Genomic DNA, 144,179 nt, shown 5'->3' on the forward strand with positions numbered 1-144,179 from the left:
CTCTCTGCCAGAGCTCGAAGACTGAGCTCGGTGGTTGCACCGCCTGGCAGAGCTTGAAGACTGAGCTCGGTGGTTGCATCACCTGGCAGAGCTCGAAACTGAGCTCAGGCTGATGCACCTCTCTGCCAGAGCTCAAAACTTGAGCTCTGGCGGTGCTACCTCTTGACAGAGGAGGTTGCACCGCCCAGTCTCGCTTGGAGACTGAGCCCTGGGCGGTTGCACCTCTTGGCTGGGGCGGTTGCACCGCCCAGTCTCGCTGGGAGACATAGCCTGGGCAGTTGCACCTCCTGGCCTAGGCGGTTGCACCGCCTGGTGCAATCAGGGTCCGAATGGTTCGCTCCATTCGGCCCAATTTGAATCTTTTCAGGGGCCCAATTGCCCCAAGATTAAGCTAATGGGATCACCTCCCATTTTCAAGCTTAATCATCATGCTAACTACGATTAACTCTAAGACAACTTCTGCAGCTATGCTCCGATGCGTCAATCGCTTCTTCCGGCGAGTTTCCGGCGAACTTCCGACGATCATCCGATAAACCCTCGGTGATCCTTCTGCGGACATCCGGCATACTCCTGGACTTTGCGACGATCCACTTGGCGAGTTCCGACGAGCTTCGCTTGGCAAGCTTTTGGACTTCTCGGATCTGTTCTCGCTGAACCTCCGACGACCGTCCGAACTTCCGTCGAACTCTCGAACTCCCAACGTGATCATGATCTTGACTCCGGCGCAACACCTGCTGCTTGTCTTACTCTCATCGTAGTTAATCCTGCACACTTAAAACAAAACTTCGATCGAGACAATTAATCCTAAGCAATTAACCAAGTTGCCCGATATGTCATTGGTCCCTCGACGCTTCGTCCGATTCTTCGGCGCATCGTCCTCTTCTGCAGCCTATTGCCCAATCGGCCAGTTGACTCCGCAACTCCGATATCCTTGGCACAATACCCGCTCTTCGTGGCCCGATGCCCGATTCCATGGCCCGAAGCCTTCTGTCGATACGTCGACCGATCCACCGGCCCGACGTCCAATCTTCTGACATGTTCCTTCGGCACAACATGATTTTCCTGCTTTAATTGTCTCATCCTGATCGAAGCATCCTGCGTCACTCAAAACGCAGATTAAATCATAAACATATATCAAGTAGTTTCATCATCAAAATACGAGATTCAACATATCTGTGACAAGATGTCATGGGTGGCAGGCGGTAGCGCCACCCAGCCAACGGTGCCACCGCCCGCAACCTGCCCCTTTATAAATCCAAGCTAGGGCCGGTTGTAGAACCGACCCCAACTCATTCTCCACTCCCCCAAACATCTCTAAACCTTCTTTGAACTTCAATCTCTCCCTCTAGCTACCCAACAAATTCCCTATTTCCTACTAGATTAAGGATCAATCTCCTATATCCTCTTGAAGATCACAACTAAGGTATTCTCTAAATGGCATTGATTTCTCTTTTATATTATCTACTCTTACTCAGTATCTATCTTCATAATGTCTTTATGGGTTCTAGAAGATCCTCTAGGGACAAAGGGAAGAGGAGATTAGAAGAAAATTATGACTCCCTACTTTTTGATTCTAATCAACATGCTCTAAAATTTTCTTCCATAGAGTTTAGACATGTTCATAAGGGGAAATATGTTGATTTAGATGAATTAATTGATTTAGAACCTATTCAATGGTTTTGCTAATCTAGACATTCTCTCAATTCTTCAAATTAGTGAACATATTTACCCTAGACTTGTTAGGCTATTTTACAACAATTTATATGTTGATGAAGAAGAAAGGGTATCTACCTATCTATTAAGACATCATATATCCATTACAGATAGATCAATTTGCGACATCATAGGAATCCCGATAAAAGAAAGAGGGTGTCATTTTAGAGGATAATGAGATAATGAAACAGTTGGGACCACATACGTTGATGCCTTAGGAACAATTTTTGGCAATCCTAACTTAATGATACTTCCAAAAAGCTGTGAACATTTACTACCTTTAAGCACTAAAATACTTCATCACATCTTGATAAGTGTCATTCTCCCAAAGCAATATCATCATGATGAAGTAAGCCAAATGGAACTATATACCATGTATTGGATCATGAAGGGATATAACAATTGTTTTGGTTACCTAATCTAACAAAACATGATTGAAATATCAAAAAAAGACATGATACTTCCATATGGTGGTTTAATCATAAGAATACTCCATGCCTATGATATTGTCATTCCACCTGACGAAGAAGTTATAAAACTAGATAGATTTAGTATCATAAATAAAAATCTACTTCGACAGATAAAATATACATTGAGAAATGGTATGTGGATTATACTACCTAGAAGAACCGATCCCCCCCAACTTGAACCAGAACCTAAAACACCAATTTTTAGGGGTAATCTATCTCCTCCAACTGGTCCCTTTGAGGAATCACCTCCAGTAGAGCAAGCACCTCCTTCATCTATCAAAGACATAGGGATTCGGATGGATCATTTTGAATAATGACAAGATCTACTTGAATAATGCCAAGATAAAATCTTAACTGAGTTGTAGTAGGTTCACCGATAGTTTAATACATTGTTTAGACATTTTAACTTTCCACTACCTGAATAAGCTGTGTATGTATTTGGGAAAAGTGGACACAATTCCTCTTTGTTATGTTGTAATACTATGTTGTTTACCTTAATGTTGTAAACTTAAAATGCTACTCACTTTGATGATCGCAATGCTATGCTTTTATGCTATTTACTTTGATAGTAAAATTCTGTGCTAACTACCTTGATGGTTAAATTCTAAGCTTACATTAATTAATATATCACTCTAAGAATTAAACTTGATATATCTTTTGAATGGATAAAGTCCTTGATATATTTAACTATTGGTATCAACGACTTGATGAGCATTTGTTAGGACTCTAGCTTAGAGAGTCCTAATTGAGAGAGACATTCATGTCAAACTGTTATGACTCTAGCTAGGAGAGTCCTAATTGAGAGGGGCATTCATGTTGTAGGTGTTTTCTTAGAGAAGAATTAGGAGTTGTAAGGAAATAGGAGTCTTGACTAGGAGTCCTATTAGGAGTTGGTTAGAAGTAAGAGTCTTAAGTAGAAGTCCTATTAGGAGTTAGGGTTTAAAAGCCCTATAAATAACCATGTATTCCTTCTCTTTTCTTAAGCAATAGATGAATATTTTCTACAGCATTTGAGCAGCAACTTGGAGGGAGGAACCCCTATAGAGTTCCAAGGAGGCCGATCCCCTAAAGAGATCAACCCCAAGTTTAGAATCTGCAAGGGTTCTAACACTTGGTATTAGAGCAGCGTTCTTGGCATGTCGCTGCCCTTCCACTGCCATCCATCAGCCCTCCACAACTGCCCAAAGCAATTCCCATAATTGCTTAAAAGATCGTCGCCGAATTCCGCCATTATCTCCACCACCGTGGATCATCCTTTAATCTCCCCGTGAATTGCAACAGGTTCTGGTTTCCTACCTTACTACTGCTGCAATTTAGTTATCCTTATTCGAAAATCCAAAAAAAAAACTGTTCCTATATTGCTGCATAAACCTTTCGTCATAAAGTTTTCATCTCTACGACGAAAGATACATTGCATAATTCCAGCCGCATAGTACCATTTGTTTGATCTTGTTATTATGCTTTTTCTATCCAAATTTCTATGAAATTTTTATGATATCTTTGACAATTCCTAACAGCAGATTTTCCTTTGGTTTTGTCAAAAAATTCTCAATATAAACCATTGATCTTTTATGTCAAATTTGCTATACTTAAAAATCTGCACTGTAAAATTTCAGCCGCATAGCACTGTTTGTTTGATCTTGATACTATATTGTTTCTATCCAAATCTCCACAAAATTTTTATGATAGCTTTGACTCTTCTTAACAGTAGATTTCCCTTTGGTTTTATCAAAAAATTCTCAATATAAACCACTAATCTTTTACGTCCAATCTGCTATACCTAAAAATCTGTGCTGCAGAAAATTTCAGCTGCATATTGTTCCCTTAACCCATCTATTTGTAATCTTTTTTGAATGAAATTTCTTATACACTTCATAGATCATCTTGGCTTCCATCTAAAATTGATCTATCAAGAAATTCATCTATAAAAACGATTTTATGTTGGTGCAAATTTTCATCGTAGCCCGCTGAAATTTTTCGACAAGAATTCTGCAATCGCAAATTGCACGAATTTCCTTGCTGTTATACTGCCGAAATTTTCTTGATTAAATTAGATATCCTTGCTGTCATATAAACTGTAATTTTGCTATCAATTCCCTCCTCAATTCTCTCAAGTTTTTGGTGGAAATTACATAGAGAAACCATTGTTTCTTCGACGACAATTCTACTCTTACAAGACAGCACATACTTGCTGCAACTTCCACTGATTTCTATCAAACCTTTGCTACCATCTACCATAGATCCAAAACATTCATCCATAGCCCTAAAACTCCACTAAACCACACCCTCAAACTGCACCCAAAACAGCCACAAAACAAGCCGAAATCGTAGCCTACATCCATCGATCCACCAATCCTTTCGACCATCGCTTCTCTCAACTATACATGCCTTTAACCTGACAACAAAAGAGAGATCTTAACATCATAGATTTGGAGGCATATACTATGGCATCTAAGGAGGCAATCAATGCTAAATTCGAAGCCTTAGAGGCGCGAATGGAGGATAAGATTCGGACGCTCTTTACCGAACTCAGATTGGGCCGACCAGCCAGAAAAAATCATATCACGGAGAGAGCTTTGCCCAATCGCACTAGGCTCGAAGAGATGAGTTCCAAGGGAGGGGAGGTTCTGGTTGGCTTGTCGCAGAAGATGTGTTGAATTTTGATTGTAGTGATTGGTTCAGATTATAGTTAACGATCCCATGGTTAAGGCAGGTCGAGTAAGTTTGTGTGGTTTGATTTAGCGATTGGTTCTCTTCATCATATTGATGTGTATCAGATCGGACGATAACGTCGTTCATGAAATAATAATCATCGTTCATCATCACCCATCAACGTGCTTGTCATCTTGGTATCGCCTTTCCTCACGAGCATTCAACACAATGACATAGTAACTAACAATGGGTGAGAGGATGAAATGTGCACAGGCCAACTACAAACTCCTTGCTTTAGATGTGACACTTTTTGCATGGAGGAAATTAATCACCCTACCAGCAGCGATATTTTCAGTACCACAAAACCGTGGATGCATCTATGGTGAAAATTGCAGCTATACATCTTGAAGGGGATGCTATATAGTGGTTTGACTGGTTTGAACATACTTATGGAGTCCTTTCATGGTAACAATTCAAAGAAGGAATGCTGATCCGCTTCAGACCAACCGATTACGAGAATATTGATGGACAACTAGCAAAGATCCAACAAACTTCCACCATTCAGGAGTACCATGTTGAATCTCGTATTTTGATGATGAAACTACTTGATATATATTTATGATTTAATATGCGTTTTGAGTGACGTAGGATGCTTCGATCAGGATGAGACAATTAAAGCAGGAAAATCATGTTGTGCCGAAGGAACATGTCAGAAGATTGGACGTCGGGCCGGTGGATCGGTCGACGTATCGACAGAAGGCTTCGGGCCGTGGAATTGGGCATCGGGCCAAGAAGAGCGGGTGCAACCTCTCCAGTCAGGAGGTGCAACCGCCTGATCCCGGAATTCCGGGATTTGATCGTTTTGAGCTCCAAATTTGAACTGGGTTGGGGCCTATAAATACCCCACCCATTCAGCACAGAAAGAGCAACTGATCCACACCGAATTCTTGATCTTTTCAGTGATTCTAAGAGCTCAAATTTGTGTAAAGTCCAAAAGTTCTCCTCTTTTCTATTCTTCAAGTCTTGAGTTGTAAAGAGAGGAGAGAAAGGATCTGTAAGGGTTGTCTCCTGAGCCCGTCAAATGGAGAGAAACTGTAAAAGGGCAGTTGGCCTTCGCCCATTGAAGGAAGGCACCTAGTTGACGTTGGTGACCTCGTCGTCGGAGAAAGCCAAAAGTGGAGTAGGTCAAGACTGACCGAACCACTCTAAATCTCTGGTTTGCTTTTATTTCGAGTACCTTATAATTACTGCAAACCTCCTACATAACTACTGCTCTCTGCGCCTTTACGAACAAGTTCTAAGTGCTGATCTTTCCGAATCTGGATTCGGACGTCAATAGGTGTTTTCGTACGATCTTTACATTACAGCTTACATTTACGTCTTGAATCTGTTTATAACTGCGAACTGTCTTCTGTGCTTTTACGAACGAGATTCCTTGCAGTTTACATTTACATTTTGATTCTATTTATAACTACAAACTGTCTTCTGCAATTTTACGAACGAGTTTCAACATTTAGACGTAAAACTGCATTTAGACGTAAATCGGCTTTCCTCGCACAATCATCAGATTTCAGTTTACGTTTACGCCTTGATTTCAACTGCATACTGCCTTCTGCGAGTATACAAACGAGTTTCAAAGTTCAAACGTAAATCTGCGTTTAGACGTAAATATGCGTTTAGACGTAAATCTGCGTTTAGACGTAAATATGCTTTCTGCAGATTACTTTTTGAGCTGTACAATAGCAGCACATTGTCTTTATACTTCTGCTTAAACTGCGCTTAGACGCAAACTGTGTTTAGACGCAATCTGCGCTTAGACGCAAACTGCGCAATCTGCGCTTGGACGCAAACTGCGCTTAGACGCAATCTGAGTTTAGACGCAATCTGCATTTAGACGCAAACTGTGTTTAGACGCTAACTGTGTTTACACGTAAACTGCACTTAATCATAAGTAATCTTAGAATCGGCTTTTGCATCAAAATAGTTTTTATCGACCGAACGCAGCTTTCGTTTTTAATCGCTGAAAGATTTCCGTTGCACTAATTCACCCCCCCCTCTTAGTGCACTCGATCCTAACAATTGGTATCAGAGCGGGGTATTTCTCATTTTAGATTTACACCTGAGAGAAATGGCTCTTCAAGAGGGCTTTTCGGTCTTTCGTCCACCGTTGTTTAACGGATTGGACTACACTTATTGGAAAACTCGAATGAGAGTTTTCTTGATTTCTACGAATTTAGACTTATGGAGTATCATTGAAAACGGTTTTCAACTTCCCTCCAAACCGATGAACGAATGGTCGGATTTGGAGAAGAAGAATTTTTCTTTAAACGCAAAGGCTATGAATGCCTTATTTTGCGCATTGGACAAAAATGAGTTCAATCGGATTTCTACGTGTGAAACGACTTTTGACATTTGGCGAATTCTTGAAATCACGCACGAGGGAACTAGTAGAGTCAAAAACTCGAAAGTTAACTTTTTATTGCATAATTTCGAGCTTTTTCATATGAAACCAAGCGAAACCATTGTTGACATATACACCCGTTTTACGGATGTCGTCAATGGTTTAAAATCACTTGGTAAAAGCTTTTCGGATTTTGAACTCGTTAACAAAGTTTTGCGTTCACTTTCTCAAACTTGGGATTCAAAAGTAACTGCTATTCAAGAATCGAAAAACCTAAACAACTTACCACTTGAAGAACTAATTGGTTCATTGATGACATATGAAATGGTGCACAATGCACATGATGAACATGTTGAACACAATCACCTTCCAAAGAACAGGAAGGATTTGGAACTCTGGACAAATGAATGCCACTTGAGCGATGACTCAAGTGATGAGGACAATGATGAACAATCCAACCTTCCAAAGAACAGGAAGGATTTGGGACATAGAACATTTGAAGACCACTCGAGCATAAGCTCAAGTGATGGTGAACTTAAACTACAAATGAAACGAAAATTAAAAAGCAAAAAGAATGGAACTACTTGCTTTAAACGCAAGAAGAACAAAAATTGGGATGAATCGAGCTCCTCTGAAGACGAGAAAGTCAACAAAAGTGAGGCGGCAAACTACACCTTACTAACCTACGACATTGAGGTAATTAAAATGCCTTTGGTTTATTTTAAAATTACTTGATGCTTTCATGATATATTTTCTTTTTTTAGTTTAGAATTAATTTTCTTAAAAATTACATGTTTAAAAATAAAAATACAAAAATTATGATCATACTGATAATTTCGAAAATGATGATATTGCATATTTTATGATAAACAAACAAAATGATTTTGATCATGGTTAAGAAGAAATAATGTGTATCATGTTTGATTAACATTGTTGAATGAAATCACGTTTGATTTAAAGTAATGCATAAAGATATAATATTAAATGGTTATTAACAATTTTATGCACGAGACTTTAAGTTATCTATGATCATGAGCTTGTTTGATCTTCTTGATTTAATTTCAAGATCTATAACAAAAATCATGTCTGAATATATGAAAGTGTTAATTTCATTTTCGGATTCACTTAACAATTGGTATCCTAACAATCGGATTTTCTCATACACTTATGAAAAATATTTTTCTAAAATGGATTTGATGAAATGATTCCTGCTTATAAATTCCATCTTGAAATATGAATGATAGTGTTTTTGCTTGCAAAGATTTGTTTCACATTCATATCTCCTATGATTCATGTGCAGAAAAAAAATTTATAAATCATAATACAATGAGATTTCTTATGCAAAAATAAAGTGCTTTTGTGATTATTTGCTAAAGAGAATAATTATTAAAATCATGATCTTGGTAATTATAACATGAAGCTCTTTATAAATCAAGATCGTTCATTATGCTCCCTACATTTATCAAAAAGGAGTTCTTCAAATGAAATGCAATTCAATGAAGTGTTATATTGATATCTTGAAACTTGGAATATTTTAAAATGTGATCTTGATAAGAATGTTTCAAGTTGCTCTTTGTACTATATCTTTTCGAATGAATCCTGAGCCTTGATATCATATATTTCATAATACAAGATTTATTTGCCTTATGTCTTGAACTTTCATGCTTATCTTAATTTGTTATATAAAGACTAAGGCATGCTTAGATGAAACAGAATCTCTTAAAAAATGCTTTTCCCATCTGATCGAGATTAATGATTTCATGATATTTTGTGAATCTCGAAATTAATTTTAATGACTTGATTATGAATTTCAAGTTAATGATTTGATTTGAATAAGTTTTATCTAAATCATAATCTTGATCTTGCAAAATTGAAGTCACAAATAATATCTTGTGGTATTCATGGATTGAAACATTGTATGCTTAAATTAATCATTCTCCTATGTTTCAAAAATTCCTTAAAAGCCTTATGTGATGATTTAAAACTAACTTGCTTTATGATGAATCACGAATCATGACTTGATCTATGATGTAAATGCCTTGAAATGATTGAAATATTTAACACTTTTATGCTCTTCCCACTACTTTCTTCTTGTTTTCAATGATAAAATAGGGAGAAGTTTTGATCATGCATGGTAGGATATAATTTGACAAAATTGATACCATCATGATATGAAACATTTATGATATGCAATTATGCATGCAATACTTGTGCTTTCTAATTATGATATGATGTATTGCATATGATGTAAATCATGATTTAAAATGCTATGAGTGCTAAGTTACACACTTTGAAAAAAAAATTGCTATATTGAAACATTAATGTAATTATGAATGATGATATGAAATTATGCATGTAATACTTCAACCTATGATAACGATGCATACAATGATATTCATGATGAAAAATTGTCTTGACATTCATGACTTGATTATTCATCCTTTGTCATGATTTTGAAATCGTGTAAAAGGAAAAAAGAACTACAAAACTGTATTCTCTCTTTCTTTTTTACAATGACAAAGGGGGAGATAGCTAGCTTGTACAAGTCAAAAAGATGCAAAAACTTGATTGCTAGCTTGCCTATCTTAAGTAGCAAATATTGCTAACTTGCTTATTTCAAGAAGAAAAATTGTCTTCTTGAACATCACTATCTTGAATATCTCAAGAAGCAAAACTTGCAATTTGCACATTGCAATAGGAAGCAAGAATCATGAGCTTACACAAGAAAGCTATCTTGCATTTGCTTTCGAAATTTTTGCTAGCTTATATATTGTGAAACTTGTATATCATAAAAATTGCTAGCTTGTTGGACTAAAGAGAAGCAAAAAGTTGCTATCTCAAAAGAAGCAAATGTGCTATCTTGAACATTACCAAAAGTGCTATCTTATATGCTATAAAACTTGCATATCTAAAACGTGATAGCATGAATGTTCTAAGCAGGAAGTAACACTTGCTAAATCTTCTAGCTCCAAGATTGCATGATGATAAAACTTGATACTATGTTTTTCATGCAATGAGTTGAATCAATATCACAAACGATTGATTGTGATACTTCTCCTTATTGTTGATGACAAAGGGGGAGAAGTATGTTGATGAAAGTACGTTGATGACATGACATGTGATGCATAAGTTTATGCATATGTTCATGTTGACGTGTTGCAAGTATTCATGATGAATATTGCAATGACTTGAATTCAGTTTGAATTCAAGGTTCTATGAATATGGCATATTGATAGGGGGAGTTTATTTAAACTCTGGGAGTTAAGTTTAACTCCGTCATCAAGTGGTTGTCATCATCAAAAAGGGGGAGATTGTTGAATCTCGTATTTTGATGATGAAACTACTTGATATATGTTTATGATTTAATATGCGTTTTGAGTGACGCAGGATGCTTCGATCAGGATGAGACAATTAAAGCAGGAATATCATGTTGTGCTGAAGGAACATGTCAGACGATTGGACGTTGGGCCGGTGGATCGGTCGACGTATCGACAGAAGGCTTCGGGCCGTGGAATCGGGCATCGGGCCAAGAAGAGCGGGTATTATGCCAAGGATATCGGAGTTGCGGAGTCAACTGGCCGATTGGGCAATAGGCTGCAGTAGAGGACGATGCGCCGAAGAATCGGACGAAGCGTCGAGGGACCAATGACATGTCGGACAACTTGGTTAATTGCTTAGGATTAATTGTCTCGATCGAAGTTTTGTTTTTGTTGTGCAGGATTAACTATGATAACGATGAAGACATAAAGCGAAACAAAGTGTCGGAGTCAAGCGCGAAAGATTTGTTGCGAGTTCGAGAGTTCGACGGAAGTCCGAAGGTTCCTCGGGAATGCTACCGGAACTAGCCGAGAATGAGTTGGGAGCTTGCCGAAGGGTTTTTCGGAAGCTCGCCGGAAGGTTCGTTGGAAGTTCGCGGAGCTCGCCGAGAAAGATCGGAGCTTGCCGACGAAGCTCGTTGAAACTTGCTAAGATCAAATCGTGAAGTCTAGGAGCTTGCCGGGAGTCCGTAGAATGGTTTCCGAGAGTTCATCGGAAGACCGCCGGAAGTTTGCCGGAAGCTCGCCAGAAGAAGTCTTGACTTGCGGACTTTGTAATAGCTTTAAAAATGTCTTTAAATTCATAGTTAGCACGTTAATTAGGGTTAGGATTAGGTGTTAATCCTATAACCCAAGTAGGGGCCAATTAGGCCCAAGTTCGGACTGGTTTGGACCAAGTTTGGAGCCAAATCAAGTGAGCTGGAATAGTGAAAGAGGTGGCACCGCCCAGGCTATGTCTTCCAGCGAGACTGGGCGGTGCAACCGCCCTAGCCAAGAGGTGCAACCGCCCAGGGCTTAGTCTTCGAGCGAGACTGGGCGGTGCAACCTCCTCTGTCAAGAGGTAGCACCGCCAGAGCTCAAGTTTCGAGCCCTGCCAGGCGGTGCAACCTCTACTGACAGAGGTAGCACCGCCCGAGCTCGGTCTTCGAGCTCTGGCAAGAGTGGTGCAACCGCCTCAGTCAGTAGGTGGCACCGCTTGGGGCTCAGTCTTCGAGCCAGACTCAAGCGGTGCAACCGCCCCTAACAGAGAGGTGCAACCGCCTGGGCTCAGTCTCCGAGCTCTGTCAGGCGGTGCAACCTCTCTAGTCAGGAGGTGTAACCGCCTAATCCCGGAATTCCGGGATTTGATCGTTTTGAGCTCCAAATTTGAACTGGGTTGGGGCCTATAAATACCCCACCCATTCAGCACAGAAAGAGCAACTGATCCACACCGAATTCTTGATCTTTTCAGTGATTCTAAGAGCTCAAATTTGTGTAAAGTCCAAAAGTTCTCCTCTTTTCTGTTCTTCAAGTCTTGAGTTGTAAAGAGAGGAGAGAAAGGATCTGTAAGGGTTGTCTCCTGAGCCCGTCAAAAGGAGTGAAACTGTAAAAGGGCAGTCGGCCTTCGCCCATTGAAGGAAGGCAGCTAGTTGACGTCGGTGACCTCGTCGGAGGAGGAAGCCAAAAGTGGAGTAGGTCAAGACTGACCGAACCACTCTAAATCTCTGGTTTGCTTTTATTTCGAGTACCTTATCATTACTTCAAACCTCCTACATAACTACTGCTCTCTGCGCCTTTACGAACAAGTTCTAAGTGCTGATCTTTCTGAATCTAGATTCAGACGTCAATAGGTGTTTTCGTACGATCTTTACATTGCAGCTTACATTTACGTCTTGAATCTGTTTATAATTGCGAACTGTCTTCTGTGCTTTTACGAACGAGATTCCTTGCAGTTTACATTTACATTTTGATTCTATTTATAACTGTAAACTGTCTTCTGCAATTTTACGAACGAGTTTCAACATTTAGATGTAAAACTGCATTTAGACGTAAATCGGCTTTCCTCGCACAATCATCAGATTTCAGTTTACGTTTACGTCTTGATTTCAACTGCATACTGCCTTCTGCGAGTATACAAACGAGTTTCAAAGTTCAGACGTAAATCTGCGTTTAGACGTAAATCTGCGTTTAGACATAAATCTGCGTTTAGACGTAAATCTGCTTTCTGCAGATTACTTTTTGAGCTGTACAATAGCAGCACATTATCTTTATACTTCTGCTTAAACTGCGCTTAGACGCAAACTATGTTTAGACGCAATCTGCGCTTAGACGCAAACTGCGCAATCTGCGCTTGGACGCAAACTGCGCTTAGACGCAATCTGAGTTTAGACGCAATCTGCATTTAGACGCAAACTGCGTTTAGATGCTAACTGTGTTTACACGTAAACTGCACTTAATCATAAGTAATCTTAGAATCGGCTTTTGCATCAAAATAGTTTTTATCGAACGAACGCAGCTTTCGTTTTTAATCGCTGAATGATTTTCGCTGCACTAATTCACCCCCCCCCTCTTAGTGCTCTCGATCCTAACATACCAAACCAGGTTTGAAAGGTTATCTAATTAAACTCATGATTGGTCTCAAAAATAGCTATTGACGACCTTTATTGAGGGCTTGAAGCTAGAGATCCGAGGAGAAGTTAAAGCGCGACAACCGTATACGCTTATGGCAGCCATCTCTTTCACACGACATCAAGAGGAGCAATTGAACCATGAAGCTCGGAGGACTAGGGTCGCTCCTCAACCAGTAATATTGAAGCCCTCAGCCCCCCCTACTATTGACCAAGTCCATACACCAAAGAGATTAACAAGAGAAGAGCTTCGGGAGCGATATGCGAATGGGTTATGTTGGCATTGTGATGAGCCGTGGAGCCGTGAGCATCACTGTAGTAAAGGAGGACTTCTTATGATTGAACCGATAGAAGAAGAGGTCATTGAACATTCAGAACAGAGCCTTGAACATGAAGAAAAAGATGCAGAAGAAGAGCCACAACCGACCGACGTTATGGTACATACACTAGCTGGCTACTCAAACCCGCAAACGATGAAAGTTGGAGGCCTTCTCAAACAACAACCGATCACTGTTCTCATCGATACGGGCAGCACTAATAACTTCCTAAACAGTAAGGTTGCTGTCCATATGAACTTACCTATTGAGAATTGCAGCAGGTTTGTCATTAAGGTCGCCAACGGATGGATTTTGAAGTGTGATCATAGGTGCCCGCAGGTAAAACTGTTGCTACAGGACTAAGAGATAATTGCAGATTTCTTCCTCCTCCCTCTTGATGATCATGAGGTCATACTCAGAATTAAATGGTTGATGACATTAGGTGATATTTCTTGGAATTTTATGCAACTATTTATAAAATTTTACAGTAAGGAGAAACAGGTGATACTGCATGGGAAACGTGAGGGCGACGTAACGATGATTTGCACACAACAAATGGAGAAGGTTTTGCATAAAACATGCAGGGGCTTTTTGGTACAACTTGAGCAGCAAATTAAAGGAGAGCCAATAGAATTTGAAGTTCCAAACCTATTTCCTTTGCTTGCTGAATTTTCAGATATATTTGACGAGTCGCATAACCTACCTCTTACTCGTCGGCATGATCATTGTATAATGATTTTTCTAGTCATATCTCCAGCAAATACTCAGCCATATCGGTATCCACATCTCCATAATGATGAAATAGAAAGGATTTTAAAAGAGATGCTTGAAATAGGAGTTATTCGGCCAAGTTACAACCTCTACTTTTCACCGGTGCTACTTGTATACAAGAAGGACGGAACATGGCGAATATGCGTTGATTACCGAGCTCTCAATGGCATAACCATCAAGAACAAATACCTTATTCCAATAGCAGATGAATTGCTAGATGAAAGGGAGCACAAATCTTCACAAAGTTGGACCTTCGATCTGGGTATTATCAAATACGAGTGTATGAAGAAGTCATACCGAAAACCGCCTTTCGAACACACAATGGCCACTACGAATTTTTACTTTCTTCAACAAAAGGTGAAATATCTTGGGCATATCATATCAGAGAAAGGTGTGATGGTGGACCCCTTCAAAATTGAAGCAATGCAAAACTGGCCTACCCCGAGGAACATAAAATTGCTACATGGCTTTTTGGGTTTAATAGGCTACTACCGTAAGTTCGTGAAAAACTATGGAAAGATCAGTGCACCACTTACTTCCTTACTGGAAAAAGATGTCTTCAAATGGTCGGACAGAGCCTCCATTGCCTTCGACAAACTTAAGGCAACCATAATGACGACGCCGGTGCTAGCACTACCATATTTCAACCGACCCTTTATCATTAAGGCCGATGCATCTGGAGATAGAATGGGAGACATTCTCATGCAAGATGGTCGACCACTCACATACATTAGCAAGACATTGTCTCCCCCTATCAAAACATGTTAACATACGATAAGGAGATGCTCGCCATTATGCATTTAGCAACGAGGTGGAGATCGTACTTGATCAGGCGATACTTTCAAATCAAGACCGATCATAAAAGCCTAAAATATCTCTTGGAGCAGAAGATATCTTCCCCCGAGCAGCAAAAATGGGTAACAAAACTTCTTGGATTTGATTATGAAATAACTTACAAAAGGTAGAAAGAGAATGTTGTTGCAGATGCGCTTTCATAGCTACTTGAGCAAGCTGAATTTTCGGTCGTTTTACTTCCATCTAGCGACTTCCTTAAGGATATTAAGATGGAATGGCAGGAAGATTCGGAGACCAGTAAGATACAAAAAAAATTAGAGGAAGCACCAAGCTCCGTGGCTCATTACAATCGGGACTCAAAAGAATTATGCTATAAGGGACGCATTGTGCTTGTGACAAATTCTACTTGCATCTTCAAGAGCAGATTTTGGACAAAGTTATTCCATATGCAGGGTACTAAATTGAAAAGGAGTACGACATATCACCCACAAACCAATAGCCAGACGGAAGTTTTAAATAGGTGCTTGGAGACAGCCTAAAGCCACCCACCAAATATGACTACCCAAAGAGAACTCTAGACCCAGCCAAGTGCCATTATTGATCGACGGATCGTGACTCGACGATGATGACCCACTAATAAAGTGCTAATACAGTAGGCAAACCTACCAATAAAAGATGCCACTTGGGAGAACTATGACGACTTGAAGATCAAATTCCCAGAATTCATGAATCATCAGCCTCGAGGACAAGGCTGATTTGAAGAGGGGGCGGGTCTGTTAGGTCTCTAGCTTGAAGAGTCCTAATTGAGAGGGACATTCATGTAAAACTGTTAGGACTCTAGTTATGAGAGTCCTAATTGAGAGGGACATTCTGTTAGGACTCTAGCTAGGAGAGTCCTAATTGAGAGGGGCATTCATGTAGGAGGTGTTTTCTTAGAGAAGAATTAGGAGTTGTAAGGGAATAGGAGTCTTGACTAGGAGTCCTATTAGGAGTTGGTTAGAAGTAAGAGACTTAAGTAGGAGTCCTATTAGGAGTTAGGGTTTAGAAGCCCTATAAATAGTCATGTATTTCACCTCTTTTCATAAGTAATACATGAATCTTTTCTATAGCCTTTGAACAGCAACTTGGAGGGAGGAACCCCTATAGAGTTCCAAGAAGGCCGATCCCCTAAAGAGATCAACCCCAAGTTTAGAATCTGCAAGGGTTCTAACAGCGTTTACGGAGTTAGGAATGTTAATGTGTCTGAATGCATAAATTTATTAAATTTTATTTTTAGACTTTCTTGATTCTTTGATCACTCACTTAAATTCTGTGTTGATAATTTTATGATGCAAATTTTACACAATGATAAGGTTGTGTGCTTCAATAACGTATTTACATTGATGTTGAAAATTTTGTGTTTTGATACTAAAAGTTTCTATGATGATGAGCATATTATCATACATTGATGCAATATCATGTTTACTTTGATGATGATGATTTTTATTGAATATTGAGAAGTTTTAATCATACATCGGATTCTTAATCTTTGAGTACTACAAAGCTCTAATGATATTACCTCATGCAAGTAGTGATGAAAAGCTATGACAAAAGATTTTATAAATCCATGAAGTATTTATACATATCTTTATGTTTGATTCATGGGTTTCATTGACAAATGTATCTCTTTGATTTATCTCTTGTGAATTTTAATTGAGAAATGGATTTAATGTGATGCTCTTCTCTTTATGAAGGCTTATTCGTGGAATTTATTTTATCCTTCATACGATGATTCTTTCACATGAATTCTTTCTTAATGAAGGAAGAATTTTTATGATTTTTTAATGAGATGAACACTTGCAAGAGTGAGAATTTGATTTCACATGAATATCTTGATCTTTGTCATGAATTCCTACTTTTTATCAAAATTGAAGCATGATTTTAGTTGTTTTTAAACTTCACAAATTTGGTTCTTAATGGACTTTCCCTCTACATGCAAAGTTTTGATGACAAAGTGGGAAAAATATTTTTTTATGGAATCTATCACTTTAAATGTTTATAACTCTAGATTCAGAACATTTGAATGATACCATGTCATGAATGCTTAAAATATGATTGGTATGAATTTTTTTTACAATTTGAAATGTGACATGAATTTTTACCATAGTTTTGTTGATGATAAAGGGGGAGAAATAATACCAAAATATAGTAAATTGATGACAAATGTATACAATATATTTCATCATATATACTTGAAATGTTTGCTTGATAAATTTTCTTCATTATGATAAGATATCTAGAGCTTAACTTGTAATTTTACAAATTGATATCTTGCCATAGAATGATGAATTGCTATCTTTGTTATCTTTCATATTTGAAATATCATATTTGAAAATGGATGTCATACCTTGACATCATTTTGAGAATGTTTTATCATGATAGGAATCATGATGTGTGTATTGATAAGTTTAAATGAACTTAACTTATCAATATGTCTCTTGAATTCAAATGCCTTGAATTCAAGAATGTCTTTTCTCAAGTATGACATATAGATAGGGGGAGTTAAGGTTAACTCCATCATCAATTGATTGTCATCGTCAAAAAGGAGAAAATTCTTGAATCTCGGATTTTGATGATGAAGTCAATTGTAATTTGTTTAATCTAATCTATATGTTGAGAAAAGTGTGTAGGATTAACTACGATGACAGTAAGACATAGAGCAAGTGTTGTGCCGGAGTCAAGATCGAGATCACGTTGGGAGTTCAAGAGTTCGTTGGAAGTCCGGATGTTCGTCAGAAGTTCTGCGGGAACTAACCAAGAAGTCCAGGAGCTTGCCATAGAAGCTTGTCGGAACTCGCCAAGAAGATCATCACAAAGTCCAGGAGCTTGCCGGGAGTCTGCTGGAGCATTGCCGAGAGTTCGTCTGATGTTCGCCAAAAGTACGCTGAAAGCTCACCGGAAGAGCAATTGATGCACTGGAATAAGAAGTGTAGTAAACATGTCTTAATTGTCGTAGTTAGAGTGTAAATTAAGTTAGGATTGGGAGGTAATCCCACTAACTTAATTAGGGGCCAACTGGGCCCTTGACAGGGTTGAATTAGGCTAAATGGAGCGGCCCATTCAGCCCCTAAATTCCTAGCCGGCGGTGGCACCGCTTGGGAGACTCGGTCTCCTAGGAATTTTGGGCGGTGGTACCACCCCTATCAAGTAGTGGCACCGTCGGTAGTTATTCTTGCCATCGGTGGTATCGCCCCTGTCAGATGGTGGTACTGCCAAAGCTCGATCTCCAAGCTCTGTCAAGCAGTTGAGTAGTAGTACCGCCCAGCGTTAGGTGTCAAGTGGTAGTACTACCCAATAATGGCGGTGGTACCGCTAATACCCCAGAAATTTAGGATGAGACACTTCTTGGCTCCATTTTTTATTGGGGTCTATAAATACCCTACCATTTTCTACATGAAAGGGCATGAAAAACTTGATATATTCTTGAGTCTTTGAAGTGTTAAAGAGTTATAAAAGTGCTAGAGTTCTCCTTCTCCCTTTCTAAATATTGAGATCTCTCAAGAGAGGTGTAAGACTTATAAGGGTTCTCTCCTAAACTCGTGAAAAGGAGAAAACGCTGTAAAAGAGGTGATTGGTCTTCACCTATTGAAGGAAGGCATTTATTAGTGGATGCCGGAGACCTCGTCGGAGGAGGAATCCAAAAGTGGATGTAGGTCACGTTGACCGAACCACTCTAATTCATGTTTGCATTTCGTTTTCAGCAATCTTCTTTAACTACAAATCATTTCATAGCAAAGTGTTTTTCTCCTCATCTTGCTTTTACTATACTTACGCTCTCTTACATTTTAAAGTTAATATCTTTCCGAATCGATTTCCTTTGAACGTATAAAAGATTTTCGAAAATCATAAAAGTTTTCCACTGTACTAATTCACCCCCCCTCTTAGTGTCGCTCTTGATCCTAACAACTAGTATCAGAGCAAGGTTCAGTCTTATTTGGTTTTAAACCCAAGAGAGATGACATTTGCGGGCAACCAAGAGGGCCATTGAATTACATGTCCTATCACGGACTTAGCTAGTTTTTCCTAAGTCGTGAGGCACCCTTGAATTTGTTCCCGCAGAACCTTCGATGACTGTTCGGACTTCCGTCGAACTCTCGAACCCCCAACGTAATCATGGTCTTGACTCCAGCACAACTCCTGCTGCATATCTTAATTCCATCGTAGTTAATCCTACACACTTATTTCAACATATGGATTAGATAACAAATGACAATTGACTTCATCATCAAAATCCGATATTCAACAATCTCCCCCTTTTTGATGATGACAATCAATTGATAACGGAGTTAACCTTAACTCCCTCTATCTATATGCCATACTTGAGATAAGTCATTTTTGAATTCAAAGCCTTTGAATTCAAGAGACATATTGATAAGTTAAGATCGTTTAACCTTATCAATACTCCCATCATGATTCCTATCATGATGTATTTCTCTGAAAATGATGTCAAAGCTTGACATCCATTTTCAGGTTTTATATTTCAAATGTGAAAGATAGCAATCATAGCAATTCATCATATGGTAAGATATCAATATGTAAAATTGTGATGTAAGTTCTTGATATCTTAACATAATACAAACGTTTCAAGTGTTTAGTAATCATAGTATTTCATCACATGACAAGATATCAATTTATAGAATTGCGATGTATGCTCTAGATAGCTTAACATAGTGCAAATATGGCATAGTGCAAATATGACAACCATAGCAATTCTATCACCAATTTATCATATATTTCGATGCAAGCTTTTGATATCTTAACATTATTTAAATTCAAATATAGCACTCATAGCATCAATTTATATAGTATTAAATTCAAATATGACACTCATAGCATCAATTCATGTATTTCTCATTCAAATATGGCACTCATAGTATCAATTCATATATTTTGCCCCCTTTGTCATCAATAAAAAGGAGAACGATATTAGCAAATTTTAACTAGGTTTATGTCAATTTTCAATAATGAGTGATAGGATACCAATTATACAAACATCTCAAGGAAAACATGACATGGAGATGACTATCATTACTTCTTCCTTTTTATTTATTATTATCTTTTTGCATGACAGAGGAAAGCCATTTGTGAGTTTACTCTAAAATTGATAAGATATTAAAGCACGCTTTATTTTTACAAGAATCAAGATATGTGCATGAATCAAATCCTTGTACGGAAAACTATTTCTCAAAAGATATAAGAAGGAATCGTCAAATCCATTTCTCGAAAAATATTTTTCACATGGTAAGTCTATGAGAGATGCATTTGCTAGTTGATTACATATGTCAAAAATCAATGATATGAATCCAAAACTCGATATGACATATGTTTATTAAGTCCGTAAGAGAATAATATATCGAGAAAATCCGATTGTTAGGATCAAGAAGATCCGATAATGAAATTTAACACTTTCATGCATTCGGACGAGGTTTTGCTATAGATTTTCAAATTCAAATATGAAGATAAAACATGCTTATTATTATGGAAATTTTTGTATCCAAAATACATAATTTTCAACATGTAATTAAGGCATGTAATTGTGTAAAATCATCATGGAAATTAAGTGATTTGATTATTAAATCAAAGTTCAAAAAATAATCTTAACAAGTTCATGCATTCGAAAATATTAACATTTCTAGTTCTCTTCTAATGAAATCAAATAGTTCTTAACTTAGAGGTTTTGTAAAAATATCAGCTAGTTGATGCTTAGTATCAATGAACTCTATGATTACATAATGATTAGTGACATGATCTCATATAAAGTGATGTCTAATATCAATATGTTTTATTCTTGAGTGTTGAATGAGATTTTTTGTTAAACATATTGTACTTGTGTTATCACATTTAATGGGAATGTTTTTAAGATGGACTTTATAATCTTCTAAGGTGTTTTTCATCTACACAACTTGTGCACAGTATGCACTAGCTGCAATATACTCAGCTTCGGTTGTTAATAGTGCAATCAAGTTTTGTTTCTTAGATGACCAGGAAACAAGGGAATGTCCCAAAAATTGACATGTTCCTGATGTGCTTTTTCTATCTAGTCTACACCCAGTAAAATCCGCATCAGCATAAGCAATTAACTAAAAATTCTCAGTTTTTGGATACCATAATCCTAGATTTGTGGTACCTTTAAAGTATCTAAGTATTCTTTTAACCGCTTTGAGATGAGATATCTTAGGGTTCGATTGAAACCTAGCACAAAGTCCTACACTGAACATGATATCCGGTCTTGTTGTAGTGAGATAAATTAAACTTTCTATCATACCCCTATAAGTTTTTTAATCGAAGCTTTCTCCACTTTCATCAACTTCTAACTTAGTGGAGGTGCTCATAGGAGTGTTAATAGCTTTTGAGCTATCCATATTAAATCTTTTCAGTAGATCTAAAGCATATTTAGTTTGACTAATAAAGATGTCATTGCTTAGTTGCTTAATTTGTGAGCCGAAGAAAAAGGTTAATCCTCCTAACAAACTCATTTCAAATTCGAGACTCATGGTTTTAGCAAAAGATTCACAAAGAGATTCATTCGTAGAACCGAAGATAATATCATCAACATAAATCTGAACAATAAGAAAATTATTTTCAAAATTCTTGATAAACAATGTAGTATCGACCTTGCCTTTTGAGAAATTATTTTCAATAAGAAAAGTACTAAGTCTCTCATACCAAGCCCTTGGGGCTTGTTTTAAACCATAGAGAGCTTTAGTTAATTTAAATACATGATTAGGGAGGCTATTATTTTCAAATCCGGGAGGTTGTTCAACATAAACTTCTTCAGAAATAAAGCCATTAAGAAAAGTGCTTTTAACATCCATTTGAAACAACTTAAAATTATTATTACTAGCATAGGTAAGGAGCATCCTTATGGCTTCTAATCTAGCCACAAGAGCGAAGGTTTCTTCATAATCGATACATTCTTCTTGGTTGAAACCTTTGGCCACTACTCTAGCCTTGTTTCTAACCACTATACCATATTTATCTAGCTTGTTTCTAAAGACCCATTTAGTACCAATAACTAAATGGGCATTTGGCTTAGGAACAAGCTTCCATACCTCATTTCTCTCAAATTGATTTAACTCATCTTGCATTGCGATAATCCATGAATAATCTTTCATGGCTTCGTCAATACATTTAGATTCAATTTGGGAGAGAAAAGCGGTGTTGGCACAATAATTTTTAAGAGAAAAACGTGTTTGAACCCTCTTAGATGTGTCTCCTAGGATTAGCTCCTTAGGATGAGCATCTACATACTTCCAATCTTTGGTTAAGGATGTTTTGGAAGTGGATGCATCCAAGTTGCTAGTTGGAGAAGGGGTTTCATTTAAATTCAAAGAATCAAAATTAACATCATCATCAAAATCATTTTTCTTGATTTTGGAAATCTCATTGAAAACAACATGAATGGATTCTTCTATAATTAAAGTTCTTTTATTGAAGATACGAAATGCTTTAGAAACCAAAGAATAACCAAGAAAAATTGCTTCATCAGATTTAGCATCAAATTTTCCTAAGACATCTTTTTCATTCAAGGTAAAACACTTACATCCAAAAACTTTAAAATATAAAACATTTGGTTTTTTATTGTTTCACAACTCATAGGGAGTTTTGGTAAGTAAGAGTCTTACTAGAACTCTATTCAAAACATAGCATGTAGTGTTTACGACTTTGACCCAAAAATATTTGGGTAGGATATGTTCATTCAACATGGTTCTTGCCATTTCTTGTAAATTTCTATTCTTTCTTTCTACTACTCCATTTTGTTGAGGATTTCTTGGAGTAGAGAAGTTGTGGTTGTATCCATTAGATTCACAAAATTCTTGAAAATCATGGTTTTGAAACTCACCACCGTGATCACTTCGAATTGATGAAATCATAAAACCCTTTTCATTTTGAACAAGTTTACAAAACTTGGTGAAATATCTAAAGCATTCATTTTTGTGTTTCAAGGAATAAGTCCGTGTGTATCTACTATAGTCATCTACAATGACGAAGGTGTATTTGCTACCTCCTAGGCTTGATGTAGAGATTGGTCCGAACAAGTCCATATGGATCAATTGTTAGGGCTTAGAGGTGCTTATTTGATTCTTAGATTTGAAACTACCCTTAATTTATTTTCCTAATTGACAAGCATCACACACATTATCTTTGATGAACTTGATATGAGGAATTCCTGTTAGGACTCTAGCTAGGAGAGTCCTAATTGAGAGGGGCATTAATGTAAAACCTACCTAAGCCGACCCCTATTAAAGAGGTGAAGTGGCCGGCTAGCGTTATGAGGTTATTTCTTAGAGAAGAATAAGGAGTTGTAAAGGAATAGGAGTCTTGAATATGCGTCCTATTAGGAGTTGGTTATAAGTAGGAGTCCTATTAGGAGTTGGTTAGAAGTATGAGTCTTAAATAAGAGTCATATTAGGAGTTAGGGTTTAGAAGCCCTATAAATAGTCATATATTCCTCCTCTTTTCATAAGCAATAGATGAATCTTTTCTGCAGCCTTTGAGCAGCAACTTGGAGGGAGGAACCCCTATAGAGTTCCAAGGAGGCCGATCCCCTAAAGAGATCAACCCCAAGTTTAGAACCTACAAGGGTTCTAACACCTGGTATCAGAGCAGCATTCTTGGTATCTCGCTGCCCTTCCACAGCCATCCATCAACCCTCCACAACCGCTCAAAGCAATTCCCACAATTGCTTAAAAGATCGTCATCAAATTCTGTCATCATCTCCACCACCACGGATCATCCTTTGATCTCCCCGTGAATTGCAACAGGTTCTGGTTTTCTACCTTACTGCTGCTGCAATTTAGTTATCCTTATTTGAAAATCCTTAAAAAAACTATTCCTATATTTCTGCATAAACTTTTTTTCATAAAGTTTTCATTTCTACGACGAAAGATACATTGCAGAATTCCAACCGTATATCAACGTCTGTTCGATCTTGCTACTATGTTTTTTCTATCCAAATCTCTACGAAATTTTTATAACATCTTTGAAACTTCCTAATAGCAGATTTTCCTTTGGTTTTGTCAAAAAGTTCTCAATATAAACCATTGATATTTTACATCTAATCTGCTATACTTGAAAATCTGCACTGTAAAATTTCCGCCGCATAGCACTATTTTTTGATCTTGATACTACATTGTTTCTATCCAAATCTCTACGAAATTTTTATGATAGCTTTGACACTTCCTAAAAGTGGATTTTCCTTTAGCTTTATCAAAAAATTCTCAATATAAACCACTGATCTTTTACGTCCAATCTGCTATACCTAAAAATCTATGCTGTAGAAAATTTCAACCGCATATTGTTGCCTTAACCCATCTATTTGCAATCTTTTTTGAATGAAATTTTTTATACACTTCATAGATCATCTTGAATTCCATCTAAAATTGATCTATAAAGAAATTCATCTCTAAAAATGATTTTATGTTGCTACAAATTTTCGTCGTATCCCGCTGAAATTTTTCAACGAGAATTCTGCAATCGCAACTTGCACCAATTTCATTGCTGTTATACTGTCAAAATTTTCTTGATTAAATTAGATATCCTTACTGTTATATAAACTGTGATTTTGCTATCAATTCTCTCCTCAATTCTCTTAAGTTTTTGGTGGAAATTACGTCGAGAAACTGTTGTTTCTTCAACAATAATTCTACTCTTACAAGACAGCACATACTTGCTGCAACTTCCACTGATTTCTATCAAACCTTTGCTACCATCTACCACAGATCCAAAACATTCATCCACAGCCCTAAAACTCCACCAAACCACATCCTCAAATTGCACCCAAAATAGCCACAAAACAATCCTAAACCGTAGCCTACATCCACCAATCCACCAACCCTTTCAACCATCACCTCTCTCAACCAATATATGCCTTTAACCCGATAACAAAAGAGAGATCTTAACATCACAGATTTAGCGAAACATACTATGGCATCTAAGGAGGTAATCAATACTATATTTGAAGCCTTCGAGATGCGAATGGAGGATAAGATTCGGATGCTCTTTACCGAACTCAGATTGGGCCGACCACTAAGCCTGAAGAAATCACACCAAGGAGAGAGCTTTGCCCAATCACACCAAGCCCGAAGATATGACTTCCAAGAGAGGGGAAGCTCTATGACCAACCCCAACTATCCATGCATGAGAGTGGACTTCCCTAGATGGGAAGAAGGAGACCCAATTGGTTGAATCTCGCATGCGGAGCGATATTTTCGGTACCATAAAATCGCGGATGCATCTATGGTGAAAATTGCAGCTATACATCTTGAAGGGGATGCTATACAGTGGTTTGAGTAGTTTGAACATACTTATGGAGTCTTTTCATGGTGACAATTCAAAGAAGGACTGCTGATCCGCTTCCGACCAACCGATTACGAGAATATTGACGAACAACTAGCAAAGATCCGACAAACCTCTACCATTCAAGAGTACCAAACCAGGTTTGAAAGGTTATCTAATCAAACTCATGATTGGTCTCAAAAATAGCTATTGAGGACCTTCATTGAGGGCTTGAAGCTGGAGATCTGAGGAGAAGTTAAAGCACGACAACCGTATACGCTTATGGCAGTCATCTCTTTCGCACGACATCAAGAGGAGCAATTGAACCATGAAGCTCGGAGGACTAGGGTTGCTCCTCAATCAGTAATATTGAAGCCCTTAGCCCCCCCTACTGTCGATCAAGTCCCTACACCAAAGAGGTTAACAAGAAAAGAGCTTCGGGAGCGATATGTGAAGGGGTTTTGTTGGCATTGTGACGAGCCGTGGAGCCGTGAGCATCGTTGTAGTAAAGGGGGACTTCTTATGATTGAACCGATAGAAGAAGAGGTCATTGAACATCCAAAAGAGAGCCTTGAACATGAAGAAGAAGATGCAGAAGAAGAGCCACAACCGACCGAAGTTACGGTACATACACTAGCTGGCTACTCAAACCCGCAAATGATGAAAGTTGGAGGCCTTCTCAAACAACAACCGATCACTGTTCTCATCGACACGGGCAGCACTAATATCTTCCTAAATAGAAAGGTTGCTGTCCATATGAACTTACCTATTGAGAATTGTAGCAGGTTTGTCATTAAGGTCGCCAACGGACGGATTTTGAAGTTGGATCATAGGTGCCCGCAGGTGAAACTGTTGTTGCGGGACCAAGAGATAATTGCATATTTCTTCCTCCTCCCTCTTGATGATCATGAGGCCATACTCAGAATTAAATGGTTGATGACATTAGGTGATATTTCTTGGAATTTTATGCAACTAATTATAAAATTTTACAGTAAGGAGAAATAGGTGATACTGCACGGGAAACGTGAGGGCGTCGTAACGATGATTTGCACACAACCAATGGAGAAGGTTTTGCAAAAAGCATGCAGCGGCTTTTTGGTACAACTTGAGCAGAAAACTAAGGGAGAGCCAACAAAATTTGAAGATCCAAATCTACTTCCTTTGCTTGCTGAATTTTTAGATATATTTGACGAACAACGTAACCTACCTCTTACCCATCGGCATGATCATTGTATAACGATTCTTCTAGGTAAATCTCTAGCAAATGCTCAGCCATATCAGTATCCACATCTCCAGAAGGATGAAATAGAAAGGATTGTAAAAAAGATGCTCAAAACAGGAGTTATTCGGCTATGTTGTAGCCCCTACTCTTTACCGGTGCTCCTCATTCGAAAGAAGGATGGAATATGACGATTATGTGTTGATTACCGAGCTCTCAATGGCATAACCATCAAGGATAAATACCCTATTCTAGTAGTAGATGAGTTGCTAAGGGAGCACAAATCTTCACAAAGCTGGACCTTCGATCCGGGTATCATCAAATACGAGTACACGAAGAAGACATACCGAAAACCACCTTTTGAACACACAACAACCACTATGAATTTTTGCTTTCTTCAAAAGAAGGTGGATATCTTGGGCATATCATATCAGAGAAAGGTGTTGCAGTAGACCCCTTCAAAATTGGAGCAATGCAAAACTGGCTGACCCCGAGGAACATAAAATTACTACATGGCTTTCTGGGTTTAACAAGCTACTACTGCATGTTCGTGAAAAACTATGGAGAGATCAGTGCACCACTTACTTCCTTACTGAAAAAATATATCTTCCAATGGTCGGACAGAGCCTCCGCTGCCTTCGACAAACTTAAGGAAGCCATGACGATGACGTCGGTGCTAACACTACCAGATTTCAACCGACCCTTCATTATTGAGGTCGTCACATCTGGAGTCGAAATTGGAGCCATTCTCATGCAAGATGGTCGATCACTCACATACACTAGCAAGGCATTATCTCCCTCCCATCAAAATAAGTGAACATATGATAAGGAGATGCTCACCATTGTGTGCACAATAACGAGGTGGAGACCCTACTTGATTGGCCGACGAAATTAAATTAAAACTGACCATAAAAGCCTCAAGTATTTTTTGGAGTGAAAAATATCATCTCCTGAGCAGCAAAAATGGGTAATAAAACTTCTTGGATTTGATTATGAAATAACTTACAAAAAGGGGAAAGAGATTGTTCTTGCAGATGCGCTTTGGCAGCTACCCGAGCAAGTTGAAGTTTCGACCGTTCCACTTCCGACCAGCGACTTTCTTAAGGATATTAAGATGGAATGGCAGGAAGATTCAGAGACTAGTAAGATTATAAAAAAATTGGAGGAAGCACGAAGCCCCATGGCTCATTACAATTGGGACTCAAAAGAATTACACTATAAGGGACGCATTGTGCTTATGATAAATTCTACTTGCATCTTCACGAGTAGATTTTGGACAAAGTTATTCCATATGCAGGGTACTAAATTGAAAAGGAGTATAGCATATCACCCACAAACCGATGGCCAGACGGAAGTTGTAAATAGGTGCTTGGTGTTAGCCCAAAGCCACCCACCAAATATGACTACCCAAGGAGAAATTCAGACTCAGCCAAGTGCCATTATTGATCAATCGATCGTGACTCGACGACGACGATCCACTACTGAATTGCTAATACAATGGGCAAACCTACTAATAGAAGATGTCACTTGGGAGAACTATGATGACTTGAAGATCAAATTTCCAAAATTAATGAATCGTCAGCCTCGAGGACAAGGCTGATTTGAAGAGGGCGGGTTTGTTAGGACTCTAGCTAGGAGAGTCCTAATTGAGTGGGACATTCATGTAAAACCTACCTAAGTCGACCCCTATTAAAGAGGTGAAGTGGCCGGCTAGGGTTAGGAGGTAATTTCTTATAGAAGAATAAGGAGTTGTAAAGGAATAGGAGTCTTGAGTAGGAGTCCTATTAGGAGTTAGTTATAAGTAGGAGTCTTGAGTAGGAGTCCTATTTGGAGTTGGTTAGAAGTATGAGTCTTAAGTAAGAGTCCTATTAGGAGTTAGGGTTTAGAAGCCCTATAAATAATCATGTATTCCTCCTCTTTTCATAAGCAATATATGAATCTTTTCTGCAGTCTTTGAGCAGCAATTTGGAGGGAGGAACCCCTATATAGTTCCAAGGAGGCCGATCCCCTTAAGAGATCAACCCCAAGTTTAGAATCTACAAGGGTTCTAACAATTCCTCGTACAAGTTCTTTGGATAATATTTGAGTGATTAGTTTGATGCTAGCATGACCTAATCTCCTATGCCAAAGCCAAGCATCCTCATTCAAAACCAAGAAACATATTTTATTGCAAAGATCATTGATGTTAATAGTGTATACGTTATTCTGTTTTAATGCAATCATAGATGTGTTTTTGTGTGGTTTTTCAATGATGCAAGCATTAGATTCGAATTTGACGATATACCCTTTATCACATAATTGACTAATGCTCAAGATGCTATGTTATAAACCATCAACTAACAAAACATCTTCAATAAAGAAGTTGAATTTGTTACCTATGGTTCCTTTGCCAATGATTTTACCCTTGTTGTTATCTCCGAAGGTGACATAGCCTTCGTCTATGGTAGTGAGATTAGAGAATTGAGATGGATCTCTGGTCATATGCCTTGAGCATCCACTATCAAGGTACCATCTCTTGCTTCTAGCTTGTGATGGTGTATGTCTCTACAAGAAAGGATAATTTTTAGGTACCCATTTACTTTTAGGTGCCTAAAAAACTAGTCTAAATTGTTTATCATGTTACATAGAATTTATCATGGTTCCTTTAGGAACCCAAATCAGTTTGTTTAGGCTAATTTTCTTCAATGGACAATGATACATTTTATATCCATGTTTGCAACAAAAGTTGCATTTGCTTTGGTGCTAAACTTGTAAGATAGGGTCTTTTATGAAGGTGGTTGGATTTTAGTGAGGACTTCTCACAAATCCAATTCCACTTCTTTTGGAAACGTGACCCTTATTTGTAAGGATCATGTTTAAAGACTTGCTACCAACCTTGAATTTCTTTAAGGTGTTCTTAAGTAGCAAGTTCTTCTTTTGGAGAGTTTCTAGATCATGGTATTTTTCGCATTGAGTTAAACTATCATGATATTCAGTTTCTACTAATTATTTTACATTCATCAAATTAGTCAAGGAAGGCATTTAAAAATTCATCAAATGTTAAATCTGCATCAATAAAATTTGTTACCTCCTCTTCGATGGCCATTAAGGCGTAATGAGCAACTTGCTCAGTGTTTGACTCCTCTTCTTCGGACGCGCTCGAGTCATCCCACGTTACTTTGAGCACCTTCTTCTTTGATGTTCTCTTCTTGGCTTGGGGGCAATCACTTTTGTACTGTCCCGACTTTTTACACTTGTAGCAAATAACTTGATCTTTTTTTGGTTCAAATTTATTTTTTGTGTCATTTTTAAACTTGTTTCTCTTAATGAATTTTTTTAATTTCCTTGTTAGAAGTGCCAAGTCATCGTCACAGTCCTCATCACTTGAGTTTTCTCTCAAGTGGTTATCTAAAGTTCTATGTGTTATATCCTTTCTGTTCTTTAGAAGGATGTCTTCTTGCTCTTCATGAGCCTTGCAAGTCATTTCATAGGTCATTAATGTCCCGACTAGTTCTTCAAGAGGGAAGTTGTTTAAATCTTTAGCCTCTTGAATAGCAGTGACTTTAGGGTCCCAACTCTTAGGAAGGGATCTTAGAATCTTATTTACGAGCTCAAAATCCGAAAAACTTTTGTCGAGTCCTTTTAGACCAATGACGACATCCGTGAAACGGGTGTACATGTCACCAATAGTCTCGCTCGGTTTCATTCAGAAAAGTTCAAAAGAATTTATCAAAAGATTGATTTTTGACTCATTCACTCTACTTGTGCTTTCGTGAGTCACTTCGAGTGTATGCCAAATATCAAACGTGGTTTCATAAATCGAAACACGATTGAACTCATTTTTATCAAGCACACAAAATAAGACATTCATAGCCTTTGAATTAAGAGCGAAAGTCTTCTTCTCCAATTCATTCCAATCGATCTTTGGAAGAGAAGACTGTTGAATCTCGAATTTTGATGATAAAATCAATTGATGGGTTAATTGATCTAATCCATATTATTAAGTTAAGTGTGCAGGATTAACTACGATAACCAGAAAACACAAAGCAAGAATACCGGAGTCAAGTTCGATGGACGTTTAAGAGCCCGAAGAATCGTCGGAGATGTTGCTGGAACCAATCGAGAAGAAATCGGGAACCTGTCGGAATTCTCGAAAGTTCACCAAAGAGTTCGTCGGAGGTTCACGGAGATCATCGAGAAGGCTCGGCTACTCGTTAAAGTCATCACAAGATCGGGAGCTTGTTGGGAGTCCGTCGGAAGAAGTTCGTCGGAAAGCTCGCACGAACAAGACTCGACGTTCGTGGTGGAAAACTTGCTTAAGATGTTTTTAGTTATGTAGTTCACTTGTAATTAGGATTAGGATTAAGAGAAAATCCTATATACTAGTTAGAGGCCAACTAGGCCCAAAATTAGACTTGGTTTGGGCTAAATTTAAAGCCCAACCAGTGAACCGAAGGGTCTGACGGTGGCACCGCCCAGCACCCGAGTGCTAGGTGGTGGCACCGCTTTGTTGGGCGGTGGCACCGCCAGTCCACTGTCAGTGTCAGAAACTGACAGGCGGTGGCACCGCTAGCATCAGGAACCAAAGATAATTCAAATTTTGGGGCCCAAATTTGAATCCTCTTGAGGCCTATAAATACCCCTCAAATCTCAGCTGAGATAACAACTTTTTGAGAAGCAATTGATTGAGAGAAAGGTCTTAGAAAAGTCTTAGCTAGTCTTGTTTTCAATTTGCTAGTGTTCACCTCCTTCTTTCTTGCTGAAAATCTGTAAGAGAGTGAACCGCTTGTAAAAAGTTGTAAGAGGGGTATTTACCCTTCTCCTTCAAGAGATTTGCTAGTGGAAGGTGGGAGCCTCATCGAAGAGGGGCCTCGCAAGTGGATATAGGTCATTTGATCGAACTACTTTAAAATCGAAGTAATCTCTGGTTTGCATTTACTTATTGTCATTTATATTACTGCAAACTATTTGCACTTTGATGCTCTGCTTCTTTGTCTCCTTCTTACATATCCCTTCAAGTTAAAATGCTATTGAAATGGTTTCAAACGAAACGTTGATTTTTTCGTATGAAGTTTCCGAAAGTGTTTAAATCGTCAAAAGTTTATCGTACTAAACCACTGCACTAATTCACCCCCCCCCCCCTCTTAATGCCGCTCCGATCCTAAAAATTGGTATCAGAGCTAGGCTCACTCTCATATTTGGTTTGATACCCAAGAGAGATGGCTTACCCCGGCATACATGAGGGTCATTCTATCACACATCCACCCTTGTTTAATGGGTCGGATTATACTTATTGGAAGACTCATATGAGAATCTTCCTCAATTCCATGGATTTCGAGCTTCGGACTATTGTTGAAAACGGATTTCAAAAATATTCTCTTCCGATGAGCGAATTGAATGAATCGGAGAAGAAGGTTTTTGCTTTAAACGCAAAGGCTATGAATGCCTTGTTTTGTGCACTAGACAAAAATGAATTTAATCATGTTTTAATTTTTGATTCGGCTTTTGATATTTGGAGAACTCTTAAGGTCACTCATGAAGGCACTAGCCGAGTGAAAGAGTCTAAAATCAACATCCTTGTGCACTCTTACAAACTTTTCCGAATGAAACCAAGTGAGTCCATCGGAGACATGTACACCCGGTTCACGGATGTCATCAATGGACTCAAAGCTCTTGGAAAAGATTTTACTAACTTTGAACTAGTAACTAAAATATTAAGATCCCTCCCTAAAAGTTGGGATCCAAAAATAACTGCCATTCAAGAGGCCAAAGACCTTAAAACATTCCCTCTTGAAAAACTCATTGGATCTCTAATGACCTACGAAATGACATGTCAAGCTTATGACGAGCTCGAGAACCCCCTTACAAAGAACAGGAAGGATATGACACTCACATCACAAGAAGACCACTTGAAAGGAACATCAAGTGATGAGGACAGTGACAATGACATTGCACTTTTGACTCAAAAATTTAAACAATATTTAAGAAAGAACAAATTTAAAAATAATACAAAAAATAAATTCGAACATAAGAAGGACCAAGTAATTTGCTATGAGTGCAAAAAACTAGGACACTACAAGAACGATTGCCCTCAAACCAAAAAGAGAACATCAAAGAAGAAGGCGCTCAAGGCAACGTGGGATGATTCAAGCGCGTCCGAAGAAGAGGAGTCCAACACCGAGCAAGTTGCTCATTACGCCCTAATGGCCATCGGAGAAGAGGTAACGGATTTAATTGATGCAGATTTACCTTATCATGAATTATTAAATGCTTTCCATGAGTTATTTGTTGAATGTAAGACAATTAGTAGAAAATATAAATTGCTAAAAAAGGAGCATGATAGTCTCACTTGTGATATCGATAAATTAAAAACTGAATATCTTGATAGTTTAGCTCCATATATAAAATACCATGATCTAGAATCTCTGCAAAAGGAGAACTTGCTACTTAATGACACCTTGAAGAAATTCGAGGTTGGTAGCAAATCTTTGAACATGATCCTTACAAATAAGGGTCACGTTCCTAAAAGAAGTGAAATCAAATTTGTGAGAAGTCCTCACCAAAATCCAACTACCTTCTTTAAAGGCCCCGTCTTACATGTTCGGCACCAAAGCAATTGCAACTTTTGTTGCAAATATGGACATAAAACTTATAAATGTCCATTCAAGAAAATTAGTCCGAACAAACTAATTTGGGTTCCTAAAGGAACCATGATCAATTCTATATAATATAATGAACAAGTTAAATCAGTTTTTAAGGCACCCAAAAGAAAATGGGTACTTAAAAATAATCTCTTCTTGTAGAAACATACACCATCACAAGCTAGGAGCAAGAGAGGGTATCTAGATAGTGGATGCTCAAGACATATGACTAGAGATCCATCTCATTTCTCTATGCTCACTAGCAGATAAGAAGGGTACGTCACCTTCGGAGACAACAACCAAGGCAAAATCATTGGCAAGGGAACCATAGGTAACAAATTAAAATTTTCTATTGATGATGTCTTACTAGTTGATGGATTGAAACATAATCTCTTGAGTGTTAGTCAATTATGCGATAAAGGTTATATCGTTAGATTTGAATCAATTGTGAGTATTATTGAAAAACCAAACCATAACATAACTATGATTGCATTAAAACAAAATAATGTCTACACCATCAACCTTGATGAACTAAGTAATGAAATATGCTTCTCCACTTTAAATGATGATGCTTGGCTTTGGCATAGGAGACTAGGCCATGCAAGCATGAAACTAATATCTATGATCTCATCTAGAGAATTAGTGCGAGGAATTCCAAATATAAAGTTTATTAAGGACAAAGTATACGATGCATGTCAACTAGGTAAACAAATAAAAACTAGCTTCAAACCAAAAACTCAAATTAGCACCACTAGACCATTACAATTGATTCATTTGGACTTATTTGGACCAATTGACACGACAAGTCTAGGGGGAAGCAAATATGCGTTTGTAATTATGGATGACTATACTAGATACACTTGGATCTATTTCTTAGCTCACAAAAGTGATTTTTTCAAGTGTTTCTCTAAATTTTGTAAACTCACTCAAAACGAAAAAGGTTTCATGATTTCATCAATTCGGAGTGATCACGGTGGCGAATTTCAAAACCATGACTTTCAAAGTTTTTTTGAAGTTAATGAATACAATCACAACTTCTCCACTCCAAGGAATCCCCAACAAAATGGAGTAGTTGAAAGAAAAAATAGAAACCTACAAGAAATGACAAGAATGATGTTAAATGAACATAGTTTACCTAAGTATTTTTGCGTCGAAGCCGTAAATACGGCTTGCTACATCATGAATAGAGTCCTAATAGGACCATCCCTATCAAAAACTTCCTATGAATTATGGAATAACAAAAAACCAAATATTTCCTATTTTAAAGTTTTCGGTTGTAAATGCTTTATTTTGAATAAAAGGGATGCCTTAGAAAAATTTGATGCTAAATCCGATGAAGGCATCTTTCTTGGTTACTCTTCCGTTTCTAAGGCTTTTCGGGTTTTTAACAAAAGAACCTTAGTAATAGAAGAGTCTATTCATGTAGTTTTTAATGAAATTTCTAATTTAAAGAAAAATAATTTTGATGATGATCTTGGTTTTGATAATTTGAATTTAAATGAACTCCCTCCTCAAAATAGCAACTTGGATGAACCTTCTTCCGAAATTTCCATACCCAAGGAAGGGAAGTATATAGATGCTTATCCAAAGGAGCTAATTATAGGAGATACATCAAAAGGGGTTCAAACTCATTCCTCTTTCAAGAATTTTTGTGCTAACGCTGCCTTCCTTTCTCAAATCGAACCTAAATGCATTGACGAGGCCATAAAAGATGATTTTTGGGTTATTGCAATGCAAGAGGAATTAAATTAATTTGAGAGGAATTAGGTATGGAAGCTTGTTCCTAGACCTAGTGACCATTTAGTCATTGGTACTAAATGGGTCTTTAGAAACAAGCAAGACGAAAATGGTATCGTCGTTAGAAACAATGCTAATTAGTGGCCAAAGGTTTTAACCAAGAAGAAGGTATCGATTACGAAGAAACCTTCGCTCCCATGGCTCAATTAGAAGCCATAAGGATACTCCTTGCCTATGCTAGTAGTAATAATTTTAAACTATTTCAAATGGATGTCAAAAGTGCTTTCTTGAATAGTTTTATTTCCGAAGAAGTATATGTCGAACAACCTCTCGGATTTGAAAATTCTCTTCTTCCTAACCATGTATTCAATTTGACTAAGGCTCTCTATGGCTTGAAACAAGCTCCTAGAGCTTGATATGAAAGGCTTAGTTCCTTTCTTATTCTAAATAATTTTACCAAAGGCAAGGTTGATACTACATTGTTTATCAAACATTTTAAAAATAATTTTCTTATTATGCAAATTTATGTTGACGATATTATTTTTGGCTCTTCGGATGAATCACTATGTGAATCATTTGCCAAATGTATGAGTCATGAATTTGAAATGAGTTTAATGGGTGAATTAACTTTCTTTTTGGGATTATAAATCAAACAACTTAGTGATGGTATAATATTTAACCAATCTAAATATACATTAGAATTGTTAAAATGATTTAACATAGATAATTCAAAAGCAATAAACACCCCTATGAGTACTTCGACTAAGTTAGATTTGGATGAAAATAGTGAAATTTTCAATCAAAAAATATATAGGGGAATGATAGGTAGTCTACTCTACCTCCCCGCGACTAGACCGGATATTATGTTTAGTGTAGGACTTTGCGCTAGGTTTCAATCAAATCCTAAATTATCTCATCTTAAAAGTGTTAAAAGAATATTTAGGTATCTTAAAGGAACTCCAAATCTAGGATTGTGATATCCAAAATCTGAAAAATTCGATTTAATAGCTTATGCATATGCCGATTTTGGCGGATGCAGGATAGATAGAAAAAGTACATCCAGAACATGCCAATTTTTAGGACATACACTTGTTTCTTGGACTTCCAAGAAACAAAATTCAGTTGCACTATCTACGGCGGAAGCCGAATACATTGCTGCAAGTGCATGCTGTGCACAAGTTGTTTGGATGAAAAATACATTAAAAGACTAAGGAATTCACTTCAAAAATGTTCCCATAAAATGTGATAATACTAGTGCCATATGTCTAACCAAAAATCCAATTCAGCACTCTAGAACTAAGCACATCGACGTTAGGCATCATTTCATACGCGATCATGTCCTTAACAATAATGTTGTTCTAGAATTCATTAACACAAAGTATCAATTAGTAGATATATTTACAAAAGCTTTGAATGAAGACCAATTTGAATTCATTAGAAGGGAATTAGGTATGTTAAATTGTCCCTAAGAATAAACTTGTTTGAATGGATTTTCCGTAAAGTTTTTCATCCTCTCTCCGTTCCTCGGTGAATTTGATCCTTCTCTTTCGATTCTAAATGACACGTTAAATTACCTTATCCTATCTTGAGTCAAACACCGCTCCTATCATCAAGATTAATGATATTTTGTGAATCTTAAAATTGATTTTGAGGGCTTGATTATGAGTTTCAAGTTGACGATTTGAATTTGAATGAGTTTGTATTCAAATTATGATCTTGACTTATTGGAGTTACTACTTGAAACCTTTCTTAATCACAATCTCTTCTTTGTACACCTACAATTTTTGTTATTTATGGAAAGAAGAGATTTGAGAAAATGGATGAATGCTGAATTTTCCTTTAAGATGAACTTTGCGTAAATATTTTAGCATACTTAATTTTGGATGATGAATTTTTTTATGATCAATGCTGAATTCCTGATGTTATAATCACAAATTATATGCTTCAAGTCTCATTCCCTTTTTTGTTGATGACAAAGGGGGAGAAGTGATGACTAAGTGAAGACTTATACCATTTCGATAGCATGACTTAATGAAAATGTCTTATGCGCATCGATAACATGACTTATATGAATTACAAAAGCTTGTATGATATGAATGTCTTATATGCCTTGCAAAATCTTTGAGAATATCGTAAGATTGATTGATCATATTGAAAGCATGTCTTACATTTATATCATGAAATTTATGTTGAAAATCATTATCTCCTGTCATAGTAAAAATTGTCTCTTATTATTCGACTTGAAAATGATTTTCATCAAAGTTTCGTATTTACTTATGCTTAATGAGAATAACGATAAGTTCTACGGTTAGAACTTATCAGTTTATGCTTGAATTCAATGGGATGGAATTCAAGTGTTTTTATCTTCTCATAATATGGCATATAGATAGGGGGAGTTATGTTTAACTCCGTCATCAATTGATTGTCATCATCAAAAAGGGGGAGATTATTGAATCTCGGATTTTGATGATAAAATCAATTGATGGGTTAATTGATCTAATCCATATTTTTGAGTTAAGTGTACAGGATTAACTATTATAACCAGAAAATACAAAGCAAGAATATCGGAGTCAAGTTTGATGGACGTTTAAGAGTCCGAAGAATCGTCGGAGATGCTGCCGGAACCAACCGAGAAGAAATCGGGAACCTGTCAAAATTCTCGAAAGTTCGCCGAAGAGATCGTCGGAGGTTCACGGAGATCACCGAGAAGGCTCGGCTACTCGTTAAAGTCATCACAAGATCGTGAGCTTGTTGGGAGTCCGTCGGAAGAAGTTCGTTGGAAAGCTCGCACGAACAAGACTCGACGTTCGCGGTTGAAAACTTGCTTAAGATGTTTTTAGTTATGTAGTTCACTTGTAATTAGGATAAAGATTAAGAGATAATCCTATATCCTGGTTAGGGGCCAAATGGGCCCAAAATTAGACTTGGATTGGGCTAAATTTAAAGCCCAACCAGTGAACCGAAGGGTCTGGCGGTAGCACCGCCAAACTAGGCGGTAGCACTGCCCAGCACCCGAGAGCTGGGCGGTGGCACCGCCAGTCCCCTGTCAGTGTCAAAAACTGATAGGCGGTGGCACCGCCAGTCCACTGTCAGTGTCAAAAACTGACAGGTGGTGGCACCGCCACTGACAGGCAATGGCACCGCCAGCATCGGGAACCAAAGAGAATTCAAATTTTGGAGCCCAAATTTGAATCCTCTTGAGGCCTATAAATACCCCTCAAATCTCAGCTGAGATAACAACTTTTTGAGAAGCAATCGATTAAGAGAAAGGTTTTAGAAAAGTCTTAACTAGTCTTGTTTTCAGTTTGCTAGTGTTCACCTCCTTCTTTCTTGCTAAAAATCTGTAAGAGAGTGAACGGCTTGTAAAAAATTTTAAGAGGGGTATTTACCCTTCCCCTTCAAGAGATTTGCTAGTGGAAGGTGGGAGCCTCATCGAAGAGGGGCCTCGCAATTGGATGTAGGTCATTTGACCGAACCACTTTAAAATCGGCGTGATCTCTGGTTTGCATTTACTTATTGTTATTTATATTACTGCAAACCATTTGCACTTTGATGCTCTACTTCTTTGTCTCCTTCTTACATATCCCTTCAAGTTAAAACGCAATCGAAACGATTTCAAACGAAATGTTGCTTTTATCGTATGAAGTTTCCGAAAGTGTTTAAATCGAGAAAAGTTTATCGTACTTTACCACTGCACTAATTCACCCCCCCCTCTTAGTGTCACTCCAATCCTAACAAAGACTTTAAAAATCCATTTTCGATAAGATTCCAAAGTTCATAATCCATTAAAATAAGGAAGATCCTCATTCAGGTCTTCCAATAGGTGTAGTCTGTCCCATTGAACATGGGTGGACATGTAATAGAGTGGCCCTCTTGGTTTTCGACATATGCCATATGTTGGGAAATCATGGGGGGCGACATCATATGCGCAGCGGAAGAACAAGAAAACAAAAATCCCCGATTCCCAAAAAGATGTTCGTCGTCGTACGAAGATTGGTGCGCAAAAATCTGCAAAACACAAAACTGCGTATAGAGATTGTGTTACCTAGGGAGATCGTATATCCCTGTTTCCTTGCAGATCCTTAGGAGAGGGTGAAGGAGGTCAAGCGTCCTCCTCTCTAGCGGTGATCCACACAGCAGGGTTGCGACGATGCTCCTCAAAACTCCAGGCCTACTCTGAGGTGGAGAGGGAGAGGAGAATAGGAAGGGCAAGCAAAGACTCTAGCCTATGAGGCTGTGAATCCCTCCTATTTATAGAGATCCCGTGTCAAACCCTAATGGGTCCTTCCCTAGTGGGTATTGGATCTGCATCCAATAAGACAAGGGCTCCGTCGGATATCTCATATCCGAACCTCTACTCATCGCAATGCCTACCATATGTGTGTGACCCTGTAGGCCCAATATCGAGCTGACCGTGAGTCATACCTGTCAGAACTCCTTCTAACACAGTGAATAATTATCTCTGTAATAATTCACTCGACTCATCGACTACGGACGTACTAGGCCACTACGCCGTAGTCCCCAGACGATATAGGGGAATCCAATCCATTGGACCTGTCTGTCCTCAGTTACCATGTACCTATAGTCCCTCATCCATCTAATATCCCAGAGACCGTATATCGAGTATGGTGCTGTCAGACCCATACGGTTTCTACTCAAGTCTCGCTCTAATCGGATTCTCCCGGAGAACTCTTTCTCTCTCAACCCGAATGACCCTGGCCAGGGATTTGTCTGAGCAAGAACACATAGGATATTCCTCTCATGACGCCGAGAGTGGATGATCCTTTGTCGACACTCAATAGCCCTCGTAAGGTCGACTACCACTCCTAATGACCAGTTGTACTATATCTGGGACAACCAAACCTATAAGTCTGGTATCAAAGAGTGGAGCACTCATACAGGACATCCTTGGTGTCTCAAGTCTAAGGACCAGATACACCACTAGGACTACGGAATCGTTGTCTGACAATAAGGCATCATCAACCATCCAGCATTCTGTAAGCGGATCAATCAGTGAACTCATTCTCCAATGAGCACCTGTATTGTATCTCTAGTGTCCCTACATGAGCAGCTATGAGACCAACTGCATCCATCATATGGACGGGTATACAGCACACCAGTCTATCCGGTTATCACGATGTCCCTCTCGAGTAACCTATGACCGGGATTATTTAGGATATGTGTTTAAAGGTGAATCGATCTCATTATCGGGATCTCATCATGATCCGATTCCCATTGCACAAATCCAAGGATATCACAATATATATATGCATTTATGCAATAGTTATAAAGTGATATACGCCAAAATATAATAAGCAAAATGATTCTGTATTAAGTCACACGTGCCATCACTCACGTGATTGGCTTGCTGGGCACCTATGACTAGCAATCTCCCACTTGACCTAAAGCCAATCACCTATGTGTCTGATCCCCATCAGACTCTTGTGACGCTCAAAGACAATCTGAGACAACGACTTTGTCAGTGGATCTGCAATGTTATCTTCGGATGGAACTCTTTCCACTACTACATCTCCTCGGGTTACGATCTCTCTGATAAGTTGGAACCTCCTCAGAACACTTCTGATGAGACTCGGGTTCCCTTATTTGAGTAATCGCCCCATAGTTGTCGCAATATAAGGAAGTCGACTTCTCGCTATTCGGAATGACTCCCAAATCTATGATGAACATCTTCACCCACACTCCCTCCTTTGCTGCATCTGATGCATCAATGTACTCCGCCACTGTGGTCGAGTCAGCAGTGGTATCTAGCTTGGAACTCTTCCAGCACACTGCTCCTCCATTCAAGGTGTACACATACCCTGAATTCGACTTGCTATCATCGACATCAGACTGAAAACTTGAGTCAGTGTAGCTTTCAACCTTAAGGCTATTACCTCCATATACTAGTAAAAGATCCTTAGTCCTTCTCAAGTACTTAAGGATACACTTTACTGCTTTCCAGTGCTCCAAGCCTGGATCCGCCTGATACCTGCTCGTGACACTCAGAGCATGCACTATATCAGGCCTAGTACATAGCATGGCATACATGATAGACCCTATTGCTGAGGCATAAGGTATCATATCCATGTTCGCCCTTTCTTCTGGAGTCTTTGGGGACATACTCGTAGAAAGCGATATCCCATGTCTCATCGGTATGAGACCTCTCTTGGAATTTTCGATGCCAAACCTTTTGATAATGGTTTCTATGTACCTGGACTGGGACAAGCCAAGCATCCTCTTGGATCTATCTCTATAGATTCTAATCCCCAAAATATAGGATGCTTCCCCTAAGTCCTTCATGGAGAAGTGTCTAGATAACCAAGCCTTTACTATGGATAGCATTCCTACATCATTCCTAATGATGAGGATGTCATCCACATATAACACCAAAATGGTGATAGCGCTCCCACTTACCTTTCTGTATACACAAGGCTCATCTTCATTCTTAACAAAGTCATAAGATCTGATTGCCTCATCAAATCTTATGTTCCAACTTCGGGAAGGTTGCTTTAGTCCATAAATGGATCTAAGCAACCTACACACCTTATCTGGGTAGTTCTTGGACACGAATCCCTCAGGTTGCATCATATACACCTCCTCCTCGAGGTTCCCGTTGAGGAATGCAGTTTTCACATCCATCTGCCAGATCTTATAATCATAGTGTGCTGCAATAGCCAATAGAATTTCGATGGATTTTAGCATTGCTACGGGTGAGAAAGTTTCGTCGTAGTCAACACCTTGCATTTGACGATACCCCTTAGCCACTAGCCTTGCTTTATAGGTCTCTACCTTTCCATCTACTCCGATCTTTTTCTTAAAGATCCACTTGCACCCGATGGGTACAATACCTTCGGGCGCATCAACTAGGTTCCAAACCTTATTGGAGTACATAGAATCCATCTCAGAATTCATGGCTTCTTTCCACTTCCCGGAGTCTATACTCATAATAGCCTCCTCGTAGGTCTGAGGATCAATATCCTCTACATCCTCTGCTCTAATATGTCCCACATATCTCTCAGGAGGATGGGATACTCTATCAGACCTGCGTAAAGTTGATACTTGTATATTAGGTACCTGAACAGACTCGGGCTGTAGAGTGGTGCTTGAGCTTAGTTCTCCAACCTCGCTTAATTCTATCATTCTCCCACTGTCTCCGTCAAGAATGTGTTCCTTCTCAAGGAACACTGCTCTCTTCGCTACAAAGACCTTTTGGTCCTCGAGATGATAGAAATAATACCCACAAGTTTCCTTGGGGTATCCCACAAATTTGCATCGCTCTGTCCTTGATTCTAACTTATCGGGGTGTGTCTTCTAACATGGGCAGGGTAGCCCCAAATCTTAACAACCTTTAGATCAGGCTTCTCCCCTTTCCATATCTCATATGGTGTAGACACTACCGACTTAGTTGGAACTCTGTTCAGAAGGTAAGCTGCGGTTTCTAGGGCATATCCCCAGAATGAGATGGGTAGGTCAGCGAAACTCATCATGGACCGTACCATATCTAATAATGTACGATTTCTCCTTTCAGAGACACCATTGAGCTGAGGTGTATAAGGAGGTGTCCATTGGGATAATATCCCAGGGTCCTTGAGGAACTGAGTAAACTCTGTACTTAAGTATTCACCTCCTCGATCTGATCGAAGAGTTTTGATACTCTTTCCAGTCCGGTTCTCCACCTCATTCTTATGCGCTCTGAATTTCTCAAAGGCCTCGGACTTGTACTTCATTAAGTACACATATCCATACCTTGAGAAATCATCAGTAAATGTAATGAAGTAGGAGTAACCTCCAATGGCATGAGTTGACATGGGTCCACATACATCACTATGTATGAGTTCCAACAACTCATTGGCTCTTTCTCCAATTCTACTAAATGGAGATTTGGTCAGTTTTCCACGAATGTAAGGCTCACAAGTTGCATATGACACATAGTCGAATGGATCTAGATATCCATCATTTCTATCATTCTCCAACCTCGCTCAATTCTATCATTCTCCCACTGTCTCCGTCAAGAATGTGTTCCTTCTCAAGGAACACTGCTCTCTTAGCTACAAAGACCTTTTGGTCCTCGAGATGATAGAAATAATACCCACAAGTTTCCTTGGGGTATCCCGCAAATTTGCATCGCTCTGTCCTTGATTCTAACTTATCGGGGTTGTGTCTTCTAACATGGGCAGGGCAGCCCCAAATCTTAACAACCTTTAGATCAGGCTTCTCCCCTTTCCATATCTCATATGGTGTAGACACTACCGACTTAGTTGGAACTCTGTTCAGAAGGTAAGCTGCGGTTTCTAGGGCATATCCCCAGAATGAGATGGGTAGGTCAGCGAAACTCATCATGGACCGTACCATATCTAATAATGTACGATTTCTCCTTTCAGAGACACCATTGAGCTGAGGTGTATAAGGAGGTGTCCATTGGGATAATATCCCATGGTCCTTGAGGAACTGAGTAAACTCTGTACTTAAGTATTCACCTCCTCGATCTGATCGAAGAGTTTTGATACTCTTTCCAGTCCGGTTCTCCACCTCATTCTTATACTCTCTGAATTTCTCAAAGGCCTCGGACTTTTACTTCATTAAGTACACATATCCATACCTTGAGAAATCATCAGTAAATGTAATGAAGTAGGAGTAACTTCCAATGGCATGAGTTGACATGGGTCCACATACATCACTATGTATGAGTTCCAACAACTCATTGGCTCTCTCTCCAGTTCTACTAAATGGATATTTGGTCAGTTTTCCACGAATGCAAGGCTCACAAGTTGCATATGACACATAGTCGAATGGATCTAGATATCCATCATTTAGCAACTTTTGAATCCTTCTTTCATGGATGTGACCTAGCCTACAATGCCACAGGTATGCATTGTTCGACTCATCTCGTTTCCTTTTGGACACATTTACATTCATGATATGTGGAGTGGTGTCTAACATAAATAAACCATTATGCAATGTTCCTTTCGTGATGATCTTATCATCTAATAATATCGAACAACCATTGTTCTCAAAAACAAATTTATATCCACTAACTGTTAAACATGAAATGGAGATAATGTTTTTGATAATAGAAGGAACAAAATAAGATGCATCTAATGCAATAAAAGCTCCACTAGGCAGATGTAGGGCGACCTCGCCAACAGCTAATACAGTAACTTTTGCTCCATTACCCATCTTGAGGTCCATCTCGCCTCTCTCTAGTCTCCTAGGCCTTGCCAGAACCTACAACGAATTGCATATATGATAAGCACTACCGGTATCCAATACCCATGTGTTATCATAAGAGTCTGACAAATGGAGACTGATCATGAATGTACCTGAAGCTTCATCAAGCTTTTGTTTCGCCCTTTCTGCAAGGTACTCTTTGCAGTTTCTCTTCCAATGCCCATCTTTACCACAGTGGAAGCACTGGCCTTTGTCCTTTGCTGGGTCTTTCTTAGCAACCTTTGCTTTACCTTGTTTGCCCTTGCCCTTTCCCTTCTTAAGGGACCTTTATGCTTTCCTTTTCTTTCTGGTCTCACCAGTGTAGAGAACTGGCTTCTTTTTCTTAATAGTACTCTCTACCTCCCTCAACATATTGAGGAGCTCTGGGAGAGTCACCTCAAGCTTGTTTGTATTAAAATTCATTATGAACTGTGAAAAGGAATCTGGTAGGGACTGAAGCACAATGTCCACACACAAGTTATCCTCTAGGACCATTCCTAGACCTGTGAGTTTCTCTATCCACTCAATCATCTCTAGGACATGGTTCTGAACCGGTGTCCCCTCAATCATCCTAGCACGGAAAAGGCTCTTGGATATCTCATATCGTTGAGTCCTTCCCTGTTCCTCAAACAATTTGCGGACATGTAGGAGAATGGATCTGACATCCATCTTTTCATGTTGTCTCTTTAACTCTAGAGTTATAGAGCCCAACATATAGCACTGAGCAAGAGTGGAGTCATCAATGTACTTCACGTAGCGAGCGATCTCATCCTCGCTTGCCCCTTCTTCGAGCGTAGGCATCACTGTATCAAGGACGTACATGATTTTCTCCGCTGTGAGAACAATTCTCAAGTTACGGAGCCAATCCGTATAATTTGGACCAGTGAGGCAGTTGACATCAAGTATGCCACATAAGGGATTTGAAAGCGACATTTTCTGAAAATAAAGATGTAGCAAAAATGAATAACATGCAGATTTTGCAAGAAATAAACTATCAAGATATGGACTTCTATCTTAATATGCTCCCACTATTTTACTAACGAGTCACGCGACACCCTCAGCACGTGAAACGGAAGTCTCCGGCAGACTTCTAGTGGGGATCAGGATCCAATCAACGTCTTAGTGTAACCTCGAGGGACTCGACCAATCACACTAAGCCTAAAAGGTAGGCAACTCTTGCCGATCATAACTCCTTGTGATTCCCGTCTTGTTCGGCCTCCGAATCACCATGGCCTCGAGGGACTCGACCAACCAAGATGATCGGTTAAGTCAACACCTTCGTTACAAGATGAGTCTGATTTGATGATATACCCTCGAGGGACTCGACCAAGCATACCATGCCCTCAGGTCACCGGTGACATCTCTATGTCGTAAGCAAGATAGCGAATCGCGATATAGGTGAGTCTCGAGGGACTCGACCAACTCAACCTACACCGGGAATTGGTTCCTACTCATAACGATGGAAGGCCACGTGGGTCAATCTAATTGCCTCACGTTTACCGACTTAATATTATCGAGAGATGTTTCTATAATTTGGTCTCCTAATATGACATGTCACACATATACATATTTAATATATATCTACATCGCATGCAAATATATATACATATCTAGTATGTGTTGAATCTCGGATTTTGATGATGAAACTAATTGATTGTGTTTAGATGTTTAACTGCATTTTGAGTGATGCAGGTCTACTCGCTCAGGATTAGATAGTTAACGCAGGAGGAATTGACGTTGCGCCGGAGGAGATCACGTTAGGATATTGGATGACAGAAGGCTTCGGACGTCGGACATCAGGCCAAGAGCGGAATTGTGCCAAGGATATCGGGGTTGCGGAGGTCAACCACCGATTGGGAAACAAGCCGCAAGAGAGGACGATGCACCGAAGAATCGGACGAAGCGCCAACCAATGACGTGCCGGGCAATAGAATGTCAATTCGCGTTGTAACAATTGTCTAGATCGGAGTAGAGTTTTGAATTGTGTGTGCAGGATTAACTACGATAACGATGAAGACATAAAGCGAAACAAAGTGCTGGAGTCAAGCACGAAGGATTCGTTGGGAGTTCGAGAGTTTGATAGAAGTCCGTAGGTTCGTCGGGAATACTGCCGGAACTAGCCGAGAATGAGTAGGGAGCTTTCCGAAGGGTTTTTCGGAAGCTCGCCGGAAGGTTCGTTGGAAGTTCGCGGAGCTCACCGAGAAAGATCGGAGCTTACCAAAGAAGCTCGTTGGAACTCGCCAAGATCAAATCGTGAAGTCTAGGAGCTTGCCAGGAGTCCGCAGAATGGTTTCCGAGAGTTTATCGGAACACCGTCGGAAGTTCGCCGGAAGCTCGCCGGAAGAAGTCTTGACTTATGGACTTTGTAATAGCTTAGAAAATGTCTTTAAATTTGTAATTAGCATATTAATTAGGGTTAGGATTAGGTGTTAATCCTATAACCCAAGTAGGGGCCAATTGGGCCCAAGTTCGGACTAGTTTGGGGCAAGATTGAAGCCCAACTAGTGGGCTGAAAACACTGTAGTTGGGCTGAAAACACTGTAGGCGGTAGCACCGCCCAGTGCCCGAGAGCTGGGCGGTAGCACCGCTTGGGCTGGGCGGTGGCACCGCCCAGCACTGTCAACGTCTGACAGTAGTAGGCGGTGGCACCGCCACTGACAGGCGGTGGCACCGCCAGCATCGGGAACTCCACGAGAATTCAAATTTGGAGCCCAAATTTGAATCCTCTTGAGGCCTATAAATACCCCTCAAATCTCAGTTGAGAAAACAACTTTTGAGCAGCAATTGATTGAGAGAAAGCTCTTAGAAAAGGTCTTAGAAAGTCTAGTTTTCAATTTGCTAGTGTTCACCTAATTCCTTCTCGAAAATCTGTAAGAGAGTGAACCACTCGTAAAGAGTTGTAAGAGGGGTATTTGCCCTTCCATTTCAAGAGAGTTGCTAGTAGAAGGTGGGAGCCTCATCGAAGAGGGGCCTCGCAAGTGGAGTAGGTCATTTGACCGAACCACTCTAAAATCATTGTGATCTCTGGTTTGCATTTCATTACTGCATTTATCTTTCTGCAAACCTTTAGTTTGCTAAGTTCACTGCCCTCATATTATTACGTACGCTTTCAATGCAATTAAGACGATTTCATACGAAACATTATTTTTATCGTACGAAAGATTTTCTAAAACCGAAGTTTTAATCCGCTGCACTAATTCACCCCCCCTCTTAGTGCCGCTCCGATCCTAACAATTGGTATCAGAGCCCGGTATTTCTCATTTCAGATTTACACCCGAGAGAAATGGCTCTTTATGGCTTTCAAGAGGGCTTATCGGTTTTTCGTCCACCGTTGTTTAACAGATTGGACTACACTTATTGGAAAACTCGAATGAGAGTTTTCTTGATTTCTATGAATTTGGATTTATGGAATATCGTTGAAAATAGTTTTCAACTTCCCTCTAAACCGATGAACGAATGGTCGGATTTGGAGAAGTATTTTTCTTTAAACGCAAAGGCTATGAATGCCTTATGTTGCGCTTTAGATAAAAATGAGTTCAATCGGATTTCTACGTACGAAACGGCTTTTGATATTTGGCGAACACTTGAAATCACGCACGAGGGAACTAGTAGAGTCAAAGACTCGAAAGTTAACATTTTATTGCATGATTTTGAGCTTTTTCAAATGCAACCAAGTGAGACTATAGGCGACATGTACACCCGTTTCACGGATGTCGTCAATAATCTAAGAGTTTTTGGTAAATCTTTTTTGAATTTTGATCTCGTAAGCAAGATCTTAAGATCCCTTCCAAAAAGGTGGGATTTTAAAATAACCACAATACAAGAAACAAAAGATTTAAATATTTTTCTACTTAAAGAACTTATCGGCTCATTGATGACATATGAAATGGTGCATAATGCACACGATGAACACAATGAACACTTGAACCACCTTCCAAAGAACAGGAAGGATTTGGAACTCCAAACAAATGAATACCACTTGAGCGATGACTCAAGTGATGAGGACAATGATGAACTTGAACTTCAAACACTAAATCTTAATAAGTTTATTAAACAAAAATATAAAATAAACAATGAACTTGAACGGAGGAAGAGGCCAAAGAAGAGGAAGGCAACCAAGGATGAATCAAGAACTTCCAAAGGTGAAACGGTGAATTGGGCTTTGACGAGCTTCGACTACAAGGTAAGTAACTTAACTCTCTTGAATTATTTTGAAATTACATGAGTGCTTAACTTAGTTAGTAGGATTTTTTTTATGCTTTTCTTTCTAGTATTTTTGAAAATTTAAAAATTATGAATGATGATCGCTTAATTTGTGATAATACAAAATTCCATGAATGTTTATGATTTTCGTATTGGATTTTGATGTATGGTTTTGACATAAAATTAATTTGCATGATTATGTTTAATAGGATTAATCTATGATTGTGTATTTTGATATTATGCATGAGAATTTAAAATGATGATACCCTATGTTTTGGAATGATGCCTTGATGGTGATGATGCTTTCGGTTCTAAACATGATGCTCAACACTTTCATAAACATTTTCTTTTACTCAATCCAAAATGAAACACAAACAAAAATAAATATATATGTATGATGTGATAAATTCATGTTGATTTTAGTTTCAAAACAAGATGCATTGTTTGCTACAAATTAAACATCATGATAATGGCATGTTTTATGATAATGCTTACACACCAAATGTGATTAATCGATAGAAGCAAACATAACGATGATTTTGCTCTCAACATGATGCATAGTTTTTACATGAAAATTTTAAATATGCTCATATGAAATCAATTCCATGACATGAAAATGGATTCTCTATCCTATTGAAATTAATGAACTCATTTCATGAATTATGTGAATATCTTGAATCAAATCTTTTGGAAAATGCCACATGCTTAATGCGATTCGACTTAATAAATCTTTATGACAAAATTTGCCTTTCTATCTTGAACGTTGACATTTCTTTTTAAAGCAAAGGCATGCTTATAAGAAGCAAAACACATGAATAGAAATTTATAAAAATGAAATACAATCCTCTATGTTATTGATTTTTCAATAAATCTATGCTTGTCATATATAAATTTATTGAATGTAATTTTGAGGATGATTTCAAATTTGACAAATGCTTGATTCGTATTTACGACATTAGATACATTTTAAATATGAATCATGCTTCAATCTTGTTAAATGCTTCAATCATTTTCTATCTCTAAAGTTCTCGATTTTTGATGAAATACAAGTGATAAATTCATTTATGATATCTTGTAAATCACTTGAATTATGAATGAGATTTTGATGATGTATTAAAGAATCACTTAAAAAGAAAATGTTTTTCCCATCTTAGCGAGATTAATGATTTCATGATATTGTGTGAATCTCGAAATTGATTTTGATGAAATGGTAATAACGTTATTCATGTTATGAATCTCAAAAATGATAATTTGATTATGATTTTTTTGAGTTAATGAATTAACTTGAATGAAACTTTGTTTCAACCGAATCATGAACTTGTTAAGAACAATTTTAATGAATCGTGAATCATATCTTTGGTATTCATGAATTGATCCTCATTGATATCTTTCATGAATTCTTTGTATATTTGGCTTGTCGAACGGTTGAAATATTTAACCATTGAGTCCTCCCTTTCTTTTTTACTTTGATAAAGGGGGAGAAGGTTTTGCTAGCTTGTGCATTGAAAATGAAAGTAAACTTCCTAGCATGCTAAGTAAAACTTGCAAGCTTGCACTTCTCAAAATGAGAAGAAAGATATTGCCTAACAATATAATTGCTCTAGCCATGCTTTGTATCGAAAATAGGTTGATATCCTTAGAAGCATCGCATTAAATTTTTTAGTGTATCGCAATGTATCACATGTATCGCAAATTGAAAATTTTGAGACTATTATCATTTCATGTTTCACGATTGATATCTTTCATTGATATGATAAATTATCATTTCATCATTTATCACACAATGATATCATGCTTTGCGATTGTATCATGTGATTCTTGCTGAATTTTCATATTAAATTCCTTTAAGATATGATTTCTTTGTATTTATGGCTTGCTTGGCTTGAAATGTTTTTGGCATGATGCATGCAATGATGAAATATTCATAAAGTTAAAATGATGTATGTAATACTTATGATAATGATGTACATGATGTATTTATTGCACATGATGTGTATCATAAATACTTTAAATGATGAATGATTGGTATCATGATCAACGTGTTGATAAATACTTAAAAATTTTAATGTTTGAGTATCATGTATGATATGCCTATTAATGATGATTGATTTGTTTTTCGGTATCATGCATAAAAAATAAGGTTTTTGAAATTGTGTATGTTTTAATTTGAATATATAATGATGCACAAATAAGAATGATACTTACTTTTGTCATAATATGATAATTAATATAAGGGTCTTCCCATCTTTTTGACAATGACAAAGGGGGAGCAAGAATTTCTACGTGGACATCATGTAAAGAGGCAAACTAACTAGCTTGCACAATTCAAGATGAAAGCAAAAATTGCACTTCTCAAAAGAGAAGATGCAAATGTAACATTTGCCAAATTGTTTGCTTGCCTCATGTAAAATATTATCTCTTGCTAGTTTGGCATTTTTGCATGCTTGTATGTTGCAAAACTTGATCACTTTTTCAAACATTTTGCTAGCTTACACTTTGCAAAAAAAAGTAAAAATGACACTTCTAGAAGAAAGAGCTTGTTATTTTGAACATCACAAGCTTCCCTATCTTAAGAAACAAAAATTGCAAAAGTGCTATCTTGCCTATCTCAAGAAGCAAAACTTGCAACTTGCACATTGCAATAGGAAGCAAGAATTATGAGCTTACACAAGAAAGCTATCTTACATTTGCTTTTGAAATTTTTGCTAGCTTGTATATTGTGAAACTTACATATCGTAAAAATTGTTAGCTTGTAGTCTAAAGAGAAGCAAAAAGTTGCTATCTCAAAAGAAGCAAATGTGCTATCTTGCCTATCTTAAGAGGCAAAAATGCTAATTTGCACATCTAGCAAAACTTGACAAATTTGCATATTTCAAGAAGCAAGAGTTGCTTTCTTGAACATCTCAAAACTGCTAGCTTGCATGTTCTAAAATGTTATAATATTGCTAGAACTTGCTATCTTGAACATTACCAAATGTGCTATCTTGTATGCTATAAAACTTGCATATCTAAAACTTGATAGCTTGAATGTTCTAAGCATGATGTAATAATTGCTAAAGATTTCTAGCTTCAAAACTGCATGATGATAAAACTTGATATTATGTTTTTCATGCAATAAGTTGAACCCATATAACAAACACTTGATTGTGGTACTTCTCCTTTTTGTTGATGACAAAGGGGGAGAAGTATGTTGATGACATGATATGCATAAGTTTATGCATATGTTCATGATGATGTGTTGCAAGTATTCATGATGAATATTGCAATGACTTGAATTCAGTTTGAATTCAAGATTCTATCAATATGGCATATTGATAGGAGGAGTTTGGTTAAACTCCGGGGAGTTTAGGTTAACTCTGTTAGTCATCAATTAGTTGTCATCATAAAAAAGGGGGAGATTGTTAAATCTCGGATTTTGATGATGAAACTAATTGATTGTGTTTAGATGTTTAACTGCATTTTGAGTGATGTAGGTCTACTCGATCAGGATTAGATAGTTAACGTAGGAGGAATTGACGTTGCGCCGGAGGAGATCACGTTAGGATATTGGATGACAGAAGGCTTCGGACGTTGGACATCGGGCCAAGAGCGGAATTGCGCCAAGGATATCGGGGTTGCAGAGGTCAACCACCGATTGGGCAACAAGCCGCAAGAGAGGACGATGCACCGAAGAATCGGACGAAGCGCCAACCAATGACGTGCCGGGCAACAGAATGTCAATTCGCGTTGTAACAATTGTCTAGATCGGAGTAGAGTTTTGAATTGTGTGTGCAGGATTAACTACGATAACGATGAAGACATAAAGCGAAACAAAGTGCTGGAGTCAAGCACGAAGGATTCGTTGGGAGTTCGAGAGTTCGACAAAAGTCCGAAGGTTCGTCGGGAATGCTGCCGGAACTAGCCGAGAATGAGTAGGGAGCTTTCCGAAGGGTTCTTCGGAAGCTCATCGGAAGGTTCATTGGAAGTTCGCGGAGCTCACCGAGAAAGATCGGAGCTTACCTAAGAAGCTCGTTGGAACTCGCCAAGATCAAATCGTGATGTCTAGGAGCTTGCCAGGAGTCCCCAGAATGATTTCCGAGAGTTTATCGGAACACCGTCGGAAGTTCGCCGGAAGCTCGCCGGAAGAAGTCTTGACTTACGGACTTTGTAATAGCTTAGAAAATGTCTTTAAATTCGTAGTTAGCATGTTATTTAGGGTTAGGAGTAGGTGTTAATCCTATAACCCAAGTAGGGGCCAATTGGGCCCAAGTTCGGACTAGTTTGGGGCAAGATTGAAGCCCAACTAGTGGGCTGAAAACACTATAGGCGGTAGCACCGCCTGAGCTGGGCGGTGGCACCGCCCAATGCCCGAGAGCTGGGCGGTGACACCGCCTAGCACTATCAACGTCTGACAGTAGTAGGCGGTGGCACCGCCACTGACAGGCGGTGGCACCGCCAGCATCGGGAACTCCATAAGAATTCAAATTTGGAGCCCAAATTTGAATCCTCTTGAGGCCTATAAATACCCCTCAAATCTCAGCTGAGAAAACAACTTTTGAGCAGCAATTGATTGAGAGAAAGCTCATAGAAAAGGTCTTAGAAAGTATAGTTTTCAATTTGCCAGTGTTCACCTCATTCTTTCTCGAAAATCTGTAAGAGAGTGAACGACTTGTAAAGAGTTGTAAGAAGGGTATTTGCCCTTCCATTTCAAGAGAGTTGCTAGTGGAAGGTGGGAGCCTCATCGAAGAGGGGCCTCGCGAGTGGAGTAGGTCATTTGACCGAACCACTCTAAAATCGGCGTGATCTCTGGTTTGCATTTCATTACTGCATTTATCTTTCTGCAAACCTTTAGTTTGCTAAGTTCACTGCCCTCATCTTATTACGTACGCTTTCAACGCAATTAAGACGATTTCATATGAAACATTATTTTTATCGTACGAAAGATTTTCTAAAACCGAAGTTTTAATCCGCTGCACTAATTCACCCCCCCTCTTAGTGCTGCTCCGATCCTAACAGTATGTGTATAAGCAATCACATCAGATGATCATGGACCACAACCTAATATGATTAGGCCTGAGCCAGTAGGCCTAATCACTCACATCAAGATCTATGTGTGCAACGGTGCATCTCCATACCCTGTGATCGTCCATCTCGTCCTCGTCGGTTCCGTCGACATCTTGATGCATCTCCATGCATCACGATCGTTCGTCTCGTGGGTCCCGCTATCGCATCCACGCTCCCGCTGCGCCTCCTCATGTGATTACAATTTAATCATAGGCACGCAGGCCCGACAATAAACGAGAAATATAATGGAGGTTCGCAGACCTCAATAATAATAATCACAAGTACACACATCACACGGTCCATGATCATCCGTCCACACATCATACATCACATGTATAAATAATCATCATCATGTAGGACTACTAGATAATAATAAAAATAATAATCAACTAAACCTTTTAATTAATTAATATTTTTCTGAAATCAGGGACATGTAGGGAATTTCTCAATTCCTAAGGGTATTTTCATAATTTGGATAAAAGACAGAAACTAGAATTTCTCAAATTCCGAGGGGCAAAACTATCTTTTGCCCAGAAAACCCTAATACCCTTTCCCCTTTTCGGTGCTGCCGCCGACGCCACCCTACCGGCGGCGGCCTATGCGGCGGGGCGAGGGCACTGCCCTCGCCTGCAGGCGGCACGCCTGCAGGCGACGATGTCGCTGCGAGTGGGTGCCCCCTTCGGGCGCCGCTGCCTCCGCAGACGGTGCTGTACCGCCGGGCAGCCGCCCCTGTGGGGGGGGTTTCACCCGCGGGAGCAGCGGCGGCAGGCGCCACTCCAGCCCCACTAGCAGCAACCCTGCTGCAAGTAGACCGTCGGCCGGCTGCTGCAGGCACAACGCTTGCGCATGCGCCGGCTGCTGCAGGCACAGTGCTTGCGCATGCGCCGGCGCTATGCTGCCTGGCTGCTGCTACAGCTGCCGCTGTAGGTGGTTGTAGGCATGTAGATCAAGGGCAGCAACTGTTGCTGCCCTTCCTCGCTTTTGCGTCAACGATTTTGACGTCAATATTCTTCCTAAACACAACATATGCAGTTCAAAACCAATCATTCGCACGAACAACCTGGCTCTGATACCATTGTTGGGAAATTATGGCGGGCGACATCATATGTGCCGCGGAAGAACAAGAAAACAAAAATCCTCGATTCCCAAAAAGATGTTCGTCGTCGTGCGAAGATTGGTGCGTAAAAATCCGTAAAACACAAAACTGCGTATAGAGATTGTGTTACCTAGGGAGATCGTATATCCCTGTTTCCTTGCAGATCCTTAGGAGAGGGCGAAGGAGGTCAAGCGTCCTCCTCTCTAGCGGTGATCCACACAGCAGGGTTGCGACGACGCTCCTGAAAACTCCAGACCTACTCTAAGGTGGAGAGGGAGAGGAGAATAGGAAGGGCAAGCAAAGACTCTAGCCTATGAGGCTGTGAATCCCTCCTATTTATAGAGATCCCATGTCAAACCCTAATGGGTCCTTCCCTAGTGGGTATTGGATCTGCATCCAATAAGACAAGGGCTCCGTCGGATATCTCATATCCGAACCTCTACTCATCGCAATGCCTACCATATGTGTGAGACCCTCTAGGCCCAATATCGAGCTGGCCATGAGTCATACCTGTCAGAACTCCTTCTAACACAGTGAATTATTATCTTTATAATAATTCACTCGACTCATCGACTACGGACGTACTAGGCCACTACGCCGTAGTCCCCAGACGATACAAGGGAATCCAATCCATTGGACCTGTCTGTCCTCAGTTACCATGTACCTATAGTCCCTCATCCATCTAATATCCCAGAGACAGTATATCGAGCATGGTGCTGTCAGACCCATACGGTTTCTACTCAAGTCTCGCTCTAATAGGATTCTCCCGGAGAACTCTTTCTCTCTCAACCCGAATGACCCTGGCCAGGGATTTGTCTGAGCAAGAACACATGGGATATTCCTCTCATGATGCTGAGAGTGGATGATCCTTTGTCGACACTCAATAGCCCTCGTAAGGTCGACTACCACTCCCAATGACCAGCTGTATTAGATCTGGGACAGCCAAACCTATAAGTCTGGTATCCAAGAGTGGAGCACTCATACAGGACATCCTTGGTGTCTCAAGTCTAAGGACCAGATACACCACTAGGACTACGGAATCGCTGTCTGACAATAAGGCATCATCAACCATCCAGCATTCCGTAAGCGGATCAATAAGTGAACTCATTCTCCAATGAGCACCTGTACTGTATCTCTAGTGTCCCTACACGAGCAGCTATGAGACCAGCTGCATCCATCATATGGACGGGTATACAGCACACCAGTCTATCCGGTTATCACGATGTCCCTCTCGAGTAACCTATGACCGGGATTATTTAGGATATGTGTTTAAAGGTGAATCGATCTCATTATCGTGATCTCATCACGATCCGATTCCCATTGCACAAATCCAAGGACATCACAATATATATATGCATTTATGCAATAGTTATAATGTGATATACGCCAAAATATAATAAGCAAAAAGATTCTGTATCAAGTCACACGTGCCATCACTCACGTGATTGGCTTGCTGGGCACCTATGACTAGCAATCTCCCACTTGACCTAAAGCCAATCACCAATGTGTTTGATCCCCATCAGACTCCTGTGACGCTCAAAGACAATCTGAGACAACGGCTTTGTTAGTGGATCTGCAATGTTATCTTCGGATGGAACTCTTTCCACTGCTACATCTCCTCGGGTTACGATCTCTCTGATAAGCTGGAACCTCCTCAGAACACTTCTGATGAGACTCGGGTTCCCTTATTTGAGTAATCGCCCCATAATTGTCGCAATATAAGGAAGTCGACTTCTCGCTATTCGGAATGACTCCCAAATCTATGATGAACATCTTCACCCAGACTCTCTCCTTTGCTGCATCTGATGCATCAATGTACTCCGCCTGTGTGGTCGAGTCAGCAGTGGTATCTTGCTTGGAACTCTTCCAGCACACTGCTCCTCCATTCAAGGTGTACACATGCCCTGAATTCGACTTGCCATCATCGACATCAAACTGAAAACTTGAGTCAGTGTAGCCTTCAACCTTAAGGCTATTACCTCCATATACTAGTAAAAGATCCTTAGTCCTTCTCAAGTACTTAAGGATACACTTTACTGCTTTCCAGTGATTCAAGCCTGGATCCGCCTGATACCTGCTCGTGACATTCAGAGCATGCGCTATATCAGGCCTAGTACATAGCATGACATATATGATAGACCCTATTGCTGAGGCATAAGGTATCATATCCATGTTCGCCCTTTCTTCTTGAGTCTTTGGGGACATACTCGTAGAAAGCGATATCCCATGTCTCATCGGTATGAGACCTCTATTGGAATTTTCCATCCCAAACCTTTTGATAATGGTTTCTATGTACCTGGACTGGGACAAGCCAAGCATCCTCTTGGATCTATCTCTATAGATTCTAATCCCCAAAATATAGGATGCTTCCCCTAAGTCCTTCATGGAGAAGTGTCTAGATAACCAAGCCTTTACTATGGATAGCATTCCTACATCATTCCCAATAATGAGGATGTCATCCACATATAACACCAAAAAGGTGATAGCGCTCCCACTTACCTTTCTGTATACACAAGGCTCATCTTCGTTCTTAACGAAGTCATAAGATCTGATTGCCTCATCAAATCTTATGTTCCAACTTCGGGAAGCTTGCTTTAGTCCATAAATGGATCTAAGCAACCTACACACCTTATCTGGGTAGTTCTTGGACACGAATCCCTCAGGTTGCATCATATACACCTCCTCCTCGAGGTTCCCGTTGAGGAATGCGGTTTTCACATCCATCTGCCAGATCTCATAATCATAGTGTGCTGCAATAGACAATAGAATTCTGATGGATTTTAGCATTGCTATGGGTGAGAAAGTTTCGTCGTAGTCAACACCTTGCCTTTGACGATACCCCTTAGCCACTAGCCTTGCTTTATAGGTCTCTACCTTTCCATCTACTCCGATCTTTTTCTTAAAGATCCACTTACAACCAATGGGTACAATACCTTCAGGCGCATCAACTAGGTTTTAAACCTTATTGGAGTACATAGAATCCATCTCAGAATTCATGGCTTCTTTCCACTTCCCAGAGTCTATACTCATAATAGCCTCCTCGTAGGTCTGAGGATCAATATACTCTACATCCTCTGCTCTAATATGTCCCACATATCTCTCAGGAGGATGGGATACTCTATCAGACCTGCGTAAAGTTGATACTTGTGTATTAGGTACCTGAACAGACTCGGGCTGTAGAGTGGTGCTTGAGCTTGGTTCTACAACCTCGCTCAATTCTATCATTCTCCCACTGTCTCCGTCAAGAATGTGTTCCTTCTCAAGGAACACTGCTCTCTTAGCTACAAAGACCTTTTGGTCCTCGAGATGATAGAAATAATACCCACAAGTTTCCTTGGGGTATCCCACAAATTTGCATCGCTCTGTCCTTGATTCTAACTTATCGGGTTGTGTCTTCTAACATGGGCAGGGCAGCCCCAAATCTTAACAACCTTAAGATCAGGCTTCTTCCCTTTCCATATCTCATATGGTGTAGACACTACCGACTTAGTTGGAACTCTGTTCAGAAGGTAAGCTGCGGTTTCTAGGGCATATCCCCAGAATGAGATGGGTAGGTCAGCGAAACTCATCATGGATCGTACCATATCTAATAATGTACGATTTCTCCTTTCAGAGACACCATTGAGCTGAGGTGTATAAGGAGGTGTCCATTGGGATAATATCCCATGGTCCTTGAGGAACTGAGTAAACTCTGTACTTAAGTGTTCACCTCCTCGATCTGTTCGAAGAGTTTTGATACTCTTTCCAGTCCGGTTCTCCACCTCATTCTTATACTCTCTGAATTTCTCAAAGGCCTCGGACTTGTACTTCATTAAGTACACATATCCATACCTTGAGAAATCATCAGTAAATGTAATGAAGTAGGAGTGGTGTCTAACATTCATGATATGTGGAGTGGTGTCTAACATATCCATATCTCAAAGGCCTCGGACTTGGACACATTTACATTCATGATATGTGGAGTGGTGTCTAACATAAATAAACTATTATGCAATGTTCCTTTCGTGATGATCTTATCATCAAATAATATCGAACAACTATTGTTCTCAAAAACAAATTTATATCCACTAACTGTTAAACATGAAATGGAGATAATGTTTTTGATAATAGAAGGAACAAAATAACATGCATCTAATGAAATAAAAGCTCCACTAGGTAGATGTAGGGCGACCTCGCCAACAGCTAATACAGCAACTTTTGCTCCATTACCCTTCTTGAGGTCCATCTCGCCTCTCTCTAGTCTCCTAGGCCTTGCTAGAACCTGCAACGAATTACATATATAATAAGCACTACCGGTATCCAATACCCATGTGTTATCATAAGAGTCTGACAAATGGAGACTAATCATGAATGTACCTGAAGCTTCATCAAGCTTTTGTTTCGCCCTTTCTGCAAGGTACTCTATGCAGTTTCTCTTCCAATGCCCATCTTTACCACAGTGGAAGCACTGGCCTTTGTCCTTTGCTGGGTCTTTCTTAGCAACCTTTGCTTTACCTTGTTTGCCCATGCCCTTTCCCTTATTAAGAGACCTTTCTGCTTTCCTTTTCTTTCTGGTCTCACTAGTGTAGAGAACTGGCTTCTCTTTCTTAATAGTACTCTCTACCTCCCTCAACATATTGAGGAGCTCTGGGAGAGTCACCTCAAGCTTGTTCATATTAAAATTCATTATGAACTGTGAAAAGGAATCTGGTAGGGACTGAAGCACAATGTCCACACACAAGTTATCCTCTAGGACCATTCCTAGACCTGTGAGTTTCTCTATCCACTCAATCATCTTTAGGACATGGTTCTGAACCGGTGTCCCCTCAATCATCTTAGCACGGAAAAGGCACTTGGATATCTCATATCGTTGAGTCCTTCCCTGTTCCTCAAACAATTTGCGGACATGTAGGAGAATGGATCTGGCATCCATCTTTTCATGTTGTCTCTGTAACTCTAGAGTCATAGAGCCCAACATATAGCACTGAGCAAGAGTGGAGTCATCAATGTACTTCACGTAGCGAGCGATCTCATCCTCGCTTGCCCCTTCTTCGGGCGTAGGCATCACTGTATCAAGCACGTACACGATTTTCTCCGCTGTGAGAACAATTCTCAAGTTACGGTGCCAATCCGTATAATTTGGACCAGTGAGGCGGTTGACATCAAGTATGCCACGTAGGGGATTTAAAAGCGACATTTTCTGAAAATAAAGATGTAGCAGAAATGAAAAACATGCAGATTTTGCAAGAAATAAACTATCAAGATATGGACTTCTATCTTAATATGCTCCCACTATTTTACCGATGAGTCACGCGACACCCTCAGCACGTGAAACGGAAGTCTCCGGCAGACTTCTAGTGGGGATCAGGATCCAATCAGCGTCTTAGTATAACCTCGAGGGACTCGACTAATCACATTAAGCCTAAAAGGTAGGCAACTCTTGCCAATCACAACTCCTTGTGATTCCCGTCCTGTTCGGCCTCCGAATCACCATGGCCTCGAGGGACTCGACCAACAATAATGCTCGGTTAAGTCAACACCTTCGTTACAAGATGAGTCTGATTTGATGATATACCCTCGAGGGACTCGACTAAGCATACCATGCCCTCAGGTCACTGGTGACATCTCTATGTCGTAAGCAAGATAACGAATCACGATATAGGTGAGTCTCGAGGGACTCGACCAACTCAACCTACACCGGGAATTGGTTCCTACTCATAACGATGGAAGGCCATGTGGGTCAATCTAATTGCCTCACGTTTACCGACTTAATATTATCGAGAGATGTTTCTATAATTTGGTCTCCTAATATGACATGTCACACATATATATATTTAATATATATCTACATCGCATGCAAATATATAGACATATCTAGTATGTGTATAAGCAATCACATCAAATGATCATGGACCACAACCTAATATGATTAGGCCCGAGCCAATAGGCCTAATCACTCACATCAAGATCTATGTGTGCAACGGTGCATCTCCATGCCCTGTGATCATCCATCTCGTCCTCGTCGGTTCTGTCGATATCTTGATGCATCTCCATGCATCACGATCGTCCTTCTCGTAGGTCCCGCTATCGCATCCACGCTCCTGCTGCGCCTCCTCATGTGATTACAACGTAATAATAGGCAAGCAGGCCCGACAATAAACGAGAAATATAATGGAGGTTCGCAGACCTCAATAATAATAATCACAAGTATACACATCACACGGTCCATGATCATCCGTCCACACATCATACATCACAAGTATAAATAATCATCATCAAGTAGGACTACTAGAAAATAATAAAAATAATAATCAACTAAACTTTTTAATTAATTAATATTTTTTCTGAAATAGGGACATGTAGGGAATTTCTCAATTCCTGAGGGTATTTTCCTAATTTGGACAAAAGACAAAAATTGGAATTTCTCAAATTTCGAGGGGCAAAACTGTCTTTTGCCCAGAAAACCCTAATACCCTTTCCCCTTTTCGCTGCTGCCGCCGCCGCCACCCTGCCGGCGGCGGCCTATGCATCGGGGCGAGGGCACTGCCCTCGCCTGCAAGCGGCACGCCCGCTAGCGACGATGCCGCTGCGGGTGGGTGCCCCCTTCGGGCGCCGTTGCCTCCGCAGACGGTGCTGTACCGCCGGGCGGCCGCCCCTATTGGGGGGTTTCGCCCGCGGGAGCAACGGCGGCAGGCGCCGCTGCCTTGCGGCGCCTCTGCCCCTGGGCTGCCAGCCCCGCCAGCAGCAACCCTACTACAAGCAGACCGCCGGCCGACTGCTGCAGGCACAGTGCTTGCGCATGCGCCAGCGCTGTGCTGCCTGGCTGTGGCTACGACTGCCACTGCAGGTGGCTGCAGGCATGCAGATCGAGGGCTGCAACTGTTGCTGCCCTTCTTCGCTTTTGCGTCAACGATTTTGACGTCAATATTCTTCCTAAACACAACACACGCAATTCAAAACCAATTATTCGCATGAACAACCTGGCTCTGATACCACTATTGGGAAATCAAGGGGGGCGACATCATATGCGCAGAGGAAGAACAAGAAAACAAAAATCCTCGATTCCCAAAAAGATGTTCGTCGTCGTACGAAGATTGGTGCGCAAAAATCCGTAAAACACAACACTGCGTATAGAGATTGTTTTACCTAGGGAGATCGTATATCCCTGTTTCCTTGCAGATCCTTAGGAGAGGGTGAAGGAGGTCAAGCGTCCTCCTCTCTAGCGGTGATCCACACAGCAGGGTTACGACGACGCTCCTCAAAACTCCAGGCCTACTCTGAGGTGGAGAGGGAGAGGAGAATAGGAAGGGCAAGCAAAGACTCTAGCCTATGAGGTTGTGAATCCCTCCTATTTATAGAGATCCCGTGTCAAACCCTAATGGGTCCTTCCCTAGTGGGTATTGGATCTGCATCCAATAAGACAAGGGCTCCGTCGGATATCTCATTGTTAGGATCGGAGCGGCACTAAGAGGGGAGGGTGAATTAGTGCAGCGGATTAAAACTTCGGTTTTAGAAAATCTTTCGTACGATAAGAACAGAACTTGAGAAGCTTAATCTTGAAAGCGTATTCTTAAATATGTGCAGCAAAAGTAATAAGGAACTTAAAGCATATAAGAAGGTTTGCAATAATGTAAATAGCAATAATGAAATGCAAACCAAGAATCACTCCAAATTTAGAGTGGTTCGGTCAAATGACCTACTCCACTTGCGTGGCCCCTCTTCGATGAGGCTCCCACCTTCCACTAGCAAGTCTCTTGAAATGGAAGAGTAAATACCCCTCTTACAACTCTTTACAAGCGGTTCACTCTCTTACAGATTTTCGAGAAGAGATGAGGTGAACACTAGCAAATTGAAAAGAAGACAAGCTAACACTTTTCTAAGACCTTTCTCTCAAACTTTTGCTACACAAAAAGTTGTTTTCTCAGCTGAGTTTTGAGGGGTATTTATAAGCCTCAAGAGGATTCAAATTTGGGCTCCAAAATTTCGGCTCCAAATTTGAATTCTCTTTGGTTTCCCGATGCTGGCGGTGCCACCGCCCAGCCCAGGAGGTGTCACCGCCCAGCTCTCGGGTGCTGGGCGGTGCCACCGTCAAGCCAGGCGGTGTCACCGCCTACAGTGTTTTCAGCCCGACTACAGTGTTTTCAGCCACTAGTTGGGCTTCAATCTTGGCCTAAACTAGTCTGAACTCGGGCCCAATTGGCCCCTAACCAGGATATAGGATTATCTTCTTAATCCTAATCCTAATTACAAGTGAACTACAAAACAAAACACATCCTAAGCAATTTTATCAACCGCGAACGTCAAGTCTTGTTCCGGCGAGCTTTCCGACGAACTTCTTCCGACGGGGTCCAAGCACGCTCCTGAACTTGTGATGACTTTAATGAGTAGCCAAGACTTCTCGGTGATCTCTGCGAACCTCCGACGATCTCTTCTGCGAACTTCCAATAGGTTCCCGATTTCTTCTCGGTTGGTTCCATCAGCATCTCCGACGATTCTTCGGACTCTTAAACGTTCATCGAACTTGACTCCGGTATTCTTGCTTTGTGTTTTCTGGTTATCGTAGTTAATCCTGCATACTTAACTCAATAATATGGATTAGATCAAATAACTCATCAATTGATTTTATCATCAAAATCCGAGATTCAACAATCTCCCCCTTTTTGATGATGACAATCAATTGATGACGGAGTTAAACGTAACTCCCCCTATCTATATGCCATATTATGAGAAGATAAAACACTTGAATTTCATCCATTGAATTCAAGTATAAATCGATAAGCTCTAACCGTAGAACTTATCGTTATTCTTATTAAGCATAATGTAAATGCGAAACTTTGATGAAAATCTTTTTCAAGTCGAAAGATAAGAGACAAATTTTACTATGACAAGAGATAAAGATTTTCAACTTGAATTGCATGATTATTCATTTTAGACATGCATTCAATATGATCAATCAATCTTACGATATTTTCAATAATTTTGCAATTCATATTTTGGCATGCTATTAAGAATGATATAAGTCATCACTTTTCTCCCCCTTTGTCATCAACAAAAAGGGAAATGAGACTTGAAGCACATATTTTGTCATACAACGATTTTATCATTGAAAAATTAAGTATGCAAAAATATTTATGCAGAGATCATTTTAGAGGAAAATTCAGCATGCATTCATATTATCTAATCTCTTCTTTCTATAAATAACAGAAATTGTAGATGTACAAGAGAGAGATTGGGATAAAAATTCAAGTAGTAATCTCACGAAGTCAAGATCATAATTCGAATACAAACTCATTTAAATCGTTAAATACATTAGAATCTCAATATTGCTTTTCAATTATCATATAAGGCATTTAAAGGATTTTGAAACATAGGAGAATGATTAATTTAAGCATACAATGTTTCAATCAAATTCAAGTCATGAATGTCAATACTTTCATATTTATGAATTCATGAATGCCAAAAGATATTATTTGTGATTCCAATTTTGCAAGATCAAGGTTATGATTTAGATAAAGCTTATTTAAATCAAATTGCTAACTTGAAATTCATAATCAAGTTATCAAAATCGATTTCGAGATTTCACAACATGTCATATAGAATTTGAAGGAGAAGGATTAGATTCACCGAAAGATGGAAAGAAGATGAAAAACTTTACGGAAAATCCAATCAAACAAGTTTATTGTTTAGGGACAATTTAACATACCTAATTCCCTTCTAATGAATTCAAATTGGTCTTCATTCAAGGCTTTTATGAATATATCTGCTAATTGATGCTTTGTGTCAATGAATTCTAGAACAACATCATTGTTAAGGACATGATCGCGTATGAAATGATGCCTAACATCGATGTGCTTAGTTCTAGAATGTTGAATTGGATTTTTAGTAAGACATATGGCACTAGTATTATCACATTTTATGGGAATATTTTTAAAGTGAATTCCATAGTCTTCTAATGTGTTTTTCATCCAAACAACTTGTGCACAGCATGCACTTGCAGCAATGTATTCGGCTTCCGCCGTAGATAGTGCTACTGAATTTTGTTTCTTGGAAGTCCAAGAAACAAGTGCATGTCCTAAAAATTGGTATGTTCCGGATGTACTTTTTCTATCTATTCTACATCCGCCAAAATCGGCATCCGCATAAGCCATTAAATCAAAATTTTCAGATTTTGGATACCATAAACCTAAATTTGGAGTTCCTTTAAGATACCTAAATATTCTTTTAACACTTTTAAGATGAGATAGTTTAGGATTTGATTGAAACCTAGCACAAAGTCCTACACTAAACATGATATCTAGTCTAGTCGCGGTAAGGTAGAGTAGACTACCTATCATACCCCTATATGTTTTTTGATCGAAATTTTCACTAATTTCATCCATATCTAACTTAGTCGCAGTACTCATAGGGGTGTTTATTGCTTTTGAATTATTCATGTTAAATCGTTTTAACAATTCTAACGTATATTTAGATTGGTTAAGAAATATACCATCCTTAAGTTGTTTGATTTGTAATCCTAAAAAGAAAGTTAATTCCCCCATTAAACTCATTTCGAATTCATGACTCATAGATTTGGCAAATGATTCACATAGTGATTCATCCGAAGAGCCAAAAATAATATCGTTAACATAAATTTGCACAATAAGAAAATTATTTTCAAAATGTTTAATAAACAATGTAGTATCAACCTTGCCTTTGGTAAAATTATTTAAAATAAGAAAGGAACTAAGCCTTTCATACCAAGCTCTTGGAGCTTGTTTCAAGCCATAGAGAGCCTTAGTCAATTTGAATACATGATTAGGAAAAAGAGTATTTTCAAATCCGGGAGGTTGTTCGACATATACTTCTTCGAAAATAAAACCATTCAAGAAGGCACTTTTGACATCCATTTGAAATAGTTTAAAATTATAACTACTAGCATAGGCAAGGAGCATCCTTATGGCTTCTAATCGAGCCACGGGAGCGAAGGTTTCTTCGTAATCGATACCTTCTTCTTGGTTGAAACCTTTGGCCACTAATCTAGCCTTGTTTCTAACCTCGATACCATTTTCGTCTTGCTTGTTTCTAAAGACCCACTTAGTACCAATGACTAAATGGTCACTAGGTCTAGGAACAAGCTCCCACACCTTATTTCTCTCAAATTGATTTAATTCCTCTTGCATTGCAATAACCCAAAAATCATCTTTTATGGCCTCGTCAATGCACTTAGGTTCGATTTGAGAGAGGAAGGCGGCATTAGCACAAAAATTCTTGAAAGAGGAACGAGTTTGAATCCCTTTAGATGTATCCCCTATAATTAGCTCCTTTGGATGAGCATCTATATACTTCCATTCCTTAGGTAAGGAAATTTTGGAAGAAGATGCATCCAAGTTGCTATTTTGAGGAAGGGGTTCATTTAAATTCAAATTATCAAAACCAAGATCATCGTCAAAATCATTTTTCTTAAAATTTGAGACTTCATTAAAGACTACATGAATAGACTCTTCAATTACTAAGATTCTTTTATTAAAAACTCGAAAAGCTTTTGAAACGGAAGAGTAACCAAGAAAGATGCCTTCATCGGATTTAGCATCAAATTTTCCTAAGGCATCCCTTGCATTTAAAATAAAGCATTTACAACCGAAAACTTTAAAATAGGAAATATTTGGTTTTTTGTTATTCCATAATTCATAGGGAGTTTTTGATAAGGAAGGTCTTATTAGGACTCTATTCATGATGTAGCAAGCCGTATTTACGGCTTCGGCCCAAAAATACTTAGGTAAACTACATTCATTTAACATAGTTCTTGCCATTTCTTGTAGGTTTCTATTTTTTCTTTCAACTACTCCATTTTGTTGGGGATTTCTCGGAGTGGAGAAGTTATGATTGTATCCATTAACTTCACAAAAATTTTGAAAGTCATGGTTTTGAAATTCGCCACCATGATCACTTCGTATTGATGAAATCATGAAACCTTTTTCGTTTTGAGTGAGTTTACAAAATTTAGAGAAACACTTGAAACAATCACTTTTGTGAGTTAAGAAATAGGTCCAAGTGTATCTAGAGTAGTCATCCACAATCACAAAATCATATTTGCTTCCACCTAGACTTGTTGTATCAATTGGTCCAAATAAGTCCAAATGGATCAATTGTAATGGTCTAGTGGTGCTAATTTGATTTTTTGGTTTGAAGCTTGTTTTTATTTGTTTCCCTAGTTGACATGCATCGCATACCTTATCCTTAATAAACTTCATATTCGGAATCCCTCGTACTAGTTTTTGAGATGAGATTTTAGATATTGTTTTCATGCTTGCATGACCTAATCTCCTATGCCAAAGCCAAGCATCATCATTTACGGCGGAGAAACACATTTCATTACTTAGTTCATCAAGATTGATGGTATAGACATTATTTTGTTTTAACGCAATCATAGTCATGTTATGATTTGGTTTTTCAATAATGCACATATTTGATTCAAACCTAACGATATAACCTTTATCGCATAGTTGACTAATACTTAAGAGATTGTGTTTCAATCCATCAACTAGTAAAACATCATCAATGGAAAAACTAAATTTGTTACCAATAGTTCCCTTGCCAATGATTTTGCCTTTGTTGTTGTCTCTGAAGGTGACGTACCCTTCTTCTTTGCTAGTGAGCATAGAGAAATGAGATGGATCTCCAGTCATATGTCTTGAGCATCCACTATCGAGATACCATCTCTTGCTCCTAGCTTGTGGGTTTGTCTACAAAAGAGGATGATTTTTAGGTACCCATTTGATTTTGGGTGCCTCAAAAATTGACCCACTAACTTTGTTATTTATTATCGAATCCTTTATAGTTCCTTTAGGAACCCATATTCATTTTTGTGAACTCATTTTCCTAAATGGACATTTGTAGGCAATATGTCCGGATTTGCAACAGAAGTTGCATTGCATATAAGAGGAAACATGTAATGTAGGTCCTTTTTTGAAAGTGGTAGGATTTTGATGTAATCCTTTTATAAATCCAATTCCATTTCTATTTGTGATGTGACCCTTGTGTGCAAGGATCATATCTAATCCTTTGCTACCAACCTTAAACTTGTTTAAGGTTTCTTTAAGAAGCAAATTTTCATTTTTTATTGCTTCTAAATGCTCACACTTAGAGCATGGAGGAGTTTGAATATATCAAACTTATCTTGTAGCAAAGCATGCTCTTTCTTTAAGATACTTAACTTCTTGCTAACAGTTCTAATTCATCAAATAATTCATGAAAAGCGATAGAGAGTTCTTCAAAAGATAAATCTTCATTAAATAAATCACATACCTCTTCTCGTAAAGCCATTAGCGCGTAATGAGCAACTTGCTCGTTGTTGGACTCCTCTTCTTCGGATGCACTTGAATCATCCCACGTTGCCTTTAGCGCCTTCTTCTTTGATGTTCTCTTTTTGGCTTGAGGGCAATCGTTCTTGTAGTGTCCCGGTTTTTTGCATTCATAGCAAATCACTTGGTCCTTCTTTTGTTCAAATTTATTTTTTATATTATTTTTAAATTTGTTCTTCCTTAAATATTTTTTGAATTTTTTAGTCAAAAGTGCAATGTCATTGTCACTGTCCTCATCACTTGATGTTCCTTTCAAGTGGTCTTCTTGTGATTTGAGTGCCATATCCTTCCTGTTCTTTGGAAGGGGGTTCTCGAGCTCGTCATGAGCTTGACATGTCATTTCATAGGTCATTAGAGACCCAATGAGTTATTCAAGAGGGAATACTTTAAGGTCTTTGGCCTCTTGAATAGCCGTGACTTTTGGATCCCAACTTTTAGGGAGGGATCTTAAGATTTTAGTTACTAGTTCAAAGTTAGTAAAATCTTTACCAAGAGCTTTGAGTCCATTGATTACATCCGTAAACCGGGTGTACATGTCTCCGATGGACTCACTTGGTTTCATTCGGAAAAGTTCATAAGAGTGCACAAGAATGTTGATTTTGGACTCTTTCACTCGGCTAGTGCCTTCATGAGTGACCTCAAGAGTTCTCCAAATATCAAAAGCCGAATCACAAATTGAAACACGATTAAATTCATTTTTGTCTAGTGCACAAAACAAGGCATTCATAGCCTTTGCATTTAAAGCAAAAACCTTCTTCTCCGATTCATTCCATTCGCTCATCGGAAGAGAAGATTTTTGAAATCCATTATCGACAATAGACCAAAGCTCAAAGTCCATAGAAATGAGGAAGATCCTCATGCGAGTCTTCCAATATGTGTAATCCGACCCATTAAAGAAAGGTGGTCGTGCAATAGAATGGCCTTCTTGCATGCCGGAGTAAGCCATCTCTCTTGGGTATTAAACCAAATATGAGAGATAATCTTGCTCTGATACCAATTGTTAGGATCGGAGCGGCACTAAGAGGGGGGGGGTGAATTAGTGCAGCGGATTAAAACTTCGGTTTTAGAAAATCTTTCGTACGATAAGAACGGAACTTGAGAAGCTTAATCTTGAAAGCGTATTCTTAAATATGTGCAGCAAAAGTAAAAAGGAACTTAAAGCATATAAGAAGGTTTGCAATAATGTAAATAGCAATAATGAAATGCAAACCAAGAATCACGCCAATTTTAGAGTGGTTCGGTCAAATGACCTACTCCACTTGCGAGGCCCCTCTTCGATGAGGCTCCCACCTTCCACAAGCAAGTCTCTTGAAATGGAAGGGTAAATACACCTCTTACAACTCTTTACAAGCGGTTCACTCTCTTACAGATTTTCGAGAAGAGATGAGGTGAACACTAGCAAATTGAAAAGAAGACAAGCTAACACTTTTCTAAGACCTTTCTCTCAAACTTTTGCTACACAAAAAGTTTTTTTCTCAGTTGAGTTTTGAGGGGTATTTATAGGCCTCAAGAGGATTCAAATTTGGGCTCCAAAATTTGGGCTCCAAATTTGAATTCTCTTTGGTTTCCCGATGCTGGCGGTGCCACCGCCCAGCGCTCGGGTGCTGGGCGGTGCAACCACCCAGCCCAGGAGGTGTCACCGCCCAGCTCTCGGGTGCTGGTCGGTGCCACCGCCAAGCCAGGCGGTGCCACCGCCTACAGTGTTTTCAGCCCGACTACAGTGTTTTCAGCCACTAGTTGGCCTTCAATCTTGGCCTAAACTAGTCCGAACTCGGGCCCAATTGGCCCCTAACCAAGATATAGGATTATCTTCTTAATCCTAATCCTAATTACAAGTGAACTACATAACAAAAGACATCCTAAGCAATTTTATCAACCGCGAACGTCAAGTCTTGTTCCGGCGAGCTTTCCGACGAACTTCTTCCGACGGGGTCCAAGCACGCTCCTGAACTTGTGATGACTTTAATGAGTAGCCGAGACATCTCGGTGATATCTGCGAACCTCCGACGATCTCTTCGGCGAACTTCCAATAGGTTCCCGATTTCTTCTCGGTTAGTTCCATCAGCATCTCCGACGATTCTTCGGACTCTTAAACGTTCATCGAACTTGACTCCGGTATTCTTTCTTTGTGTTTTCTGATTATCGTAGTTAATCCTGCATACTTAACTCAATAATATGGATTAGATCAAATAACTCATCAATTGATTTTATCATCAAAATCCGAGATTCAACACTCATATCCGAACCTCTACTCATCGCAATGCCTACCATATGTGTGTGACCCTCTAGGCCCAATATCGAGCTGGCCGTGAGTCATACCTGTCAGAACTCCTTCTAACTCAGTGAATTATTATCTCTGTAATAATTCACTCAACTCATCGACTATGGACGTACTAGGCCACTATGCCGTAGTCCCCAGACGATACAGGGGAATCCAATCCATTGGACCTGTCTGTCCTCAGTTACCATGTACCTATAGTCTCTCATCCATCTAATATCATAGAGACCGTATATCGAGCATGGTGCTGTCAGACCCATACGGTTTCTACTCAAGTCTCACTCTAATCGGATTCTCCTGGAGAACTCTTTCTCTCTCAACCCGAATGACCCTGGCTAGGGATTTGTCTGAGCAAGAACACATGGAATATTCCTCTCATGACGTCGAGAGTGGATGATCCTCTGTCGATACTCAATAGCCCTCGTAAGGTCGACTACCACTCCCAATGACCAGCTGTACTAGATCTGGGACAGCCAAACCTATAAGTCTGGTATCAAAGAGTGGAGCACTCATACAGGACATCCTTGGTGTCTCAAGTCTAAGGACCAGATACACCACTAGGACTACGGAATCGCTGTCTGACAATAAGGCATCATCAACCATCCAGCATTCCGTAAGCGGATCAATCAATGAACTCATTCTCCAATGAGCACCTGTACTGTATCCCTAGTGTCCCTACATGAGCAGCTATGAGACCAGCTGCATCCATCATATGGACGGGTATATAGCACACCAATCTATCCGGTTATCACGATGTCCCTCTCGAGTAACCTATGACCGGGATTATTTAGGATATGTGTTTAAAGGTGAATCGATCTCATTATCATGATCTCATCACGATCCGATTCCCATTGCACAAATCCAAGGACACCACAATATATATATGCATTTATGCAATAGTTATAAAGTGATATACACCAAAATATAATAAGCAAAAAGATTCTGTATCAAGTCACACGTGCCATCACTCACGTGATTGGCTTGTTGGGCACCTATGACTAGCACCATATCTCTTGGGTTTTAATCCGTTTGAGAGTTAACCCTGCTCTGATACTAATTGTTAGGATCAAGAGCACTAAGAGGGGGGGTGAATTAGTGCAGTAGAAAACTTTCGATGATTTAAAACGAAGTTCGTACGATGAAATCGATTCCAATGTAAAACCATTTTCGGAAACATAAGTTGTAAGCGAGTTCATAAAGGAGTGCAACAAAAGTAATGAGGAAGTAAAGCACATATGGAGGTTTGCAATAAGGTAAGTAGCAAGAATAAATGCAAACCAGATAGCACCGTAATTTTAGAGTGGTTCGGTCAATCTTGACCTACATCCACTTTTGGCTTCCTCATCCGATGAGGTCACTGACGTCCACTAGAGGCCTTCCTTCAATAGGTGAATGCCAACCACCCTTTTACAATTTCACTCCTTTTGACGAGCTTATGAGACAACCCTTACAGAATTTTCACTCCTCTCTTGAATGATCGAAACTTGGAAGAAAAGAGGGAGGAGAACTTTTAGCTTATACAACACTTTTGAGCTCTAAAAATCACAGAGTAAGATTGGATTTTCGGTGCCCTTTCATGAAGGAAAGGGTGGGGTTTATATAGGCCCCAAACTGATTTGAATTTGGAGCTAAAAAATGTCATCACTCGGATTTTCGGGGTCCTGGCGGTACTACCACCATAACTAGGCGGTACTACCTCTCGGAGACCGAGCTCAAGTGGTACCACCACCCAGTCTTCCTCGGAGACTAAGCCCAAATGGTACCACCGCTTGATAGGGGTGGTACCACCGCCCAGTCTTGCTCGGACACTAAGCCCAGGCGGTATCACTGCTTGACCTAGCCGATTGCACCGCCGGCCATGAAATCTAGGTCCGAATGGGCTGATCTATTCGGCCCAATTTGGGTCTGTCAAGGGCCCAATTGCCCCCATATTAAGTTAATGGGATCACCTCCCATTACTTAGCTTAATCTATAAGCTAACTGTAATATTTCTTAAGACATTTACAGCAACTTGCTCCGGTGCGTCAATCGCTTCTTCTAGCGAGCTTCCGGCAAACTTCCGGCGAACATCCGACGAACCCTCGGCGATGCTCCGGCAGACTTCCGGCCAACTCTTGGACTTGCAACAATCCACATGGCGAGTTTTGATGAGCCTTTTTGGCAAGCTCTTGAACTTCTCAGATTTGTTCCCGTAGAACCTCCAACGACCATTCGAACTTCCGTCGAACTCTCGAACCCCCAACATGATCATGATCTTGACTCCGGCGCAACTCCTGCTGCATATCTTACTTCCATCGTATTTAATCCTGCACACTTATCTCAACATATGGATTAGATAACAAATGACAATTGACTTCATCATCAAAATCCGAGATTCAACACTCTGCTCCTCATTTTACATTGAGTTGATGGTGGCCCTCGCGCCCACCATTCAACCGGTCAACCCTCTCTTAAGTCTGATCTCCATATCGACTCTAAGTGTGCCTTCCTTTGTGTTGCTTTGGGTCGCTCCCCCACTTGATCTCGCAATGCATCCACCAATGCTTTCTCTCAAGCGAGATAATGCGATGACTCCTTGCCGCTTGATCAGTCCATTGAGTTTCGTGGAGTTGTTGTTTATTGAGGTACTCCTCCTCAACATGTATGGTTTGTCCCACATGATTCTCATTCTAGAAAGCTAGGACTTATCCCTCCTAGATAATTGTCCTGTTGGAACAACATCTCTTTTCGTTTCGGAGACCACCATCCCCTTAGACTACTCCGATTTGTTGAACAAACTGTGCATTGTTCTGCCTCCTGCAAACGTACTTACTAGATTGCGACTCTACGTCAATATAGCCCCTACTGCACCACTTAAGGCCTAGCAACATGCTAAACTCATTGCAAACGATAGCCTCCTACAAACGTATCCTTCATATTCCGATGAGAAAGTTTCAATGCTCCATGGCGTCGAGTTTCGGTTGTAACATCCCCCATTTTTGAAAATTTAGTAAAAGGTATGTTTGTAAAAATAAGGATTATTTAATAATTATTTTATATTAAATGATATTATATTAAAGGTTTATGGCTAGGGACCTAAGAGTAAATATTAGGAGTTTGATATAATTTATGAAAGATTCAGATTTAAGTTAAAAAAAAAAAAATAAAACAAAATATAGTGGACATGTGCCACTAACTAACCTAAGGTTGGTGCCACTTATCTTTGCTCTAAATATGACACCTAGCCCCTTTCATGCATGCATGACACATTGCAACTTTTGCATTAGCCAAAACCCAAATAATTAGATGAAAGGTTAATGAAAACAAACCTGAAGAGTTGCAGCCAATGTGAGTTTGAGAAAAGAAGAAGAAGAAGAAGAAGAGCTTGAGGTTTTTCATCAATTTTCCCATATTTGGGATTCAAATCATTTTAAGGCAAGTGTTCTAACCCCATCCCACAGTAACCTTAATCTCTGTTTCCATTTTTATTCTACAAAATTTGAAATATTTCAACTGAGAACCAGACCTTCTTTTGTTTTGATATAAAGCTATGAATATGTAATTTTTCGATAATCTGACCTCTATGCAATGTTTCGATCATAACATTTTGAAATAAATTCTGATTTCGACAAACCTACTCTATTTGAAAGTAGACAAGAAAATCTTTATTTTGATATAAAAACGAATGATTTGGAGTTTAAATGCCTACTAAGACTTCTGTCTAAATGAACCCTATAGATTCTGCAAAACAGGGATTGAAATTTCTGACCTCTTGTTGCTTAACTACTTATAACTTTCTGCTGTGAACTCAGATTCATACAAAGTATGATTTATTCGAAGATAGACTCAAAATTCTTTCTGTATATAGCTGTTTTGAAATTTTTGGATTAGAATTTCTAACTAAAACATCTACTTTCATCGACCCTATGGATTCAGTAAAACAGAGCTAATATTTTCAGACCTTTCGCTACGAAATTATCTGTAACTCCCTGTTGTAAATTCCAAATCTTGTAAATCTTGATTTTCCTAAAACTATATTGACAAAGCTTTCTAATGACACCTAATTTGTATAAATTGGAGCATAATTGGTTATCCAAATAGTTCATAAAATGTTCCTATCAAATTCTGCCAGAATCGAGCTTTGGTCGATTTCGGCTTTCCTTATTACTTCTCTATGGAAATCGATTTTGCCAAAAACTCTTACTTCAGTTAAGCTTTACATTATTACCTTAAATTCCTGTATACTTTTGTCCTTTATTTATTTGTACATCTGCAGCTATCATCTAAAGTTCATGTTTGCATCGTAATGATTCGGCACACGCATCCCATTGTTCCGCATTTTGCTTTCGATATGTGCCTCTTCCAATTTCATTTCTTTGGACATTGAATTTATCTAACTTTCTTATTTCAATTGAGCTATATGTGGTTTCTTTAAATCCTTGTATGCTCTTGCATTTGTTTCCTTTCAAATCTGAATACATTGTGAAAGATTATGTTTGTATCGTATTGACTTGAAAGGCATATGTACATTTCGTTGTTCCGCATGTGCTTCCAATATATGCTAATTTCATTATTCATACTATCCCTTTGTACTCCGGTGTTTGTAGGATAAATGTGAACCTTTGCTAGAAATGGTAATGGGAGTTATGCTTAGAGCCCGCGATGCTCTGCCGGCCCCTATGACTTCACTCAGACGTGGGTGGATGGAGCTCCCAGACGTAGAAGACTTATGTTTGTTGGTCATTCAGAATTGGATGGACCATATTATGTTATAATCCCACTTCACCTTCTATGTGTTTGATATGATATCCAAAGCTTTGGCTATGTTTCTATGCATGCTTTGGATAAGAATGAAATGAATGCATCGTCATGTGACATTTGAGCTCCTATTCATGTTTTGCTCTTTGATATATTTCCGAAATGTTATAGGTGTTTGTTATACCTTGAAAGCTACCATGTGTCATCGATATGCTCCTTATGCCAATGATATGCTCCAATTACCTTGCCTCGATTGTATGAATAAAACGTGCTTCGAACGATATGATATTGTAATTCTGCATTCAAACAAAACATGCTACTGTTTCATCTTGTATCTCTGCTTTGTATTTTGATACTTCATTTGTTTGAAAACTGTCCTCTTTGCTATGGATATGTTAGTCATTTGCTGAGCTTTATATGCTCACCCCGTTGCTATATAAATTTTTCAAGATAGCTTATCGCTCACTAAAATGTGTAAATTGGGTTGAGGCAGTGGAAGACTAGAAGATTTTGGAGCAAATATTTTGTACTTGATAGGTTGATGTTGTATAAGTTCTTTTTGTGTGTAATAAAATATCAATGACAAATCTAGATTGATGTATCTTGTAAATATTTGAAAAGTACCTCTTACGTCAAGATTTTGGGATTGTTAAGTTAAAATTATGTAATGAATGATATAAACATATGGTACATGTTGGTTTTGTAATTGTATAGATTCTCACAACTATGGATTTGTGATGTGGTTATGGTTTAGTTAAGTTGCCTTTGGATTTTAAGAATCATCTAATGACATGTTGTATGATTATAAACTGCACAAGTTTTGTGAATTGTGGATTGTAGAGGTGAATGACTTGAATGTTTTTCTTAGTGACCTCAAATGTGTGATTGGATCCTGGATTGTTTGTTGAATTAAATATTATCAATCTTGAATTAGGTTCACACCTCCGAAATGAGAATTAAATTTGGGGGGGCATGACAAAGTGGTATCAGAGCATGATTTGAGGATCACTGAAATATTTGATATGTTCACGTGCAAAATATATTGAGGTCTATGAAATATATTGATTGGTGGAAAATTTCTTTGATGAATTTTTGGAATCTAGGATGACGAGGACATTTAGTCCTCCTACTTCATCTGCTTTTGATTAATTAAGTGTGATAAAAGGGTTGATCGGGGATATTAAATCAGAGTGACATAGTAGAACGTGGTGAACCTAATACATTGGTGGCAAAAAAAAAAAAAAAATAGATGATGCGATTGGAGAAAATATTTGATGTACAAAATTGTTTTGATGATCAAAAGAATTTCTAGAGATCAAGGACAAGAATAGCAAGGACAAGTTTACAAAAAAAAATATATATTAGAAATGAATCAAAATATGATAATAAGAGGGTCAAGACATCATCGATTTGAAAAAGGGAAATCACCACAAAAGCTTCAATCCTGTGTACGATGTGAGTTAGATTATGAAATAAGTTTGTATTTGTAGGTGACTAGAGCCTATTTTGCTTGTGAAAATTTGGATCATAAAATAAAAGACTGCCCTTTGAACCAGAAGAAAGAATCATTGCCTCATAAATCATCAGTCCATGTCAGAGTGTATGTTATCACGGAATATGATTCTAAAGCTTATGAATTAGTGGTCGAAGGTACTATTTATGGTTCTGAAAGAATGCAAATATTTGTTTGACCATGTGTCTCATCTATGATTTGATTTGCAATATTTTGCTTATCACATGGGCATTCAACTTAAATCACTGGATTACATGCTATATGTAAATACAACTATTGGGGATTGTTTAGTAACAAACTCGATCTAGTTATCTTGTTTGATTTCTATTGGAGAACACAAACTTCTTGCTGATTTGGTTCTCCTAGATATTTGGAGTTCGATATTATACTAAGTATGGATTGACTATCTTCCAATCATACCAGTATAGATTGTTATACAAAATGATCACTTTTTACATACTAGATCATCCCATCTTTTATTTTGAGAGTATTGGGCATAATTTACCTCCTTGCTTGATGTATTTCCAAATGACTTGCCAAGTTTACCTCCAGATAGAGAGGGTGAATTACTATTGATTTGGTCCCCGGGACAACCCCAATATCTAAGCCTCCTTACGGAATGGCACCACTTGAGCTAGAGGAATTGAAAAAGGAACTACAAGAACTATTAGATAAGGGTTTCATTCGACTCAGTGTTTCACCATGGGGTGCTCCGGTGCTATTAGTTAAGAAGAAGGATGGAACATTAAGGCTTTGTATTGATTATAGACAATTGAATCAAGTGACCATAAAGAAAAAAAACAAGTATCCCCTACCTAGAATTGATGATTTGTTTGATCAATTGTAGGGTGCACAAGTATTCTCTAAGATTGATTTAAGGTCAGGTTACTATTAGTTGAAGATCATGAAGGAGGATATTCCAAAAATAGCTTTTAGAACTCGATATGGTCACTATGAATTCTTAGTGATGCCTTTTAGTTAAACTAATGCCCCTGCAGCTTTTATGGAACTGATGAATAGGATATTTCAGCCATTCTTGGATGATTGTGTGATTCTATTCATTGATGACATATTAGTATATTTAAGGACTAATCAAGAGCATAAGGAACACTTGAGAAATATATTGTCCATACTAAGAGAAAAGAAGTTGTATGCAAAGTTCAGCAAATGTGAATTTTGGTTGAATAAAATTGCTTTCTTAGGCCATGTGATTTCAGGGAAGGGTATATCTGTTGATTCAAAGAAAGTGGAAGTTGTTGTTAAGTGGGAAGTACCAACAAACGTGACAAAAGTTAGAAGCTTCTTGGGTATGGCAGGTTATTATAGGAGATTTGTGGAGGGATTTTCTTGAATCGCTCAACCTCTCACCAAACTCACTCAAAAGAATGTGAAATTTGTATGGGGTGATGATTGTGAGCAAAGTTTTCAAGAGTTAAAAAGGAGATTGACTAGTGCCCCTATTCTCACTATTCTAAGCGGTGATGAGGGATTTATGGTTTACACTAATGCCTCAAGAAAGGGCCTTGGATGTGTTTTGATGCAAGAAGGGAAAGTGATTTCTTATGCTTCTAGACAACTAAAGAGTTATGAACTGAATTATCCAACTCATGATTTGGAATTGGCAACAATTGTTTTTGCTCTAAAGATTTGGAGGCATTACTTGTATGGATGAACATTTGAAATCTTTAGTGATCATAAGAGTTTAAAGTATATTTTTACTCTAAAAGAGTTAAACATGAGATAGCGGAGATGGATAAAACTTCTAAAGGATGATGATTGTACCATTCGTTATCATCCGGGTAGAGCTAATGTTGTAGCATATGCCCTTAGTAGAAAATCTACAAGTTTTATGGCGTTTTTGGTTGTGAAGCAATGGAAGTTATTAGAAGAGGATTATGATTTAAATGTTATGAGAAAAGGGCAAGACTCATTGATATTAATGGCCTCCATCCAAGTGCAATCTGATCTCATTCAACAAATTAAAGGAGGACAACTACGAGATCGACGCTTGATCTGCTTAAGGAATGAAGTAGAAAAGCGATTGAAACTGAATTTTCGAGTTTCAGAGGATGACCTATTGAGATTAGGGAATAGAATATATGTTCCAAATGACTCAGATATCAAAAATCAAATCCTGAGGGATGGTCATAACTCAAAGTACACCATACATCCTAGTAGCACTAAGATGTATAGAGATATCCAAAGTCATTATTGGTGGGAAGGCATGAAGAAGGAGATTACAATATATGTTTCAAAGTGTTTGACTTGTTAGCAAATCAAAGCAGAACACCAAAGACCTGGAGGTTTGTTGCAACCTTTAGATATTCCAGAATGAAAATTAAATTCGAGGAAGCGTGACAGAGTGGGAATGTATTACCATGGACCTTATTTCAGGACTACCCCGAACTTCTAGAAAGCATGATGCTATTTGGGTTATCATTGATAGGTTAACGAAATCTAAACATTTCCTACTGATCAATATGACTTATTCTCTTGGTAGGCTTGCAGATTTATATATAAATGAAATAGTAAGACTTCATGGTGTTTCAAAGGAGATAATCTCTGATAAAGACTCCAGATTTTATCTAGATTTTGGAGAAGGTTACAGGAATCTATTGGCACTAAAGTCAAGTTTAGCACTGCTTATCACCCTCAAACTGATGGTCAATCAGAAAGAACCATGTAAACACTTGAGGATTTGCTTTGAGCCTATGTTATGGATTGGAAATGTGAATGGGATAAAGATATCTCTCTTATTGAGTTCACTTACAATAATAGTTATCATTTAAGTATTCAGATGGCTCCTTATGAAGCTTTATATTGGTGAAAGTGCAGGACGCCTATATGTTGGGAAGAAATTAGCGACAGAAAGTTATTAGCACAAGAAAAAGTACAAGAGACTATTGAGAAAATTCAACTTATAAGAAAAAGGTTAAAGACTGCTCAGAGTCGTCAAAAGAGTTATGCTGATAACATAAGATGAAATATTGAGTTCAAATCGGGGATTTTGTATTCCTAATGGTCTCCCCTTCTAAAGGCATTGTAAGATTTAGGAAGAAAGGAAACTTAAGCCCAAGATTTATTAGACCTTTTGAAATTCTTGAGAGAGTTGGTTCTGTTGCTTATAGGATTGCCTTGTCACCATCATTGTGCCATATCCATGTTATGTTTCATGTTTCAATGATCAGAAAGTATATGCCTGATCCCTCTCATATCATTAAGTATGAGCCGATGGAGATTGATAAAGACTTATCTTATGTGGAAGAGCTCACTCAGATTGTTGATAAAAAAGAAAAGATCTTGAGGAATCGGGTTATCCCTATAGTTAAAGTAATCTGGAGATATCATTCTGGAGAGAAAACAAGTTGGGAGCTTGAGGAAGAAATGATGAAAGCTTATCATCTTTTCGTCGAATGAGGTATGATAAATTTAGAGGACTAATTTTTTTTTTTTAAGGAGGGGAGAGTGTAACATCCCCCATTTTTAAAAATTTAGTAAAATGTATGTTTGTAAAAATAAGGATTATTTAATAATTATTTTATATTAAATGATATTATATTAAAGGTTTATGGCTAGGGACCTAAGAGTAAATATTATAAGTTTGATATAATTTATGAGAGATTCAGATTTAAGTTAAAAACAAAAAAAACAAAACAAAATATAGTGGACATGTGTCACTAGCAAACCTAAGGTTGGTGCCACTTATCTTTGCTCTAAAGATGACACCTAGCCCCTTTCATGCATGCATGACACATTGCAACTTTTGCATTAGCCAAAACCCAAATAATTAGATGAAAGGTTAAAGAAAACAAACCTAAAGAGTTGCAGCCAACGTGAGTTTGAGAAAAGAAGAAGAAGAAGAAGAGCTTGAGGTTTTTCATCAATTTTACCATATTTGGGATTCAAATCATTTTAAGGCAAGTGTTCTAACCCCATCCTACAGTAACCTTAATCTCTGTTTCTATTTTTATTATGGAAAATTTGAAATATTTCAACTGAGAACCAGTCCTTCTTTCGTTTTGATATAAAGCTATGAATCTGTAATTTTTCGGTAATCTGACCTCTATGCAATGTTTCGGTCATAACATTTTGTAATAAACTCTGATTTAGACAAACCTATTCCATTTGAAAGTAGACAAGAAAATCTTTATTTCGATATAAAGATCGAATGATTTGGAGTTTAAATGCCTCCTAAGACTTCTGTCTAAATGAACCCTATAGATTCTGCAAAACAGGGACTGAAATTTCTGACCTCTTGTTGCTTAACTACTTATAACTTTCTGCTGTGAACTCAGATTCATACAAAGTATGATTTATTCGAAAATAGACTCAAAATTATTTCTGTATATATCTGATTTGAAATTTTTGGATTAGAATTGCTAACTGAAACATCTACTTTCATCGACCCTATGGATTCAGTAAAACAGAGCTAATATTTTCAGACCTTTCGCTATGAAATTATCTGTAACTCCCTTTTGTAAATTCCAAATCTTGTAAAACTTGATTTGCCTAAAACTAGATTGACAAAGCTTTCTAATGGCACCTAATTTGTATAAATTGGAGCATAATTGGTTATCCAAATAGTTCATACAATGTTCCTATCAAATTCTGCCAGAATCGAGCTTTGGTCGATTTCGGCTTTCCTTGTTACTTCTCTTTGGAAATCGATTTTGCCAAAAACACTTACTTCAGTTAAGCTTTACATTATTACCTTAAATTCCTGTATACTTTGGTCCTTTATTTATTTGTACATCTGCAGCTATCATCTAAAGTTCATGTTTGCATCGTAATGATTCGGCACACGCATCCCATTGTTCCGCATTTTGCTTTCGATATGTGCCTCTTCCAATTTCATTTCTTTGGACATTGAATTTATCTAACTTTCTTATTTCAATTGAGCTATATGTGGGTTCTTTAAATCCTTGTATGCTCTTGCTTTTGTTTCCTTTCAAATCTGAATACATTATGAAAGATTTTGTTTGTATCGTATTGACTTGAAAGGCATATGTACATTTCGTTGTTCCGTATGTGCTTCCAATATATGCTAATTTCATTATTCATACTGTCCCTTTGTACTCCGGTGTTTGTGGGATAAATGTGAACTTTTGCTAGAAATGGTAAAGGGAGATATGCTTAGAGCCCGCGATGCTCTACCGGCCCCCTATGACTTCACTCAGACGTGGGTGGATGGAGCTCCCAGACGTGGGAGACTTATGTTTGTTGATTATTCAAAAATGGATAGACCATATTATGTTATGATCCTACTTCACCTTCTATGTGTTTGATATGATATCCAAAGCTTTGGTTATGTTTCTATGCATGCTTTGGATAAGAATGAAATGAATGCATCGTCATGTGACATTTGAGCTTCTATTCATGTTTTGTTCTTTGATATATTTCCGAAATGTTATAAGTCTTTGTTATACTTTGAAAGCTACCATATGTCATCGATATGCTCCTTATGCCAATGATATGCTTCAAGTACCTTTCCTCGATTGTATGAATAAAACTTGCTTCGAACGATATGATATTGTAATTATGCATTTAAACAAAACATGCTACTGTTTCATCTTGTATCTCTGCTTTGTATTTTGATACTTCATTTGTTTGAAAACTGTCCTCTTTGCTATGGATATGTTAGTCATTTGCTGAGCTTTATATGCTCACCCGGTTGCTATATAAATTTTTCAGGATAGCTTATCGCTCACTAAAATGTGTAAATTGGGTTGAGGTAGTGGAAGACTAGAAGATTTTGGGGCAAATATTTTGTACTTGATAGGTTGATGTTGTATAAGTTCTTTTTGGGTGTAATGAAATATCAATGACAAATCTTGATTGATGTATCTTGTAAATATTTGAAAAGTACCTCTTACGTCAGGATTTTGGGAATGTTAAGTTAAAATTATGTAATGAATGATATAAACATGTGGTACATGTTGGTTTTGTAATTGTATAGATTCTCACAACTATGGATTTATGATGTGGTAATGGTTTAGTTAAGTTGCCTTTAGATTTTAAGAATCATCTAATGACATGATATATGATTATAAATTGCACAGTTTTGTGAATTGTGGATTGTAGAGGTGAATGACTTGAATGTTTTTCTTAGTGACCTCAAATGTGTGATTGGATCCTGGATTGTTTGTTGAATTAAATATTATCAATCTTGAATTAGGTTCACACCTCTGCACCTCTGAAATGAGAATTAAATTCGGGGGGGCGTGACATCGATCGCTATGGGATGGCCGCGAACATTCCATCGTCCGCATACAAGCCTACGCATGAGTACCAAATTCTTTGAGTTTGCAATTCCCGTCACCTCTGTGAGCTTTGCATAACTCTTTCGGTCGCTGGGCAACTCATTCCACCTTGCATGGTCTCATCCTTTCCCAAGCGCCTTGCTTTCCTTGAGCACCATCAAGTATAGTTGTCAACGTTGAGCTTTAGCTCAAACTCAGCCATCCCAACCTTTATGTGCTCTGCATTCTACCAAGCTTACCTGTTCTTGTGGTGCCTCTTATGCGAAGGGTTGGCCATTCCTCTGAATGCCAATCTTAGATGCCCGCTCCTCCAAGCGACTCCTTTTCTCTACATCTCCATGCCCGTTTTCCTCCAAACGGTCATGCATGTGCTGACTGCCCTCAACGCAGCCCTGCTAGGTCCCCCACGTTTGCATGCTAAGTGTTTCTATGAGTGCTTGTCCCGCTCTAATACCATCTGTCACAGACTTAGCTGGTTTTGCCTAAGTCGTGCATCACCCTTGCATGTCCGTCTGCAAAGGTCAGCATCCCCGAAGCCTCCCATGGTCCCTTAGGACTAACAAAAGAGAAAACAAGTTAGAGAAAACGCCTCACTCGGGATCCATAAGCAAACATTTCCGAAAATACTTCATAAACAATGCAAATTATAAACAGACTTTACAAGCTCTGAACAATTGCACAACAAAGGGTCAAAATGGTCGACTATAGACCAAAAATCTCTCACAAGTGTTCACATGACACAACCTTTATTTACAAGCCTAAAGCGCCCACCAAACCCAACTAAAATGGGACTATTAAGCCTTCGGCTGTCCATCTACATGCTAGGCAAAGCATGAATATACCAAAAAACACAGACATACATAAGCATTACATCAAACATCTTGTTGAAAAGTTTATCCGTGATAGTCCGCCCCTGTTCAATGGGATGGATTACACAAATTGGAAGACTAGAATGAGGATCTTTCAAATTTCAATGGATTTTGAATTATGGAATATTGTAGAAAATGGCTTTCAAAAGTCTTCTCTTCCAATGAACGATTGGAATAATTTGGAGAAGAGGACTTTCATTTTAAACGCAAAGGCTATGAATGCATTGTTTTGTGCATTAGATAAAAATGAGTTTAATTGAGTATTGATTTGTGAAATAGCTTTTGACATTTGACACACACTCGAAGTGACTCATGAAGGCACTAGTGAGTGAAGGAGTCAAAAATTAATCTTTTGGTGCATTCTTATAAGTTATTTCGAATGAAACTGAGTGAGACCATTGGAGATATAAACACCCGATTTACGGATGTCGTCAATGGTCTAGGACTTGGTAAAGGGTTCTTGGATTTTAAGCTTGTTAATAAAGTTTTAAGATCCCTTTCAAAGAGATGGGACCCTAAAGTAACGGTCATTCAAGAGGCCAAAGATCTAAATAATTTTTCTCTTGAAGAATTAATTGGTCACTAATGACCTATGAAATGACATGCAAAGCTCATGAAGAGCTTGAGGACACCCTTCCAAAGAACAGGAAGGATATAACATTGAGAATACAAGAAGACCACTTGAAAGAAAACTCAAGTGATGAGGACTTTGATGAAGACTTGGTATTATTAATAAAAAAATTCAAAAAATTTATAAAAAGAAATAAATTCAAAAATGATACTAAAAATAAATTTGAACCATATAAAGTACAAGTGATATACTATGAATGCAAGAAGCCGGGACACTTCAATAGTGAATGTCCCCAAGCAAAGAGAAGGCAACCAAAGAAGAAGGTGCTCAAAGCTACATGAGATGACTCAAGTGCTTCCGAAGAAGAGGAGTCAACCAACACTGAGCAAGTTGCTCACTATGCACTAATGGCCATTGAAGATGAGGTAACAAGTTATTAGACGCAAATTTAACTTTCGATGAACTTTCAAGTGCTTTTTATGAATTATTTGATGAATATAGAATTTTGAGTAAAAAGTATAATTCTTTGAAAAAGGAATATGCTTCTCTTATTAGCAATTTTGATAGAGTAAAAATTAAGCATGAAAATAGCTTAGCTCCATGCACAAAATGACATGATTTAGAAATACTTAAAAAGTAAAACTTGCTATTCAAAGATACCTTGAAGAAATTTGAGGTTGGTAGCAAGTCCTTGAACATGATCCTTGCCAATAAGGGTCACATTCATAGGAAAGGCAGAATCGAATTTGTGAGTAGCTCTCATCTAAATCCAACCACCATTATTAAAGGTCCTATCTTACATATATCACCTCACACCAAATGCAACTTTTGTTGTAAACCTGGACATATTGTGTACAAATGTCTATTAAGAAATATAGTCCACATAAATTGATTTAGGTTCCTAAAGGAACCGTAAAAAACTCTATGCAAAATGATAAGTTAAATCAATCGGTTTTTTAGGCACCCAAGGTCAAATGGGTACCTAAAAATCATTCTCTTTTGTAAAAATATGTACCATCATAAGCTAGGAGCAAGAGATGATACTTTGATTTTGGATGCTCAAGGCTTAACACCAAAGATCCAAAATAACTCATAAAGCTCTCTAGCCAAAATAATAAAAAGGGCATCGTAAGAATTAAAACTGTTAGTTACAAAATAATACTTATAAGATCATGATGCAATAATTATTTGAAATCTTGTGTGATAAACACTTGATCCTGATCTCTCAAACTTGAAAATTCTTATGCACAAGTTTCCTTTCTAACTTCATCCGGCGAACTTTCGGCGTACTTCTGATGAACATCCGACGAACATCTAACAAACTCTTGGCAATGCTCCAGCGAACTCCCGACAAGCTCTTGGACTTTATGACGATCTTCTTGGTGAGTTCTGACGAGCTTCTATGGCAAGCTCCTGGACTTCTCGGTTAGTTCTCGCATAACTTCTGACGAATGTCCGGACTTCCGACGAACTCTCGAACTCCCAACGTGATCTCGATCTTGACTCCGGTATAACACATGCTTTATGTCTTACTGCCATCATAGTTAATCTTGCACACTTTTCTCAACATATAGATTAGATCAAACAAATTACAATTGACTTCATCATCAAAATCCGAGATTCAACACTATGTACCTAGACTAGGATAAGACAAGCATCTTCTTGGATCTCTATAGATCTGAATCCCCAAGATATAGGATGCTTCCCCTAAGTCCTTCATGGGGAAGTGTCTAGATAACCAAGCCTTTACTATGGATAGCATTCCTACATCATTCCCAATGATCAGAATGCCAAACACATATAATACAAAGAAGGTGATAGTGCTCCCACTTACATTCTTGTACATATAAGGCTTATCTTTGTTCTTAGCGAAGTCATAAGATCTAATTACCTCATCAAATCTTATGTTCCAACTTCGGGAAGCTTGCTTTAATCCATAAATGGACCTAAGCAACCTACACACCTTATCTAGGCAGTCCTTAGATATGAATCCCTCAGGTTGTATCATATACACCTCCCTCCACAAGGTTGTCATTGAGGAATACGGTTTTCACATCCATCTATCAGATCTCATAATCATAGTGTGCTGCAATAACCAATAGAATTCGAATGGATTTTAGCATGACTACGGGTGAGAAGGTTGTTGAATCTCAAATTTTGATGATGAAATCAATTGGTAAATTATGTGATCTAATCTATATGTTGAGAAAAGTGTGTCGGATTAACTATGATAGTAGTAAGACACGAAGAAGATGATAAGTCGGAGTCAAGATCGAGACTTCGTTGGGAGTTCGAGAGTTCGTCAGAAGTTCGGACGTTCATCGGAAGTTCTGCCAGAACTGACCAAGAAGTCCAAGAGCTTGCCGAAGAAACTCGTCGGAATATGCCAAGAAGATCATCGTAAAGTCCAGGAGCTTGTTGGGAGTCCATCGGAATATTGTCAAGAGATCGTTGGAAGTTCGCCGAAAGCTCGTCGAAAGAACAATTGACATACCAGATCAAGAATGCTTTGTTAAAATATCTTAACTATTATAGTTATAATTTAATTTGAGTTAGGATTGGGAGATAATCCCACTAACCTAGTTAGAGGTCAATTGGGTCCTTAACAAGGCTGAATTGGGTCGGATTGAACAACTTATTCAGCACCTGAAACCACGATTGGCGGTGGCACCGCCTGGTGACCCAATCTCATAGGTGGTCTAGGCGGTGGTACTGTCGACAGTTAATGTTACCAATGGTGGTACTGCCAGAGCTCGGTCTCCAAGCTCTTTCAGGTAGTGGTACCACCGAGTGTCAAACTGTAGGCAATAGTACTGCCCAGAAATGGCGGTGGTACCACCAGTACCCCGAAATATGGGAATGTGACACTTTTTTGGTTTAATTTTGAAACCATTAGGGCCTATAAATACCCCACCCTTTTCTGCATGAAAAGGCATAAAAAGTGTTGGCATAATCTTCAATCTTTGAAGTGTTAAAGTGTTATAAAAGAGCTAGAGTCCTCCTCCTCCCTTTCTAAGTGTTGAGATCATTCAAGAGAGGTGTGAGATTTGTAAGGGTTATTTCCTAAACCCGTGAAAAGGAGAAAGTGCTATAAAGAGGTGGTTGGTCTTCACCTATTGAAGAAAGACCATTAGTGGACACCGGTGACCTTGACGGAGGAGGAATCGGAAGTGGATGTAGGTCACAACATGTTAGGACTCTAGCTAGGAGAGTCCTAATTGAGAGGGACATTCATGTAAAACCTACCTAAGCCGACCCCTATTAAAGAGGTGAAGTGGCCAGCTAGGGTTAGGAGGTTATTTCTTAGAGAAGAATAAGGAGTTGTAAAGGAATAGGAGTCTTGAGTAGGAGTCTTATTAGGAGTTGGTTAGAAGTAGGAGTCTTGAGTAGGAGTCCTATTAGGAGTTGTTTAGAAGTAGGAGTCTTAAGTAAGAGTCCTATTAGGAGTTAGGGTTTAGAAGCCCTATAAATAGTCATGTATTTCACCTCTTTTCATAAGCAATAGATGAATCTTTTCTGCAGCCTTTGAGCAGCAACTTGGAGGGAGGAACCCCTATAGAGTTCCAAGGAGGCCGATCCCCTAAAGAGATCAACCCCAAGTTTTGAATCTGTAAGGGTTCTAACACCTGGTATTAGAGCAGCATTCTTGGCATCTCGCTGCCCTTCCACAGTCATCCATCAACCCTCCACAACCACCCAAAGCAATTCCCACAATTGCTTAAAAGATCGTCGCCAAATTCCGCCGTCATCTCCACCACCACGGATCATCCTTTGATCTCCCAGTGAATTGCAACAGGTTCTGGTTTCCTACCTTACTACTACTGCAATTTAGTTATCCTTATTCAAAAATCCCAAAAAAAAAATTTCTTATATTGCTGCATAAACTTTTCGTCACAAAGTTTTCATCTCTACGACGAAAGATACATTGCAGAATTCCAACCGCATAGCACCGTCTATTTGATCTTGCTACTATGTTTTTTCTATCCAAATCTCTACAAATTTTTTATGACATCTTTGACACTTCATAACAGCAGATTTCCCTTTAGTTTTGTCAAAAAATTCTCAATATAAACCATTGATATTTTACGTCTAATCTGCTATACTTGAAAATTTACACTAAAAATTTTCAACTGCATAGCACTGTTTGTTTGATAGTCAAACTACGTTGTTTCTATCCAAATCTCTTCGAAATTTTTATGATAGCTTTGATACTTGCTAACAGTGGATTTCCCTTTGGTTTCATCAAAAAATTCTCAATATAAACTACTGATCTTTTACGTCCAATCTGCTATACTTAAAAATCTGTGCTGTAGAAAATTTTAGCCGTATATTGTTGCCTTAACCCATCTATTTGGAATCTTTTTTGAATTAAATTTCTTATACACCTCATAAATCATCTTGGCTTCCATCTAAGATTGATCTATTGAGGAATTCATCTCTAAAAACGATTTTGTGTTGCTGTAAATTTTCATCATAACATGCTGAAATTTTTCGACAAGAATTCTACTATCGCAGCTTGCACCAATTTCCTTGCTGTTATACTTCTGAAATTTTCTTGATTAAATTAGACATCCTTGCTTTCATATAAACTATGATTTTGCTATCAAATCCCTCCTCAATTCTCTTAAGTTTTTGGTGAAAATTTCGTTGAGAAATCGCAGTTTCTTCGACGATAATTCTGCTCTTACAAGACAGCACATACTTGCTGCAACTTCCATTGATTTCTATCAAACCTTTGCTGCCATCTATTATAGACCCAAAACTTTATCCACAGCCCTAAATCCCCACCAAACCACACCCTCAAACTACACCCAAAATAGCCACAAAACATTCCTAAACCGTAGCCTACATCCACCAATCCACCAACCCTTTCGACCATCACCTCTCTCAACCAATACATGCCTTTAACCCGACAACAAAAGAGAGATCTTAACATCACAGATTTGGCGACATATACTATGGCATCTGAGGAGGTAATCAATGCTAAATTTGAAGCCTTCGAGGTGCAAATAGAGGATAAGATTCGGATGCTCTTTACCGAACTCAGATTGGGCCGACCACTAAGCCTGAAGAAATCACAACAAGGAGAGAGCTTTGCCCAATCACACCAAGCTCGAAGATATGACTTCCAAGAGAGGGGAAGCTCTATGACCAACCCCAACTATCCATGCATGAGAGTGGACTTCCCTAGATGGGAAGAAGGAGACCCAATTGGTTGGATCTCGCGCGCGGAGCGATATTTTCGGTACTATAAAACCGCGGATGCATCTATGATGAAAATTATAGCTATACATCTTGAATGGGATGCTATACAGTGGTTTGACTGGTTTGAACATACTTATGAGTCCTTTCATGGCGACAATTCAAAGAAGGATTGCTGATCCGCTTCAGACCAACCGATTACGAGAATATTGACGGACAACTAGCAAAGATCCGACAAACCTCTACCATTCAAGAGTACCAAACCAGGTTTGAAAGGTTATCTAATCAAACTCATGATTGGTCTCAAAAATAGCTATTGAGACCTTTATTGAGGGCTTGAAGCTGGAGATCCGAGGAGAAGTTAAAGCGCGACAACCGTATACACTTATGGCAGCCATCTCTTTCGCACGACATCAAGAGGAGCAATTGAACCATGAAGCTCGGAGGACTAGGGTCGCTCCTCAACCTGTAATATTGAAGCCCTTAGCCCCCCTACTGTCGATCAAGTCCCTACACCAAAGAGGTTAACAAGAGATGAGTTTTGGGAGCGATATGCGAAGGGGTTATGTTGGCATTGTGATGAGCCGTGGAGCCGTGAGCATCGCTGTAGTAAAGGGGGACTTCTTATGATTGATCCGATAGAAGAAGAGGTCATTGAACATCCAGAAGAGAGCCTTGAACATAAAGAAGAAGATGTAGAAGAAGAGCCACAACCGATCGAAGTTACGGTACATACACTAGCTGGTTACTCAAACCCGCAAACGATAAAAGTTGGAGGCCTTCTCAAACAACAACCGATCACTGTTCTCATCGACACGGGCAGCACTAATAACTTCCTAAACAGTAAGATTGCTGTCCATATGAACTTACCTATTGAGAATTGTAGCAGGTTTGTCGCTAAGGTCGCCAACGGACGGATTTTGAAGTGTGATCATAGGTGCCCGCAAGTGAAACTGTTGTTGCAGGACCATGAGATAATTGCATATTTCTTCCTCCTCCCTCTTGATGATCATGAGGCCATACTCAGAATTAAATGGTTGATGACATTAGGTGATATTTCTTGGAATTTTATGCAACTAATTATAAAATTTTATAGTAAGGAGAAACAGGTGATACTGCACGGGAAACATGAGGGCGACATAACGATGAATTGCTCACAAGAAATGGAGAAGGTTTTGCATAAAGCATGCAGGGGGTTTTTGGTACAACTTGAGCAGCAAATTAAAGGAGAGCCAATAGAATTTGAAGATCCAAACCTATTTCCTTTGCTTACTGAATTTTCAGATATATTTGACGAGCCGCACAACCTACCTCTTACTCGTTGGCATGATCATTGTATAATGATTTTTCCATTCAAATCTCTAGCAAATACTCAGGCATATCGGTATCCACATCTCCAGAAGGATGAAATAGAAAGGATTGTAAAAGAGATGCTTTAAACAGGAGTTATTCGGCCAAGTTGCAACCTCTACTCTTCACCGGTGCTACTTGTACGCAAGAAGGACGGAACATGGCGAATATGCGTTGATTACCGAGCTCTTAATGGCATAATCATCAAGGATAAATACCCTATTCCAGTAGTAGATGAATTGCTAGATGAAAGGGAGCACAAATCTTCACAAAGCTGGACCTTTGATCCGGGTATCATCAAATACGAGTGTGCGAAGAAGACATACCGAAAACCACCTTTTGAACACATAACAATCACTACAAATTTTTGCTTTCTTCAACAGAAGGTGGAATATCTTGGGCATATCATATCAGAGGAAGGTTTGGCAGTGGATCCCTTCAAAATTGGAGCAATGCAAAACTAGCCGACCCCGAGAAACATAAAATTGCTACATGGCTTTCTGGGTTTAACAGGCTACTACCATAAGTTCATAAAAAACTATGGAAAGATCAGTGCACCACTTACTTCCTTACCGAAAAAAGATGTCTTCCAATGGTTGGACAGAGCCTCCGCTGCCTTCGACAAACTTAAGGCGGCCATGACGACGACACCAGTGCTAACACTACCAGATTTCAGCCAACCCTTCGTTATTGAGGCCTACACATCTGGAGTCAGAATTGGAGTCATTCTCATACAAGATGGTCAACCACTCGTATATACTAGCAAGGCATTATCTCCCTCCTATCAAAATAAGTCAACATATGATAAGGAGATGCTCGCCATTGTGCGCGCAGCAACGAGGTGGAGACCCTACTTGATTAGTCGACGATTTTAAATTAAAACCGACCATAAAAGCCTCAAGTACTTTTTGGAGCGAAAGATATCATCCCTTGAGCAACAAAAATGGATGCGCTTTTGCAGCTTCCCGAGCAAGCTGAAGTTTCGGTCGTTTGACTTTCGACCAGCGACTTCCTTGAGGATATTAAGATGGAATGGCAGGAAGATTCAAAGACTAGTAAGATTATAAAAAATTTGGAGGAAGCACCAAGCTCCGTGGCTCATTACAATTGGGACTCAAAAGAATTACACTATAAGGGATGCATTGTGCTAATGATAAATTCTACTTGCATCTTCACGAGTAGATTTTCGACAAAGTTATTCCATATGCAGGGTACTAAATTGAAAAGAAGTATGGCATATCACCCACAAACCGACGGCCAGACGGAAGTTGTAAATAGGTGCTTGGAGACAGCTCAAAGCCACCTACCAAATATGACTACCCAAGGAGAACTTCAGACTCAGCCAAGTGCCATTATTAATCGACGGATCGTGACTCGACGACGACAATCCACTATTGAATCACTAATACAGTGGGCAAACCTACTAACAGAAGATGCCACTTGGGAGAACTATGATGACTTGAAGATCAAATTCCTAAAATTCATGAATCGTTAGCCTCGAGGACAAGGCTGATTTGAAGAGGGCGGGTTTGTTAGGACTCTAGCTAGGTGAGTCCTAATTAAGAGGGACATTCATGTAAAACCTACCTAAGCCGACCCCTATTAAAGAGGTGAAGTGGCCGGCTAGGGTTAGGAGGTTATTTCTTAGAGAAGAATAAGGAGTTGTACAGGAATAGGAGTCTTGAGTAGGAGTCTTATTAGGAGTTGGTTAGAAGTAGAAGTCTTGAGTAGGAGTCCTATTAGGAGTTGTTTAGAAGTAGGAGTCTTAAGTAAGAGTCCTATTAGGAGTTAGGGTTTAGAAGCCCTATAAATAGTCATGTATTTCACCTCTTTTCATAAGCAATAGATGAATCTTTTCTGCAGCCTTTGAGGAAGGGAGGAACCCCTATAGAGTTCCAAGGAGGCCGATCTCCTAAAGAGATCAACCCCAAGTTTAGAATCTGCAAGGGTTCTAACACAACGACCGAACCACTCTAAATTCTAGTTTGCTTTTCTATTTGTGTAATTTACATTACTTCAAACTTCCTTAACCTTCTCTTTGCACTCTTACGAAAGATTTCAAGTTCAATTTCTTTCAGAAATGGATTGAATCAAAGCAAATATTTTTCAGAATCAACACTTTTTTTCACTGCACTAATTCACCCACACCCCCCCCCCCCCCCCCCCTCTTAGTGCCGCTCTTGATCCTAACAATTGGTATCAGAGCTCGGTCACAGTCATTTGATTTAAAACCTAAGAGAGATGGAATTTATTAGCAACCAAGAAGGTCACTCAATTACACGTCCGCCCATGTTCAATGGAACATATTACATATATTGGAAGACTAGAATGAGGATTTTTCTAATTTCTATGGATTTTGAGCTATGGAACATTGTCGAAAATGATTTTCAAAAGTCTTCTCTTCCAATGAACTATTGGAATGAGTTGGAGAAGAAGACTTTCGCCTTAAACACTAAGGCTATGAATGCATTGTTTTGTACTTTAGATAAAAACGAGTTTAATCGCGTGTCTATTTGTGAAATAGTTTTTGATATTTGGCACACACTCGAAGTTACTCACGAAGGCACTAATAGAGTAAATGAGTCAAAAAATAATCTTTTAGTCCATACTCATGAGTTGTTTCAGATGAAACTGAGTGAGACCATCGGAGACATGTACACCCAATTTACGGATGTTGTCAATGGTCTAAATGGACTTGGTAAAAGTTTCTCGAATTTTGAACTTGTTAATAAAATTTTAAGATCATTTCTAAAGAGTTGGGACCCTAAAGTAATGGTCATTCAAGAGACCAAGGATTTAAATAACTTTCCTCTTAAAGAACTAATCAGGTCACTAATGACCTATGAGATGACTTGTAATGCTCACGAAGAGCTTAAGAACAATCTTCTAAAGAACAGGAAGGATATGGCACTAAGAACTCAAGAAAGACCACTTGAAAGAAAATTCAAATGATGAGGACTATGATGATGACTTGGCACTCTTGATAAGAAAGTTCAAAAAATTCATAAAAATAAATAAAATTAGAAATGACACAAAAATAAATTTGAACCCAAGAAAGAATAAATCATATACTACGAATGCAAATAGTCGGGACATTTCAAAAGCGAATGTCCCCAAGTAAAGAAGAAACAACCAAAGAAGAAGAAGGCTCTTAAAGCAACATGGGATGACTCAAGTGCATCCAAAGAAGAGGAGCAAACCAACATCGAGCAAGTTGCTCACTATGCGCTAATGGCTATTGGAGATAAGATAAGTAATTCATTAAATACAAATTTATATTTTGATGAATTACTAAGTGCTTTTCATGATTTATTCGATAAATATAAATTAGTTAGTAAAAAATATAAATTATTAAAAAATAAACATGCTTCTCTTGTTAGTGACTTTGATAAACTAAAAATTAAGCATGATGATAGTTTAGCTCCTTGCACAAAATGCGATGAATTAGAAATGCTTAAAAAGAAAAACTTGCTATTCAAAGAAACCTTAGAAAAGTTTGAGGTTAGTAGCAAGTCCTTGAACATGATCCTTGCCAATAAGGGTCACGTTCATAGAAAAGGCGGAATTGGATTTGTGAGTAGATATCACCAAAATCCAACTACCTTTGTTAAAGGCCCTACCTTAGATGTTTCACCCCGAAACAAATGCAACTTTTATTACAAATTTGGACATGTTGCATATAAATGTCCATTTAAGATATATAGTCCACATAAATTGATTTGGGTTCCTAAAGAAACCTTAAATAACCCAATGCAAAATGATAAGTTGTGTAGATTGATTTTTGAGGCACCCAAGGTCAAATAGGTACCTAAAAATCATCTTTTTTTGTAGAAATGTTTATCATCATAAGCTAAGAGCAAGAGATGGTACCTTGATAGTGGATGTTCAAGGTATATGATTGGAGATCTATCTCAATTTTCTAAACTCACTAGCCTAGATGAAAGATATGTCATCTTCGGAGTCAACAGCAAGGGTAAAATCTTTGGTAAAGGAACCATAGTTAATAAATCCAACTTCTTTATTGACGATGTGTTATTGGTTGATGGCTTAAAGCATAACCTTTTGAGCATTAGTTAATTGTATGATAAAGGATATATCATTAGATTTGAATCCAATGCTTACATTATTGAAAAACCACACAAAAACACATCTATGATTGCCCTAAAACAAAATAATGTGTTCTTCGATTTTAAATGACGATGCTGGGCTTTAGCATAGGAGATCAGGTCATGCTAGCATGAAACTAATCTCTCAAATCTCATCTAGAGAATTTGGAAGAATAATTCCTCATATTAAGTTTGTTAAAGATAATGTGTGTGATGCATGCCAACTAGGAAAACAAATAAAAGGTAGTTTCAAACCAAAAAACCAAATAAGCACCTTTAGACCATTGCAATTGATCCATATTGACTTATTTGGACCAATTGCTACATCAAGCCTAGGAAGTAGCAAATACGCTTTTATTATCATGGATGATTATAGTATATACACTTGGACTTACTTCTTGGCACACAAAAGTGATTGCTTTAGGTATTTTTCTAAGTTTTGTAAACTTGTTCAAAATGAAAAGGGTTTTATGATTTCATCAATTCTACGTGATAATGGTGGTGAATTTCAAAACTGTGATTTCCAAGATTTTTGTGAATCTAATGGATACAACCATAATTTCTCTACTTCAAGAAATCCTCAACAAATTGGAATAGTAGAAGGAAAAAATAAAAACTTAGAAAAATTGACAAGAACCATGTTAAACGAACATAGCCTATCCAAATATTTTTTGGCCAAAGCCGTAAATACGGTATGCTATATTATGAATAGAGTTCTAGTAAGATAATTACGTTCCAAAACTCTTTATGAGTTATGGAACAACAAAAAACCCAACGTTTCATATTTTAAAGTTTTTAGGTGTAAATGTTTTATCTTGAATGAAAAAGATACCTTAGAAAAATTTGATGCAAAATCCGATGAAGGGATTTTTCTTAGTTATTCTTCTATTTCTAATGTCTTTCGTATTTTTAACAAATGAAGTTTGGTTATAGAAAAGTCTATTCAAGTTGTTTTTTATAAATTCCTAATGTTAAAAAAATAATTTTGATGATGATGTTAATTTTGATGCTTTAAATTTAAATGAAACCCTTTCTCCATCTAGCAACTTGGATGCATCTTCTTCTGAAACATCCTTACCCAAGGAATGGAAGTATGTAGATGCTCATCCTAAGGAGCTAATCATAGGAGATACATCAAAAGGGGTTCAAACTCATTCTTCTCTTAAGAATTTTTATGCCAACGCCACTTTTCTCTCCCAAATTGAACCTAAATGTATTGATGAGGCCTTGAAAGATGATTCATGGGTTATCGCAATGTAAGAAGAGTTGAACCAATTTAAGAGAAATGATGTGTGAAAGCTTGTTCCAAGACCAAATGACCATTTAGTTATTGGTACTAAATGGGTCTTTAGAAACAAGCAAGATGAATTTGATATCATGGTTAGAAACAAGGCTAGATTAGTGGTCAAGGGTTTCAACTAAGAAGAAGGTATCGATTATGAAGAAACCTTTGCTCCTGTGACACGATTAGAAGCCATAAGGATGCTTCTTGCCTATGCTAGTAGCAATAATTTTAAGTTATTTCAAATGGATGTTAAAAGTACTTTTCTTAATGGCTTTATTTCCAAAGAAGTATATGTTGAACAGCCTCCCGAATTTGAAAATGATAATTTCCCTAATCATGTGTTTAAATTGACTAAAGCTCTCTATGGATTGAAACAAACCACAAGGGCTTGGTATAAGAGACTTCGCTCCTTTTTTATTCAAAATAATTTTTCTAAAGGCAAGGTCGATACCATATTATTTATTAAAAATTTTGAAATTAATTTTCTTATTATTCAAATTTATATTGATGATATTATTTTTTGTTCTATGAATGAATCTTTATGCGAATCATTTGCCAAAAGTATGAGCCAAGGTTTTGAAATGAGTCTAATGGGTGAACTAACTTTCTTTTTAGGTTTACAAATTAAATAACTTAGTAATAATATTTTTCGTAGTCAAACAAAATATGCATTAGACTTGCTGAAATAGTTTAATATGGATAATTCAAAGGTTATCAATACTCCTATGAGTACCTCCACTAAGTGTTAGACATTGACGAAAGGGGAGAAAGCTTTGATCAAAAAACTTATAAAGGTATAATAGGTAGTTTACTATATCTCATCGTAATGAGACTGGATATTATGTTTAGCATAGGATTTTGTACTAGCTTTCAATCTAACCCCAAGCAATCTTATTTAAAAGCTGTTAAAAGAATATTTAGATACCTAAAAGGAACTCCTAAACTAGGATTATGGTATCCAAAAGCAAAAAACCTTGAATTGCTTAGTTATGTCGATGCTGATTTTGCTAGCTACCAAATAGATAGAAAGAGAATATCTAGAACATGTCAATTTTTAGGACACACACTTGTTTCTTGGTCTTCCAAGAAACAAAACTCGGTTGCATTATTTATAACCGAAGCTGACTACATAGAAGCAGGTGCATATTGTGCACAAGTTGTATGGATGAAAAATACATTAGAAGATTATAAGATCCACCTTAAGAACATTCCCATAAAATGTGATAACATAAGTGCAATATGTTTAACGAAAAATCCTATTCAACACTCTAGAACTAAACATATTGACATTATGCATCATTTTATATGAGATCATGTTAATAATCATGATGTAATTTTAGAATTCATTGATACAAAATATCAATTGGCCGATATCTTTTCAAAACCGTTAAATTAAGAACAATTTGATTTCATTAGAAGGGAGTTAAGAATGTTAAATTGTCCGAATGCATGAGTTTGTTGTATTTCTTTTCCGAACTATCTTTCTCTTAATGTATTTCATGAATGGAGCTTTCATGAATTTATTTCATTTTCATCTTCCTTGTATCAAGTTTACTTCATACCCTTGCTCCATCACTTAATGATTTTTGATACACTTGATGACTTCATGGATTTCATTGACAAATACTTCTCTCACGGATTTCACCCTTGAGAATTTTTAATGAGAAACGGATTTGATTGATGAAGTCTTATTCGTGGATTTCTTTTTCATATGATGCTCTCTTTCCATGAATTCTTCCTTACTCTTTTCATGAAAGATGAATTTTATTAATTCCAATGAATATCTTGATCCTCGAAAGATGAATTTTAGTGTGTGATGATAACTTGCAACAATGGCGATTTGATTTCACATGATATTTTGATTCAAATCATTTCACAAATTTAGTTTTTAATGGATTCCCTCCCTACCTTCCTTCCTCTTCTTCATGTAAAGTTTTTATGACAAGGGGGAGAATCTATCTCCTTAATATTGATAACTTTTGATGTTAAGAACTTTTGATGTAATTGTGATCGCTTTAATGTTGATAACTTTTGATGTTAAGAACTTTTGAATGTTACCATGCAATGATGCAATATCAATTGAATTAGTATGAAACTTGCTTGAATTTTTGTCACACTTGCATTGTTGAAATTGGTCTCCTTTTTGTTGATGACAAAGGGGGAGAAATGATACCAAAATATGGCAAATTGATGACCAATTGGCATTGACATTGTAAATAAATGAAATGTATCTTATCGTAAATATGCTTATATCTTATCATAAATGTTTAAAATATGATTGGTATTGTAATACAAATACTTGAAAAATATCAAATGTTTACTTGAAATGTACCGTAATGTGGCATGATTACTTATAAATGTTTCATTTCTAGTATCATGCTTGATTTTGTATCAAAATGATGAATATCTATCATTATGATGAAACATCGAAATAATCATGCTTTAGTTCGTATTGGAATCATGCCTTGGATTGATGAATGGTCATTTTTTTTAATTTGAATCTTGGAAAGTTTCATATTTGAAACTTCTATCATATGTAAAAATGATGAGTGTTTATCATCTTTCTATGTTGAACTTGAAAATGGATGCCATGCCTCAGCATCATTTTTAAATAAGTGGTATCGTATTTTAAAATCGGTAAATCATGATAAGTATCATGATGTGCATGTTGATAAGTTTAAAATGAATACAACTTATCGGTTTGATGCTTGAATTCAAAGGCCTTGAATTCAAGAATGTATTTTATCAAGTATGACATATATATAGATAGGAGTTAAGGTTAACTCCGTCATCAATTGATTGTCATCATAAAAAATGGGGAGATTGTTGAATCTCGAATTTTGATGATGAAATCAATTGGTAAATTGTATGATCTAATCTATATGTTGAGAAAAGTGTGCAGGATTAACTACGATAGCAATAAGACATGAAGCAAATGATGAGCTGGAGTCAAGATCGAGACTTCGTTGGGAGTTCGAGAGTTCATTGGAAGTTCGGACGTTCGTCAGAAGTTCTGTCGGAACTAACCAAGAAGTCCAAGAGCCTACCAAAGAAGCTCATCCAAACTTGCCAAGAAGATCATTGTAAAGTCTAGGAGCTTGTTGGGAGTCCGCCGGAACATTGCTGAGAGATCATTGGAAGTTCACCGAAAGATCGTCGGAAGCTCGCTGGAAGAACAATTGACGTATTAGAACAAGAATGCTTTGTTAAAATGTCTTAATTATTGTAGTTAGAACTTAAGTTGAGTTAGGGTTGGGAGGTAATCCCACTAACTCAATTAGGGGTCAACTAGGCCCTTAATAAGGCTAAATTAGGTTGGATTGAATAGCCCATTCAGCACCTAGGGCCGACGATGGTACCGCTAAGGCCGGTAGTGGCACCGCCTGGTGACCCAATTTCCCAGGTGGTCTGAGCAGTGGTACCACCCAAACTGAGCAGTAGTACCACCGGCAGTTAATGTTGCCAATGGTGGTACCGCCCTTATTATGCGATGGAATCGCCAGAACTCGGTCTCCGAGCTTTGTCAAGCGGTGGTACCACATAGTGTCAGACTGCAAGAGGTAGTACCGCCCAATAATGGTGGTGGTACCGCCAATACCCTGAAATCCGGGGATGTGACACTTTTTGGCTCCAATTTTTAAGCCATTGGGGCCTATAAATACCCCCACCCTTTTCTGTATGAAAGGACATGAAAAGTGTTGGCATAATCTTGAATCTTTGAAGTGTTAAAGTATTGTAAAAATGCTAGAGTCCTCCTCCTCCCGTTTTAAGTGTTAAGATCATTTAAGAGAGGTGTGAGACTTGTAAAAGTTATCTCCTAAACCTATGAAAAGGAGAAAGCGTTGTAAAGAGGTGATTGGTCTTCGCCTATTGAAGGAAGACCATTAGTGGATGCTGGTGACCTTGACGAAAGAGGAATCAGAAGTGGATGTAGGTCATAATGACCGAACCACTCTAAATTCTGGTTTACTTCTCTATTTGTGCAATTTACATTATTGCAAACTTCCTTAACCTTCTCTTTGCACTCTTACGAAAGCTTTCAAGTTCAATTTCTTTCCAAAACTTCCTTAACACTTTTTTTGTTAGGAATGAGTAGGCACTAAGAGGGGGGGGGGGGGGGGGCGCGAATTAGTGCAGCGAAGAAAAGCGTTGATTCCGAAAAATATTCGTTTCGATTAAATCCGTTTCGGAAAGAAATTAAACCTGAAGCTTTTGTAAGAGTGCAAAGAGAAGATTAAGGAAGTTGAGTAGTGGGAGTAATGAAGGGCAGTTTGTAGTAAATGTAAATTGCAAGAAGTAAATGCAAACCGAGTTATAGTAGTTCGATCGTCATGACCTGCATCCACTCCACAAGGGGGGGGTGAATTAGTGTAGCGAAGAAAAGCGTTGATTCCGAAAAATATTTGTTTCGATTAAATCCGTTTCGGAAAGAAATTAAACCTGAAGCTTTTGTAAGAGTGCAAAGAGAAGATTCAGGAAGTTGAGCAGTGGGAGTAATGAAGGGCAGTTTGCAGTAAATGTAAATTGCAAGAAGTAAATGCAAACCGAGTTATAGTAGTTCGGTCGTCATGACCTGCATCCACTCCACAGGGGGGGGGTGAATTAGTGTAGCGAAGAAAAGCGTTGATTCCGAAAAATATTCGTTTCGATTAAATCCGTTTCGAAAAGAAATTAAACCTGAAGCTTTTGTAAGAGTGCAAAGAGAAGATTAAGGAAGTTGAGCAGTGGGAGTAAAGAAGGGCAGTTTGCAGTAAATGTAAATTGCAAGAATTAAATGCAAACCGAGTTATAGTAGTTCGGTCATCATGACCTGCATCCACTCCACCGATTCTTCTCTTCCGTCGTGGCCACCGACACCCCTATGGATCTTCTTTTAATAGGCGAAGATCAACCTCCTTCTTACAACTCTATTCTCCTTTTGCAGGCTTAGGAGAGAACCTTTACACCCCCTTTTTACAAAGCTTCCCTCACACTCTCCCTTAGAATGGTCTCTAAACTTTAGGAGGAGGGACTCACTACTTTATAAGGGTTCTCAATTCTAGAAACATAGAGTTTTTGTTCACTTCTTGCTACTCCATGTAGGAATAGCTAGGGTCTTTATAGAACCCAAATGACTTCAAAAATGGATGCCAAAATTCAAATCCCCTAAAATTTCAGGGTACGGGCAGTACCACCGCCTGCACCGGGTGGTACCACCACCTCCAGTCTGATACTGGGTGGTACCACTGCCTAGAAGATTGTGTCTGGGTGGAACCACCGCCTGACACAGTCTCGGAGATTATGCCACGATGGTTTCACTTGTTTGGGCCTTTCTCTTAGCCTAACACAACCCAAACTTGGCCCAATTATCCCCTAATTAGGTTGGCCCAATTATAATCTTAATTATATGCTAACTATGAATTTTAATACATTTACTAAGCTAAATAAATCCGTAAGTCTATGTTTCTTTCCAATGAGCTTCCGGCGATCTTTCGACGAACTTCCGATGATCTCTCGACAATATTCCAGCAGACTCCCTGCAAGCTCTTGGACTTCATGATGATCTTCATGGTGAGTTCTGATGAGCTTCTTCGGCAAGCTCCTAGACTTCTCAGTTAATTATGGTAGAACTTCCAACAAACGTCCAGACTTCCGATGAACTCTAGAAATCCAAACGAAATCACATCCTTAACTCCGAGATTTCATTTTGCTTTATGCCTTGCTATCATAGTTAATTCTACACACATAAAAACTTACTTCGATCTAGACAATTATTACAAAGCTTAAATCATGTTGTTCGGCATTTCATTGGTTCCTCGATATTTCGTCCGATTCTTCGGTGCATCGTCCTCTCTTGTGGCCTATTGCCCAATCGGCTAGTTGACCTCCGTAACTCTAATTTCCTTAGTGCAATTTTCGCTCTTCTTGGCTTGATGCCCGAACCCATGGATCGAAGCCTTTTCTCGATATGTCGGCTGATCCTTCGGCTCGACGTCCAATCTTTTGACATATTTTTCTTTGGCCCAACATGATTCTTCCTGCTTCAATTATTTCTTCCTAATCGAAGCTACTTACGTCGCTCAAAACGCATATCAAATCATAAACACTATCAATTGGTTTCATCATCAAAATATAAGATTCAACAATCTCCCCCTTTTTGATGATGATACCCAATTGATGATGGAGTTAACCTTAACTCCCCCTATCAATATGCAATATTGATAGAACTCTTAAATTCAAAAATCCAACAAAAATCATACATAACATCATCACACTTCTCCCCCTTTGTCATCAACAAAAAGGAGAAGTGCATCATCCAAGCAACAAGTTTTAGAGATATGCAAGTTTTACAACATACAAGCTAGCAAAACTTTCGAAAGCAAATGCAAGATAGCTTTCTTGTTGAATTTTGTAAGCAAGTGATTCTTGCTTCCTTTTACAATGTGCAAGTTGTAAGTTTTGCTTCTTAAGATAGGCAAGACAACACTATTGCTTGAGATTGCAAGATAGCATTTCTTGCTTTTGAGATGAGCAAACTAATAAGTTTTGCCTCTTTTTGCGATATATATGATTGCAATTTTTGCTTCTCTTTAGATGTGCACACTAGCAAGCAAGATTTTGCATCTTCTTGACTTGTGCAAGCTAGCTATCTCCCCCTTTGTCATTGTCAAAAAAAAGGGAAGAATACAATTTGTATCTCTTTTTTCCTTTTACAACAATTTTCAAAGCATGACAAAGATAAGTAATAATTCTTATTTCAAAATGCCATAATTAAGATAAACCTTGAATTCAAATCAAAGCAATTTTAATCATGATTCACATCATATGCAATACATCACATATATCATCATAATAAAAAGCATAAGTATTGCATGCATTATTCCAAATCATAAATATTTCATATCATGATGGTATCAATTTGTCAAATTACATCCGATCATGCATGATCATAACTTCTCCCCCTTTTATCAGTGTAAATAAGAAAGAAATAGGGAAGAACATAATGGTGTAAATATTCAAGTCATCACACGAAAGATATCAAGAAAATTTCGATGATGAGAGATACTTCATGAATACAAGAAATTATATAAAGAAAAATTATATCATGAAAGATGATATCATGTGAGTACCAAAAGACATATTTCATTTTGACAAATCTCCTCTTAAATAATTTAAAAAAATCTTAGGAGATCAAATAATAAAGGATATTCAAAGGAAATTTTAAATCATGAATTTCAAAAAAGATATTCTCTTTAGTAAATTGCAAAAAAAAAACATAGGAAAAAAATTTTCAATTCATGCATAAGAAATTTTATGATTCAAATTCAAATTTCAAGTAATTCGAAGGAATCAAAATCACAATATAGTAAAAACTCATTCAAATTCAAATAATCAAAATCATCAAAATCTTTTCAAGAAAATTCAATGAAGGCAACGTAAATAGATTCTCATGAGAACTCGATTCATGTATAATGTCTCAATTTTTCATAAATGCCATAAGACATGATTTATTTCAACAAATCTCTTCTTTTATAAGTGGATAAAAGAAACATAGGAGACCAAATGATATAATATCTTGATTTGTCCAGAAGAACTCTCAAGTTATAAATTTTAAAAAATCAAGATAAAGCTCATTTAAATTGAAATCATCAAATCACGATCATTTTCTAGAGATTACATAAGATAGATTCATCACTAAGAATCACTTGTTGAAAAATCGAAAAGCTATTTTCAAGAAAAATATGCATTCTCCCATTTTGCTTTAATCTAAGTGATTTAATTTTATACAATCATGCTTTTATCTTTTTATGCCAAACAAAAATATGCATCATCGTTTAAAATGAAAAAGCCAATTTCATTACGGTAAAAATTGATAATCCATAAATCACAAGAATTATCATAAATAATTTGAAAGATAAACTAATTAAGCTTGATCTCAAATAATCATTACATTTTCATTACGACATCTAGCATGGTTTCAATCAAAATCGAAAATCATCAAGATATACATTATTTCTTCTTGAAAAACATACATACGATTATCATTGGATTTAAATATAATATTTTATTCCTTTATCAAAAAGCATGTAATTTTTATTATTATTTTAGAAATTACTAGCATGATCATAATTTTTACATTTTCATTATATTATTAAACATGTAATTTTTAAGAAAAATAATTTTTCTAAACTAAATTAATAACTCATGAAAAGCATTATGTAATTTCAAAGTAAACTAAGGGCATTTTGATTACCTCATAATCGAAAGTCGTTAAGGCGTAGTTTGCCACCTCGCCTTTATTGATTTTTTTCTCATCTTTGGAGGAGCTCGATTCATCCCAAAGTGCCCTTTTTCTTGTGTTCATAGCAAGTAGTTGCGTTCTTTTTGTTCTTTAATTTTTGTTTCATGAACTTTTTAAATTTCATAGTGAGGAGTTCAAGTTTATCATTACTTGAGCTTATACTCAAGTAGTCTTCTTTTGTTCAAAGTGCTAAATCCTTCATGTTCTTTAGAAGATTGTTCTCAAGTTCGTTTTGTGCATTGTGCGTCATTTCATATGTCATCAAAGAACCAAAATGTTCTTCAAGTGAAAAATTATTAAGATCTTTTATCTCTTGTATTGCGGTTACTTTCGGATCTCAGCTCTTATTAAGAGAATGTAAAATTTTCTTTACAAGTTCAAAATCCAAAAAACTTCTACCAAGTGCTTTTAAACCATTGACGACATCCGTGAAACGGGTGTACATGTCAACATTGGTTTCGCTTGGCTTTATTCGAAATAGTTCAAAATCATGTATTAAAAGATTGACTTTAGAATCTTTAACTCTAGTAGTGCCTTCGTGTGTGATTTCAAGAGTATACCAAATATCGAAAGTTGTTTCGCACGTAGAAATTCGATTGAATTCTTTTTTGTCTAAAGCGCAAAATAGAGCATTCATAGTTCTAGCATTTAAAGAAAAAGTCTTCTTCTCCAAATTATTCCAATGGTTCATTGGAAGAGAAGACCTTCGAAAATCACTTTTGATAATATTCCATAAATTAAAATCCAACGAAAGTAAGAAAACTCTTATTCGAGTTTTCTAATATGTGTAGTCCGTCCCATTGAACAATGGAGGATGAATGAGAGAGTGACCCACTTGAAAGCCAAAAAGAGTTATTTCTCTTGGGTGTTAAACCAAATAAGAAATAGATGGCTCTGATACCAACTGTTAGGAATGAGTCGGCACTAGAGAGGAGGGGGGTGAATTAGTGCAGCAAAGAAAAGCGTTGATTCCGAAAAATATTTGTTTCGATTAAATATATTTCAAAAAGAAATTGAACTTAAAAGCTTTTGTTAGAGTGCAAAGAGAAGATTAAGGAAGTTAAGTAGTGAGAGTAAAAAAGGGCAGTTTGTAGTAAATGTAAATTACAAGAAGTAAATGCAAATCGAGTTATAGTGATTCGGTCGTCGTGACCTACATCCACTCTACCGATTCCTCTTCCGTCGAGGCCACCAGCATCCCCTAAGGATCTTTCTTTAAAAGGTGAAGATCAACCTCCTTCTTACAACTCTATTCTCCTTTTGCAGGCTCAGGAGAGAACCTTTACACCCCCTTTTTATAAAGCTTCCCTCACACTCTCCCTTAGAATGGTCTCTAAACTTTAGAAAGGAGGGACTCTATACTTTACAAGGGTTTTCAACTCTAGAAACATAGAGTTTTTGTTCAATTTTCTTGCTACTCCATGCAAGAATAGCTAGGGTATTGATATAACCTAAATGACTTTAAAAATGGAGCCAAAATTCAAATCCCCTAAAATTTCAAGGTACAGGTGGTACCACCGCTTACACTGGATGGTACCACTACTTGTGGTTTGACACTGGGCGGTAACACTATCTAGAAGACTGTGTCTGGGCAGTACCATCACCCAGACTGGTGGTACCATCGCCTGACATAGTCTCGGGACTGTGCCACGACGATTTCACATGTTTGGGCCTTTCTCTTAGCCCAACACAGCCCAAACTTGGCCCAATTGTCCCCTAATTGGGTTGGCCCAATTCTAATCCCAATTATGTGCTAACTATGAATTTTAAGATATTTACTAAGCTTAATAAATCTGTAAGTCTAGGTTTCTTTCCAATAAGCTTCCAGCAATCTTCCGGCGAACTTCCAATGATCTCTCGGCATTGTTCCAGTAGACTCCCGGCAAGATCTTGGACTTCATGATGATCTTCGTGGTGAGTTCCGATGAGCTTCTTCGACAAGCTCCTGGACTTCTCGATTAATTCCGGCAAAACTTTCGACAAACGTCTAGACTTCCGACGAACTCTTGAACTCCCAACGAAATCGTATTCTTGACTCCGAAACTTCATTTTGCTTTATGTGTTGCTATCGTAGTTAATCCTATACACATAAAAACCTACTTCGATCTAGACAATTATTACAAAGCTTGAATCATGTTGTTCGGCATGTCATTGGTTCCTCAACGCTTCGTCCGATTCTTCGACGCATCGTTCTCTCTTGCGGCCTATTGCCCAATTGGGCAGTTGACCTCTGCAACTCCGATTTCCTTAGTGTAATTTTTGCTCTTCTTGATCTAATGCCCGAACCCATGGACCGAAGCCTTCTGTCGATATATCGACCGATCCTTCGGCTTTACATCCAATCTTTTGACATGTTTTTCTTTGGCCCAACATGATTCTTCCTGCTTCAATTATTTCTTCCCGATCGAAGCTACCTATGTCACTCAAAATGTATTTCAAATCATAAACACTATCAATTGGTTTCATCATCAAAATCCAAGATTCAATATTTTTCGCTCCATTAATTCACCCCCAACCCCCCACCACCCCCCCCACCTCTCCCCCCCCCCCCCCCCCCCCTTGCCCTCTTAGTGCCACTCTTAATCCTAACAAAGGTTTTATCATAGTCAACATCTTGCTTTTGACGATACCCCTTAACCACTAGCCTTGCTTTATAGGTCTCTACCTTTCCATCTACTCCGATCTTCTTCTTGAAGATTCATTTGCAATCGATAGGTACAATACACTCGGGTGCATCAATTAGATTTCAAACCTTATTAGAGTACATGAAATCCATCTCAGAATTCATGGCTTATTGCCACTTCCTGGAGTCTATACTCGTAATAGCCTCCTTGTAGGTCTAAGGACCAATATCCTCAACATCCTCTCCTTTAATATATCTCACATACATCTTAGGAGGATGGGAAACTCTGTTGGACCTACGTAAAGTCAGAACTTGTGTGCTAGGTACCTGAACAGACTCGGGCTATGGAGTGGTGCTTGAGCTAGGTTCTCCAACCTCGCTCAACTCTATCATGCTTCTACTATCTCTGCCAAGAATGTGTTCCTTCTTAAGGAATACCGCTCTCTTGGCTACAAAGATCTTTCGGACATCAAGATGATAGAAATAATACCCATAAATATTCTTGGGGCATCCCATGAACTTGCACCATTTCGTCCTCGATTCTAACTTATCAGGGTTGTGTATTTTAACGTGGGTTGGGTAGCCCCAAATCTTAACAACCTTAAGATCGGGCTTCTTCCCTTTTCATATCTTATATGGTGCAAACACTACCGATTTAGTTGTAACTCTATTCAGAAGGTAAGTTGTGGTCTCTAGGGCGTATCCTCAGAATGAGATGGGTAGGTCAGCGAAACTCATCATGGATTGCACCATGTCTAATAGTGTATGATTCCTCCTTTCAGATACACCATTAAGCTGAGGTGTATAAGTAGGTATCTATTGGGATAGAATCCTATGGTCCTTGAGGAATTGGGTGAACTCTGCACTCAAGTACTCACCTCCTCGATCTGATCAAAGAGTCTTGATACTCTTTCCAATCTGGTTCTCCACCTCATTCTTATACTCTCTAAATTTCTCGAATGTCTCAAATTTATACTTTATCAAGTACACATGTCCATACCTTGAAAAATAATTAGTAAAAGTAATAAAGTAGGAGTAACCACCTATGGCATGAGTTGACATGGGTCCACATACATTACTATGTACAAGTTCCAATAACTTAGTGACTCTCTCTCCAGTTCCACTAAAAGAAGAGTTGGTCAATTTTTCACGAAGGCAAGAAGGCTCGTAAGTTACATATGACTTATAGTTGAATGGATCTAGATATTTATCCTTTAGCAAATTTTGGATTCTTTCCTCATAGGTGTGACTTAGCCCTACAATGCTATAGGTATGCATTGTTCACCTTATCTCGTTTCCTCTTGGACACACTTACATTCATGATTTATGGAGCAATATCTAGCATAAACAAACCATTATGCATTATTCCTCTCGCCAATCTCCTAAGCTTTGCCAGAATCTACAACAAATTACAGATGTGATAAGTAATATCGGTATCCAATACCCATATGTTATCATAAGAGTCTGACAAATGACGATTGATCATGAATGTACCTGAAGCTTCTCCAAGCTTCTGTTTCGCCCTCTCTACAAGGTACTCTTTATAGTTCCTCTTCCAATGCCCATCATTATCGTAGTGGAAGTATTGGCCGTTATCCTTTGTTGGGACTTTCTTAGCAATCTTTGCTTTACCCAGTCGGCCTTTGTCCTTGCTCTTCTTAAGGGACTTTTCTGCTTTTCTTTTTTTTATGGTATCACCAGTATAGAGAATTGGCTTCTCTTTCTTGATAGTGTTCTCTGCATCCTTCAACATATTGACGAGCTCAGAGAGAGTCACCTCAAGCTTTTTCATATTAAAATTCATTATGAAATATGAAAAATGAATCTGGTAGAATCTGAAGCATAAGATCCACACACAAGTTATGTTGAATCTCGAATTTTGATAATGAAACCAATTGATAGTGTTTATCTGATCTGCATTTTGAGTGACTCAGGAAGCTTCGATCAGGGAGAGACAATTAAAAGTAGGAAGAATTATGTTGGGCTAGAGTGGAACATGTTAGAAGATTGGACATCGAGCCGGAGGATCAGTATACGTATCGGTAGAAGGCTTCGGACCATGAGTTCGGGCATCGATCCAAGAAGAGTAGAAATTGTACTAAGGAAATTGGAGTTGTGGAGGTCAACTGGCCAATTGGGCAATAGGCCGCAAGAGAGGATGATTCGCCGAAGAGTCGGATGAAGCGTCGATAAACCAATGACATGCCGGACAACATGATTCAAGCTTTGTAATAATTGTCTAGATCGAAGTAGGTTTTATTTGTGCAGGATTAACTATGATAATAATCAAGGCATAAAGCAAAATGAAGTCCTAGAGTCAAGAACGAGACTTCATTGGGAGTTCGAGAGTTCGTCGAAAGTCCGGACGTTCGTCAGAAGTTCTGATGGAATTGACCGAGAAGTCTAGGAGCTTGCTAGAGAAGCTCATCGGAACTCGCCAAGAAGGTCATCGTGAAGTCTAGGATCTTGCTAGGAGTCCACTAGAACATTGCCGAGAGATCATCGGAAGTTCGCCGGAATATCGCTTGAAGCTCGTCGGAAAGAAACCTAGGTTTATGGACTTATTTAGCTTAGTAAATGTCTTAAAATTCATAGTTAGCATATAATTAGGTTGGAATTGGGCCAACTCAATTAGGGGACAATTGGGCCAAGTTTAGGCTGTTGAATCTCGGATTTTGATAATGAAATCAATTGATGGGTTAATTGATCTAATTCATATTATTGAGTTAAGTGTGTAGGATTAACTACGATAGCTTGAAGACATAAAGTAAGTCTACCGGAGTCAAGTTCGATGGGTGTTCGAGAGTTCGCCGAAAGTCCGAAGATTCGTCGGAGATGCTGCCGGAACCAACCGAGAAGAAATTGGGGACTTCTCGAAGTTTTCGAAAGTCCGCTGAAGAGATCATCGGAGGTTCGCGGAGATCACTGAGAAGGCTCGGCTACTCGCCACAAGATCGGGAGCCGACTGGGAGTCCGCCGAAAGATCACCGGAAAGCACACCGGAAGGAGACTCGACGTTTGCCGGTTAAAAACTTGCTTAAGACTATGTTTTTAGTTGCGTAGTTTGCATGTAATTAGGGTTAGGATTAAGGGATAATCCTATAACCTGGTTATGGGCCAATTGGGCCCGAATATGACTTGGTTTAGGCCAGATCTGAAGCCCAACCAGTGACACGTAAGGTCGGGCGGTGGAACCGCCAGACTGGGCGATGGCACTGCCCAGAACCCGAAGGATCGGGCGATGGTACCACCGGACTGGGCGGTGGCACTACCCAGCACCCGAGAGGTCCGGCGTGGCACCGCTAGTACACTATCAGTGTTAGACACTAACAGGCGGTGGCACCGCCAACACCGGGAAACATAAAAGCAATTCAAATTTGGAGCCCAAATTTGAATCCCTTGGGTCTATAAATACCCCTGAATTCTCTGCAGAGAATACAACGTTTTGAGAAGCAGTAGATTGAGATAAAAGCCTTAGTAAAGTCTTTAGCAAGCCTTGTTTTCAATTGCTTGAGTGTTCACCTTCTTCCTTTTCGTTGAAAATTTGTAAGAGTGTGAACCACTTGTAAAAGGTTGTAAGAGGGGTATTTGTCCTTCTCCTTCAAAGTGATTTGCTAGTGAAAGTTAGGAGCCTCATCGAAGAAGGCTTCGCAAGTGGATGTAGGTCATTTGACCGAACCACTTTAAATTGGTGTCTTCCTTGAATGTGTGAGTACTTACCTTTCTGAAATTGTTATTTACACTACAACAAGCTTTCGTTTTCATCTTCTCACTTTACTCAAGTTATTATCGAATCGAAATCTCCTCGCATTTATGAATTCGTATTCAAACTTATAAGTTTTAATCCGCTGCACTAATTCACCCCCCCCCCCCCCCTCTTAGTGCCGCTTCGATCCTAACAATTGGTATCAGAGCGAGGCTCACTCTAATATTTAGTTTAATACCCATGAGAGATGGCTTACTCTGGCATGCAAGAGGGTTACTCTATTACACATCCGCATATGTTTAATGGGTTGGATGACACGTATTGGAAGACTCATATGACGATCTTCCTTATTTCCATAAATTTTGAGATTTAGAATATTGTCGAAAATGGATTTCAAAAATCTTCTCTTCCGATGAGCGAGTGGGATGAATCGGAGAAGAAGATTTTTGCTTTAAACGCAAAGGTTATGAATGCCTTGTTTTGTGCACTTGACAAAAATGAATTTAATTGTGTTTTGATTTGTGATTCGGCTTTTGATATTTGAAGAACTCTTGAGGTCACTCATGAAGGCACTAGCCGAGTGAAAGAGTCCAAAATCAACATTCTTGTGCATTCTTATGAACTTTTCCAGATGAAACCAAGTGAGTCCATTAGAGACATGTATACCCGTTTCACGGATGTCATCAATGGACTCAAAGCTCTTGGTAAAGGTTTTTCTAACTTTGAACTAGTAACTAAAATTTTAAGATCCCTTCCAAAAAGTTGAGATCCAAAAGTTACGGTCATTCAAGAGGCCAAGGACCTTAAAACATTTCCTCTCAAAGAACTTATTAGGTCTCTTATGACCTACGAAATGATGTGTCATGCTCATGAAGAGCTCAAGAACCCCCTTCCAAAGAATAGGAAGGATATGACACTTAGAACATAAAAAGACCACTTGAAAGGAACATCAAGTGATGAGGACAGTGATGATGACATTACACTTTTAACTCAGAAATTTTAAAAAATTATAAGAAAGAACAAATTTAAAAATGACACCAAAAACAAACTTGAACATAAAAAGGACCAAGTAATATGCTACGAATACAAGAAGTTGGGGCACTTTAAAAATGAATGCCCCCAAGCCAAGAAGAAGCAACCGAAGAAGAAGAAAGCTTTAAAAGTGACTTGGAATGACTCAAGTGATTTCGAGAATGAAGAAGCTAGCAACAAAGAGGAGGCAAACTTCGCGCTAATGACTTTAGAAGGAGAGGTATGTGATTTAATTAACAAAGATTTATCTTTCGATGAACTTTCTATCGCTTTTCATGAATTATTTGATGAGTGTAGAACTATTAGTAAGAAGTTTAATCTATTAAAGAAAGAGCATGCCTTACTATAAAATAAGCTTTATAATCTTCAAACTCCTCCATGCACTAAGTGTGAACACTTAGAAGCAATAAAAGATGAGAATTTGCTACTTAAAGAGACCTTAAACAAGTTTAAGGTCGGTAGCAAAGGCTTGGACATGATCCTTGTAAGCCAGGGTCACATCGTAAATAGAAATGGAATTGGTTTTATGAGAGGATTTCACCAAAATCCTACCACCTTCATTAAAGGACCCACATTACATGTTTCACCTCATTTGAAATGCAACTTTTGTTGTAAATCTGGACATGTTATTTATAAATGTCCATTTAAGAAAATTAGTCCACATAAGTTGATATGGGTTCCTAAAGGAACTATAAATAACTCAATGATGAATGACATAATTAGTAGATCAATTTTTTAGGCACCCAAAATCAAATGGGTACCTAAAAACCATCCTCTTTTGTAGACAAACTCACAAGCTAGGAGCAAGAAATAGTATCTTGATAGTAGATGCTCAAGACATATGACCGGAGATCCATCCCATTTCTCTATGCTCACTATTAAAGAAGAAGAGTATGTCACTTTCGGAGACAACAACAAAGGTAAAATCATTGGCAAGAGAACCATAGGTAACAAATCAAGTTTTTTAATTGATGATGTGTTGCTAGTTGATGGATTGAAACATAATCTCTTAAGCATTAGTCAATTATGCGATAAAGGTTACATCGTTAAATTTGAATCTAATGTGTGCATTATTAAAAAACTAAACAATAATATATCAATGATTGCCTTAAAACAAAATAATATCTACACCATAAACCTTGATGAACTTAATAATTAAATGTGCTTTTCCATTTTAAATGATGATGCTTGGCTTTGGCATAGGAGATTAGGTCATGCAAGTATGAAACTAATATCTAAGATTTTATCTAGAGAATTAGTACGAGGGATTCCCAATATGAAGTTTGTTAAGGACAAAGTGTATGATGCTTGTCAACTAGGAAAACAAATAAAAACTAGTTTCAAACCAAAAAATCAAATTAGCACCACTAGACCATTGCAATTGATTCATTTGGACTTATTTGGACCAATTGACACAATGAGTCTAAGAGGAAGCAAATATGCCTTCGTAATTGTAGATGACTATAGTAGATACACTTGGACCTATTTCTTGGCTCACAAAAGTGATTATTTCAAATGTTTCTCTAAATTTTGTAAACTTACTCAAAACAAAAAAGGCTTCATGATTTCATCAATTCGGAGTGATCATAGTGGCGAATTTCAAAACCATGACTTCCAAAGTTTTTGTGAATCAAATGGATATAATCACAACTTTTTCACTCCGAGAAATCCTCAATAAAATGGGGTAGTTGAAAGAAAAAATAGAAATTTACAAGAAATGGCAAGAACCATATTAAATGAACATAATCTACCTAAGTATTTTTGGGCCGAAGCCGTTAATATGACTTGCTATGTCATGAATAGGGTTCTAATAAGACCATCTCTATCAAAAACTCCCTATGAATTATGGAACAACAAAAAACCAAATGTTTCTTATTTTAAAGTTTTTTGTTGCAAATGCTTTATTTTGAATGAAAAAGATGCCTTAGGAAAATTTGATGCTAAATCCGATGAAGGTATCTTTCTTAGTTACTCTTCTGTTTCTAAGGCTTTTCATGTTTTTAACAAAAGAACCTTAGTTATAGAAGAGTCTATTCATGTAGTTTTTATTGAAATTTTTTAGTTAAAGAAAAATAATTTTGATGATGATCTTGGTTTTGATAATTTGAATTTAAATAAACCCCCTCCTCAAAATAGCAACTTGGATGTATCTTCTTCCGAAATTTCCTTACCCAAGGAATGGAAGTATGTAGATGCTCATCCAAAGGAGCTAATTATAGAAGATACATCAAAAGGGATTCAAACTCGTTCTTCCTTCAAGAATTTTTATGCTAACGCTGCCTTCCTTTTTCAAATTGAACCTAAATGCATTGATGAAGCCTTGAAAGATGATTCATGGGTTATTGCAATGTAAGAGGAATTGAACCAATTTGAGGGGAATGAGGTATGGAAGGTTGTTCCTAGACCTAGTGACCATTTAGTTATAGGTACTAAATGGGTCTTTAGAAATAAGCAAGATGAATGCGGTATCGTGGTTAGAAACAAGGCTAGACTAGTGGCCAAAGGTTTCAACCAAGAAGAAGGTATCGACTACGAAGAGACCTTCGCTCCTGTGGCTAGATTAGAAGCCATAAGGATGCTCTTTGCCTATGCTAGTAGTAATGATTTTAAACTATTTCAAATGGATGTCAAAAGTGCTTTCTTGAATGGTGTTATTTCCGAAGAAGTGTATGTTGAACAACCTCCCGGATTTGAAAATTCTCTTCTTCCTAATCATAGATTTAGATTGACTAAGGCTCTCTATGGCTTAAAACAAGCTCGTAGAGCTTGGTATGAAAGGCTTAGTTCCTTTCTTATTTTAAATAATTTTACAAAAGGCAAGGTTGATACTATATTGTTTATCAAATATTTTGAAAATAATTTTCTTATTGTTCAAATTTATGTTGAGGATATTATTTTTGGTTCTTCGGATGAATCACTATGTGAATCATTTGCCAAATGTATGAGTCATGAATTTGAAATGAGCCTAATGGGAGAATTAACCTTCTTTTTAGGATTACAAATTAAACAACTTAGTAATGGTATATTTCTTAATCAATCTAAAGATACATTAGAATTGTTAAAATGATTTAACATGGATGGTTCAAAAACGATAAACACTCCTATGAGTACTTCCACTAAGTTAGATATGGATGAAAATGGTGAAAACTTTGATAAAAAATCGTATAGGGGAATGATAGGAAGTCTACTTAACCTCACCGCGACTAGACTGGATATCATGTTTAGTGTAGGACTTTGTGCTAGGTTTCAATCTAATCCTAAATTGTCTCATCTTAAAAGTGTTAAAAGAATCCTTAGATATCTTAAAGGAACTCCTAATTTAGGATTATGGTATCTAAAATCCAATAATTTTGATTTAATAGCTTATGCTGATGTCGATTTTGACGGATGTAGGATAGATAGAAAAAGTACATCCGGAACATGTCAAGTTTTAGGACATGCACTTGTTTCTTAGACTTCTAAGAAACAAAATTCGGTTGCACTATCTATGGCAGAAGCCGAATACATAGCTGCAAGTGCATGCTGTGCACAAGTTGTTTGGATGAAAAATATATTCGAAGACTATGGAATTTACTTAAAGAATATTCCTATAAAATGTGATAATACAAGTGCTATTTGTCTAACCAAAAATCTAATTCAACACTCTAGAACTAAGCATATTGACATTAGGCATCACTTTGTACGAGATCATGTCAATAATAACAATGTCATTCTAGAATTTATTGATACAAAGCATCAATTAGCTTACATTTTTATAAAAGCCTTAAATGAAGATCAATTTGACTTTATTAGAAGGGAATTAGGTGTGTTGAATTATCCTTGTGAATGAGCTTGATTGTATATATTTTTCAAAAAATTTTCATCCTCTTTCCGGTTTTCGTGGATTTGACTTCTTTCTTATTATTGTAAACCTCTATGCTACCTTGACATGCATTTGACATTATCCTAGTATATGATGTTGGATGTTTCTTTCTAAAATTTTATCAACATTTTGATGGCTACTTCATGTTATTTTGGATGATTTGATGTCTTCCTTTAATGCCAAGTTGAAGCTTTGTCAATTTTGTCATCTCCTTTTCAATATTTTTTTCTTATGAGATGATTTTATGAATGACTTCAATAATCATGAGTTTTATGCTTAGCACCTCATCTCCTTTTTTTGTTGAGGACAAAGGGGGAGAAGAATGTGCAAAAGATTGATGACTTGTGCAAAATATGAATTGCAAAAGCTAATACGTTGTGTAATGCAAATGTCTTATATGCATCGATAGCATGACTTATATGAATTGTAAAAGCTTGTGTAATGCAAATGTCTTATATGCATCGATAGCATGACTTATATGAATTGCAAAAGCTTGTGTAATGTAAATGTCTTATATGGATCGCAAATGTGATAGCATGACTTATATGAATTGCAAAAGCTTGTGTAATGCAAATGTCTTATATGCATCACAAATGTGATAGCATGACTTATATGAATTGCAAAAGCTAATATGTTGTGTAATGCAAATGTCTTATATGCATCGCAAAAATGTTTTATATGCATCGCAAAACTTTTTGAGAATATCGTAATATGAAAGTTTTTAGATTGGTTGTCGTTTCATCTCATGATCATATGAAATCATGCCTTACATTTATATCATGAGATTTATGTTGAAAGTTCATATCTCTTATCGAAATGATAATTGTCTTTTATCATTCGACTTGAAAATAATTTTCATAGCTTAAAATTATGAGAAATACAAAGTTTCGTATTTGCTCATGCTTATAGAAAATAACGATAAGTTCAATGGATAGAACTCATTGGTTTGGGCTTGAATTCAAAGAAATTGAATTCAAGAGATTTTATCTTCTCATTATATGACATGTAGATAGGGGGAGTTATGTTTAACTCCATCATCAATTGATTATCATCATAAAAAAGGGGGAGATTGTTGAATCTCGAATTTTGATGATGAAATCAATTGATGGGTTAATTGATCTAAACCATATTATTGAGTTAAGTGTGCAGGATTAACTACGATAGCTTGAAGACATAAAGCAAGTCTACCGGAGTCAAGTTCGATGGGTGTTCGAGAGTCCGCCGAAAGTCCGAAGATTCGTAGGAGATGTTGCCAGAACCAACCGAGAAGAAATTGGGGACTTGTCAAAGTTTTCGGAAGTCCGCCGAAGAGATCGTCGAAGGTTCACGGAGATCACTGAGAAGGCTCGGCTACTCGCTGAACTCGCCACAAGATCAGGAGCCTATTGGGAGTCCACTAGAAGAAATCCGAGGGTGTATTGGAAGTCCACCGGAAGATCGCGGGAAAGCTCACCGGAAGGAGACTCGACATTTGCCAGTTAAAAACTTGCTTAGGACTATGTTTTCAGTTGCATAGTTTGCATGTAATTAGGGTTAGGATTAAGGGATAATCCTATATCCTGGTTAGGGGCCACCTGGGCCCGAATATGACTTGGTTTGGGCCAGATCTGAAGCCCAACCAGTGACACGTAAGGTCGGGCGGTGGAACCGCCGGACTGGGTGGTGGCACCGCCCAGAACCCGAAGGATCGGGCGGTGGCACCGCCCAACACCTGAGAGGTCCGATGGTGGAACCGCTGGACTAGGCAGTGGAACCGCTAGTACACTGTCAGTGTCAGACATTGACAGGCGATGGCACCGCCACTGATAGGCGGTGGCACTACCAGTAATGGATAACCCAAAAGCAATTCAAATTTGGAGCCCAAATTTGAATCCTCTTGGGCCTATAAATACCCCTCAATTCTCTGTAGAGAATACAACTTTTTGAAAAGCAATAGATTGACATAAAAGCCTTAGTAAAGTCTTTAGCAAGCCTTATTTTTAATTGCTTAAGTGTTCACCTCCTTCCTTTTCGTTGAAAATTTGTGAGTGTGAACTACTTGTAAAAGGTTGTAAGAGGGGTATTTATCCTTCCCCTTCAAAGTGATTTGCTAGTGGAAGTTGGGAGCCTCATCGAAGAAGGCTTCGCAAGTGGATGTAGGTCATTTGACCGAACCACTTTAAATTGGTGTGTTCCTTGAATGTGATGTTGAATCACGTATTTTGATGATGAAACCACTTGATATATGTTTATGATTTAATCTGCATTTTGAGTGACGAAGGATGCTTCGATCAGGATGAGACAATTAAAGCAGAAAAATCATGTTGTGCCGAAGGAACATGTTAGAAGATTGGACGTCGGGCCGGTGGATCGGTCGACGTGTCGACAGAAGGCTTTGGGTCGTGGACTAGGGCATCGGGCCAAAAAGAGCGGGTATTGTGCCAAGGATATCGGAGTTGCGGAGTCAACTGGCCGATTGGGCAATAGGCTGCAAGAGAGGACAATGCACCGAAGAATCAAACGAAGCGTCGAGGGACCAATGACATGCCGGACAACTTGGTTAATTGCTTAGGATTAATTGTCTCGATCGAAGTTTTATTTTAAGTGTGCAGGATTAACTACGATGGAAGAAAGACATGCAGCAGGAGTTGCGCCGGAGTCAAGACAATGATCACGTTGGGAGTTCGAGAGTTCGACGGAAGTTCGAACAGTCGTCGGAGGTTCTACGGGAACAAATCCGAGAAGTCCATGAGCTTGCCAAAGAATCTCGTCGGAACTCGCCAAGTGGATCGTCGCAAGTCCAGGAGTTTGCCGAAAGTCTGTAGGAGCATCACCGAGGGTTCATCGGATGATCGACGGAAGTTCGCTGGAAGCTCACTGAAAGAAGCGATTGACGCACCGGAGCAAGTTGCAGTAAATGTCTTAGGAAAAATCATAGTTAGCACAATGATTAAGTTGGAAATGGGAGGTGATCCCATTAACTTAATCTTGGGGCAATTGGGCCCCTGAAAAACCCAAATTGGGTCGAATGGATCAACCCATTCGGACCCTGATTTCTACCGGGAGGTGCAACCGCCCAAGCCAGGAGGTAGCACCACCTGGGCTAAGTCTCCGAGCGAGACTGGGTGGTGCAACCGCCCCAGCCAGGAGGTGGCACCGCTTGGGCCCAGTCTCCGAGCGAGACTAGGCGGTGCAACTTCCCCTAACAAGAGGTGGCACCGTCTAGGCTCGGTCTCCGAGCACTGGCTAGGCGGTGCAACTGCCTGAGCTCGGTCTTCGAGCTCTAGCAGGAGGTGCAACCGCCCCTGACAGGAGGTGACACCGTCGAGAGGTTCAGTCTTCGAGCTCTGCTAGGAGGTGCAACCGCTTGATCCCGAAATTCCGAGAATTGACAGTTTTGAGCTCCAAATTTAAATTGGGTTGGGGACTATAAATACCCCACTCATTCAGCACTGAAAGAGCATGAACTAACACCGAAATCCTGATCTTGTTCTGTGATTTTTAGAGCTCAAAATTGTTGTAAAGGCCAAAAGTTCTTCTCCCTCTTTTCTTCCAAGTTCTGAGCTATAAAGAGAGGTGAGAAAATTCTGTAAGGGTTGTCTCCTAAGCCCATCAAAAGGAGTGAAACTGTAAAAACATGGTTGGCCTTCGCCTATTGAAGGAAGGCCTCTAGTTGACGTCGGTGACCTCGTCGGTGGAGGAAGCCAAAAGTGGAGTAGGTCAAGATTGATCGAACCACTCTAAATCTCGGTTTGCATTTACTTTGAGCATATTATCTTTACTGCAAACCTCCTCTAAAGCTTACTGCTTTCTGCGCATATACGATCGGGTTTCAAGCTTTGCACTTTCCGAATCGACGTTTAGACGTAAATTTGTTTTCTCGTACGATCATCATATTTCAATTTGCGTTTACGTTTTGATTTCTATCTTAACTGCAAACTGCCTTTATATCCTTGCTTAACCTGCATCTCGCCTAATCAAGTGATTTACGAATCAGCATTTAGACGTAAATCAGTTTCTTCGTACGAATGTCGTATTTCAGTTTGCTCTTATATTCTAGTTTTCATCATAATTGAAAACTGCTTTCATAGATTGACTTTAACGTCATCTCGCTTGATCTTAAGTTAAAGTAATCTTAGAATCGGCTTTCACACCGAAATCGTTTTTATCGTTCAAACGTTTTCTTATCGTCGAAAGATTTTCACTGCACTAATTCACCCCCCCCCTCTTAGTGCTCTTGATCCTAACAATTGGTATCAGAGCCCGATTTTTCTCATTTCGGATTTATACCTAAGAGAAATGGCTCTTCATGGCTTTCAAGAGGGCTTATCGGTTTTTCGTCCACTGTTGTTTAACGGATTGGACTACACTTATTGGAAAACTCGAATGAGAGTTTTCTTGATTTCTATGAATTTGGATTTATGGAATATCGTTGAAAACGATTTTCAACTTCCCTCTAAACCGATGAACGAATGGTCGGATTTGGAGAAGAAGTATTTTTCTTTAAACGCAAAGGCTATGAATGCCTTATTTTGCGCTTTGGACAAAAATGAGTTCAATCGGATTTTTACGTGCGAAACGACTTTTGATATTTGGCGAACACTTGAAATCACGCACGAGGTAACTAGTAGAGTCAAAGACTCGAAAGTTAACATTTTATTGCATGATTTTGAGCTTTTTCGAATGCAACAAAGCGAGACTATAAGCGACATGTACACCCGTTTCACGGATGTCATCAATAGTTTAAGAGCTCTTGGAAAATATGTTTCGGATTTTGAACTCGTAAACAAGATTTTGCGTTCTCTTTCTAAGAAGTGGGATTCAAATGTAATTGGAATACAAGAAGCTAAAAACCTAAACAACTTACCACTTGAAGAACTAATTGGTTCGTTGATGATATATGAAATGGTGCATAATGCACATGATCAACATGATGAACAAAATCACCTTCCAAAGAATAGGAAGGATTTGGAATTCCGGACAAATGAATACCACTTGAGCGATGACTCAAGTGATGAGGACAATGATGAACTTGAACTTCGAATACTAAATCTTAATAAGTTTATTAAACAAAAATCTAAAATAGACAATGAACTTGAACGAAGGAAGAGGACAAAGAAGAGGAAGGCAACCAAGGATGAATCAAGAACTTCCAAAGGTGAAACGGCGAATTGGGCTTTAACGGGCTTCGACTACAAGGTAAGTAACTCAACTCTCTTGAATTATTTTGAAATTACTTGATGCTCTCATGATGTATTTTCTTTTTTAGTTTAGAATTAATGTTTAAAAAAAAAAATTATTATGATCATGCTAGTAATTTTGAAAATGATAATATTGCATATTTTATGATAAACATACAAAATGATTTTGATTGAAAATATGAAATCATGGTTAAGAAGTAATAATGTGTATCATCGTGATGTCCATTGTTATTTCTCGATTTTGAGTATATTAAATCATGTTTAATTTGAAGTTATGATATTTTTGATAATTATGGATTATCGATTTTCATGATAATAATAGTGGCTTTAAAAACCGATGCATGTTTGATATAAATGAAATAGGCATGGTTATATGAAATAGTGTAAGTGTCATACTTGACGATTGTATACTCAATGATGCATAATGATGTAATAAAAACACTAAATGTTTGGATACCATGATTTATGATTTTATGCATGAGATTTTAAAATTATACATGATGATTTTTTGTGACTTATTGGTCTTGATGGTTTTATGATGAAATTCATTTTACGATCCTAAACGTTGATGCATGTTTTCATTTGACATAAATGAAAAGGCATGCTTACATGAAATCGATCACTTAAGATGAAACACTTTAAAAAAGGGGGAAAAATATATTATCAATGAAATCATGAATCTATTTATGTTATAAATTTGGTGATCCATAAAAATGATTTTGATGATTTAAATTTGAAATGAGTTTTATCAAAAGCATGATCATGATTTGTCAAATTGAATGAATTGAAAATGAATGATGATTTTTCTCTTGAATGATTGTGACCTGTATTCCTTGTATTCATGATATGATTTTTATGCAATTCTTTGTATTCATGAAAGGTTTATCTCATCACCCAATTATTTTCTTCTTGATATTCCTTATGTGATGATATGAATACATGAAATATTCATTAATTTATTTTGATGTATACAAATGAAAGGTTATGATCATGCATGGTAGGATATAATTTAACAAAATTGATACCATCATGATATGAAACATTTATGATTTGCAATGATGCACGCAATACTTGAGCTCTTTAATTATGATGTGATGTATTGCATATGTTGTGAATCATGATTTAAAATGCTATGAGTTGTTGCTAAAATGAAGTATTATAAATGTTGATTTAATGTCATGAATGCTCTAAATGATGAATGTTTGGTATCATGATCAAAATGAAGTGATAAATATTTTGAAAATAAATGTTTGTATCATGTTAGATGGTTTGACATATTGTGCATGATAAACTATAAAGACGATTGAAACAATGATTGAAATAATATGAATGATGATTTGGAATCATATAATAATGAGTTTATATGTTTTAAAAATATATATGATGATAATGATGCATGCAATGATGAAATATTCATGATAAAATAATTATTTTGACATTCAAGACTTGAATTTTCATCAATGCTATTTACCTTTGTCATAATCTAGAAATTAACGTAAAAGGTCTTCCCTTCTTTTTTAAATGACAAAAGGGGAGCAAAATATGCTTGAAAGCTAATTTGCTAGCTCATATAATTTAAAAAAAAAGGAGAAAGAAAATAATTACACTTCTCAAAAGAAAAGGAATTGCTATCTTGAACATCACCAAGGAATGATATCTTGCAGAAGCAAAAAGTTAACTTGCACATCTAGCAAAACTTATATTTCAAAAAGCAAGAGTTGCTTTCTTGAACATCTCAAAATTACAAACTTGCGTGTCTTAAAATTATAAACTTGCCATCGCACTACCATGATGATGAGCATGCCTTATCTTCATGATTGTATTTGAAAAACTATGGCAAAAATACGTCCGAATGATTGAACGTGTTCAAATTATTTTTTAAACTTTCTTGATTGAATGATCAAATCACTTGATTGCCCTAATGATTTTACACAATTACCTGTTGGAAATTATGTGCTTGAATACAAAACTTCCATGATAACAAGCATGCTTTACCTTCATGATTGTAATTGAATATCTATAGCAAAACCTTGTCCGAATGCAAGAAAGAGTCAAATTTCATTTTCGGATTTTCTTGATCCTAACAATCAGATTTTCTCGATACATTACTCTCTTCCGAACTTAACAAGCATATGTCATATCAAGTTTAGTTCATATCATTGATTTTTGACATATGTAATCAACTAGCAAATACATCTCTCATACACATATCATGTGAAATTTTTTTTTTTTGAGAAATGGATTTGATGAATATGGATGAAAGTATTTTTACTTGCAAGGATTTGTTTCACATACATATCTTGATCCTTGTAAAAATGAATCATGATTTAATCTCTCATCGATTTTAACTTCACTCGAAGTAAACTCACAAATAGCATGTATCACAAATAGTCTTCCTCCTTCATGCAAAAAGATAATAACAGATAAAAAGGAAGAAGTTTTCAAAGCTATCTCCATGTCATGTTTTCCTTGAGATGTTTGTATAATTGATATCCTATCACTCACTTTTGGAAAATGATATGAACCTAGTTATGACATGAATAATTACAAGCACTTATCTTAAAATTTGCTTATATTGTTGTCCTTTTTGTTGATGACAAAGGGGGAGAAATATATGAATTGATGCTATGAACACTGATGCTATGATTATGCCATGCTTGCATCATCAAGAGATATATGAATTGATATGATTACCATATTTGTAATGCTTGCATCATCAAAAGGTATATGAATTGATGCTATGATTGCCAAATTTACATTATGCCATGTTTGCATCATGCGTTAAGATATCAAGAACTTGTATCGTAATTTTACGCGTTGATATCTTACCATGTGATGAAATGCTACAATTGATAAACACTTGAAATGTTTGGTTATGATATCAAAAGCTTACATAACAATTTTACATGTTGATATTTCATAATAGCAAACTTGCATGATGATAAAACTTGATATTATGTTTTTCATGCAATGAGTTGAACCAATATCACAAACACTTGATTGTGGTACTTCTCCTTTCTGTTGATGACAAAGGGGGAGAAGTATGTTTATGACATGACATGTTACGCATGAGTTTATGCATAAGTTCATGATGACATGTTGCAAGTATTCATGATGAATATTGCAATTACTTGAATTCAGTTTGAATTCAAGATTCTATCAATATGGCATATTGATAGGGGGAGTTTGTTTAAACTCTGGGAGTTAAGGTTAACTCCGTCATCAAGTAGTTGTCATCATCAAAAAGGGGGAGATTGTTGAATCTCGTATTTTGATGATGAAACCACTTGATATATGTTTATGATTTAATCTGCGTTTTGAGTGACGCAGGATGCTTCAATCATGATGAGACAATTAAAGCAGGAAAATCATGTTGTGCCGAAGGAACATGTCAGAAGATTGGACGTCGGGCCAGTGGATCGGTCGACGTATCGACATAAGGCTTCGGGCCGTGGACTCGGGCATCAGGCCAAAAAGAGTGGGTATTGTGCCAAGGATATCGGAGTTGCGAAGTCAACTGGCCGATTGGGCAATAGGCTGCAGGAGAGGACGATGCGCCGAAGAATCGGACGAAGCGTCGAGGGACCAATGACATGCCGGACAACTTGGTTAATTGCTTAGGATTAATTGTCTCGATCGAAGTTTTGTTTTAAGTGTGCAAGATTAACTACGATGGAAGAAAGATATGCAGCAGGAGTTGTGCTAGAGTCAAGACAATGATCACGTTCGGAGTTCGAGAGTTCGATGGAAGTTCGGACAGTCATCGGAGGTTCTGCGGGAATAAATCCGAGAAGTCTATGAGCTTGCCAAAGAAGCTCGTCGGAACTCGCCAAGTTGATTGTCGCAAGTCCATGAGTTTGCCGGAAGTCCGCAGGAGCCTCACCGAGGGTTCATCGGATGATCGACGGAAGTTCGCCGGAAGCTCGCCGGAAGAAGCGATTGACGCACCGGAGCAAGTTGCAGTAAATGTTTTAAGAAAAATCATAGTTAGCACAATGATTAAGTTGGAAATGGGAGGTGATCCCATTAACTTAATCTTGGGGCAATTGGGCCCCTGAAAAACCCAAATTGGGCCGAATGGATCAACCCATTCGGACCCTGATTTCTACCGGGAGGTGCAACCGCTCAAGCCAGGAGGTAGCACCGCTTGGGCTAAGCCTCCGAGCGAGACTGGGCAGTGCAATCGCCCCAGCCAGGAGGTGGCACCACCTGGGCTCAGTCTCCGAGCGAGACTGGGCGGTGCAGCCTCCCTTGACAAGAGGTGGCACCGCCTGGGCTCGGTCTCCGAGCACTGGCTAAGCGGTGCAACAACCTCAGTCGGGAGGTTGCACTGCCTGAGCTCGGTCTTCGAGCTCTGGCAGGAGGTGCAACCGCCCTTGACAGGAGGTGGCACCGCCTAGAGGCTTAATCTTCGAGCTCTGCTAGGTGTTGCAACCGCTCCAATCAGGAGGTGCAACCGCCTGATCTCGAAATTTCGGGAATTGACAGTTTTGAGCTCCAAATTTGAACTGGGTTGGGGCCTATAAATACCCCACCCATTCAGCACTGAAAGAGCAAGAACTAACACAGAAATCCTGATCTTGTTCTGTGATTTTTAGAGCTCAAAATTGTTGTAAAGGCCAAAAGTTCTTCTCCCTCTTTTCTTCCAAGTTCTGAGCTGTAAAGAGAGGAGAGAAAATTCTGTAAGGGTTGTCTCCTAAGCCCATCAAATGGAGTAAAACTGTAAAAGGGTGGTTGGCCTTCGCCTATTGAAGAAAGGCCTCTAGTTGACGTCGGTGACCTCGTCGGTGGAGGAAGCCAAAAGTGGAGTAGGTCAAGATTGACCGAACCACTCTAAATCTCGGTTTGCATTTACTTTGAGCATATTATCTTTACTGCAAACCTCCTCTAAAGCTTACTGCTTTTTGCGCATATATGATCAGGTTTCAAGCTTTGCGCTTTCTGAATCAGCGTTTAGACGTAAATCTGTTTTCTCGTACGATAATCATATTTCAGTTTGCGTTTACATTTTGATTTCTATCTTAACTGCAAACTGCCTTTATATCCTTGCTTAACCTGCATCTCGCCTAATCAAGTGAATTACGAATCAGCATTTAGACGTAAATCAGTTTCTTCGTATGAATGTCGTATTTCAGTTTGCGCTTATATTCTGGTTTTCATCATAACTGCAAACTGCCTTCATAGATTGACTTTAACGTCATCTCACTTGATCTTAAGTTAAAGTAATCTTAGAATCAGCTTTCACACCGAAATCATTTTTATCGTTCGAACGTTTTCTTATCGTCGAAAGATTTTTGCTGCACTAATTCACCCCCCCCCTCTTAGTGCTCTTGATCCTAATATGTGTGAGTACTTACCTTTCTTAAATTGTTATTTACACTACAACAAGCTTTCGTTTTCATCTTCTCACTTTACTCAAGTTATTGTCGAATCGAAATCTCCTCGCATTTATGAATTCATTTTCAAACTTATAAGTTTTAATCCACTACACTAATTCACTCCCCCCCTTTTAGTGCCGCTCTGATCCTAATATAAGCTATGCTGGGCTAAGTGAAAAGGCCCAAACAGTGACCCAACAAGTAAAACCGACGTGGCACAGTCTCCGAGACTGTATTAGGTGATGGTACCGTTAGTCTGGGTAGTGTTACCACCCAGACTCAATCTCTAAGATTGTTAGGCGGTGGTACCTCTAGTCTGGGCAGTGGTACTACCCAGTGTCAGGCTGCAAGCGATGGTATAGCCCAGTGTAGGCGGTGGTACCGCTTGTACCCCGAAATTTTGGAGATTTGAATTTTTGCTCGAAGTTTTGAAACCATTTGGGGTCTATAAATATCCCAGCTATTCTTGCATTGAGTAATAAGAAAGATGATAAAAAACTCTATGTTTCTAAAGTTGAAAACCCTTGTAAAGTGTAGAGTCCCTCCTCCTAAAGTTTAGAGACCATTCTAAGGGAGAGTGTGAGGGAAGCTTTGTAAAAAGAGATTGTAAAGGTTCTCTCCTGAACCTATCAAAAGGAGAATCAAGCTGTAAGGGTAGTTGATCTTCGCCCATTGAAGGAAGATCGTTAGTGGATGTCGGTGACCTCGACGAAAGAGGAATTGTGAGGGAAGCTTAGAGACCATTCTAAGGGAGAGTGTGAGGGAAGCTTTGTAAAAAGAGATTGTAAAGGTTCTCTCCTGAACCTATCAAAAGGAGAACCAAGCTGTAAGGGTGGTTGATCTTCGCCCATTGAAGGAAGATCGTTAGTGGATGTCGGTGACCTCGACGAAAGAGGAATTGGCGGGGTGGATGTCGGTCCCTCCTCCTAAAGTTTAGAGACCATTCTAAGGGAGAGTGTGAGGGAAGCTTTGTAAAAAGAGATTGTAAAGGTTCTCTCCTGAACCTATCAAAAGGAGAATCAAGCTGTAAGGGTGGTTGATCTTCGCCCATTGAACGAAGATCGTTAGTGGATGTCGGTGACCTCGACGAAAGAGGAATTGGCGGGGTGGATGTAGGTCACGATGATCGAACCACTATAAAAATCTGGTTTACATTTATTTCTTGCTATTTACCTTTATTGCAAACGGAATTCTTACTTTCACTACATTTCCACATGCTTTTAAGTTAAGCATTTCTGAGATTGGATTTTATCGTATGAAGATTTTTAAACTGTCATTTTTATCCGCTGTACTAATTCACACCCCCCCTCTTAGTGTCGACTCGTTCCTAACAGTTGGTATCGGAGCCACATTATTTCTTATTTGGTTTAACACCCAAGAGAAATGGCTCTTTTTAGATTTCAAGAGGATTTTTCAATCGTTCATCCTCCTATGTTCAATGGGATAGACTATACTTATTGGAAAACTCAAATAAGAGTTTTCATGCTTTCTATGGATTTAAACTTATGGAATATTATTGAAAACGGATTTCAAAAGTCTTCTACTCCAATGAATGAATGGAATGATTTAGAGAAGAAAACTTTTTCTTTAAATGCTAGAGCTATGAATGCTCTATTTTGCGCCTTAAACAAAAATGAATTCAATCGAATTTCTATGTGCGAAACGGGCTTTCGATATTTGGCACACTCTTGAAATCACACACGAAGACACTAGTAGAGTAAAAGATTCTAAGATAAATCTTTTGATGTATGATTTTAAACTTTTTCTCGAATGAAGTCAAGCAAGACTATTGAAGATATGTATACCCATTTTACGGATGTCGTCAATAGCCTAATAGCACTTGGCAAATGTTTTTTGAATTTTGAACTTGTTAATAAAGTTTTACGATCTCTTTCTAAAAATTGGGACTCTAAAGTAACAGTCATTCAAGAGGCTAAGGATTTGATTCTTTTTCGATCGAAGAACTTATTCGATCTTTGATGACCTATGAAATGACCAATTGGTATATGACGAACTTGAGAACAACCTTCCAAAGACCAGGAAGGATTTTGCACTAAGAACAAAAGAAGACCACTCGAGCAAAAGCTTAAGTGATGATGACCTTGAACTTCTAACTATAAAACTTAAAAAGTACATTAAATAAGAATTAAATAATAAAACTGAAATTAAAAAGAAGTTGCTAAAGAAGAAAAGAGCACCCAAAGTGACTTGGGATGAAACGAGTGCATCCGAAGATGAGGAGCAAACCAACAAAGGTGAGATGGCAAACTACCCCTTAATGACTTTTGTCAATAAGGTAAGCGACTCAATCGAACCTCTTTTTCCTTACCATGAAATTACTTAGTGCTTTTCATGATTGGTTTTAAATAAATATATATATATATATATTGTTGATCATGATATTTGTCGGAAGTTTTGTCGGAACCGGTTGAGAAGTCTCGGAGCTTGCTAGAGAAGCTCGTTGGAACTCGCCAAGAAGATCGTCGTGAAGTCTAGGAGCTTGCCAGGAGTCTATTAGAACATTGCCAAGAGATCGTCAGAAGCTCACTAGAAGATCGTTGGAAGATCGCCGAAAGCTCGATGGAAGAAATCAGACTTATCTTGCTTAGATTATGTCTTAGGAATCGTAGTTAGCATATAATTAGAGTTATGATTGGAAGGTAATCCCATCAACTCTGTTAGGGGCCAATTGGGCCCAAAGCTGAACTGGTTTAGGCCGGATTCAAGGCCCAACCAGGGTGTTGAAGCCCTGGCCGACGGTGGCACCGCTTGGGGAACAATACCCCAGGATTCCTAGGCGGTGGCATTGCTGCCAGCGGTGGTACCACCCAGGAAACCTAGGATGAGACCTTTTTAGGCTCCAAGTTTGAATCAACTTGAAGCCTATAAATACCCCTCTCATCCCAGGTTAACACACACAAGCACAAAGAGTTTAAAAGTAGAAAAACGCTATAGAAATCTCTTATGAGAATCCTCCTCTAGTCTAAGTGTTAGAATTCTGTAAGAGAGGAGTGAGTGCTTGTAAGGGTTGTCTCCTAAACCTAATAAAAGGAGAAGAGGGCTATAAGAAGGAGGTTGATCTTCGCCTATTAAAGGAAGATCAATAGTGGATGCCGATGGCCTCGACGGAGGAGGAATCGGCGAAGTGGATGTAGGTCACTTTGACTGAACCACTCTAAAAATCATGTTTGCATTTTATTCTTGCTATTTACTTTATCTGCAAACCTCTTTACTTTCTTTAGATCCACTACGCTCTTCCGTATGCTTTCAAGTTAAATTTCTGAAATCGTTTTCAACGTAAACAGATTTTATCGTACGAAAGTTTTTGAAGACATTATTTTTCTGCTGCACTAATTCACTCCCCCCGCCCCCCCCCCTCTTAGTACCAACCTCTTGATCCTAACAATTGGTATTAGAGCCTTGTTATTTCTCACTTGGATTAACACTCAAGAGAAATAGCTCTTTTTAGCTTTCAAGAGGGTCACTCTCTCATTCGTCATCCCTTTTCCAATGGGACGGACTACACTTCTTGGAAAACTCGAATGAGAGTTTTTTTGCTTTCATTGAATTCCGATTTACAATATATAGTCAAAAACGGATTTGAAATATCTTCTCCTCCAATGAACAATTGGAATCATTTGGAGAAGAAGATGTTTTCTCTAAATGCAAAGGCTATGAATGCCTTATTTTACGCCTTAGACAAAAACGAGTTTAATCAAATTTCTATGTGCGAAACGGTTTTCAAAATTTGGCATACTCTCGAAATCACACATAAAGGCACTAGCAAAGTTAAAGATTAAAAAATCAACTTTTTAATGCATGATTTTGAACTATTTCAAATGAAACCAAGCGAGACTATTAGAGACATGTATACCCATTTTACGGATGTCGTCAATAGTTTAAAAGCTCTTGGTAAAATTTTTTCGAATTTTGAACTTGCTAGTAATGTTTTATAATCACTTTCTAAAAATTGGAATTCAAAAGTAACGACTATTCAAGAATCAAAAAATTTGAATACTTTTTTGATTGAACTCATCGGGTCTTTAATGACCTACAAAATGACTAATGTTGCACTTGACAAACATGAGAACCACCTTCCAAAGAACAGGAAGGATTTTGAACTTAGAACACATGAAGACCACTCGAGCATAAGCTCAAGTGATGGTGAACTTGAACTCACTAAGAAATTCAAAAAGTTAATTAAACAAATATTAAAGAACAAAAAAAACGTAACTCCTTGCCTTGAACATAAGAAGAAGAATACAAATTAGGATGAATCAAGCTCCTCCGAAGACAAGGAGAAAATCAACAAAGGCGAGGTGGCAAATTATGCCTTAACGGCATTTGACGATGAGGTAATCAAAATGCCCTTAATTTATTTGGAAATTATATAATACTTTTCATGAGTTATTTTAAATTTAGTTTAGAATTAATTTTCTTAAAAAAATTACATGTTTAATAACGAAAATGCAAAAAAAAATTAGGAATCATGCTTATCATTCTCGTAATTTTGAAAATATTCATGAAAATTGCATGTCTTATAATAAATGAACAAAATATTAGAATTAAATATAGTGATTAATTTCTTATATGGTATAAACAATTATGTGTATTGTGATGATTTTGTATTGCTTTTCGAGTTTTGTTGGATGGCTTTAATATGAAATTGTGCATAACTTGAAAACTTGAAACCATGTTTTGACATCATGCCCAAAGTAGTGATACATAATAATCATGCTTAATAAATTTATATTTCAAAATTATGCATGATGATTTTAGTGATTTATGGACTATCGAAAGTGGCTTTTTAGGTTTAAACTATGATGTATGGTTTTCATACAAAAAACTTTAATATCCTTATATGAAATCAATCACTTAAAATGTAACACATAAAAAGGAAAATATATTATTGGATTTAAAATCATGAATCTATTTATGTTATGAATTTTGTGAACCATGAAATTGATTTTGATGGTTTTTATGATGAAATTTATTTTTTAATCCAAAATGTTGATGCATGTTTTTATTTGGCATAAATAAAAAAAAAGGACATGCTTGAATGAAATAAATCACATGAATTGAAACAACTAAAAAGAGGAAAGGTTTCTCCTTGAAAAATTTATTTTTCTGACTTTATCGATTTTTCCAAAAAGGAGATTAATGAAAACATGTATATTATGCTTTTATGAATCTCATGGATTATGAAAATGATTTGAATTTAATGGGTTTTTATCGAAATCATGATCTAGACTTCTCGTAATTTATAACTTGAAATCATTTATGAAACAAGATCTGTTGTTATGGGTTTTTGTATCTTCTTATTGAGATTTATCCATATGAATCATTTTTTTGAAATTATAATTTTTATGATTCATAATGAATGGAGAGATTAATGAATCTTTCTATGTTTTTCTTTTTGTGAATCTTTTGAAAATAATTTTGATTTGATGATTTGAATTTGAATGAGTTTTGTTCAAATCATAATCTTGAATTCTTCGAATTACTAGAGATTTTTTCTTAATCAAGATCTCTACATTTTACCCCTATAATTTTTCTTGGTATTTTATTTAAGAGGAGGTTTTTCAAAAGAAATCATGCCTTTTGGTATTCACATGATCTTATCTTTCATGATATGATTTTTATGTAATTTCTTGTATTCATCACCCAATTAATTTTTCTTGATGAGATGAAATGAATGTGACAAAATAAAAATATGCATGAAATACAAATAAGAATTTATGATCATGCATGATAGGATGCAATGTAATTTGACATTTAGATACCATCATGATTTAAAATGCTATGATTTGTTGCTAAAATGATGTATTATAAATGTTGATTTAATGTTTGGTATCATGAATACTTTAAATGATGAATGTTTGGTATCATGATCAAAATATTGATAAATGCTTAAAAATTTTGATGTCTTAGTATCATGTATGATATGATCATAATGATTATTGATTTTTTTTATCATGCATGAAAAATGAAATGTAAGGTTTTGAAATTATGCATGTTCTGATTTGAAACTATTATGATGTACAAACATATTGAAAAAGGATTAATACTTTACCTTTGTCATAATCTGAAAATTAATATAAAGGGTCTTCCCTTCTTTTTGACAATGACAAAAGAGGAGATAAAAGATGCTAGCTCGCACAATTCAAGAAGAAAGCAAAAATTGCACTTCTCAAAAGAGAAAAAAGAACTTGCTTCTTGAACACCTCAAATTGTTAGCTTCCATGTTGTGAAATAATGTAACATTTTGTTAGCTTGCATTTTTGCAAAGGAAGCAAAAATAATTGCATTTCTCAAAAGAGAAGAAATTACTGTCTTGAACATCACCAAGAATTGCTAGCTTGAAATCTCAAGAAGATGAAAAAATATACTATCTTGCACATCGTAAAGAAAATCAAATTTACAAACTTGCACAACTCTAAATTATTGCTAGCTTGTATGTTGCAAAACTTGCTTTCTTTTTCAAACACTTGCTAGTTCGAACATTACAAAACAAACATGCTAAATTTGCACATCTAGCAAAATTTACAAATTTGCATAACTCAAAATTTTTGCTAGCTTGTATGACGATTGGACGTCAGAAGATTGGACGTCGAGCTAGAGGATCGGTCGACGTATCGATAGAAGACTTGGGGCATCGGGCCAAGATGAGTGGACATTGCACCAAGGATATCGGAGTTGCAGAGTCAACTGGCCGATTGGGCAATAGGCTGTAAGAGAGGACGATACGCCAAAGAATCGGATGAATCGTCGATGGACCAATGATATGCCGGACAACATGATTAATGCTTAGTATTAATTGTCTAGATCAAGTGTGTTTTTACATATGCATGATTAACTACGATAGCAAGGCATGAAGTAAAATGAAGTCCCGGAGACAAGGATGCGATTTCATTAGGAGTTCGAGAGTTCGTCGGAAGTCCGAACGTTCGTCAGAAGTTCTGTCGGAACCAGCTAAGAAGTCTCAGAGCTTGCCAAAGAAGCTCATTGGAACTTGCCAAGAAGATCGTCGTGAAGTCTAGGAGCTTGCCGAGAGTCCGCCGGAACATTGCAGAGAGATTGTCGGAAGTTCACCAGAAGATCGCCGAAAGCTCGTCGAAAGAAACTGAACTTATCTTGCTTAGATTATGTCTTAGGAATCGTAGTTAGCACATAATTAGAGTTCTGATTGGAAGGTAATCCCATAAACTCTATTAGGGGCCAACTGGGCCCAAAGCTGAACTAGTTTGGGCATGATTCAAGGCCCAACCAGGGTGCTAAAACCCTGGCCGGCGGTGGCACCACTTGGGGAATAGCACCCCAGGATTTCTGGGCGATGGTACTGCCCAATACCAGTTCCTGCAGTGGTAGTACCACCGCCTAGGAACGACGGTGGTACTACTAGTACCCATGAAACCTGGGATAAGACCTTTTTAGGCTACAAGTTTGAATCAACTTGAAGCCTATAAATACCCATCTTATCCCTGGTTAACACACATAAGCTCAGAGAGTTTAAAAGTAGAAAAACACTGTCGAAATCTCTTGTGAGAATCCTCCTCTAGTCAAAGTGTTAGAATTCTGCAAGAGAGGAGTGAGTGATTGTAAGGGTTGTCTCCTAAACCCGGTAAAAGGAGAAGATGGCTGTAAGAAGGAGGTTGATATTTGCCTATTATAGGAAGATCAATAGTGGATGTCGGTGGCCTCGACGGAGGAGGAATCAGCGAAGTAGATGTAGGTTACATTGACCAAACCACTCTAAAAATCTGGTCTGCATTTTATTCTTGCTATTTACTTTAACTAAAAAACCTCTTTACTTGCTTTACATCCATTACGCTCTTCCATACGCTTTCAAATTAAATTTCTGAAATTATTTTCAACGTAAATATATTTTATCGTACAAAAGTTTTTGAAGATGTGATTTTTCTATTGCACTAATTCACCTCCCCTCTTAGTGTCGACCTCTTGATCCTAACAATAGTGACAATCATGCATGGAATGATGTATTGATATTTTATATTGAAAAATTGATTATGCATGATTTTATGTTGCTTGGACTCATAATGATTTCTTAATTAAATTTGCTTTGACTTGAATTCAACTTGAATTCAAGGTTCTTTCAATATGGCATATTGAGCGGGGAAGTTAAAGTTAACTCTGTCATCAATTGGTTATCATCATAAAAAAGGGAGAGATTATTAAATCTCAGATTTTGATGATGAAATCAATTGATAGTGTTTATCTAATCTATATTTTGAGTGATGCAGGAAGTTTCGATCAGGGAGAGACAATTAAAAGTAGGAAGAATCATGTTGGGCCGTAGTGGAACATGTCAGAAGATTGGACGTCAAGCTGGAGGATCGGTCAATGTATCAGCAAAGATTCGAGTCAAGAGTTTGGGCTTCGAGCCAACAAGAGCGGAAATTAAACCAAGAAAATCAGAGTTGCGAAGATCAATTGGCCGATTGAGTAATAGGCTGCAAGAGAGGATGATGCGTCGAAGAATTGAACGAAGCATCGATAAACCAATGACATGCCAGACAATATGATTCAAGCTTTGTAATAGTTTCCTAGATTGAAGTAGGTTTTATTTGTGCATGATCAACTATGATAGTGATCAAGACATAAAGCAAAATGAAGTCTCGAAGTCAAGAACGAGACTTTGTTGGGAGTTCGAGAGTTCATCGAAAATTCGAACGTTCGTCGAAAGTTCTGTTGAAATTGATCGAGAAGTCTAAGAGCTTGCCAGAGAAGCTCATTAGAACTCATTAAGAAGGTCATCGTGAAGTCCAGGAGCTTACTGGGAGTCCGCTGGAACATTGTTAAGAGATCATCAAAAGTTCGCCGAAAGATCGCTGGAAGCTCGCCGGAAAGAAACCTAGACTTATAGACTTATTTAGCTTAGTAAATGTCTTTAAATTTATAGTTAGCGCATAATTGGGTTGGAATTAGGCCAACTCAATTAAGGGACAATTGGCCCAAGTTTTGGTTGTTAGGATCGGAGCGGCACTAAGAGGGGGACGGTGAATTAGTGCGGCGGTGAAGTGCGATAAACTTTTCACGATTTAAACACTTTTCGAAAACTTCGTATGACAAAAGCAATGTTTTCATTTAAAACTGTTTCGATTGCGTTTTAACTTTAAGAGATAAGTAAGATGGAGACAAAGCAGTATAGCATTAAAGTGCAAATGGTTTGCAGTAATATAAATGACAATAAGTAAATGCAAACCAGAGATTACGCTGATTTTACAGTGGTTCGGTCAAATGGCCTACATCCACTTGCGAGGCCCCTCTTCGATGAGGCTCCCACCTTCCACTAGCAAATCTCTTGAAAGGGAAGGGTAAATACCCCTCTTACAACTTTTACAAGCGGTTCACTCTCTTACAGATTTTCAGCAAGAAAGAAGAAGGTGAACACTAGCAAATTGAAAACAAGACTAGCAAAGACTCTTCTAAGACTTTTTTCTCAATCACTTGCTGCTCAAAAAGTTGTATTCTCAACTGAGACTTGAGGGGTATTTATAGGCCTCAAGAGGATTCAAATTTAGGCTCCAAAAATTTGAATTCTCTTATGTTCCCGATGCTGGCGCTGCCACCGCCCAGTGCTCGGGTGCTGGGCGGTGCAACCGCCCAACCCAGGAGGTGTCACCGCCCAGCTCTCGGGTGCTGGGCGGTGCCACCGCCTAGGCCAATTCAGCTTACTGGTTGGGCTCCAAACTTGGCCCAAACTAGTCCAAACTCGGGCCCAATTAGCCCCTACTTGGGTTATAAGTTTAACACCTAATCCTAACCCTAATTAATATGCTAACTACGAATTTAAAGATATTTTCTAAGCTATTACAAAGTCCGAAAGTCAAGACTTTTTCCGGCGAGCTTCCGGCGAACTTCCGACAGTTTTCCGATAAACTCTCGGAAACCATTCTGCGGACTCCCAGCAAGCTCCTAGACTTCATGATATGATCGTGACGAGTTCCAACGAGCTTCTTCGGCAAGCTCCGATCTTTCTCGGCGAGCTCCGCGAACTTCCAACGAACCTTCCGGCGAGCTTCCGAAAAACCCACCGGCAAGCTCCCTACTCATTCTCGGCTAGTTCCGGCAGCATTCCCGACGAACCTTCGAACTTCCGTCGAACTCTTGAACTCACAATGAATCCTTCGTGCTTGACTCCGACACTTTGTTTTGCTTTATGTCTTCGTCGTTATCGTAGTTAATCCTGCACACACAAGCTAAAACTCTACTCCGATCTAGACAATTATTACAACGCGAATTGATATTCTGTTGCTCGGCACGTCATTGGTTGGCGCTTCGTCCAATTCTTCGGTGCATCATCCTCTCTTGCAGCTCGTTGCCCAATCGACGGTTGACCTCCGCAACCCCGATATCCTTGGCGTAATTTCGCTCTTCTTGGCCCGATGCCCGACGTCCGAAGCCTTTTGCCATCCAATATCCTAACGTGATCTCCTCCGGCGCAACGTCAATTCCTCCTGCCTTAATTGTCTAATCCTGATCGAGTAGACCTGCATCACTTAAAATGCAGTTAAACCTACACATAATTATCAATTGGTTTCATCATCAAAATACGAGATTCAACAATCTCCCCCTTTTTGATGATGACAACCAATTGATGACGGAGTTAAACTTGACTCCCGGTGTTTAAACAAACTCCCCCTATCAATATGCCATATTGATAGAACATTGAATTCAAGTCATTGCAATATTCATCATGAATACTTGCAACACGTCATTATGAACTCATGCATAGACTTATGCATATCATGTCATCAACATACTTCTCCCCCTTTGTCATCAACAAAAAGGAGAAGTACAACTATTCAAGCTAGAAAATTTAGCAAGTATTGCATCATGCTTAGGACATTCAAGCTATCAAGTTTTAGATATGCAAGTTTTATAGCATACAAGATAGCACTTTTGGTAATGTTCAAGATAGCAAGTTCTACATCATGCAAGCTAGCAAAATGTTTGAAAAAGTGATCACGTTTTGCAACATACAAGCTAACAAAAATGTCAAACTAGCAAGAGATAATGTTTTACATGAGGCAAGCAAACAATTTGGCAAATGTTACATTTGCATCTTCTCTTTTGGGAAGTGCAATTTTTGCTTTCATCTTGAATTGTGCAAGCTAGTTAGTTTGCCTCTTTTCATGATGTTCACGCTAGAAATTCTTGCTCCCCTTTATCATTGTCAAAAAGAAGGGAAGACCCTTATATCAATTTTCATATTATGACAAAGGTAAGTATCATTCTTATTTGTGCATCATTATATATTCAAATTAAAACATACACAATTTCAATAACCTTATTTTTCATGCACGATACCGAAAAATAAATCAATCATCATTAATAAGCGTATCATACATGATACTCAAACATTAAAATTTTCAAGCATTTATCAACATGTTGATCATGATACCAAACATTCATCATTTAAAGCATTCATGATACACATCATATGCAATAAATACATCATGTACATCATTATCATAAGTATTGCATACATCATTTTAACTTTATGAATATTTCATCATTGCATGCATCATACCAAAACATTTCAAACCATGCAAGCCATAAATACAAAGAAATCATGTCATGAAGGATAAAATCATTTGAATACCAAAAGACATGATTCATATAGTAAATATCTTCTTTAAATAAAATATCAAGAAAAATCATAGGAGTACAAAGAAGAGATCTTGTTTTAAAAGAAAAATCAAGTAATAACTCCAAGAACTCACAAGGAAAAATCATTATTCATTTAGAAAATCTCCTCTCAAGAGAATATCAAGTAAAATCGTAGAAGATAGATTAATGAGAAATTTTGATTTATAATAAAATCTCATGTATCGAATGTTGAGAAATCAAAATGATGATTTATATAAAAAAATATCACAAGTTATATTCAAGAGAAAAATCATCATTCATTTTCAACTTATTCAATTTGTCACATCAATATTTCTTAGATATGCATAATAGCAAAACATGGTTTTAAATCTTTAACATATAACATGCATAAATTGAAAGGAGAAGGGAAGAATTCAAACTTACAAAGATTTCAATCATCTCATAAACAAATGTAAGACCAAGTCATGAATCCAAAATTCCATGAATCAAAATGATCATCAAAGGTAATCTCATGTTATTCCAAGAAATCAATATCATGATTTTGATAAAACTCATTTCAAATTTAAATCATCAAAATATCAACATTACTTTCAAGAGATTCAAAATGGAATACATAGATTTATCATAATAAACATCAAGATCAATAGGATAGAGAAAAAAATAATTTTTCAAGGAAAAAATATTTTCCTCTTTTTAGTTGTTTCAATTCATATGATTTTATTTCACTTATACTAAATAAAAACATGTATAATGTTTAAAACCGAAAGTGTAAGATTTATTACAACAAAGATTAATAAGCCACTTTCATTATGGTAAAAATCAATAATCCATAAATCACAAGATTCATATGCATAATTTTGAAATTTATTAAGAATGATCATTATGCATGACACTAAAACATGGTTTCAAAATGTTTAATATTTTCATTACATCATTATGCAATGGTTTCATTGAACATAATTTTGAATGATTCTTATAGATAACTAAAACTTCTTTAGTTTTAATTTATGTGATTGACTTTATATTAGCATGCTCAAGTTTTGTTCTTATGTCAAAAACATACATCATGTTTGAAAACCAAAGACAAGGTTTAAAAAAAAATATCATCAAGCCTTCAATATAAAAACCATGCATCATCATTGAAAGTTAATATGGAAATCATCAAAATACACATTCTTGCTTCTCAAGCACATATATATGAATATTTAAATCTAACATTTTATTCTATTAACATAAAACATACAATTTTCAAGAAAAATAATTATTCAAAATAAAAGAGAAAATGCATCATGGAAAATATCAAGTAATTTCAAAATAATTCAAGAGAGTTGAGGTACATACCTTGTAGTCGAAGCCAGTCAAAGCCCAATTCGTCGTTTCACCTTTGGAAGTTCTTGATTCATCCTTGGTTGCCTTCCTCTTCTTTGGCCTCTTCCTCCATTCAAGTTTATTGTTTATTATAGATTTTTATTTAATAAACTTATTAAGATTTAGTATTCGAAATTCAAGTTCATCATTGTCCTCATCACTTGAGTCATTGCTCAAGTGGTATCCATTTGTCCAGAGTTCCAAATCCTTCCTGTTCTTTGGAAGGTGATTTTGTTTATCATGTGCATTGTGCACCATTTCATATGTCATCAACAAACCAATTAGTTCTTCAAGTGGAAAAATATTTAAATCTTTTGTTTCTTGTATTGCGGTTATTTTAGAATCCCACCTTTTTGGAAGGGATCTTAAGATCTTACTTACGAGATCAAAATTCGAAAAAGATTTACCAAGAACTCTTAGATTATTGACGACATCCGTGAAACGGGTGTACATGTCGCCTATAGTCTCGCTTGGTTGCATTTGAAAAAGCTCAAAATCATGCAATAAAATGTTAACTTTCGATTCTTTGACTCTACTAGTTCCTTCGTGCGTGATTTCAAGTGTTCGCCAAATATCAAAAGCCGTTTCGCATGTAGATATCCGATTGAACTCATTTTTGTCCAAAGTGCAAAATAAGGCATTCAAAGCCTTTGCGTTTAAAGAAAAATACATATTGTCCAAATCCGACTATTCGTTCATCGATTTAGAGGGAAGTTGAAAACCATTTTCAATGATATTCCAAAAATCTAAATTCATAGAAATCAAGAAAACTGTCATTCGAGTTTTCCAATAAGTGTAGTCCAATCCGTTAAACAACGGTGGACGAACAACCGAAAAGCCCTCTTGAAAGCCATGAAGAGTCATTTCTCTCGGGTGTAAATTCGAAATGAGAAATACCGGGCTCTGATACCAATTGTTAGGATCGGAGCGGCACTAAGAGGGGGGCGGTGAATTAGTGCAGCGGTGAAGTGCGATAAACTTTTCACGATTTAAACACTTTTCGAAAACTTCGTACGATAAAAGCAACGTTTTCGTTTAAAACCGTTTCGATTGCGTTTTAACTTTAAGAGATAAGTAAGATGGAGACAAATCAGTATAGCATTAAAGTGCAAATGGTTTGTAGTAATATAAATGACAATAAGTAAATGCAAACCATATATTACACTGATTTTACAATGGTTCGGTCAAATGACCTACATCCACTTGCGAGGCCCCTCTTCGATGAGGCTCCCACCTTCCACTAGCAAATCTCTTGAAAGGGAAGGGTAAATACCCCTCTTACAACTTTTACAAGCGGTTCACTCTCTTATAGATTTTCAGCAAGAAAGAAAGAGGTGAACACTAGCAAATTGAAAACAAGACTAGCAAAGACTCTTCTAAGACTTTTCTCTCAATCACTTGCTGCTCAAAAACTTGTATTCTCATCTGAGACTTGAGGGGTATTTATAGGCCTCAAGAGGATTCAAATTTAGGCTCCAAAAATTTGAATTCGCTTATGTTCCCGATGCTGGCGCTGCCACCGCCCAGCCCAGGAGGTGTCACCGCCCAGCTCTCGGGTGCTGGGCGATGCCACTGCCTAGGCCAATTCTGCTTACTGGTTGGGCTCCAAACTTGGCCCAAACCAGTCCGAACTCGGGCCCAATTGGCCTCTACTTGGGTTATAAGATTAACACCTAATCCTAACCCTAATTAACATGCTAACTATGAATTTAAAGATATTTTCTAAGCTATTACAAAGACCGTAAGTCAAGACTTTTTCCGACGAGCTTCCGGCGAACTTCCGACAGTTTTCCGATAAACTCTCGAAAACCATTCTGCGGACTCCCAGCAAGCTCCTAGACTTCATGATTTGACCTTGACGAGTTCCAACGAGCTTCTTCGGCAAGCTCCGATCTTTCTCGACGAGCTCCGCGAACTTCCAACGAACCTTCCGGCGAGCTTCCAAAAAACCCTTCGGCAAGCTCCCTACTCATTCTCGGCTAGTTCCGGCAGCATTCCCGACGAACCTTCACACTTCCGTCGAACTCTTGAACTCACAATGAATCCTTCGTGCTTGACTCCGACACTTTGTTTTGCTTTATGTCTTCATCGTTATCGTAGTTAATCCTGCACACACAAGCTAAAACTCTACTCCGATCTTGACAATTATTACAACGCGAATTGACATTCTGTTGCCCGGCACGTCATTGGTTGGCGCTTCGTCCGATTCTTCGGTGCATCATCCTCTCTTGCAGCTCGTTGCCCAATTGGCGGTTGACCTCCGCAACCCCGATATCCTTGGCGTAATTTCACTCTCCTTGGCCCGATGCCCGACGTCCGAAGCCTTCTGCCATCCAATATCCTAACGTGATCTCCTCCAGCGCAACGTCAATTCCTCCTACCTTAATTGTCTAATCCTGATCGAGTAGACCTGCATCACTTAAAATGCAGTTAAACCTAAACATAATTATCAATTGGTTTCATCATCAAAATACGAGATTCAACATTGGTTGTGTTGGGCCAAGTGAAATGGCCCAAACAGCGACCTAACAAGTGGAACCGACGTGGTATAGTCTCCGAGACTGTGTCAAGTGATGGTGCCGCCAGTCCAGGTGGTGGTACCACCAATCTGGGATATGGTAACACCTAGACTCAGTCTCCGAGACTGTCAGGTGGTGGTACCGTCCAATGTCAGGCTACAGGCGGTGGTACCACCCGTACGCCAAAATTTCAGGGATTTGAATTTTGGCTCCAAGTTTTGAAGCCATTTGATATCTATAAATACCCTAGCTATTCCTGCATGGAGAAGTAAAAAAGATGTTCAAAAACTCTATGTTTCTAAAGTTGAAAACCCTTGTAAAGTGTAGAGTCCCTCCTTCTAAAGTTTAGAGACCATTCTAAGGGAGAGTACGAGGGAAGCTTTATAAAAAGGGGTTGTAAAGGTTCTCTCCTGAACCTGTCAAAAGGAGAATTGAGTTATAAGGTTAGTTGATCTTCATCCATTGAAGGAAGATTGTTAGTGGATGCCGGTGGCCTCGACGAAAGAGGAATTGGCGGAGTAGATGTGAGTTACGATGATCGAACCACTATAAAAATCTAGTTTGCATTTATTTCTTGCTATTTACCTTTATTGCAAATGAGATTCTTACTTTTACTATACTTCTACATGCTTTCAAGTTAAGCATTTCCTAGATCGGATTTTATCGTACGAAGATTTTTAAACTAATGTTTTTATCTGATGCACTAATTAACCCCCCCCCCCCCCCTCTTAGTGCCGACTCATTCGTAACAAGTTATCCTCTAGGACCATTCCTAGACCTATGAGTTGTTGAATCTTGGATTTTGATGATGAAACAAGTTAATTGATCGTGTTTATCTGATATGCATTTTGAGTGACACAGGAATCTTCGATCAGGGAGAGATAATTAAAGCAGGAATCAATCAGGGAGAGATAATTAAAGCAGGAAGAATCAAGTTGGGCTGGAGTGGAACATGTCAGAATATTGGATGTCAAGTCGGAGGACCAGTTGATGTATTGGCAAAAGGCTTTGGGCCATAGGTTCGGGCATTGGGCCAAGAAAAGCAAAAATTACGATAAGGAATTCGGAGTTGCGGAGGTCAACAGGCCGATTGGGCAATAGGCTGCAAGAGAGGACAATGCACCGAAGAATCAAACGAAGCGTCGATGAACCAATGACATGCTGGACAACATTTGATTCAAGCTTAGGAGTTCGAGAGTTCGTCAAAAGTCTGGACATTCGTCGAAAGTTCTATCAAAATTGACTGAGAAGTCTAGGAGCTTGCCAAAGAAGCTCTTCGGAACTTACCAAGAAGATCGTTGTGAAGTTCAGGAGCTTGCTGGGAGTCCGTTGGAACATGGCCGAGAGATCATCAGAAGATCGTCGGAAGCTCGCCAAAAGAAACCTAGACTTACCAGATTTATTTAGCTTAGTATATGCCTTCAAATTCGTAGTTAGCACATAATTGAGTTGGAATTGGGCCAACACAATTAGGGGGCCAATTGAGCCCAAGTTTGGGCTTTGTTGGGCCAAGTGAAAAGGCACAAACAGTGACCCAACAAGTGGAACCATCTTGGCACTATCTCCAAGACTGTCAAGCGGTGATACCACTCTGACACAGTCTCCGAGAGACTATCAGGAGGTGGTACTACCCAATGGTAGGGTGCCAAGCAATGGTACAGCCAGACTGGGCGGTGGTACCACCCAATGTTCGTGCTGCAAGCGGTGGTACCGCTAGGACCCGGGATGAGACATTTTTAGGCTCCAAGTTTGAATCCACTTGAGGCCTATAAATACCCCTCTCATACCTAGTTAACATACATAAGCACAAAGAGCTTAAAAGTGAGAAAATACTATAGCAGTTACTTGAGAGATCCCCTCCTCTAGTTCTAAGTTTAGAATTATGTTTAGGGAGGAGTGAGTGCTTATAAAAGGTTGTCTCCTAAACCTATGAAAAGGAGAAGAGGGTTGTAAAAGGATAGTTGATCTTCACCCGTTGAAAGAAGATCGTTAGTGGATGCCGGTGGCCTCGATGGAAGAGGAATCGGTGGAGTGGATGTAGGTCACGACGACCGAACCACTATAAATTGGTTTGTATTTCATTTTGAGCAATTTACCTTTACTGCAAACTGCTTTACCTTCTTATTGCTTTCACTATACTCCCATACACCTTCAAGTTAATATCTTTACGAAATGATTTTTGTCAGAATTGGATTTTTATCGTACGAAGATTTTCAAACCGACATAATTTTTCTGCTGCACTAATTCATCCCCCCCCCTCTTAGTGCTGACTCGATCCTAACAATTGGTATCAAAGCTATGTTCTTTCTCATTTGGCTTGTTGAATCTCGGAGTTTGATGATAAAATCAATTGATAGGTTAATTGATCTAATCTATATTATTGAGTTAAGTGTGTAGGATTAACTACGATAACCAGAAAACATAAAGCAAGAATACCGGAGTCAAGTTCGATGGACATTTAAGAGTCCAAAGAATCATCGGAGATGCTGTCGGAACCAACCGAGAAGAAATCGAGAACTTGTCAGAATTTTCGAAAGTTCGCCGAAGAGATCGTCGGAGGTTCGCGGAGATCACCGAGAAGGCTCGGCTACTTGTTGAAGTCGTCACAAGATCGGGAGCCTG

This window comes from Musa acuminata, chromosome BXJ1-7, assembly GCF_036884655.1.
Source record: "Musa acuminata AAA Group cultivar baxijiao chromosome BXJ1-7, Cavendish_Baxijiao_AAA, whole genome shotgun sequence".
Classification (NCBI taxonomy): Eukaryota; Viridiplantae; Streptophyta; class Magnoliopsida; order Zingiberales; family Musaceae; genus Musa; species Musa acuminata.